Consider the following 132,500-nt stretch of genomic DNA (forward strand, 5'->3'; position numbering starts at 1 on the left):
TATATATCATTAGTATGGAATAAAAAGTTTAACAGTATTTTGTGTATGCGGTGTTCAGGCAAGCGTATCCCGGGAGGAACACGGTGAGCTTCAGTCCAGAATGACTGCAGCGGAAAAAGCTTTAGCGGACAAGCAGAAAAAGATCGACGACATGAAGCAGGAGCTGTTTGAGAAGGACAAAGAGCTGGAGACCATCTCTGTGTTTAAAGCTCAGGTGATGTGCTCTTTGTATTCAGTCATCCAATCAACCAATCATGTGTCAGCAGCTCAGTGCGTAAACTAATGATACAGATCATGAGCTCCACATTAAACCTCAGAATGAGGAAAAGTGTGATCCTGGCATGGATGTTTAATGTCAGATGGGCTGATTTTCTCATGGCTCTGTTTATTTCTTGCTCTATTTTGCCCCCTAGTGGCTGAACAGAGACAAAACAATTCATTTACACGATGAATTGTAGAAAGTAGATTATAAATGTGTTTTGAAGGACTGTGGGTTTGACTCCCTGGGTCTGATGAGTTGATGGACTGTATGTGTGTGTGTGTGTGTGTCCTGACAGGCAGAGGTGTATTCCTCAGACTTCTACGCCGAGCGAGCTGCGAGGGAGAAGATTCACGAGGAGAAAGAGCGCCTGGCTGCTCAGCTGGAGTTTTTCAAAAAGCAGAACATCCAGCTACAGGATGAGGTGGAGTCAATGGGCAGGTACAACTTGTCTGTCTTTTCTCGTGTCTGTGTTTTTGCTCTGACCTCTCTGTATTAAGCAGAACTGACCGGTGTGTTTCTTCACCACAGACAGTCTATGACCGAGATGCAGAGGAGACACGTGCCGCGTGGTACAAACCCGGGTGATTCTTCACCACACATGCCGGTAGGCAGAGGTAAGTTACTGCAGCATGATTACTATTCATTTCTTCCTCATGAGGTGCCACTGGAGCCAGGGGTGAGGGGTGAGATACCTGCCTCAGCAGCTGGAGTAAATGCAGTTGTAATAGTTTTAAAATGGTACGTTCCGTTTTAGGGGTGTGTAACATGTAGTCTAGATGTTTCATCTTTCAGAAATGCTACATCACTGTATCCTCACAGAAAACCTCACCATATCAACAATTAGACATTTACCTTAATATGAAATGTCTGTAGTACAAATCCAGGTGAATTAGTTGCTACTATAGAAATGATAATGTATTAAAACAAGCGCATCACAGAGCTGCTGGAGGATAAAACCAATAAAAAAGACCTTTCTCTCGTCTCTTTCTCTCTCTCTCTCTCTCTCAGTTGACTGGCAGCAGCAGGTGAATATTCCTGAGCACGCCTGTCCTAAATGTGGGGAAGTCCTTCCCGATCTGGACACTCTCCAAATCCACATCATGGACTGCATCATCTGAGCCGAAGATCCTGTCAGAAGTCTTCATCATCTGAGTGACACGACAAACAGGACAGCAGGATCGGAGAACGCATTCCCTCTACACAACCCCCGCATTCGTATTTAACGTAATCTCCGTAGAGAATCGCTTTCTGTTTATTCTCTAATCGCTCTGCAGATCTAATTACTCACCGTTCTTCATCACGTAACCGAGAGGATTGAGGACGCGGAAGTCATCTTCTATAAATGTATACACTGTGAGAAGATCTTTTTGATCATGAAGTGAAATAGAACGTTACAGTCCAGACGCGAGGCTGGGATGGAAGATGGACTGTGGAATAAAGATTATGAAACTATATTTTGTTATAGAAATAGAATATATATATATATAATAAAGAGAGAGAGAGAGAGAGAGACGGAAATTAAGACATATTTAAATCTTAATCTAGCTTTGATTTATATAGTGGTCAGATTTTACTTTGGAGAAGGAACTTTATGTTAAAATATTTACGTTTTATCAGAAGAGGAAGTTTATGAATCTGTCAGATTGAATGGATTAAGTCGAGGTGAATATATGTAGCGTGAATAACGGATAAAGCTTTAAAAAAAAATGCTCTAATGCTTTATTATGTATGCAGGGTTTTGTGTCTTTTTTTTGCTAACACGAGTAGCCGAGTGAGTTCAGGTGCTGATGCAGTTATATAACCTATGCATCCACATTTAGCCTGTAATGTGATGAAAACCTTCGAATAAAATGCTACATTATGAGAATCCCTCTGCGTCTGACACTTTGGAAAGATCTCATGCCCTTCATGGTATTCAGAAGCTTTGTATTATTTTATTTCCCCGTTTGTAAATTGGCTCCAAAAGTAATGGCACCTTACCTAACCCCTGCGGTGGTCAACTCCGTATCTGGAGCTTCTTCCCGGGATCCTGGTACACTGCTGTAACTGATCCTGGAGTACGCCATATCATATCATAACAGCTCGACGTTCCTGCTCTTCAACCATCAAAATAACACCTCCTATCCAGTAATAGAGAAGCTTTAATGCCAGACAGTAGAACAAGCAGTAATGTGAAATTCAACACAAGCACATTATTTTATTTTTAAGAACACTGCACTGTTCTTCAATATTCAGTTCAATTCATTTGCATAGTGCTTTTACCAATAGACTTTGTCTCAAAGAAGCTTTATGGAAGTATAGTAAAATTCTAAAGTATTTATCTATAATATTTATCCCTAATGCGCAAGCCTGGAGCGACAGTGGTGAGGAAAAACTCCCTGTGATGATATGAGGAAGAAACCTTGAGAGGAACCAGGCTCAGAAGGGAACCTCATCCTCATTTGGGTGACACTGGACAGTAAATAATGTAAATGTAAATTATGTCCTTTCTACAACAGTTTATAGTCAGGTGGAGTTGTGCAACCAAGAGCTCCGGAGGAACTAACAGATCAGCATCATTTCTGAGTTCATTATAGACTTCACACTAATTCCTTCCAAACGTTCACAGATGAAGACCTGAACGCAAAGCTGACCGATGCAACACGGTAGTTGAAGAACATTCAGCTGCTGAAGAAGTGAATTTAATTCTGTTGCATCACATTCCACTTTAATCAGTATGCTGCAGTCGTGCTGCACTGATAAGCAATCAGTCCAATCAGAGCCCTAAGCTGTAACTCGTGGGTGTGGTTTCACTTGGACAAGGAGAGGAATTTTCCAGAAAGCATCACCATCCAAAATCCATCTTATTGTTTCCCGTTAATCATCTGGCTTTTACACCTTGCAGCAGAACCAGTGCTTCTCAAAGTGGTGTCTGGACCTACCCCTGGTTCCCTGAAGCATCCACCATTATGCAGCTGACTGGGTTTAATCCAAACCCTCAGCAATATTTAGAATCAGTACTCCATGATACAGATTGATAAATGAGCTGTTGAGCAACAAAACATCTTGATGATGTTATGCATCATACACTATGTGGCCAAAGACATTCAATTTAATGATGTTATAATAAGCTCCACTCTCCTGGGAAGGCTTGTTATTAGATGTTGGAGCAAGGATTTGTGTTAATGCACAACATATGAGCGTTAGTGAGATAGGACACTGATGAGGCTCCAGTTCCTGTTCATCCCAAAGGTGTTCAGTGAGAGTCAGAGCTCTGTACTGGACACTCGAGTTCCTCTACTGTAACCTTAGCCTTCACACCAGGTCCTGAGCGTGTTTTGTGCACAGGGGCATTGTCATACTGGAACAAGGTTTGGGTCTCGTTAGATCCAGTAAAGAGAAGCTATATTTCTACAGCATGCATTCTATAATCATGTGCTTGCAACTTTGTGGAAGAACCTCATATGATGGTGTGATGGTCTGGTGTCCACAAACATCTGGTCATATACTGTTGATTTTTGTGAGACTATCTACACTATCCTATAGTTTGTTGTTTTTATTGTCTTTAAGAATTAAAAATTAATATAATATTTATTATGATTATTATAAATCAGGGCGATGTGGTGGATTGGTGGTTAATATGTTTGCCTCACACGTCCAGGGACGAGGTTGATTCCTGCTTCCTCTGTATGTGTGTGGAGTTTACAAGCTCTTCCTGTGCTTCAGGGGTTTCCTCCGGGTTCTCCAGTTTCCTCCACCAGTCCAGAGACCTGCGTTGCACGCTGATTGGCATCTATAAATTGTCCGTACTCTGGGATAGACTCCAGCTTCTCTGTGACCCAGTAGGAATATAGGTGGATGAATGAGTATTATAAATGAAATATGAGTTTATCCAGTCTGTTTTTAGACACATTTCGAGCTTTAAATATAACTCTTTCACTGGTGGATGATCTTTAGCCTTTCGAGAAATGCTTAAATTAAGAAAAAATCTCATCAAGACTGTGTTTAAAGCTAGAAATTAGTAAAGGTGTCTAGGTATAGGTATAGGTTTAATAATCGTATGTTTGGTTTACTTGTATTTTTATATAGGAAATACTAGATATATATGATTATATTCAAAATATTTTAACATGCTAAGGTGGTGTTTGTTGCCCTGAATAATAATAATAATAATAATAATAATAATGATAATAATGATGATAATAATAATAATGATAATAGTAATAATAGTAATAATAATAATAATAGGAATAATAATAGTAATAATAATAAAATAATATATTTTTTTGTAGTGAAAAACCTCAGTTTCATATGAAGCTTCCATCTCCTGTAGTGCGAACCATGCCTCCAATAAAATCATTACATGTTTTTGTTTGGGTTTTCTTTTTATTCATCTTTTTATTATTATTTTTTTTTTTAAATTTTTTAAACATTTTGCACAATGTTAAATAGTGTATGGAAAAAAAAAAAAGTCACTGAACTGAAGTCACTAAATGGCAGAGACACAACATCGTAAAACAAGAACTCAAGATAGTAGTACAAAACAAAATAACTTAATGACAGGTCAGTAGCATTAAGTAAACACACTGTTCGGATGTATTTCTTTTCCACAGGAGACAAAACGGAAAAAAATGGAAACTCGTTCCCGATGAATGCAGGAGACTGTCGTGACGTTGTGGTAAATATCACTAGTGACCAAAGTAGCATGCAAGTTCTTTTTCCGAGAAAGACGAGCATGTGTATTATTATTATTATTATTATTATTATTATTATTATTATTAACTGAATGTGTCCGGTGGTGCAGTGAACCGCATTTCTACATATTGGCACTTTGCTAAGCGGCATATGTTTTTGTTTCTAACAGGTGATGACGTAAACAGAATAAACATCTTTAAAAACTGTAGCAGTGTCTACGTTCCAAAAAGGAAACAAAAAAAGTGATACTGGAGTAATAACACGTGTGAATTTAGTAAATTCTCCGTACTACTGGAGTAAACCAGGGGACATGGTCTCTACCCAGTGTATCCCATTATTAGATATATTGCATATTCTGCACTGCAGCTACTAAATATCACTTTTCTAACAGTAAACAAGGTGCTCAGTTTATGGAATCAAAATCGGAGCAAACTACAAACTCATGAGAAATGTTATGTAGGAATGGCACTCGTATGCTAGTCGTGTGGGTTTTGTCCGAATGTGGAATTAACGGAAAATCTTGGAGAAGAAAAAAAAAATAAAAATAAAAATAAAAAATCGTATTTGCTTTGCAGCTCGAAAAAACCAAACTAACCGCCGTGCTCCAGATTTACAGAGTACAAAGTAAGTAGAAAATAAAGAAAAATAAAGAAGCAAAAACAAACCCAAGCTGTTAAAACCTTTTGTTTTGTTTTTAAATACTGAAAGTACAATACAGCCACTCGGAGAGAGAGAGAGAGAGAGTAAACGGTTGGCTAATCTATTTTGTAGTTCTCTATAAAATGGACTGTATTCATAAGGTGAACTTTTCCGGAGCCAGACGCAGACAGCTAAAGCTTTAAGGCAATGGCGTGTAGTAATCTAGCAGTTCCTATCGGTGATCAGCAGTTAAGATGACGAGGTTTCACTGCTTCTGTGCCTTGTGGTTGTTGTAACATGCTCATGCCGCTCTATGGATTTCTAAAGCTGCCGTTTTTCTGCTCTAGGTGATTTTCACAGGTACGCGGCAACACGTCCACCGACTGGCTCTACGCTGAAGGTCTAACCTACACAAACACATTCTACTGGGATTTCTGTCGACGTTGTGAGTGGCATCGGTCGAGTGCTACTGAAAGACCTTTTTATTTTTATTTTTCTGAACAAGCTACTGATCTGCATGAAAAGCACAAGGCAGTTATTTCTACAATAAACCGAGAACTGCGTAATTAGGAAAGCAGTGCCGTTTCAGACGCTACAGAGCAACAGAGGCAAGTCTTGTGTTTTGGTGAGGTGCCATCTACCATACTTCTCTTCCTGGTCCTACAACTGAACCGAACATCCTTTTATTTATTTACTTATTTTTTTCTGTATACAAGTTCCCAGTTACGTCTACAACAATACAGGCTTCACTGGTTAAACACAGATTCAGACAGAACCACTAAACTGAAAGCGGTTCCAACCAGCAGGACTAGTATCCTTAATTACTCACTCTCAATATCCTCTCAATGTATTGGCTTCTCTCAACCTACTTTCCTCATCTGGACACTTCCACATCCACAGCCAACACAAGACTACCGCGCTTCCTGTGAGCGCCGACTCGAAAGGCTCGTCTAAAACAAAAAACAACACAAGCTTTAAATACGGGACACGCTTACACACACACACACACACTATACAAGTCAGTGTAGGTCTTCTTTAACTGATCGTCGACAGTGTGCTTTCTTACCTCCTGCATAACCCTGCCTTCACACCAGCAGCGATATTTCATACATGGTTATTGGCTGATGAGCGCCCGTCTCGAGTTAATGCTGGTTGCCATGGTTTCCGTGGTAGCTCCTGGGTAAACTATACAGCGGGATGCAGAATGTAGGCTAGACCACAATGGGTTTGAGAAGATATCTACCAGCTAGGAATATACCATTTTAGCAGGAAATGTTCTAGTGCTAGATCATCAAAACGCCACTGCTCGTTTTCACAGATGTATTAATCTCTTAAAATCAGTAGCATCACAGCGTGAACATCTGAAACCAAACACTGATGCTTAACAGTTGTTCTTTATTTACACTTTTTACTGATCATCGAGTCTCATTTGCATGAAGTGAATCAAACTCTCACCAACACTCTGGTTGAATATTAATGGCACGTAGCGCTGTATCGCTGCCAGTGGAAACACAGGGTTACTTCTGGATACCGACTGCCTGTCTGCTGTCCCAAAGATAATGCTTTAGCAGAATTACAGCATTTACAACTATTGTGGCAAGTTCACATGCTATGCAAGGGTCCTTGTAGGGAGTTCAAATGATCTGAGAACACTGACAAGTAGGCATAAGGGCAGGAAACGGGACACGGGATGCCCAGCAGTCTAGTGCCCAGGCCAAAAGCTTATCACTGACCGGCTGTGTCAGACAACACTTCATACAGTTCTAACATCAGTAATAAGCTAAAACGATTCATCACCAGATCATTTTGGTCTTAACCGACGTAAAAGATGGCACTGAACCCAGAATCTCTTCCCTACAGCCTGTTAATTGCCAGAATTATCATGCGAGCACCCGACTAGGCGCCTACACACCTCTGCTGCCACAAAATTACTAACAATTACTAAAGCAAAACAAAAAATTAACCAAAAGAAAGAAAACAAAAAGAATGCAAGGCACAAGAAACTCCAGTACGCTCAGTGGGCACTGGGGAGAAAGGGGGGGGGGACAGAGCGGTTATTCAAGTACGTTAATTGAAACTGTTTTACATTCACATTTATCTAATACAAAGAAAGAAGTACAAAGGGGGAGGAAAGGGTTAAAGTGTCTCCAATAAGTTCTGTAATAAGGTAATAGCTAGCCTTACATCACCTTTTACCTAATAGCAATAAATCCTCCTCGTTACCACCCTTTTTCTACCATTGCTTTAAACTTATGTTGTCCAACAACATTTATAATAAATCACAGTGTTTCAACATCAATAACTGATGGATAAATACAGGTCCGTACAGAACACAACTTTTCTCATTTAAACATACATTTCAAAAAAGCAACCTGTCGTAAAGAGGTCCCTAATGAGCTCAGGATTATAAAAGCTGTTACAATGCTAATAGATAGTAGAGTTAAAGCTTCACCAGCCTGTAGGACGCGTGAACAAGCCAGACAGGCACCCCTTCCTCACTCAGGGTAAATAAATCTCCACCGCACCTCCAGCCTCTCCGGTCACTCTTTGTGAAACTGAATGAATAATGCAGGAGTATTTTTTTGGCTTTAAGGAGAAGTAAAATTGGGTTAATTTGTCCGGTATAACACGAGGCACAATAACATGGGGTGTGTTTATTCTTAGTTAAATCACTTTTTTAAATCTCCCAAAAAGAGAGGTGGAGGTGGATGGTAAGCACTACAAAGCAAGCTGGGAGTTTTATAGTTATAATAAGCTTTGTAGTCCAAACTCTCAGGGGTGGCTGAATGGCCTCTGACCATGTGAAGGTCCACACTACTTTAAAATGATATCCCAATTTATATATATATATATATATATATATATATATATATATATATAAAAAGAGAGAAGCTGTACACGAATACTTGTTTTCTCTACTAAAGGCCACTTCCTGTGTTTTTAAAATGGGCTTTTGATTTCTAGAATTATTGCATTAAATAGAATTAGAGCCGATACCAGGATGGTGGAAAGTTTGTAATGGAGATGGGGCACATCCATCACCTTCCTCGCTTTCCCCTCTTCCATCACTGGATCCAGGGACCTCAACTGACTAAAAGGGTGTCAAATAAAGTGAAACAGTCAGGGAAAGCTTAGCAAGCTAGTCCCAGGCTACCCTGGAAGCAACATCGCTATACACGTTCATGAGATTTTTCAAACAAAGAAAATAAAAAATGGTCACCATCCTCTTTGGCTGCTTTAACATTGCTCCCATTTTTTTTTTTTTTTTTTGTCTCTCCTTTGTGTCAGTGTGCGTTCACCTCAAGGCATGTCAACCAGAGTGCAGGAGTGATTCGTCCACACAAGGTGTGTTTCTGTGTATGTGTGCACAAACCCTGGCTTAAATCTGCCCCGTTTTCCAAAAGGTGCAACACACGTGCCTAAGTTCACACCAACCTCACCACCAGTTCACATGTGTCTCAAGCCCTTCTCTCTATCTCTCTATTGTGGCCTAGCACAGGCTAGACCCAACCTTATGTGGTCCTTAAATTAGGCCCTCCTGGGTTGCTGACTGATTTTTGCAGCGTGTTGATGTGGAAAGCCTGCATGGTGCCCGGGGCTGCGGGAAACTGGCCCAGGGCCTGAGTGTGTGCGGCCGAGACGCCAGCCCACGGGCTGTTGTAAGGTGCGGAGGGGTAGCCGTACTGAGGCGCAGGGCACAGCGAGCCTTTACGTGCCCCTAAAGAGGTAGCAGAAGGGTTGGGCATGGATGAAGCCATGTTGGGACACAGCTGACTCGGAGCGGAGAACTTCCGGGCCATGCTTCCAGAAGGAATCATCTGAGGAGACATGAATAATACACTTAAGCTTATTATCAAGAATTATGTTAAAACTTTTCATAAGATCAGCTGTAAGTAGTAGATAAATACACATCTTTTGACTCAGAAATCATGGGGGCACAAACTTTTGCACTCTACTGTATTTATATAAGTATGGTGTCATTGATTTCTCTGAATTTTTAACACTGACACTGTTTTCTATTCCCAGCCAAAGTCGATAACATATAAAGCTCCTCATTAGTGTATTAGATCAGCAAAAATTAATTGTATTAAAATGACCATGACAGACTGTAGTGGTCGTGTCCTGGATAGAAATAAGAATCACGGCTCTTTATGGTCAGTGATCTTACCTCATAGCTGTGGCCCTGAGATGGGGCCTGGTGCTGGGGTTTTGAGCCCCTTTTGCCCTGTGACAGGTTCATGGCATCTCTGGCCCAGTTGTCCACCAGCTTGTGCAGGTCGTCGGTGAACGTGCCCTTGCGGCTCTGGGACGCAGTGGATGGAGGCTGCGTTTGGTTCTGCCCCTGTCCCGGGCCGCCCACTGTGTTTGTGCTGTTCGTCCCTGTAGCAGCGAGAGAGATGAGCGAGAGAGACAGAGAGAAAGAGAGAGATATTTAGGTGCATCCTAATATACACATGCTTAACAGATACAGTCTAAGCACACAGAGCATATCGAGGTGTTCATGTATATTCTCATATACATCACGTCACACTAGGTGTGTAGGGGAACAGTGACAGTGGTGAAAAGCCCTAAGGAGCACCTGGAAGTCCGCTCTGAGGCTAAAGGGGTAATTTTATCTCTCTGAATCCAGCCTGAAAAACAGGGGCACGGTGAAAGAGTTAAGACATCAGTGAAAGCACATTCACAGTGCTCTAGTCTCATCTCATCTCGGTTAGGTTTCAATCTCACGCTCTGGCTTGCTGCAGCGAGCTACAGCGGCGTTAGAGGGAGCCAAAGAGCAAAACATGGCAATGGAAATGGAGTTTACTGTGGAGTTCAAGTTCCACTGTGGTAACCTTAAATGAACTGTGATGGCTCAAACATAAAAAGTGGATCTTGGCAATCTTACGATGGGCTTCATTTCATTTCTTTCTTTTTTTTGGTGGGTGAACAAGGTTTTCCTCTGACAAGTCATGTGTTTATTCACATAACTGCAGCTAGTCAGGAATTAGTAGTGAAAATGAATAATAAAAGCTAGTAAAGATGTTTAATCCTGAGCAGACTAAATTTCTTTGTTCAAAATTAAGTATCCGTGCACGACTTAGATTTAATTCTAAAGATGCTGATTTATTAAAAGCATCACATTGTCTCCTATGGACATGTCTGAGGATAACTGATGCATACGAAGCTGACTCTCGTGTTATTACTCACGTCCGGGTCTCATGTGTATGAAGTAAAAACCAATAGTGTCAGATGCGTACGGCAAAAGAACTAAAAATGAACAGAAAGAAATGATCTTAATTGAACGTGTGCCTGGTACACAATTTTGGGAAGTTAGGACCCAATAGGAGAAACACTGTATTTTTTTTATTTTTTATGATGATGTTAGATGAGGATCAGTCTATAATGTAGAACAAAAAAAGCCTTCAATAAAGCAGCAGCAAGGGATGAAAAGAGAAAAATGGGGACACAGCACCAAGAACAAAGCCTGAAGCAGAGCTATTCACAGAAGGAAAACAGACTTCAGCATTTATCTGGATGACGTCCATTCACATTGCTTTGATGAGAAGTTGCAGAGCCATGTGTGGTTTATTGCAGGTTTATACACTTCGTATCTGGCGGGGCATTTTACTCACAGAAGTTAGAGTAAGCATTTAAAGCACATCTCAATAATCTGGGTTGTGTTATCGCTCTGATAAAGTCAAGAAGTGAATGAGTAAAGGGGGGGGACTAACAATTAGTTGTGTTACATAATAAACACCAAAAATATATTCATATAAATGTATTTCTTTCCGGTATTTCAATCAGTTAATACTGCGGTTGAAACCTTAACTAGGCTCATTTAAATAAAAGAGCATCACAAAATTATTAATAATTATACAAAAGCGCTGTTTGATGCTTCATTCTGATTGGACAGAATGAGCCAAGTGATTATTGAGCGCTGTTATTTGCTGTTGTTTTACAGACATTTCACAAAATTAAATGTAAATTGATTAAAAATGATATTAATCAGTCTAAATCGCTAAGACAGAGTGTTATCTGCAATTCGATCCATTCTGCTGAGTTACATTCAAAAATAAGGCAAATAATCCATTCAATGTAGAGACTCTAACTCTAAATGAAAGACTTATTTGTGTGAACCGAATCATTTTCAATCAGTTGAATCGACTCTAAAGCTTTGGGCTTGACTCTTAAGTCTTCGAACCCTAGGATCAGGAAATCGTTTCCCTGTAAGATGGAGATCGATGACTTGAAACTCGTCGATTATTACAATTAAACGATTTATCAATGCCACTGGTTAAAAAGATAACTCATCTGCTTTTAGGCTAATTGATTCAAATAGATTTTGAGTCTTGTCGCCTAAAGAATTGATGTCTTACGAGTCAGTGTGCTTCATAACATATAGACCATCATTCATAGCTCTTTAGTTTTATTAGTAAAATGTTATTGATTTAGCCCTAAGGGGGGAAAACACAAGCCAAGTACATAAAGGTTAGTTTAGGGAATGCAGGGCTTTAGACTGTTTTGGATGTAGTGGGATGAGAGCTGAAGCTAGTTTATTTAAGAGTGGCTAGAAACAGTCTTAGGAATAGAAAAGTCTCTTTGGTGAACAGCATGCTTGATTGTGTTTGAGTGTTTTTGCAAGAAAAGCTGCAGCAAAGTGACAGCGGCTCAAATTTAGTGGAAAAATAAGTTATTAAAGTTGACATGTCACATTTAGAGCATGTGAACTAATCAGGACAGAGAAATGCTCAAGTCAGGAATGAGTGCTAAGCAGTGATCAGCGTGTCATGCTCAAACAAGCCACACACACACACACACACACACACACGTACACAAGTACACAAACAAAGAGAGGACAACAGGAAGTGAGGGAATGTGGGAGGGAGGAGGAAGGAGGAGGAGGTGGAAGGAAGAATAGGGGACATAAGGAAAGAGAAAGAGAGAGAGAGAGATAATTACTACAGAGTTGGTTGCAGGGGCACACTTTTTTCACCATCTTCCCTGAAGCATGGAGAGAAGCACGGGATTGGAGAGAGTCAGTGTTAAAAGTCACTCCACTTCCAACACAACATAACTCACGCCTCAGTGTCTGATAGAGCAACACTGTGCACTAAACTTTCAAATCAAAAACAGAAAATGAGGCACAGGAGCTAACCTTCAGCATGGCTTTCTCTCATCGTAATAAAGTCAAAATACAAAAGAGTGGGAGAAACATGCACAGGCTTTCGTCCAATTATAATAGATCAGATTAAGGCTCTAAAAGCACCGATTTAGACTTTAGCAAGAGATGCCAAAGTTTGTACACCCTAACTGCCACCAAAAAGACATTTAACACAACTTAAGCTTCCCTTCTTCATCATGAGTATAAGAATACTAAACAGCCAAATACACTCCAAATCATTGAATTCAGGTGTTGTTTTTCAGGGGTTGGGCTTGGACCCTTTGTTCCAGTGAAAGGAACTCTTAATGCTTCAGCTTCCTACCAAGGCATTTTAGACAATTTCATGCTCCTAACATTGTGGGAACAGTTTGGGGATGACCCCTTCCTGTTCCAACATGACTGTACACCAGTGCACAAAGCAAGGTCCATAAGGAAATGGATGAGTGAGTTTGGTGTGGAGGAACTTCACAGAGTCTTGACCTCAACCTGATGGAACACCTTTGGGATGAATTAGAGCGGAGACTGGGAGCCAGGTCAAAACTGGCACGTCTGCCTTTACATGCACATGAATGTAATATAGAGTTGTCCCTTTGCAGCTTTAACAGCTTCAACTCTTCTGGGAAGACTTTCCACAAGGTTTAGGAGTGTGTTTATGGGAATTTTTGACCATTCCTCTAGAAGTGCATTTGTGAGGTCAGGCACTGATGTCGGACGACACCTGAATTCAATGATTTGGAGGGGTGTCCCAAAACTTTTGGCAATGTTCTGTACAATGTATATGTAGATATTTATTCCATATTTCTCCTAAAGACTAATTACACATCCTGCTGCTTTGTTATTGGATTTTTTCTGATTTATTTTCCACTCTTTGATCATCTCTATATGTCTGTGTTTGCCAGAAAAGAAAATCAATATTTTGTCTTTTGATGGCTTTTTCCCCCAAAGACTCTTAGAACTTGGAGAAAACTGCTGGAGGGTTTCACTCCATGTGAACTTTTCATGCCTTAAATAAAACTTAAAGCAGTCAACACATTTGCTTTATTTCATTATGTGGCACGTTCTGTCATTATGTGGCACATTCGTTGTGAGCTTGATAATAAAGACTCCTGATTTATACTGTACTGCGTTAATACTTATCAGCTGAATAAATAAATAAATACATAGAGGTACATAGAGGGAAAAAATCCTTCATGCATAAAAAGAACGAGGGATGCAACGTTTTGGCTAGAGAGTAAATGTAAAACTATCTGATGTTTATAATTACATCATAGTGCAAGAAACTAAACACATGACACATTCAACAGTAAAGAGCAATAATAAAAATAGTACTATTGTTGGAAATAGTTTATATATATATATATATATAAATAAAAGGGAAAAAGATTAAATTTTCAAAATTAATCAGTGGTTCGTTTTAAAATGTCAGAAAATGAAGTTAAATTATCCAAAGAAAAAATTGTTAAATAGGTATGATAAATTTTAAAGACTTTAGTATTTGAGCGAGGTATAATGCATTTTAAGATGGCTGAGCAGTTAAAATATGCTGGAATGGAAAAAAATAAGCTAAAACTGAGACCACTACATGCATGGAGATATCTCTTTACAGAAAATTCACCTCCAATAAATAACTAATTTGAACAATAAGATGCTAGGATCTTTGAATCATCTGTAAAAATACTCAATAATTGTAGTCAATATCCCCCAAAAGTTAGATTCATTAAAGGTTCCTGTAACTATATGGAGGCATTTTGCTATCCCATGCGAGGATCCAGTGACACATGAGCATTAATCCATGATGTTGGTTTAGTGGTAGATCCATTTTAGGTTTAGGTGTGAATCTGGATCATTTTTAAGATGGCGCGCGAAAGTGGGGAAAATGTTCCCAAAACAAGAATCGCGTGAGAGTGTAGGAAAATAGACAAAGGAAAAGCGTTACACACAAAGAGCCAAGCACGGCGTACTCAGAAAACGGGTCCTTCTGCCACCTGGTTTGAAGGTCAATCTCTCCGACCCACAGCTGAACTTTACACAGCCTGTGGCACAAAAAGAGGGAAGAGAGAAAAAAAGAACGAGGTACAGAGAAGGAGAGGAAGAAGGAGACACACACAAATACACAGTAGGAATGGAAAACAAGGTCATGAGCTCCAGAGAGTGAGAGAGAGAGAGAGAGAGAGAGAAATAGGCAAAGAGAAATAGCGAGAGAGACACAAATGGAGAGAGAGAGGGGGAGAGAGAGAGAGAGAGAGAGAGAGACACAAAGAGAGAGACAAAAGTAGCGGTGGCTGAAAAGATGGAGCTTGCTCAGTGGAGTGGAGGCAAGCAGAAGCACACTTTAACCCTAACATCTACGCCAAAGCATGCACTGATGAGTTTCAGACAGAGGAAACTATATCAACTTGTACAAAGTCAAAACAATCAATCATTGTTAAAACTTCAAACAGTACCGTCTGGTGTTTATATCACTCTAAAGGCTTGCTGTACAGAACCTATATGATACAATAAAATTGTTGAAAATATGTTCAATGTACTTACAGTGACATTGTTTCTTTTACACCGATAAGGCATAACATTATGACCACCTGCCTAATATTGTGTTGGTCTCCCTTTTGCTGCCAAAAACAGCCCTGACCCGTCCTGCACTGTGTATTCCGACCCCTTTCTATCAGAACCAGCATTAACTTCTTCAGCAATTTGAGCAACAGTAGCTCGTCTGTTGGATCGGATCACACGGGTCAGCCTTCGCTCCCCACGTGCATCAATGAGCCTTGGCCACTCATGACCCTGTCGCCAGTTCAGCACTGTTCCTTCCTTGGACCGCTTTTGATAGATACTGACCACTGCAGACCGGAAACACCCCACAAGAGCTACAGTTTTGGAGATGCTCTGATCTAGCCTTCTATATCCATTACAATTTTGACCCTTCGTCAAACTCGCTCAAATCCTTACACTTGTCCATTTTTCCTGCTTCTAACACATCAACTTTGAGGACAAATGTTCACTTGCTGCCTACTATATCCCACCCACTAACAGGTGCCATGATGAGGAGATCATCAGTCTTATTCACTTCACCTCTCACTGCTCACAATGTTATACCTGATCGGTGTATATAAGCAGTTCAACTAATACCACAGTGCTGCTGAATTCTCAATCCTGATTGGTCAGGAGGTTTTGATTCATTTCTAGACCAGCAGCTCTGACAGTAATAGCAGTGCAGCTAGAAAGCGACAGGATACGGTATCGTTTCTATAGCAACAGGGATATGTATGCTGGGCACTTCACATAAACGAGTAAACAGTCAATATAAAGAAGTTGTCTTTAAAATAAATGAGGCTGTATGAAATGTAGCGTTGACAATTTGAAGACAGAAGAGCTTACAGTAATTCTTTGTGGATTCTTGGTAACATCATGAGCTGGACTTTTGTCTTATTAACTTTAAGAGAGACTAAAAAAGGAGTCTGATGTGGGCTGATTATAGCTGCTGTGACATAGCGATAACTTATTTCACAGGCGTTTCATCAGATAAGAAACTTCTTTCTCTAACTAATTACACAAAAGTTGTAATTGCCGGGAATTTGCTGTGGCATGCAAGAAATAAAACACTTCAGGAGTTATAGGGAAACAGTCACATTCTGGGAAGGTAACAGCGCATCACATAACCATACTGTAAATTACTTTCCTAAAAAGGCACACCTGAAGGGTTTTATTCTTAAAATAATGTAGAAGGGGAAAGGCTGTTTAATGTGGAATTCCTCTCTAAAATGCGATAACAATGCTAGGCTAAGCAAATGATTTATTTTAGTTACATCAAAACTCTGCTCATTAAGTCATTATGGAGGGCCTGTGGCAGAGCATAAGGGTTAGAAGCGGGGGCATGTGAGCACTTTGTTGGTGTGAGAATGTTACCATGCGTGGGCAGACAGAGGCTAGGGGCGGACAGCGTGGCGTCACTGGTGAAGGCTGAGTATAGGTTCTCGCTGGAAGGTGAGGGCTTGAAAGCCTGAAGCAGGGGATTGCTTCCTGTTTCTCCTAACTCACTGGGGGCGGGAAAGGTCTGCTGGGTCGGGTACACCGAGGGAGCACTTTGAGTTGATAAAGTGGTGCTCCCTATCACACACACACACACACACACACACACACAGCAACTTGTTATTTCCAAGACCATGTTTTTCTGCAGAATGAATAATCAGCACCCACTTTGTGTGTTCTGGTGAAGTAGAATAAAAAAAGCGTACCAGGATGAATGGGGCTCTTACTGCCCTGAGAACTTGTGCGGCTCGACTTGCTGCTTTTGCTCTTGGTGGGTCGGCGCCTGCGGCCAGCTAGATTCACTGCGGGTGGGTTTATCATGGCAGGTGGGACTTTGCCAACTCGGGCGAAAAGAGCATCGATTTCCTCTTTCTGCCGGGCGTACAGAGCCTGACTCTCCATCATGTGCCTGACAACAACACAATAACAATACATTGAACGTCTTAGACCTCAGCAAGAGAATCACTTATTATACAGAGGGTAGGGCTGAACAATACAATAATAATATCTTCGTACAAGAGTAGATTATTGTAAGCTTTTATTTTTCTAGCGGGGTATTGACTCCTGTTGAATAAAAAATAAAAATGAAAAAAACAGAAATGTGAATAAAAAATAAAATATAAAGTAGAAGAAATATAAATAGAAATATAAATAAAGAAAAACAATGTAGGGAATAACAAGTACATATGAAAAGTAAAACATAGGATAAGTGTATTTATTTATTATTAATGAATGTATTATTATTAATGAAATATTATATATAAAAAGTAAAACAATTGTGAATTAAAGCATTACCATATCCAAAAATATTTTTTTCTATTTTCTATTATAATTTTTATTTAATAATATTCTTTATTTAATAGATTTTTATTTAATTAATTATAATATACAGAATTGTATTGAAACAAAAGATGAAGAGAAATTTTTTTTTAAGAAAAACCTAAAAGACCTAAGAAGATAAGGTTAGTGTATTAAAGCCTTTAAGCTGTAAAATGTAATATTAGACCAGATGAAGGTCTTTAAAAGACATGCAAACTTTACACTGTATTTTTTCATGATACGGTGTCACTTTTGCTGCAACACTGTTAGCAGGATTTCAACAAAATTGAATGTCTTTAATACAGAAAAAAACAGAAAAGCAGTAAAACAGAGAGAGAGAAAAACGTACTTCTCACGTAGCTTGCTGATTTCCTGCTTGAAGTCCTCGTCTTCAAACTCGGAGTCATTATCACTGCTTAAGTAGGAGTTAAAGGAGTTGTTCAAACTCAACTGGCTCTTGCCCTCAGGACTGAGTGCAGGGCCGTTGCCCAGAACTTGAGGACTCTGGCGTGGTGGTTCTTGAGACTCTGCATCACCAGGCGTGGGAGTTATGGGCTCGTCAGGGGCTCGACTCACAGAGAAACGTCCCACTGTGGTTTCACTTTTGGTGGTGACCTGGAAGCGGCCGATCGTAGTGGGCTGGCTGGGTGGCGCAGGGGGCAAACCGTCTACCACATCACGCCCTGCCTCACACAGAGGAGGAGAGGCCCTGTGCAGAGTGTTCTCAGGACTGGAGAGATTAGAGGAAGAGGAGGATGTGGATGAAGATGTGGTAGAGGAAGATGAGTCACTGGAGGTGGTGGGAGGCAGCAGGGAAGAGTCATCAGCTGCTAATGACACCTGGAAGAAACAGAGAGGGGAAAAGAAAAGAGAAAGAAACAAAGCATTTAGACAGTGTGATAATTCACTATAGAATAGTAATTATTTGTTAATGAAATGAAATGAAACAGCCTTTATTTGTCACATATACATTACAGCACAGTGAAATTCTTTCTTCGCATATCCCATCCTTGGAGGTTGGGGTCAGAGCGCAGGGTCAGCCATGATACGGCGCCCCTGGAGCAGAGAGGGTTAAGGGCCTTGCTCAAGGGCCCAACAGTGGCAACTTGGCGGTGCTGGGGCTTGAACCCCTGATCTTCCGGTCAACGACCCAGAGCCTTAACCACTTGAGCCACCACTGCCCTCAAATGATGCTAAAAACATTATATACAAGATGGCTGTAATGATTCTCACCTGAAATCGGCCCAGCGTGAAGCCTCCAGATGCTGGAACAGCCCCTGGGTCCCCTTCAAGAGAAAATGGAACTGAAAGAGACATTTATGGTATGTTTTGAATAATTAAATAACTATCAAATTGGATAATAGAAGAATAAAACCCTGCTCAAATATCAGGAGAAATTGTTTGCAGTCATGACACGCCACTGCAATTTTTTGGTATTGAGTAAAAGAGGCACTGCTCACCTGGCTGCCCTCCAGCAGCTACTCCAGTATGAGAGGACTGCAGAAGAAAGAGAGAAAAGAGGAGAATTACACGTCATACATCATTACATGTCATGCACAAACGCAGCATGGAGGTTCACTAGAATGTAAAAAGCAAAGCTTTAGCTGAGCCCATGCTGATCTTGTCCTGTGGTTTGTGTTTTGACCTTTCGTTGAACAACCGCATGAGCAATCACATTCACCATTATACAGAGATAGTGTGCACATATATGGCAGGTTGATGTCTTGTCTAAGCCGTTTAAATGCAAGTTAGTTAGTACTGTGCACCTGATGGGTGACGTTGCTAACCGACACCGTCTCAGGGCTCAGAGCTCGTCTCAGCTGGGCATCCAGGTCCTCCAGTGGCTGCTGGGACTAAGGAACAACCCGGTTAACCGGTTAGTGAAATCCGTTTGGTCACATCGTAAAAAAACAAATCCATCATGATCAAGCAGTGTGATTACATTCCACAAAAACAAACAAACAAAAAAAACAGGGCTTTAATGCAAGTCTGCTGAGCTTTTTGGACAGATACAGAACAGTTGTTCTGAATCAAACAATGAACTCCTTTTTCGTCTCATTTACCGCTTCATTTTTTTACACAGGAAATTAAATGCTGTGTGTTCAAGTGTTCAATCTGTCCTGAAGCAATTTTTACTAAGTGGCTTTGAGCCAGAGAAAGTCACAGCTTCTTTCAAAAACAAATGATCACATTTAAGTGTGATGATTTAAGAGAATGGATGAATGGCTTTCTAATGTTTCTAAGTGCAGTACAATGAACTAAAAATGCCCCCCAAAAATGCATTAAAAATGTCCTCCCACTTTCCTAAACTCCTCAGAGAGAGAGAGAGAGAGAGAGAGAGAGAGAGAGAGAGAGCGTGTTAATAAGAATCACAGGCCTAATGAGGTTCACAGAAATGTGATGCCATGCAAAATTGATATTAATCTGATTAGCAAGAGCTCTGCATGCCTCACTTGTTTTTCAGGACAGTGGACATAGACGGAGAGAGAGAGAGAGAGAGAGAGAGAGAAAGGAGAGGAGAGGGTGAGCTGAGTTTACCATGGTGAGGAAAGTACAAGACTAAACAACAGAAGCGAAGCAGTGATAGAAAAGGGAAGAGTAATGCACCTGAGTTAGACAAGGTCCCGGGAAGAGAGGCGGGTGTTCTGTGGGTGGCGTGCCGGCCTGCTCGGAGCCGACAGGCAACACCTAATGAGATGAAGATGAAGATCAAACCACAGCATTTGGTACAGAGTGTTAGCAGAAAAGGCTACTGTGCCACCTACAGGCCACATGCAGCTTACAAGAGGAACAAGGACCACCCGTAAACTTGACAGACACTATGGAGACTCCTATTTGGGTTTTATTGTGGTGCTGAAACATTTTCCCCTCCATGGATCCCCTCAGTACAGATTTTTTTTTATTAATACATTCGGACTATTCACATAGTAACTACTATGTTTAAATGTTACATGTATACAGTAATATGTTGCCTATTTATTAGAGCATATTTTTCTATCAGCACATCTTTCCACTTAAAGAGCAATTCAAGTTATTTATCTATAGGCTTATTTGCTACATATACACGAAAAAAAGCATTTTGCCATAATGAGGTTTCCTATATGGTTTTCTATATATATATATATATATATATATATATATATATATATATATATATATATTTATCATCTATGGAAGAACCTGTACAGTTAAGTTTTCAGGACAAGAATTTTCACTTTCTGGTTTCTCAGTTACATGCCAAGCTAATTTTTTAGTCCCATTAACTTTGAACAAAAGGCTGGTGATGGAATGACTGTTTATAGCTGCTATAACCTAAGAGATAACAGGAACTAATTTGTTTTCAAAAGATTATATATAATATATATGGATAATAATACGTTGTTTGTCATTCTTTACTAAATAATCACTGTGGTACAAAAGAATAAAACACTACAGGATGCTCTGTTTTTGGAATATAGCTGACTTCAAGTTGGAAGCTGTATCATGTTCAGAACCCCAAATGTTTGATTTCACACATAATAAAAACACATGCATTAGATCTTGTGTAGAAGCCAAGGTGGTGTGTGTGGTGAAACAGCAGAATAGTCATTCCATAAGGTGTTAGTGATTCTACAGAATGAGTTTGTTGACAGAGATAGGAAATAAGTGTTCATGTCAGCTGTTGTTATAAGTTCTGATGTATGGTTCTACCATCCACATCCAGACACGATGACCACTTACCGGCAATCGGGACAACGGCGTTTTGCTGACAGGGGTGCCGCTTGTGACGGGGGTGGACATAGGAGAGCTCAAAGGTAAGCTAGTTGGAGGAAGAGGGGTGGTGCAAGAAGTGGTAGGGGAGGATGTCCCAGGAGCAGCTGGCTCTGTGACAATGGCGTCAGCTGGGGCAGAAGGAAGGCCAGCGCTTATGTCCATGAAGAGTGAGCGCAGCTTCTTGTCTAGAGCATGGATGTCATCGATTCCTGGGGTTTTGCTTTGAGGGTCGCTCTCACATTCAACGCAGTGAGAATGGCCCTGATTGGGCAGTGTAGAAGGCTGCGGTTGGCTGTGAACCAGGGTGGGCTGCACCACAGGGGCACTGCTGGTGACTGGCACCTGTGGCAAAGGGGCAGTGACTGGGACTGGCGCAATGACATTCGGGGTGAGCTGAGCTGTTTGAATGGCTGTGCTAGGGGCAATAGGAGGGGTGATTTGGGCTATGCTGGAAGCGACAATAGGTTGTTCTGCGATTCCAACAGGAAGAGAGTTCACATTATTTATAGTGCTAGCATGTTGGCAAGGCGGAGCTACACTACCCGGCACTGCTGTGCTGATAGTGGTGTGTATTGGGACTGTTGGCTGGGGAAAAACACCAGAAGGGGATGAGGAATGCGGAACTGAGAAAGGCTGAGCCGCCATACTGGTCACAACAGGTTGACTGACAGAAAGGGGGATCTGAGGAGGTAAGGAGACCACTACAGGAGTGAGTGATGATGGAGGTGAGGTGGACAAAGAGGAGACATTAAGAAGAGGGCCAGCTAGCTCAGTGGACTGTGGTGGAGATGACAGCATTGTAGTGGAGGAGGGAGGCAAGGGGCTGACTGCAGGTAACAGTGGAGGAAGGGAGGTGTTGAGAGTCGGGGGCGCTGTGCTCGGCCCAGGGTCATACTGGCCCTGACGCATCTCAGCAAACGCCTGCTGCAGAGAAAGCGCCGAGGCCGACTGAGACAGACCCATCACAGGAGGCAGTCCCGCTGTTGAGAAATGCACACAATCATATTTGTGTCGCTAGGCAACCAGCCCCATAAACCAATGCGCAAAAGATTAAGAAAAAAAAAATCACATAGTAGCAAGAAGTTCTATCGTCCATGAACAATAGATTACAGTGTAATAACAGTTGTTTTGATAAAAAGTCATACATTAGCCAAACATAACTAATTACAGACCATGTGCAATCACAGAAGGACATTATTATAATAGAAACAGTCATTCTGCTTACGTGCTGCCGGCTGCTCAAAAATAGGAGCAGGGGGTTGAACCGCACTAAAGAACTGTTCCTTCAGTCTGGACTCAGGAACAGGACTGACGATGAACCTGCGGCCTGCCGAGGTTACCACCTGTGTAGTGGTACTCGCACCAGCACCTGGACGAAGAGCAGAGTCTCAAATAAACTTTTCTGAAAATAACAGATAATGCTTGAAGCTAGATTGTAAGGTTCTACCTGGCTGGAGAGGTGTGTACGGAGCAGTCATCTGCTCTTCAGGATTGCTCACAGCCTGTGGAACAAGAGCAAGTCTAGTATGAATCTTATAGTTTTCTATCATGTGATGCAGTACAATGTAATCGTCAGAATATAAGTGTGGATTAAAACAAGAAGTCCAACACAGCCAGTAAAGAAAGTCCAGATGTTTTGGATGCAATACCTGGCTGCTTTCCCTTTCAAGACCCCTTTCATCCGCAGTTTCAATAACCTCCCGAACTTGCTCGATGAAGGACTCTCGCTCACTCTCCAGAATAAACTCACTCTCAACCTGTGAGACAACGTTAACAGAATATACAGTATGAATAATTTATATAAAATACAGCAAAATAAATAAAGCACACATGTTTCAGGGGACAATCTTGTGTGAATTTCTCACGCAGCTTAGGCAGAGGGGGAAAAAACCTACATTCCATCCATGACCTTAATTAACCTTTCATTTTTAAGCAGTGATGCCAAACTCTAAATGTAATTAAGTGAAAGAAAATCAGTGTTCCGAACACTAGCACTTAATTACGTCTGTTGTTCCTGGAACTCAGGATTTTATTCAATCTTGCACTATCATGAGAATTCATTTATAGCTGTATGCCTTTTGACGGTGCAACTCGGTACAAACATCTGGTGAGTGCTTGAAAAAAACAAAAACAAAACACTTTCACCAATCTGCTGGAAAATCCGATCTGATTATAATAACCGGTATGTGTGCGTACCATGATCTGAGCGATTTCCTCAGGATTATCTCCGTCCAGGTCGAACTTGAAAGTCACCATTTTCCTGTTGTGTGTTTCCAGCTGGCACTCGGCAACCCTGTCGCCCATATTAGAGATCTGAAAGACAAACATTAAAGGTGCAGTTAAGTTTACGTTAAAGATTAAAACAAACAGGATTTGATGCAGGAGACAGGACAGAGGCGTGGACGTACGTTGAGCACGTTAAGCTTGGCTTTGGTGATCTTTTCGTGGCGGGAGCGACTGCGTACGGATCTGCGCTGATGGCGTTTGGCTGATCGACCCTCGTGCCTGCCGCCGCTCACACCTTCGTTTCCGTCACTCATGCTGGACGCCACATCGGAGTGGCTGCTGAGGGAAAGAAAAAATACGTGATTAACTCGTTAATAAGCTGCACATATCTCGTTATGAAACGCAGAAACCGGAGACTCCTTACAGATATACATGTTTTATTAAATCTTGTGGATCATGTGAAGCATCCTCTGTACAAGTACATAAAGTAAATATGTATTACAAATTAATTTGATGTAAATCTGTGATCTGAACTACAGCTGAACTTCGGTCTGAGTGGCTGGTACAGAAAATGAAAGCAACAACATCTAATCAATTAAAAGTTCAAGAGTGATTTATAAAGAAATGAAGAAAGTGATAAGAGCTTTACCTTTCCATTCCGCAAGGCATTGCTGGAGCGGAAGCTGTGCCGTGAAGCTGTGCCTTATCTGTAGTCTGAGGACCGGACTGGGATGCCTAGAAGAAACAAAGAAAATATCAAAACTCAGCAACCACCTCAAGATAAGAAGCAAGAAATGAGTAGCACAAGAGACTGAGTGGGGGGAAAAAAATAAAATAAAACATGAAATCAGGTGGTAAATGAAGGCAGATTTCTGTTTCTTTACTCCATCACAATGAAAAAAGTATAATACAAAATGTCTAAGCAGCTTACATATATAAACAATAGCCAAAGAAACACAAAAAATAAATCAAATGTACTGCAAATTCATTGCAACACAATAACATGGTCAGCTCAGCTTGAGGCTATTTGGCATGGCATCCTTTCCAGAGGTACCTGAGCCGGGGAGTCTGACGCTAGCCCGGGCTGCTCAGTAGGGGTTGGGACAGTAGCCACACAGATTGTTGGCACAGTGGTCGCAAGCGGCAGAGGAGGAAGCACAGTCATCGTTTGGGGCTGCGATGACGCAGGGAGCAGTGGCGAGTTACACGCAGATCCCGGTGCCGGGGAGGAGGGAACTGATGAAGCCACCACAAGGAGCGGCTGCTGTCCCTGGACCACTGTTAGTGGGAGCGGCTGAGCGGGCACTGATACAGGAGGCATGAAGCCCAGGCCAGGCACAGACGGCTGGGGGAGATAGGAGAGGGGCAGTGGGGTAAGTGTGACGATCGGCTGGATGAATGGTGAATGATCTGGAGTCTGGACAGGCTGGATCGGAGGGGGCGATGAAGGCTGCAAGGCCAAATTCAGTAAGGGAAGAACACTGATCCATTTATGGACGACCAATCAATCAGTCAATCAATCAATAATGCAAACAGAACAATCTAGCAGCATAGCATCATGCCTCAGGCAAAAACACAAACGACGGCACTGAAAATCCATTTCAACTTGGGGGTGGGGGAGCGTGCCACTTCTGAGTGCCAAAACAGTCCCGAGTGTTTGCAAAACCAATTTAGGTAACAGGCATGACAAACACGAACAAACACACAAAACCCACAGAATCAATCACTGTTCTCAGTGAGACACACGCAACACACACACACACAGTGGGTTAATGCACACCACATCAAGTTGGTGAAGGCTAAAGTGAGCATCCATCCAGAAAGGCTACCTGCACCAGAGCGAGCTGAGCCGCCTGGTATTGGAAGAACAGACGCTCCATACACAGCGACGGGGACGCAACTCTGGGACTAGTCTCACTAACGCACTGCTGACAACCATGCAAACACACACACACACACAGACACAGACAAGGGCAGCATGCCAAGAGGCGGGTCAGACCTGAACCTACACACTTGGTGTATATATATACGAGGTTCAGTTCAGAGGAAATAAGATCCAGATAACTGCATTTTAGGTACATAATTCGAATTCTCCAGTGTATTAAATGAGTTACAGCTATAAAAAGGTCCAGTGAGACTGAATGGGTCAGCAAAATGACAATCAGTTCAAGAGTATTTTCTATTTTAACTAGTTTTGCTGCATGTATGCAAGAAACGATTTAATTTCCATGAATGAAATAAGGAATGAAACACTGGGGTGTGCTGTTATAGGAAACTAATCAAAGACAGAAAGGACTGAAAGTGAGCACACTCCCTGAGATCCTCTTACACCACAGTTTACCTTGTTTTCTCTCTCCATTATTTTAAGTTTATAGTTAATACAAATACATGTACTACAGCCAGTATGTCCATCAGAGCTGCTGTTATAGAATATAGAAGAGAATGAACTAGTGTTGATATTTTACGACCATAAGCGCTCAAGCTCCGTGGACGTTTACTCTAATATTCAGCCATAAGAATATAATAACACATTACTGATTGTGACTACTAATATGAATGAGTCTATATTACACTGGAGAAATGTCAAATAACTTGTTAGATGAAAGTGTGAAGGTCTGTGCTGTGAAGATCTACGACTTCTCTGGGAATATTATGAATAGGAGATCTGTGCTAACATTAGTAATGTGTGTGATACCTGTGTAGCAGGAGACCCAGGCTGGATGTGTGCTTGGGCCATGCTTTGTTGGCCTGAGCTAGCCGGCTGTGGTGGAGGAAGCTGCTGCTGCTGCGGGGGCAATGAGACGGTGGGCTGCTGAGAGGCAGCGCTCAGAGAAACCTGTTGTGGAATCACCTGGAGCACAAACAACAACATTCACAGATATGAAGCAGCCAAATCATCATTGCACACCTGGAAAAGTAGCCTTATCCAACATCCTATTTAAATGAGAAGTATTACATAAAACCTAACACCTGTATCCTTTATTAGGGATCTAAAAAAAAAAAAAAAAAAAAAAAACAGAACAAAAAAACAATCCCATCCCTTCAGAGACCAGCGTCATTACATGTGCTATTAGTAGATGATGAATATTGGGAGACATTTATTAAAGCTAATATCATTTATTCACACCAGGCACCTGGGACATGTATTGCACGATTAGAGTAAATTCTATTAAAATTTTGTTTACAACAATAAGAAGCCAGTATGACTGGGTGCTTAAGACTGCAATTTCTCTTCTTTGTGCTCATTACTCTAGGTAACCAAGCAGCATTTATCCACAGAAAAGAAAAAATGACAGGATCTCAACAGGATACAAGAGCGTTTATATAATGGGCAAGGCCAGGAGTAATACTGCAAAGAGAGAAGTGTGTGTGTGTCTGTAAGAGAGTGAGTGAGTGAGTGAATGAGAGATAGATCGATAGAGAGAGAGAGAGAGAGAGAGAGAGAGAGAGATTGTGTTGGTAGTGATGGTGGGTTTGGGGAAGTTTCTCTACCTGCGAAGGGACTGCTGGGATGTAGTAACCTCCATACTATAAGAAACAAATACAACACAATGTAAGAGATAGATAGATCGATAGATCAAGAGATAGAGAGAGAGAGAGAGAGAGAGAGAGAGAGAGAAGCATCTCTGGAGTCCACAGCTTTCACACGCAGGAAAGAATCCAGAGACAAAAAAAAAAAAAAAAAAATGAAGGAATGCATTTGCTTTGCCCACACTGGCCTCTTTGACACCTAAAGTGCTAGAAAAGTACAGAAAGTGGACATACCTGTGGATTGACCGGGTCGCTCCAGGGTGTGGCCTGGGTGCTGCCGGATACCATTGGAACAGCTGTACAGCTGGACTGCGGAGGCGGAGCCTGCTACAGTACGGACAGTGAGAGACAGAAAAATAGGAATGGAGAAAGAGAGAGATGGTAGTGGAGGAAACGGATACAAACAAATAGAAAATTCAAGTCAGAATAACGGCCAACACACAACCGGACATCTGACTGAGTGTTACTGAACGTTTCACACACAGACGGCATCAGGTGTTAGTGTGGGAGTGAGTAAGGCTTCATGCATGTGGAACTCTAGGATGATTCAGAGCTTTAAGTGACTGTTAGCACTGAAATAGTGCACAGGTTGTGCTCGGAGCTGCTGTAAACACACCCTGGAATACATCGGGATTTCGCAAAGCTTTCACACTTTTCCATCACGGAAGGGTGTGAGAGAATGAACCCTTAGAAAGCTGTAGGCAAGTATACTTGTCTCCCTGCCTCGCCTTCGGAGCGCACAAGTATAGTTGCACAAGGCAGTTTTCGCCTTACCTTGGCCTTCTGCCTACTATCACAGAGCTTATAACGAAGCAAAAAAAAAGTTCCCCAAGCAGGTGAGATGGAAAAGGTACAGAATTTAAAAAAAGAAAAAGAAAATGAAGAACAGGAAGCGAGGTATGAAAATGCAGGATGGCAGTGATGTCAGATTTCTAAGGGTTAATATGTACAAACTTTCACCCTGAAGGCAAATCCATTACAATAACAAATGATACAAATTCTTCATCACTGTGTGTGTCTAACAGAGACATCATAAGAAAATTAAAAATTATTATACTGTTTTAACCATTTCCAGCCAACTACAACAAGGCACCAGCTCTAGAAAAGCAGGAGTTAATAACGATCAATATTAAAAAACAAAACAAAACAAAACATGTGGCTGAAATAACTAGCTGCAATATTAAAAAGCAGGTAAAGGGACTATAACGTGGAGAAGTAAACCTGCTCCAAGCCCCGATTTTTGTTGTATGTTTGTGTATGTTTGAAAATGCAAATTCTCAGTTACCTCTGGAACCCTGTCATGCATTGCAATTTATCATTTATTCACTTTATAAATAAAAGTAAACACATAAATAAATGCTCCCTTCAGGAACAGGGGCTCCATTCAAAACGTTGAATTTGCATGTTAATGTTAATGTAATATAGACCGTATATCTTCAAACACACACATCATATATCTTTTTTTTTTTATATGAACATACAGACAAAATAGTACTTACTCATAAAAACGTCTGGAAAATAACAAAAAAAAGGACAAATAAAAGGACAACGCAACAACAGTTTGTTAAACAAACAAAAAAACAACACAAAAACAAGAGACAAAGGGGTTTTGCAGGTTTACTTGCACTTTGCCCTAAAAGCCCCCCGCATGAATTACAACCTTGTATTGAGCTATGCATGGCTGGAGAGGGTTAAAACCACAACCACAGGGACAAACTGAATCAGATAAAAGAGAGAGAGGGAAAGTGAGAGAGTATGTGGGGGTTCAGGGAAGAGGGTAAGAAGAGCAGGTGGGTGTAATCACCAAAGCAGAACCCTGCAGGCTCAGAGCAGACTCATGGTAAGGAAGCTCAGGCTGGATGGTGGTTTGTCGAGCCCAGGCGCTCTGTAGAGTGCTGATATGAGAGCTGGATGGTTCAGACGGCGGGATGAAGAGATAAGAGTGGTGCGTGGGAGGATGGCCCTCGCACGTTCCGCTCCCTCTTTCGGGCGTGTAAAGCTGCGTGGTCTTGTGGGGGATGGACTGAGCGAGAGAGGCATCCAGACCCGGGCGTCCTGCGTGCGGCAGAGGTGGCGAGTGAAAGTCTCCGGTATCGGACGAAGTCACAGAGTCGCTGGAAGGATCCGGGCTGCGCTCTTTTTGAGCGTGGAGCAACAGCAGGCTTCCCGGAGGCAGGGGCATCTCCGGGCTGGTGTAGCTCCCCAGCTCCTCGGTTACCGGCTGCAGCCGACTGCACGGACCCGTGTTTCCCGACGCCTCCTCCAGATTGAGCTCCATAGAGCCGCGCCGGGCTCGGAACAGTCTCGCTGCCAGCGCTCCCTGTTCTGCTTGGATGCTGTGCATGTGAAACTCAAAGGCAGTGCCAGGATCAGGTGTGTGAGCCAACACCGGTGGGGCAGAATGAGGAAACGGTGGATGAGGCTGGTAGCAGGATTCTTGGGCTACATTAACTGGTGCTGGCTGAGGGATGGGACTATGGTTTAGGCGCATGAGGCTCGGGACGTGTGGGTGTAGGTAGCCCGGGCTGGGCTGAGGGCTCTCATACGCCAGACTCGCAGCAGCTGCAGCAGCCTGCATTTGCTGGTGGAAGGTGAGCTGGTTGAGCTGATGCGCTGTTATCGGATATCCGCTGTACGCCATGGCCTCCAAGTGGTCCAGCAGGACGGCCTGGTTGAGACTCAGTCTACGCACTGCCTCCTCCTGCTCCATTCGGATGTCCTTATATCCATGTACGGACTCCGCTGAAGCCTGCATGTGCTCAGCCAGTCTGTGAGCTGCTACGTTCGGCAGCAGGAAATGTGACGGCTCATGAGCTTCGATGCTAGAGAACGGGTGGAGGCTGCTCCCGTAGCTGCGGTAGACTGGCTGAAAGTGGCGCGTATGGGCCTCTAAGATGGAGGTGCTCTTCCGGCGCTGCACGTTGAAACCTTTGGGTGGGCAGGACGGCGGCGGAGAGAAGGAGACGGGCCGCTCGGGGATGGAGGGGAAAGAGAGAGGCGGTTCGCACACACCTGAGCCCCCCCCACCTCCATACGGCTGAGCCAGAGACTGCGGCTAAAGTGACAATAATAACACATTGCATCGTCGTGAGGTAGCAGAAGAAATGCAGCATCATTCAAATAAACAAAGAGCAAGAGAACATGTACGAGAGAGAATACAGAGAAATAATACAGCAGATAAAAACTCATGACAAAGCAAAGAAACATCAAGAATGTAGCACAAAGATATGAAACATGTTTAAAAGCAGGTGTACTGTAGAAGAATATAGGTGTGAAATTAAATACAGACAAGGTGATGGTTGCGTAGCTCCATTTCCAATGAATGCTGATGCTCTGGTGATGAAAATACATAACCATCAGGGGATCAGCAGTCAGTCCTAGTTTCTAGAAGAACGCAAAACCCCTAAGCATCTGTATTTAACGTGAAAAGGAGCGCTTGTGGTGGGACGGCCTCGGGAACGTAAGGCACACGAGCATCTGAAAGAATTTGCTTTATCATCAAAATGCAGATTGCACCTTGCTCATACTATTTAGCATTTGTGTTAAGACTTTTCCACTAATGCTTTCCAATATTCAAGCTTTTATTCTGAGAAATATGGGGTTAAGGTTCCTATCTGGGCCAGATCCAATAAAAATAAACCCCCAGGTGACAGTCAAAAGATTAAGGATATAAAACACACAGCAGCTCACTATCACTCACTCATTTGCAAAGCTTATTAAACTCTTACGGTCTGTTAGAGTCAAAATGACCCATTTTTACCCAATTCTAAAAATCGTCTGTTTATTTATATTACCGACGTGATTTTCTGGGTTATTTTCTCCCTAGAGCTTTAGAGTGAAATATAAGCTGTGTGCAGATGTGAACCGAAAGGATCACGTTAATGTCCTGTTCATTTCCTCTCTCATACTTCTGCTCCTTGCTGATATCAGGAGGGAAAAAAGGATGAAGGAGGTAGTTTAAAATAAATGTATTTTATCTGGGCCAATGAGAGATAACGTTACTTAGCAACGAACACGAGGGATGAAACTATTCGGTTATTTAGACTGAATGTGCTGTGTCACTGAGGCAGGCAGCCTCTGAGGTGTGCCTTCATCTGAAAAATGACAGTGGATGCTGTGTTAAAGGCACAGACACCATTTATGTGAGGAGAACACGGTGCTCAGGCGCAAAGTGAAATTTATCTGAATTATTGCTATAGATTATTAATGAAATGTGAATTAATTATGTATAACACTGCTTTTGAGCTACACTAGTGCTACCTATTTCGCAGGGAAGTGCTGACAATCACAGGTGAAGATAATTTCGGACTATATATATATATATATATATATATATATATATATATATATATATATATATATATATATATATATATATATATATATAAAATGGCCTATTTTATCACCTTACACAGCCTTCTAATCAGCATATGGCCTAGTTTCTATGCAGCATATAGGGAGGATAATAAAATAGGTCTTTGAATTCGTCTAATTGCAGATTATTTTCAGATGCCAGTGTGTGCCTACTGAGGCCTGACCCATCAGGACGCTCCTGCTTCACCCAGACACACTAACATACAGGGCTGGCAAAGAGTGCTGGGAGGCTGGCGCGTCGCCGTGGTAACACACACTCCAGCGCCTTGGACAGACGGCCTGCGAACGTCTCGCCGTCTGACATCCCCGGTCTGGGTGAGAGCACCGGAGGAGGAGTGGAGGGAAGCTTGGGAGGGTACGATGGAGAAGGAGCACAGGGAAAGCAGGGCACGCAAACGGACATGCTACGACCACGACGCGCAGCGGGAGGTGGAGAAGGCTGCAGGCGAAGGAGGGGGTAGAAATGTAAACATACAGAGGAACTGATGTCACAGAGGGAAATGGATAAATAACACAAAAAGTGACAAATAAGAAAAGGTAAAAACCGAGCGAGATGTGAACAGAATATGAATCCTCACACACAGATACACACCCTGAATTAATTTAGAAGTAAGAATAAACACCGACTGAATGCTAAGTGTACGCTTCATATTACAGATGTACTTTAAATCCACCTGATGTTTATTAAAAAGGGTTTAAAGGGGATTTAACGAAAGGCTACTGAAAAATCGGAATATCAGGGAGATGCCACATTTCTAAAAACGCCTAAAAAGTATGGATTTAAAGTATTATATATTACACAGTGCATTTTCTTGTAACCTCAAGATAACATTTTTAGGTCTGTAATAGACATTGTACAGCACAAAACAAAATGGAAATTAGAAAGAACACATCGAAACAGGACAAATTAAGAATAATACACAAAATAACACATCGGAAATAACAATGAATACAAGTGACCATGTGATTTAAAAAAATAAATAAATAAATAAATAAATAAAGCTAGGAAACATCAGTGCTATGGAGACTCCAGACTCATCATCAGTTTCTCAGATAGATTGAATATATTTCCAGATTTTATTATCATAGCAAAAATAAATGCTTAGACAAAGACAGAAGAAGGAATATAATATTTAAAAAAAACACCTATAAAATCAAATCCATCAAATGTCTACGTTCCTTTAAAATGAGAAAACGATGTAATTGTGTCAAAAATAATGACGGATGGCAAAAACATGAGATGCTTAATGATGTCCCCGAGCTCATGGAACAGCACGGTGTGTTCGACTTCAGGAATGTAACCCGAAGTGTGCCGTTTTATGTCTCTGAGGGTAAGAATAAACTGAGCAGAGAGAGGAGTGATGAACTGATGGGAGTCTGGTACTCGGCACAGCACTGCGGTGTCTCGCAAAGAACAGAACTCAAATGTGGATCAATAAACCAAACATGACACAAATAAGGAACTCGTAAACAATGTAATGAATAAGAGTGTGGGAATGTGGAGGAAAGCCAGCGTGAGAGAGCACAAGAGCAGTGATGGTGGAGAGACAGAGAGAGAGAGAGAGAGAGAGAGAGAGAGAGAGTGTGTGTGTGTGTGTGTAAGAGAGAGAAAGAGAGAATGGGCCATTTGAAAGCAGGCCCAATGGAGTGTTGCTGTCTTTCACAGGCATCATTCCTTAAACAAACCACTTTAACCACACCATAAAAAGAAAAAGGGGTTAAAGACATGCATCACAAACATTCACATAAATGTCACAATCAAACTAGCGGCATTCACGATGCACATGGACCTCATCTAAATCCCTAGGCTGCTGTCTTACTCACATCTTTATCTTTAACGTTTTACTGTGTGCGGTTTTCTTAGGGCTACTTCTCGCAGTTTTGTATAGCGTGTTCATCTCATACCCCTTTAAATTCCCATCATTTCACCTTAACTAAGAAGACAGATTAGTGGAAAAAAAAGTGTAGCGCATGTGATGAGGACAAATTGAATTCTCTGAACTGAGCTCGTGAACCAATTACAGCAATTTGATGACGAGTTGGTCTAAATGCTGCCTCTCATTTGTTCCATCAGCACCTCTGGATAACAGCCCTAACTGAAAAATAATCTGTCCTTTCTATGCTTTATAATAATAAACAGATTTGTAGAGACTGGTTATTTAAATGCTTTTATTTAAGTGTCAGTTCTAATTGGTCAGAAGGTGCTGATGTGATGGTGTTTCTATAACAGCGGCTCTGACAGCACTTTTGGCTGCTAGACAAATCACGTTTTCTTTTCTTTCGTTTGGAAAGGACACTTATTTTTTGAAGGAGAACAATCAGAAGTAAAGCTGTAACTCTAATCCAACTTTAAGAGGAGTAACACACTCAGTGGACTGATTGGTGCTACAATATCATAATCAATAACAGAGAAGGTGTGAAGTGGCCTGATGTGAAGCAGGTTTAAAGCTACTGTTAACATCCTGAAGCCTTTCTTCCTTACCACTGACCGGTCGTTAAACTGCTCAGATTACCTTTTTCACCAGGTATGCTTTGGCTCTCATCCTGATCCCAGTTCTCACTGATCATATACACTTTCCTGCTCAACTAACGTGACGTGTGTCAGATACTCAGCTTGCTGTTACATCCATTTCCTATCAGTAGAAGCTACTAAAAACATGTTTTGAGTTATATAATAAGTACTGAATAATAATTAGGAAGTTTGAGGGGTAAATGCATGAACTATAAGTCCTTAAATCCCTGTTTTGGCAGAACAATATCTTGCAAATTGATTAATTACTGGGTCTGCTGCTCTAAAGCATAACAACAAGAGGCTGCAGAGAGCATGATGGGAAATAAACCACCGTTGAGTCTATCCTCTCTACACTTAGCTGCTTGTCTGCCGCTCTCTCACTGCGAGAGTGGGTGTGGGTCTTACCATGGGCTGTGGGGGGAATGGAGAGTGCTGCTGGGTAGTTTGTGAGGCAGTGGGGTAGGAGGGCTGTGCAGGCTGCTGCTGCTGCTGGGGGGTCTGATGGGATGCTGCTGGAGAACTATAAGACATGGTGAGCTGACTCATCTGTGTCTCGGAGAAGATGGATGATCCCTGTCCGCTGTCCAACGTGACTTCAGCTGGGGAGAGAAAGTGCAGAGCGGCGCACACACGTCATGGGACAAATAAGAATTTCCACTGTTGACAAAATAATAAATTCGACCTTCAATCATCTTGAGGCCAATTAGATTTTTTGGGAGTTGGAGCATTCAGTGAGGATGAGGGCCGTCAGATTCTTCTTCTTCAAAAAAAAAATGCTTTTATATTTAAGGACTTCACAAAAATCGTTGAATGTTAATTATCTTTACTGTCTGCATCACTTAAACCACTGAATCGAAAAACCCTTAATCTTCAAGACAGCTTTTCTTCGGATGCCCTGGATGTCTAAATCCGCCATCTTTAACTTTCCACAACTTTTAATATATTTTCCAAAATGGCTTCCTATTCACTACACATGCTCACTACATAGACTATAACATCCATAAACACATAATAATACCGAAGATGATGAATGTTAGGCATTAAATACCACTTAAAGGCACACACTTCTGTGTTAAAATATGTTTTTACGTTCACACAGCTCTTTAAGGTTGAATGAATGAGATGAGAATATATATATAGATATATACAGAATATATACATATCATACAGATTTAAGAAATGCTAATTCCAATGGCCAGCTAGCTGTGAGAGGATGGTTAAGTACGTACAAGTGATGGCTGCTTGTTGGTACTGCAGCTGTTGGTGCTGGTCCGTGTCACACTCCTCTGGTTCGAGCTGTCCTGGGCCGGGAGTGGGCGGCTGGAGGCTGCACGGAATCTGAGTGGCTCCTGGTGTTCCCGGAGGTCCGAAATGCAAGGCCTTCTGAGACTCGCTCAGCTGTTGTTGTTGTTGTTGTTGATCACCTTCCTGTTTGCGCTTCTCCTGCTCCTCTCGCACTAACTTTCTCTGTTCTCGTTTGCGGCAGATCAGTGACACGCGGTCTTTGATAGCCTTGGCCATGGTCTTGTGGTCGGCCTCGCACACGTATCCGGACTCGACCTGTGCATCGAGGCGTGTTATACAGACAGATTCATAAACGTGCAGCTTAGGATCTACAGAAACATTTAAGGGAACCCACCATTTCTTGGGCCACATCTTCAGGCACATCTTTATGGAGATCAAAAGAGAACTCGATAGCTTCGTTGTCTTTATATTTGCCTTTCAGCTTTTTGGCGTCTTCGATGCGCAGCCAGAGCTTGATAGCGATCATTTCTCCATCATCTTCCTCAGCCAGTTCCACTCGCACTCCTGTCTCCTCTTGGAAGAAGGCATGGTTCAGCAGGACTTTGATAGCATATCTGTGTGTGAGAGAGAGAGAGAAAGAGAGGGGGGGAGAGAGAGAGAGAGAGAGAGAGAGAGAGAAAGAGACAGAGAGAGATACAGATACAGAGGGATGAATTTTACAAATAATTTTATAATAATAACAGATATAAACTGAATAAATACAGAATTACAAAGAGAATGAAATGTGTAAGAAATCCTGTCCTGTTCTTCTGATACACACTCAGGACCTTCCGCTGGCATCATGAGGAGTGTTTTCTCTCTCTGATTCTATGCAAAATTTGTACATGAAACATATTTGTTTGGGGAAACAATTAAATATAAATAAATAAAAAACCTGCTTATTAAAATGTACATTTCGATTTGGAATAAAAAGTCAAGGCTTATGAGAAAAAAAAAAAAAAAAAAGGCATTTCCGAACTTTTAACCAGTTCTGTTAAGAAAAAAAAAAAAAGCATTCATATTAATTTACAAATGCTGCTACGACATACTGACAAATCATTAGAGCAACCCGAGTCCGAGTCAGCGATTATTAGCGATTCATTAGCGAGTGCACAAGTATGCATCTCTCTTGACACGCTCCAGAAAATATTGACAGGAAAGGAGATTAATACGGACATCAGCAGCAAGAGTGAAAAAACAACTGTTCAGAAACGCAAGAAACACAACCAGAGCGTTGAAAAATAGCTTCATTCATTTCAAGCAAGGGTGTGCAAACTTTTACACCCAGCACGGGCCAAAGCAATGCTGGAACAACCAGCTTCCTATATTAATCTGTTCGTGTCTCATTATCGCACTCGTAACCCTTTTACAAAACTCGAAGCCTCTTTGTGAAACCCTGAGCTGTGGAGGTTTTTAAGCAAAGGTGAACCTCTAAATGAAATCAGCACAGCTCCTAAACTCGGTCTAACACAATTCCGTTAGCACAGCCGCTAAACAACACACAGCACTGACAAACCTGACGCTGACGTGCCTAAAGAGTGTGGGGAACTCGACAAGGAGAGACTGAGCTCCAACAAAAGCTTCCAGGTGAGAACTGAAAAGCTGAGATTTTTCATTTCCTTCGGTCTGGAGTCAGCTTCTCATGTGGAGTTTCTCACTGTATGAAATCAGCTCTGTAGCTACATTAATATGATAAAGACCTGAAGCTGAAAGATAAGATAAAAGATGAAGATCCACATATCTCTGTCAGGATATTTCTTACTTTGTATTAAAAATCTACACTGGATAAACCCCCAGATAAGTCATTAGCTGAGAGGTTTATCATCAAAATACTGTCCTCATTCGCTCTTTCTCTCTCTGTCTATATGTCTCTCTCTCTATGTCTGTCTGTCTCTCTCTCTCTCTGTCTGTCTCTCCCTGTCTATATGTCTCTCTATCTCTCTCTGTCTCTCCCTGTCTATATGTCTCTCTATCTCTCTCTGTGTCTCTCTCTCTGTCTATTTGTCTCTCTCTGTCTATATGTCTCTCTCTCTATGTCTATATGTCTCTCTCTGTCTATATATGTCTCTCTCTCTCTCTCTGTCTATATATCTCTCTATCTCTCTCTGTGTCTCTCTCTCTGTCTATATGTCTCTCTCTGTCTATGTCTCTCTCTCTATGTCTATATGTCTCTCTCTGTCTATATATGTCTCTCTCTCTGTCTATATATCTCTCTCTCTTTCTCTCTGTCAGTCAGTCTCTCTCACTCTGTCTCTCTCTCAGTCTCACACACACTATTTATTTATTTTTCTTTTAATGATGTTCTTTTAACAAAATGATGTATTTTTTCAGTATTTCAGTAAGACCTTCTGCAATAATTCAATAAAAAAAAGATCTGCTCAACTTTCCTGATACTAGGACTTGAAATTTCAACTCTCTCAATAGTCATTATGTATTTTTTTTTGTTTAATTTATTTTTATTTATTTTTGATCTAATTAGACCCAAAGTAAACAAAATATGTATGTGTGCGTGTGTCCGTTTGTGTGTGTGTGCGCGTGTGTCCGTTTGTGTGTGTGTGTGTGTGTGTGTGATCTCACTTTTGGACTTATCACATGCTTGATTTCAAGCTTGTGAACTTTTCCTGTGCAAGTGTAAGTGAGATCAGACAGATTTGTAACTGATACTGATTTTTTTCCTCAGAACAGGAGAAGAGAATATGAGGATAAGAAAATATTAAAGAGACAGAAAAATACTTATTCTTTGTTACTACTTAAGCATTATTTACACTTTAACATTATTTATTTTGCAGGCTTCAATACTTTACCTGACGGTTATTAAAATGGAATACTCAAAGCTCCAAGAAAATAAAATCACCTTGTACTTGTTTACAAACCTTCTGATTGAGGCTGGACACCAGGGTGTGTGTGTGTGTGGTTTGGATCATCAACTCCAACACACCCCTTTATAATTCTGAATCTCCCTGAAAAAAAAAAGTGCAAGAAAACCAGTGCTTACCTTTCGTCTTTGTTCTGTCGAATGCAGCCCTCGATGATCTCCTTCACCTCGGGTATGGCCACCTTATCAAAGCTGCTGGGTTTCACGCCCTGCAGAGAACACGCAGATAAGACCGCTGAATCATTGTGTGTTCATTAAAACTAAACATATATACACGATGTATTGTTGTTGTAGGCGATAGGACAAAAAATATCAGAACGGGATATTTTTCCACAACTCTTCTTCTATATGCCGTAGGTCATATATATATATATATCTCTGAGTATATTTCCAAATACAATTTTAAATGCTATCCATCAAATCGGCAGTTTGCAAAAAATCAAAATAAAAAGAGATCACTAAACCTAGAAAACAAAAAGGTATGAGTAAATAGAAGCTATGATCATTAGGAAGTTTCCTGCTAGTCCAATATCTGTGTATTCCCTACAGACTACAGAGATGATGTTACACGTTTGTTTAATCTACCTTCTCATTCCATTTCATTTAGTTTTAGTGTTTTTTTGGGGTTTATAAATCCGTTAAATTAACATTTGGAGTGTTTAGTGATCTTCATTACAAGAGGGAGCCACTTACAGAAGTGCTTTGTGTGAAGCCGACTGTGAAGAGGAAATACTAAAAATACTACTGAGCCTAAAAGAAACTGAGAGAAGGAAAGACTCTTACAGCAAACACTAAACTTTATCACAAAATAAAATGTCAGTATTAACAGATATACAAATGTTCCAGATCAGAGAAAGAACCAAAGCATTAGGATTTATTTATTTAATTAATTCATTTTTTTATTTAAAATAAAGACTCCTTCTGTTGCTTGTTGTACTTTTAGACACTGAATATGAGGATCTGTTTGTCTTGGACACCACAAACCACTTCTGTAAGTCACTCTGTATGAGAACAGCTGCTAAACGCTGCATAAAAAGTTAATCCCCAAAGGAGGTCACGGTGCTCGAGAGGTCCTGCACAAAGGCGCTGTATAACTACAGCTTTGTTACTGACAGTTATTCCTTTACATACATCATGATCACATCATCATTGGTCGTCGTGTAGAGCTCATTTTTGTTCAGGCGCAGGAAAAAAGCAAGTGTGTGATTTCCTAATAATTAGCCTGGTGTAATTAATCTATGAAAAATAGGATCCATATCAGTATGAGGTTATTTCCTTATTAGCCACACAATAGGTGATGCATGTGACATGTTATAACCAACACCCAGACGCGAAAGACGTAGCATTAACGCGTCGATCCAGACGTGGAGGTGGTTCTAATTTGATGTAGAAATTTTTGTTTCTCGTCCTGCTTTTCAAATCGATCCGCTCTCAGAGTTAAGGATTAGGTGTCCAGAGGACGGGATGTGGACAGACGACAGCTGTGCTGAGCGGCGAGTGAAAGCGATTAGTGAAGCTGCTCGGTGTAATTGAGTTTGGTTCGGGGCCATGAACTGCACGTTATTACACACTGAAAGAGTAAACGATTGCGATATCTCACGATCCGTCCTTTAAAGAAGCACAAAGATGTGGATTTCATTCGTAAAAACTTTCAACACTTCAAATTCTTTGCTCTGGTTTTATCCCAGGAAGCAAGCACTGGGAATCCTTCAATAACAAAGCAGAGTATGGAAAGTCAAGACAAAAAAAGGAAAAGATGATGATCTTACCGGAGATAACCTGGTACACAGAGTGCCGGTGGCTGTACGCTGCGTTATTCTAGTCTGCTGCACTATTTACAAATCTCTGGCTTATATAAGCATGTCCACTCGGTCAGATTCCAACGCCAAACAAAGTTAAGGATGTCCCGTGATTTAATGCAATTAAGCCAGAAAAGGCCAAAGCACCGTAATAACAAGGTGATTAATAAGGGACGCATGCAGAGAACTGCTTCCTTTAATCCGAACGCACACTGCTTCGTACTTTTTCACAGCCCAACAAAATGAGGTACGATTACAGCTCATCAATTTCTGTTACTTTCGAAAGTAACAGAGGAGAACGTGCAAGAAAAGTTGGGAGCCGAAGACAGACTGATAAAAATCATAAAAGCAATTACGGGCCGCAGATCTCGCTTTATACTTCTCCGTGTAATAGTTTTATTTTCCGCTCGGGTTCCTCCGAGCAGAGCGCACCGTAATTGTGTTTAAGGGTCTGTCGGATTAAGCCGTTTCCATGAGAACGAGCACCTAAAATAACTCGGACATTATCTCCGAACGACCGAATCCGAGTTGAACCATCAGATCTTGCAGAGAGCCTCTCTATTAAAACGCCGTCATTAAATGTCATTAAAAACAGAGATGAAGTCGAGACACAGGGTGCTATAGGAAAATGTCAGACACAAAGCCTGAATCTGTGAGACGGTGTTCGGAAGGTGACCCTGATTCACATCATTCAAACGCTTTTAACATATATAATGATCCCTATATTTTAAATTTCACATTAAATCTATGAACATTAAAGCTGCTTGGTCTGCTCTTGAATACGTTTTGTATTTCCAGAAACAGGTTCCTTTTACATTGATGGAAATAACTGCTTTGTAAAATTACCTCCTTTGTTTTCTAATGACAGAGAGGTTTATGTCCACACTCCTCTCCATAATGTTCAGAAAAATGTTAAAGGATAAGTTAGAGCTAGATAATAATTCAAGAATGTATTTGCTTCTGCACCAGATTGAGTGATTTAATATAGCAGCTACAATACATTGCCAAAAGTTTTGGGACACCCCTTCAAATCATTGAATTCAGGTGTTATTTTTCCAGTGAAAGGAACTTTTAATGCTTCAGCTTCATAAACAAGACATTTTGGACAATTTCATGCTCCCAACTTTGTGGGAACAGTTTGGGGATGACCCCTTCCTGTTCCAAAATGACTGCACACCAGTGCACAAAGCAAGGTCCATAAAGACATGGATGAGTGAGTTTGGTGTGGAGGAACTTCAGTCCTGACCTCAACCTGATAGAACACCTTTGGGATGAATTAGAGAGGAGACTGAGAGCCAGTACCTGATATAATAAGATAAACACCAGGATGTAGCATTAACCAACTTGTCAGCAAGCTTTAGTTATATAGTGTAATAAGATTAGCTAGCTATTTGGGTAGCTAAGCGACTTGGCAAAAGAAAAACAATGACATGGCCGTTCTTCAAAGGTTTTTGGGTATTTCTGAAACTACTAAGGCTTTACTTGAAGTTCAATAAGGAAATTATATTATTCATATTAATGCTTATATAACACTTGGTAAAGCCTTCTTTATAAAACATTTATGACCATGAAGGCAAGTAAATATATAGATAAATACAGATTTCCTGTTTGTACATGCTCCAGAATTACATAGATTAAGGGATAAAATCGTTTCTGCTGTACAAAAGAACCCTCTAAATCACTTCAAAATGAGAAATTTGTTTACATAACATGTCTCTGAGGGAGCTGGAGGGAACAGATGTGTCTAAGGCCTGAAGTCAAGATCACGAATCTTGAAATGGCCTCTGACCATCAGATTTCATTTGCTTCTTTTAAAAGCCTGTTATTTCTGCCCTATTGGATGGGAGCAGGATAAAAAGCCTGGAGGCTGAAAGTGTGTCTGAAAGACAGAGCGAGAGAGAGCAGCAGAATCCAGGCCATGTCCTGAGCTTTCCTGTGTGCCAACAGGTGCAGGAGGATAACTGATCTTGTCACTTGTCCATCTGTCTTCCTTCTTAAAGTGCTGACAAATACAGAGCTGCGTCACCGTCTCCACCGCATGCAGGCCAAGCTAGAACCTTCTGCTGTCTCACCCTCTGCCTGGCTCGGCGTGAGCTCACAGAGGCTGAGAGCCAGGATTCTGCAGCTGAAACAGTACTGTTTGTGCATATGGACTTCGTCATTCAGAGAGAGAGAGAGAGAGAGAGAGAGAGAGAGAGAGAGAGAGAGAGAGAGAGAAAGGAGGAAAGAAAGAGAGAAAGGAGGAAAGAAAGAGAGAAAGGAGGAAAGAAAGAGAGAAAGAAAGAGAGAAAGAAAGAAAGAGAGAAAGAAAGAAAGAAAGAAAGAAAGAAAGAAAGAAAGAAAGAAAGAAAGAAAGAAAGAAAGAAAGAAAGAAAGAAAGAAAGAAAGAAAGAAAGAAAGAAAGAAAGAAAGAAATGAAGGCTAGACAGTTTAAACTGGATACAGCAGAAAATGTTGTCTCTTAATGTTAGTGTTATGCATTTGATTATCTACTTTGTGTATTAAATGCCGTTTTGACTGTAATGACTAATATGCAAAAACATAGCAATTATTTCTAAATACACTATATTACCAAAAGTTTTGGGACGTCTGCCTTTACATGCACATGAATGTAATATTGAGTTGGTCCACCTTTTGCAGCTAAAACGGCTTCAGCTCTTCTGGGAAGGCTTTCCACAAGGTTTAGGAGTGTGTTTATGGGAATTTTTGACCATTCCTCAAGAAGCGCATTTGTGAGGTCAGGCACTGATGTTGGACGAGAAGCTCTGGCTCACAGTCTCCGCTCTAATTCATCCCAAAGGTGTTCCATCAGGTTGAGGTCAGGACTCTGTGAAGTTCCTCCACACCAAACTCACTCATCCATGTCTTTATGGACCTTGCTTTGTGCACTGGTGTACAGTCATGTTGGAACAGGAAGGGGTCATCCCCAAACTGTTCCCACAATGTTGGGAGCATGAAATTGTCCAAAATGTCTTGGTATGCTGAAGCAATAAGAGTTCCTTTCACTGGAACTAAGGGGTGAAACCCACCCCTGAACTCAATGATTTGGAGGGGTGTCCCAAAACTTTTGACAATATAGTGTATCTGATCGAAATCAATCGGAATACAGATAAAGTTTCCATGGATACAAGATCCAAAGTACTAAAGTTACGAGGTAAAAAAATAAGTTCAACTCAACAAGTTTGAAGTAAGTTCAAGTTCTGAGCTTTTGAAAATACAAGAACCAAAGTCCCAAGTTCCATGTTCGGAAGTTCCACATTGTGAAGTTAGTTACACATTTTGGAAGTTCCAAATTTCAGCGGCACCAAAGTTCCAAAGTTCTGAATGCTCCAAAACTCCAAGGTCCAACAATCCCAAGGTCCGAAGATCCCAAGGTCCGAAGATCTGAAGGACATCTATTTGTACAGAGAGTGTACCTTCTAAATAAGTTTAAAACACTTAATATTTTACAGAAGGACCACAGCAGAGGTCCATGACCATGACTCAGTTTAATGTCAGAGTGTGCACTATTTATTCTAAATGAATAAAAACCAAGATTTGTTCTGGATTTCTGTATTACATAACGGGGGAAATGATTAAAAGTGCTGTTTTGATAACAGTTTCGCCTTGAGATTACAGTCAATAATTCCCCATGATAAGAGTGAGAATCATATGATTGCTGAAATGAACAGCCTGTTCCTCTACAGACTCATGACTGCTTTATCTTCCAACAGCAAAACAAGCATTATGTGGAAGGAAATTAAAGGCCACCCATTAAGGCCTACATTTACACTGGGTTTATTTAGGAGAACAGGACAGAACTTCTACACAATTTCTAACAATGGTTTGAACACACACCCTGCTTCATGGTCAACACACACACACACACACTTCATGGTAAACAAGTTGCCCTGGGTTTAACTAAACACTGCACATCTATAGCTGGTTTATAAAGACAAACATGGATGTTTGAAGCTGTGGTATCACACACTGATAAAGAACCGTCAGAAGAACACACTAAGGGCTGAAATCAGGAGCTAATGTTACATTACATAAAAAACGTTAGGACTGAAACCAGATGCTGCATGACGGCATCTTAACGTCTCACGAAAATCTTCTATTTATTTACAACTGACCTAAAAGGGAGGACAGGAGCTAAGTATAAATCAAGAAAACCTTGAGATTTGTTTGGTAACACAATAGACTACATAATGCTTGAGACAGTCTGGAGATTTCAGCACAGAGTGACTACATTTTACGAAACATTCTCAAGAGGACTTCGAGACTACGAGAGTCCATGCAGCTTTTCTGTAGTGAAATCTGTTCCAGTATTTTCTGGGTGGATAATCATACATAAGTAGCTACACATTTCTAAGCTGAAGAAGATGCTGAATCCCTTGCAATGATATCAGCTAATGATCCAGTGCCAGGCTAGCTGCTAGTTTGTTTGTTGTAGGTCCAAAAGAGCCAACAAAATGTAACGCCTTTATATCATACATGTTTATGATGTGTGTGATTGGCTCTTGCTGTAACCATGACAACCTGCCGCTTTGATTTTCTGTAGCTCCTGCTCAGTTGGCATGAATACCTGCACCCACACCGGCCCTTTGCGGATAAGATGGGACACCCCTGCTCTAGAGGTATGAAGGTGAGCATGTGAGAGATAGTGCTTTCATGAGCTTTTAGGGTATACCCACGACAGGTGAGACTGAAGAGTGTGTTCAAGATGAGGTGAAGTAAGATGAGATACTCACACTGGTGACCCTCCGGTAGATCTGCGCCGGGTTCTGACACTCGGAGTACGGGTACTCTGAGGTAGCCATCTCCAACATGCACATCCCAAAGGCATACACGTCCACCGACTCGTCATACTTCTCCTCATACATCTCGGGCGCCATGAACTCAGGGGTACCTTAAATCAAAAGAATCATTCAGATCTCTGAAACTGGCACTTTTACTCACCCAGCAGGGCCAAGCAAGGGAGAGGAGTCAGAACGTGCCCGTTTCCTGCTCTGCATCTCCCTGAGAGGAAAGAGAGAGAGAGGAGCAGAAGGGAGGAAAACAGGAAAAAAAAGAAAAGGAAAAAAAAAGCAAAAAGGGGGGGGGGAGATCAGTCTTAGTTATTAAGCAGGGCAACTCTGGGGCTTTTTTCTGTGAGAGACCTTCTGCTTTTAGTTTTTAGTTAATAAATATACTAAGAATGAACATACTGCCAAATTTAAGTCTTTTTGAGCTCATTTTTGTGCTTATATTAGGATCAGGATGACCCTGCTGTCTAGATCTGCTTTTCACACATTTTCATGTGAACATGATAAATAATGGATGTTAGAAAAATCAATAGACTCACCTTTGGTCTGGACTGTTATGAGGACAAACAACTGAAAAGCACATGCTAAAGAACTCTTTCTGTGAACCAGGTAATTTTGATAAAAGAACAGGTCTCACACAGAAAAAAATCCCATATTATTATTCCATTTCAATAGAAATTTTTAAAAAATATAAATTCCATTTGAATAGAAACTAGAAATTTTCTAATAGTCTTTTTTTTTTTCTTTTTTAATTGTGGGCATGTTAACTTACCAGTGCCACGTTAGAGCATACTTACTGTCTGAACTGCAGCACATTAAATAATCCACACAGCACAGTGACGACACTTGTGCTTAAAGTCCTACAATTCTGAAGCAAAACACATACTGAAGAGGACAAAAAGAAAAGAAAAGAAAAAGAAAAAAGAAAAATGAAGTGCAGGTAGGCTTAAAGGAAGGAAGGAAGAAAGAAAGAAATCACAGCACCTTAAACTCCTGAGAGGGAAGGAAAAAGTTCTTCAACAACATTAGAATATTTTATCCATTAAAGTCCACAGTTCTCCCAAGCAGAACGTCACTGCTGATTACCCATGTGGCTGAAACGTTAACACAGACTGCACAATGTGGCCCCAACAAAATTACAAACTTCAACGCGCCACCATTTACGGAAATTTAAAGTGCTATCATTCGGCTGCTTCACAAGCCAATTAGCTGTTTGTTGCACTTGTTATTGTTTTCAGCTGGACTAAACGGTGTTTTCCCTCAATTCAAAGAAATCAATAAAGCCTCCAGATTTTCCACTCGGCCGCAAGGAAAACTGTGGTACTCGGGTGAAGCTGCAAAGAAACCCGCTACGCTCAGAACATTCAATCGTCATTCCGGTCATACGACGCGAAGCGAGAAGCGCTAAAGCTTACTCCGTACCTATTACGCTCTTGGCAAAGGAAGAGCGCTTTAGAGTAGCCAGGCCCAGGTCGCCGATCTTTACAGAGCCTGTGGGACCCGTGATGAAGATGTTGTCGCACTTCAGGTCCCGATGGATGATGGGAGGAGTCCTGGTGTGGAGGAAATGAAGGCCCTTGAGGATCTGACGGCACCAGCTCCTCAGCACCTTGATCTTCATCACCTTAAAACGCTTCAGGTACCTGCACACATCACAAGAACACATTATATTACATTACAAAACTATCACTGGGGTTTTATTATATATTAAAGGCTATATTTCTACTGGTCCGAGTACAGGGAGCTCTGGAGTGGAGTGGAGAAAATAACCTTATTTATACTCCATTTAAAGTCACAGACTTTATCTAGGCCAAGTGAGACAATTATTTCAACAGCTCTCTGTGACTGAATTCATCTTGACTGACATTGTTGCTGGTTTCATGATTTAAGAGCCAATTACTGTAATGGCGGCCAATCAACATCCGCTATAAGAGACTGTGATGACAGGGTTCTGAATAATGGACAAGATTCAATAGCAGTGAAAAAAAGTTATTAAACTGTGAAATTTAATATCCAAAATGCTGTGCTTATTTTTTAAAACAGAGATCCCCAAACTGTTCCCACAAAGTTGGGAGCATGAAATTGTCCAAAATGTCTTGGTATGAAGCTGAAGCATTAAGAGTTCCTTTCACTGGAACTAAGGGGCCGAGCCCAACCCCTGAAAAACAACAACTTTTAACAATATAGCATATAACATAATAAATAAGGTGAAAAATAAACAGCCATGGCATGGATGTCTGTATGAGGAGTGGGGTTTGAAAGAGGTTTGTTTATTGTTTAAAGTGCGAAAGATATTTATACTAGCTTCTTTATCATTTTAGGCTAGAGTGCATAGCTAATAAGGTTAATACTAGACTAATAAGGGCCACAGCTCTGGGGGTTTAAAAAAAGCCCTGAGACTTCCACTGGAGGGAAGCAGATAGAAGAAGATGGAATAGGCGATTAAGAGGACCTTTTGGAAATTCAATTACACTGGTTAACTGGATCAATCCAGAAGTTACAGAATGTACAAGTGTGATTAATGAGCGGTTTCCCATACATCAGTTTAAATAAAAATTCAATGTACAACTACTACAAACACAATACTGACTAAATGTACTAAACAATACACCTAAATGCTTATTTTGCACTTATATACAGCTATGCACAGACTTTCTCTAGCTTTATTCCCTTGAATAATCCACTTCGCGGTGGCTGATGCTGAAGGGGTTAAAATAATCTCAGAGAGGTTTATAGCCTGCTTGTTAAATACCCTTTAAAACCCATTTCAAAAGCCCATAGCTAATCAGTGTATACACACGGGATAAGAGATGAGAGCCGAGAGAGCGGCTGTGATATTATTTAACGTGGAAGGGCGGGGTCAGGCTGTAGCGTGGAGATGTAATTAAAATGTGAACTTATTTATTTATTTTAAATTACATTGGGTGTGTTCATCTGCCCCAGATTACAGTTCAGTCCAGAGGATTTAGTGGAGGGGAACAGATGGTACCAAACTCAATACTTTCTACATATTGTAGGGTTTTGTACTGTTTTTTTTTTTATTTCCAGAGGACAAAAACATTTCCCTGCTCTTAGATGTGAATGGAGATGGAGATGTGGTTGGCTTGCTGTGTCTCCTCCTCCACCTGTCCCCCTCCACCTGTACTTTCATCAGATTATCCAGGCCCTAATCAAATCTGTCGGAGTCGAACCACAGCCAGGGTTTAGCCCCATAATTCTCATTACCGCAACCTGCTCTGGGGAAGCTACAGAGTCGACATTACTGTCATTCAAGATGGATGAAAACACACACACACACCTTATTATCCTAATCAGGACCTTCCACTAACATAATTATTGATGCAGATTATCACACACACACACACACACACACACAGACACACACACAGACACACACACAGACACACACACAGACACACACACAGACACTATTACCCTAATCAGGACCTTCCACTGATATAATTATTATGCTACTTTATACCCAACTCTAAACCTGGCCTTAACCAAAAACAACAAAAACTTATTTTGTTGTTTTTTTAATTAAAAAGCACTCAGACAATCTTGGGACAATTGATCTTAACCAAACACACACACAAACACACACACACACAAACGTGATAGAGCTGAAACGTATGATTATAATGGTTGTGACACCAAAGAGAATAGAAATGCACTACTTCTTTCCCATTTACCTAACCCACTTACACTAACCACCAAGCCACTTACCCTAACCCCTAACCCACCTACCCTGACCCCTCAACCCAAAAGCCACTTATCCTAACCCTTAAACCTTAATCCACTTACCTTAACCCCCTAATCCCTTGCCCTAACCGTACACTAACCCACTTACCCAAACTTTAACCCTTAAGCCCTAACCCCAACCTAACTCACTTACCCTAACCTTTAAGCCCTAACCCAATTATCCTAACCCCTACCCAAATCATGCCATATATCGATTCACTCCTAGAGAAGACTTTAAACGATTAATAATTAAAATAATTGTGACAGACAGTTATTTAATGACCGCACATGTAAGTATTTGTTTTTATTAAAGAATGGGCCCAACACGATGATTAACTATAGCCTGTGCCCTGGCTCAACCGGTTCCTCATGAGAAGCATCAGATAAGATGCTGGCAGTTTACACAACTTGTTTACATGGAGCTTTTGTGTCCTGCCAGGTATCAATGTGTCAGGTGTGTGTTCAGAAGCTAAAGCTGCTGACTGGACCATACATCACTTTACAGCTTTTGGGTGGTTTCGGGCTCGCTCACAGAGGAGGTATGTAAACACGGCCAACTTCACGGAACCGCCTCGAGGGAAGAACCTGGATTTTTATTAGAAATTATGTCTTGGCTCTGTTCCACGAGGGCAGGGACATGTCAAAGAATTTGCTCGTTAAAAATCACTGGATAATAACAAGATGGTTACATTTTTTTATGGGTGGTATCCAAGTAGTAAAGCTTTACGGCAGATAAAAAGGGCGAGGCTGTTTTCAAAAGGCAGAATTTGATTGACATTTTTGGCGAACAGCCAAATCTAAGCTAAGAAGTAAAGACCCGGGGAGAAACGAAAGGCGGCTTGCGGTATAAATGTCACATCATTCATCATATACAGCACGATCCAAAGAGCCGTATTCACGTTCTTAATGCATTCTAAAGAGCAGAAAACACAGAACACAAATTAAAGCACTTTCCTCGACAATGCCGCAGCTTGGGAGAGCTAACTATTCAGAGGACTTTTGTTTGGGGCTGGCAGAGAGCATACAGCAAAGCTCTTAAAAGGGAATTTTACCAGCCCCTTTAGGAGGCCCAGAGTAATAAACCCTTTACAATTTCACACAGAAAGAGAGCAAATGAGTTACAACAGACAGACAAAAGCTGCAGATTTATAGAGGGCGATCGGGGGGTGTCCTGCTGTCCGGATGTGACCCTACCACAGTTTAACCTTTTAACACATTCCTCCTGTAGAAAGTCTTTACCGTGATTCCTTAAAATAACTTTAAACCTCTATTGTTGTTTCAAGCATTCCAGGATGTTGTGTGCACAATACAGACTCGGCTATATTGTTAGCCGTTAAATATAAGGCGCTAAACCAAAGAGAAAAAGGCATTTTAAACCAGATCCTGGGATTTATTTACCGAGCGTAAAAGTGTTCACACGCTATATTTGTCATATTAAAAAACCCCTGAGTCACAGGATAACATTAACAGATTTACATTTTGTTTATATCCTGCATCTGTTCCCTCCACAAGCCATGTTCTCAGCATCTGCTCATCAGCGATGCGTCATCTGAATTCATCAGATGAAGAACCTGATCATTGCTGTTACATAATCAGCTCCTGTTCTGCTTCTTCACTCGTTTCTGATTCTCTTCACAGTGTTAGGTCTGTTATTTTTTCAGGTCAACTAGCAATCCCCCACCACCACCACCATACACACACACACACACACACACACACGAGGACCCACCTGTTAATTATTCCTGCTAAATTGACGTTAAATTGCTGTATAAATGCAAGTGCTTGTGTGAAAGGTGTTTAACATCAGTCTGTCGAGTGAACATGGGCAGCAGAGCACTTAACTACAACTCGGCATGGTCCAATTGTTTACAAGACACCAGACTGACTGCTGGATTCCTCTTTGCTGGCCTTTTCTTCTTTCATCCCCACTTTTAATGATGACGATGGTGGTGATCATTTCACACAAAGATATTAAGCTGTCAGGTAAAGAGTGGTATTTATTCGTCTGGCCCTTTTTCACCCCTACATCACTATAAGATCTACATCTCTAACACTTCTTCATCCAACACTAGGAGTCAATAAGGACTGAGTCGATGCAAAAATGAAGAATGAAACATGGCCAAAAGAAAAAAAAACATTAGAGGTTATAGTTCCAGGAAGATCATCAGAGCAATGCTATGATGTAAAAACGGTCTGTGAGAGTTTCAACTAACATCAGCCAACATTTCCTTTCCACTTCTCCAGCTGGGGGTCATGATGTCAGCAGAACTGAGGTGGTCTTTATAACCTCAGCCATAGAGCCTCGTCCTGGGGAACAGAGATATAAATCTCTCCCCCCCAAGTTCTTCTTGTATCTGAAAAGGCAGAAACTGACCAAGCAACCAGACCACCTCGACTTGTTCCTCTTGATTCAGACAAGCAGAGGCTTTACCTTCGAGGCTTTTCTTCTTTTCACCTTATCACTGAATGACTTGGAATCAACACTAGGAAGAAAACCATGGCTTCCATGGAGACGGGTATTGGTATATGGTCTATTGCAGAAAATGCTCTGATATCAACATCTGGTTCAGGTTCTACAATATGAAGCATGCCTAGTGTAAACTGTTGTGCTAATAAACAAAATATCAAGAGGACGAGCTACAGCATCTTCCTACAATACAAGCAAAACATCTTGAACATAAAACTCTACAGATGATGCTAGATACTAGGACTATGTTACTCTTGATCAATCAACCAGGATCAGACATCAACAATGGAGGAATTTCATCATAATGCAGTACAGAAGGTGCTTTCCTATGTTCTAAGGTCTAATATAGACAACTCATCAAAAGATATAGTAATGGGAGTACACTTTTCATAGCCACTATGTAAACTGGGCAAACAGGACCTGGGCTAAATAAAACGCTCTCCCCGGTTGATTAATACTAAGTAGGTTACTCTTTTCAGTGTTCGTATCGGTGTCAGTGAGTACCAAGCTACATGTCCTTGTTCTCTGCATGTGGGGGGAAAAATAGGTATTTCTGTATTTATCCATCTCTCTGTACTACAGGGTGTCTGAGAAGTCGGGACTCAAAGGGAATATGTTGAAAACAGAAAAAAAAAATGTAATGATAGATCAGCTGAGAAAGTGCGTGGTGAACATGCTGCATATAATAAACACAAAATGAAGTATATGTAATTTTACTCTCACTGGTTCCTGTGAGAGGGATTTTCAGACACTCCACATGATGATGTATAAATATCACTTAAAGAAAAAAATTAACCGAATGTCAACAAGTGACAGGTCTGGTGCTTACTAGGTGAGACAGGTGTGTGTGTGTGTGTGTGTGTGTGTGTGTGTGCCACATGAGGGAGCTGCTCAGCCTGAAGTCTGGACTGCAGTCATGTCTCTTGTTCTCTCTAGTCAGAAGTGCTGCGTCTTTTTCACTCACCCCTTGCAGGAATGTGTGGAATCTGTAACAGCAGCAGCTGGCGAGAGGAAAGCAGCCCACACCACCGCACCTCTAGCATGGAAGTGGCACACCGCTCTCCTCCTGACCTCACCCCTCTTCACAAATCCACTCTATTGTGATTCGCTTTTATTAAGCAGACAACAACCGGCTCTTTCTGCTCTTCTGCTTTATGTAAACCCTAACAGACATGCAGTATGGCCCAAGAGTGGCATTTCGGTGAAAAGAAGCCTCCCTGCAGGGCCGAACAATGTTCCTGACACTTCACGGATAAACGGCGAACAAAAAAATAAGTTATACAAGCGTCCTTGGAGCTTTACAGGAGGACGACATGTCAAGAGAACATCACAAACCTGTGAGTGAAGTGACCTCTTTTAACTGAAAGAAGAGTGGGAAATACATCCTGAGAATGAGTTTTAACTTAAAGTAAATAATAAACCACTTGCAGCTTTTACTAGTAATGGTGTTACGGGAAAATAATCAACAACAGGGTGGTGTGATCCGGCCTGAGGGGAACTGGAGTAACAACTCTAACTTTGAAGTTTATATAAGATTATTTTTCTAATAACATCCTTGAAGTGTTTTATTTCCGTACAGTAATTTGTTAACAAGTTTTTCTTGTTTTTTTGATAGGATTATGTAGTTCCTAGAAATGAGCCGTTACCATAGAAACGCTAATGCTTTATTAAAAAAGAATGTTAATATGCCTCCCGGCATTATGAGGTCAGGGCTGCTGTCACAGAAAATGAATGGACACCTCCTGACCAATCAGAAGCCAGAATATATGGATGTATTCTGCGAGTGGGTTTGAAGGTAGTCGTGTAGAGTGAAAATCCTGCACTCACGTTTTCAGCGTGCCTGACGTCATGAGCTCCGTCACCAGTACGATGCACTTGCGGCCTTTGGAAGGAGACTCCCACGAGTCGTAGAAGCGCACGATGTTGGGGTGCTGCAGACCCTTCAGCATGCCGGCCTCTTCTTTAAAGCGCTGACGCTCGGACTTGGACAGCTTACGGTCCTGTATCGAAACGCAACAGGGAGGGAGAACGGACACATACGGTTAGACACTCAGCACAATCGTTATACTAGTAAACAAAATCTTGAGCTAATACGCAACATACATTAGCAAAACATAAAGCCATAAGAATATATTATTTAATATTATTATTAATAACACAACAGTTCCAGATCATTGAGAATTGAAAGCCTTTAAATAAAAATAAGTATTCAAATCTGATGATATGAAGCAATAGATTTGTATAAAGGATCAAGAGGGAGACAGTTCGATTGAGAGAGAGAGAGAGAGAGAGAGAGAGAGAGAGAATATAAGCCGTGTTCACTGCCTATCCATCTAAACATACGACAAGTTACAGATTTATTTATATAATATCATATCGTGACAATTATGAGAAAACTCCAAAAAATGTCAGTCTCTCATAATTAGATGGTGCCTTTAACGCACTGGGAATCCAAACATCACTTTAATTATTCATTCGGCAAGTTATATTCTTTCACAAAGTCATTTATTCCTGTATACACGCTCAGACGTAACCCGCTGCACGCGCTGATATCCGACAGTCACTCCAAGTTTATTGTGTTTAGCGTCTGGACAGTTGGAGAGCCGCCAGTGTACAAAGCTGAGACTCATCACTGCTTTAATGCACACACAGTTATTTTCCAACACCAGCATCTGCAAAGCATTAGCAACTGCTAATCCCCATGAGAGAGAGAGAGAGAGAGAGAGAGAGAGAGAGATTAAAATTACAGAGAGAGCAAGAAAGAGAGAGAAAATAGAGAAGACAAACAGAAAGACAGAAAAGACAGAGAGACAAAATAAAGGAGAGAGCTGGTAGAAATGGGAGAGGCAGATATGACAGAAAGACAGAGAAAGGCAAGAGAGGCTAAATGAACAAGAAGGAGACAGATAAAGAGAGCAGGGAGAGCATAAAGTGGACAGATAGAGAGAATCCAAGGGAGAGTAAGAGAACAAGAGAAGGAGAGAGATCAATTGAGAGAGAGATTAAATTTATAGCGAGAGCAAGAAAGAGAGAGAAAATAGAGAAGAGAGAAACAGATATATTAAAAGGAGGAGAGCAAGAAAGACAGAGAGACAAAATAAAGGGAAAAGGGTGATAGATAGAAAAGGGAGAGGCAGATATGACAGGAAGACAGAGAAAGGCAAGAGAGGCTGAATGAACAAGAAAGAGACAGATAAAGAGAGCAGAGAGAGCATAAACTGGAAAGATAGAGAGAATCCAAGGGAGAGTAAGAGAACAAGAGAAGGAGAGAGATCAATTGAGAGAGAGAAATGGAAAGAATAAAGCTGAGAACTAAATCTTTAGAGCTGTGAAAAGCTCTAAAAAAAAAAAAAAAGTCAACAGATATGAACCTGATCCAAATTTTAATCAATATTTAATACAAGTGAAAACTGAAGAATTTTCAGCATAGTCTTTAATGGAGGTAGAGAACAGAAACATATATGGAGAGAACTAATTTGAGGCTTCTGTAATTTTCTTGCACCTTACCAGAACCTAAATATCAACAACTCTAGCATATACATATTACATATCTGTAACCCACTTCCTCACTGAACCTTTCACGCTCTTTCAGCACACTGCACGTAGAGCTGCAGAGTCACAGAGCTGAAGCTGGGAGCTCTACATGACCATGGTGAGGAAAGTGCACCTAGAGGTCTTCGACACGTGGTAAATGCGTATCTTGGCAGGCCGCAAGCATCCTTTTTAACACCCTGCTGCTTAAAACACAAACACAAGCAGACGTGTGTTCTTTCCATTTACTTAATACATATAATTACAGCAGTAGGCTCTGCTTTTTTAAATCACTGACCTTTGGTCAGTTGAGTGACCATCCCAGGTACCTACAGATTTTTTTTTTTTTATTAGAAAAATCAAGTCGATGCTTCTGAACAGAAATAAACACTAAGGTTTTATTCTCAGAGCCAGAGAGCTAGTTTAGCTGCTCAACTGTTCCACAGAAGCAGGAAAAGCTCTCTCAGGTATAAGAGCTATCGGGGTTTTTTACTGGAACTCGATAGAAGGATTGCATTAAGAGTCGTTCAACGGAGCAACACAAACCCCATTAGGTCCATGGCTACAGATGGAGTCTGATCACACCATTAGCAGAAAGTCAGTTGGGGGGCAAAAAAGAAAGGATCAATGCAATCATCGGATACGATCTGGACAGAGGAGGCGGTGCAGCATCTTGGAGAGACTCGCCCATATAACACTGCACTTGAATAACCCGGAGAGCAGCAGCGTTTGCAGCACCGGAGCCGAAATCACTGAAGCCAGCAGTTTTGTTTTTTTCCCTTTGGCACCCCAGTAGAACAGCAGGGAGCGATGGAAGCGGCAGATCAAAAGATTCGCACCAACAAAGTGGGGATTAACCCAGTGATAAAGCCAAAAGCTTTTTTATCTCTCTCTCTCTCTCTCTCTCTCTCTCTCTCTCATATCATGCATTTCTCACTACTACAAGAATGAGCGTTCTGCCGTCTTCCGCATTCATGGAAGGAGTCTCCAGTGTCCGAGTTTCTTGTCTGATTCATTTGTTTCAGGGACCTTTAGGGATCACTTTAATTATAATCAAAAGCAGATGAATCAATTAAGAAATTGAATAATTGTTCATTTGTTCTGGTGTTGAGAGAGAGAGAGAGAGAGAGAGAAGAAAGCAGACATACTGCTCTTGGTTGTAGCAGTAACTCTGACCTGAGTCATTGATTATTTTCCTGTAACAGCATGCACCATCATGTTTAACGACTTTCCAGATGATTCATTTATTTGTTTCCTTTTTACAGCATGTGAAAACGAGAGTGAAACGACGTCTCTCGTTAATTAAGGCACGGCGAGGTGTATAGATTCAGGATCATACAAGCATGATGATCTTCACGTTGCATACACTCCCACATTTCATTCTCACCCTGTCCATTCACTCCTTTTTGCATTTGTGATCGAAGAGACGAAAAGAGGCTGCGTTTTCTCTTCTGCTTGAACTGCCATGACATCTGCACAAAGCTGAAGAGCCAAAAGGGGAAAAAAAAAAAATTGGCACAACGCCCTGGTTTCTAGGAACTGTGCTCTGTAATGGTGACAGTACTTTTCCATAATAACACAATTCAAATGGGAAAATCTTGTTTGGCGTCTTGCAGAACACTAAAAAAAAAAAACGATCAACTAAACGCATAGGTTGCTCTTATCTGTCGTTACCGTGATTGAAAAGCGAGCTCTCGTCCTTTTGGCATGGTGAGCACTTTGTCAGAGTTAATAGACGAACAGAGAGTTCATCGTCCGGAGAAAACTCCCGTCCCTCGTGGCCTTTGAGGGATTCATATTTCACCCTAATACGCACCTCGCTAAAAATAAGTCTAAGGGCTGATACTCGCAGCGTGCTGGATACCTAATGCTCACGAGCTTAAGAAGCTGAGATAAAACAGGAATTGCAAAAATAAAACCCCTTTCGACTGATGTGTGAGTGAAATACAGTCAGAGGGAGGAGAGCAGAGTAATAATCCAGAAGCATGCTGGCCTCGATGTGGGCCAGGTCATCACATGGCTGCTCTCTCCAAGCCAAATTATGCAATAGCCATGACGAGGGATTAATCCATCACCCTTCAGGGACAAATACATTTCTGTCTGTATTGCACAGTGCACTGATAAAGAAGGAAATGAAGGCACTGGTTTAAACAGCGAGTCCACTAGTCAAACAACAGGACGATCATGAGGTTAAACCTGCCCTCTATTAGTTGAGAGTGTGAGTGAGCTAATGCTGCCTCTCATGACCGCTCTCTTCCCTGCAAACATCATAAGACTTCCTTCATTTGATGGCTTCAAAATATTCACAGTGCCTGTTTTTTCGGTCACGAATTAGAGACAGCCCGAAACGTTCTCTCTGGATGTATAAGGCCAGAATAATGGACTCCAGATCACCCACAGAGTAAACACATTGAGCTCTGGAAGTGTGAGCCACGTGCTTTCCACAAGCTCATTGCACTTCTCGGCTGCCAGAGAAAGAGCGACCTGGCTGCCGACTTGTTGACGAGAAAAGCAAAATGTTTACTGGCTCACTCTCGTTCTCGCTACGGTCACATGAAGCCCAGGTCATCAGTTCACATTTCCCCATCCACTGCAAGCTCATGCTTCTTAATTAGGAGTTTCAAATGACCCTGAATGCACTCAGCAGCCGTGCCTGAACCTTTCCATTTCAACACTTATGATCAATATGGAGATGGTGCTATAAATCAGCAGACGTGAAGAAAAGGGAAAAAAAAAAAAAAAACACCGCCAAAAAAACACCTTGAAGCAGGACAGAACTTTCCAGAGGGTGTGTATTCGGGATTAAACCCATGTGGGTGGTTTTCCCTAGTGAGTGTTTTGTCGTTGATCCTCTCCCACTGAGAAATTCCCCAGTGACCCTGAGAGCAGGGCATCATATCACCCATCCTGAGGGCTTTCACAGTAAGGCACATGACACAGGAAACAGAAAAGGAGAAATGAACAGACTTGGAAGGCATCTGCTTTGAGTAAAGGGCTACCACTTCAAGCAGACGGCAAACAAAGAAATGAGTGTAACAGCAAATCGGCTCCAGTGCCTGCTTCAAGGCTTACATCAGAACATATGTCTTCACTATAGGTTCGGTAAAGCGTTAAGGAAAAGAGAGAGTGTTCACATGCTCAGCAGTCATCGGAAAACTTACAGGAGAACGCTGGGGTCTTCCATCATGTAGGACAGCTACATGATGAATCAAGGTCCATAAATCACATGCACTAAATCTGCATATGGATCTTCCAGATCACGTCCAAACTTTCTGGATTTGGTCAGCTTTGACTTATCAGGTTCAACCCAAATTCTTGATGTCAAGATATCCAAGATGCTAAATTACACTACACTGTCAAAAGTTTTGGGACACCCCTCCAAATCATTGCATTCAGGTGGGCTTGGTCCCTTAGTTCCAGTGAAAGGAACTCTTAATGCTTCAGAATACCAAGACATTTTGGACAATTTCATGATGCCAACTTTGTGGGAACAGTTTGGGGATGACCCCTTCCTGTTCCAACGTGACTGTACACCAGTGCACAAAGCAAACTCCATAAAGACATGGATGAGCGAGTTTGGTTCCCACAAAGTTGTCCAAAATGTCTTGGTATGCTGAAGAATTAAGAGTCACTGGAACCAAGGGGCCTTGTTTCCCTGTTGTTACTGTACAACACATTCGCTGACGCTAAATAAAATCAAGTATCCCGACACTGTCCAGTCAATCTCCTCACCGCATGCTTAAACCGGCCAAATGTGCAGCCCTGTGAGCCGCTACGTAATGACAACTGCTCTCCTGACCTATGTAATCCCTCAAAGATATGACACTCTTCATATATATATTTAAGAGCCTCCATCAGCTGCCGCCATTTGCATCAATTAAGGCTTGAGAGGTTTCCATCTGATCCTCATTTTCCCCGGCTGAGTCAATAAAGAGCTCCTGCTGAACAGAGACTGAATCACTGTGCACTCCAAAATCCTGACCGCTGAAAAAGGGGAATAAGCGATCAATGGCAATTTAATTCAACATGAATTTTTTAAAGATCAAATACACAATGTGAAACTGGAAAAGATTCATTTTTGCTAGTTTCATAGCAGTTAAAAAAGCTGATCTAGATTAAATAAACTCGGGTGTATAGTCGATTTACCTGATAAACCTATGACTGAAAACATTACCACATGGCAAAAAATAAAAGATTTTTTCCAGCTTTATGTATTCAGTAATAGTTGTTGACTGAAAATGGCATCTGATGAAGGCTGAACATAATAAATGAATAAAAAAATATACATGTCTTTATTTGATCTCATGCATCTCCTGATTTTGTTCAATATTTATTCATCCATTTTTTTTTGCACCTCATTAGGAAGCAAACCACCATCACACAGTGTCCTGGTTTTTCAGGACTTCCTACTCAAATCAGAGACGACGAAGCGGATTTCCACATGCTGTGAATCCGTGTCCTTAATCAGATGGAAAACAAATAAATTAACCCCAGCAGCAGAGCACATGGAGGCCACATGAGCTTATTAATAAACCCTGAAAACAATAACCACAAAAATAGCTACCAACAAACAAAACAAAACACACAATCGGGGAAAAAAGTGTGTGGGGGACTCGGTGAAAACAAGGCAGTTTCACATTGATCCTCCGAACAACATAAATGCTGTAAGCTGCTATCTCGGTCAGGAGACAAGGACTCCTCAGTTCTGTCGGCTTTCCATCATCAGATGCGGACAGCGAGGGTCAGGAGGTCGGACGAGCTCGGCATCAGAGCCCAGCACACAGCGCCCCAGTGTCACCCAGAGACAAGCTCCTTTGTCCAACAGACGGACTGAGAGTGAATACAGACCTGCGTCCAGTTTACTACAACAACCGCCACTCGTTCTCTCTCATCCAGTCTAAACCGCTACTTCACATTCTGGACAGGACTGAAGTGATGGTTTTGTGCGTTTTAATGATTTCATCACTCCTATACAAATGCACACTGTCACTGTCCAGTGAAGGGTACTTTGATTACATTATACTATTTTTTAATAGGAGACGTTAGTGTCAAAGTGGAAAGCGCTGTCTGCCCTCTTCCTCATACATGAGCTCACAGTCGATGGTGATTGGCTGAGAGAGGAACAGTGGTACACCAAAGTTTACTCTTTGGAGCCACAGACAGCTGAAAGATCTTCAGAACTTAAACACACAATCACAACCCTTTCCGGTTGCCCCACGCAAAATACATGAACTGTCACAAACCACTGTAATACTGGAAATCTTCAGAAGGAACTAAAAAAAGGTTCCTCCTCTGGGATTTTAATCCATTTCAGAGTTTCATTAAGCTGCCACAGTGATGTCCAAGTACTTTACATGTAAACATCACACATCAGTGCCACTCCGTGTCTGAGATTTTATATGTCCTTTGGTCAAGATTATAATGGGGGAAAAAATAAAAATAAAAATATGCGTATATAGCCTCTAGCTTGCAGGGTGATTCAGGCTGCCTAGACTTAGTCCAAAACCAGACATACTGGATGATAGGGAAATAAATCAGGGAGCCAGAATTAAAAAAAAAAAAAAGCCAGCAAAGCAAAGGCTACTCTAAAACTAACCACTCAAGTGCACAGAACTAGAGACCTATTTAAGAGAGAAACTGTTTCTTGGAAAAGCAAGAAAAAAATCTCTCTCACTCAGCAAAAAAAGAAAGAAAGAAGAAGGATGCAACACTTACTGCAGTCGGATATTTTAACCCTGAAAACTGCTCTGCATTATGGTACCGCTTAGTTCAGGATTTATGTACAGCTGAATATCACAAATGACAGATTTCCGGAAGTTTACTCTGATCTTTTCTAATCCCATAAGCCCATGAGCGCCAAGAGACTACGGCTAATCTGCTAACCAAACAGCAACGGTCGTGGTGGTGGTTATTTCTGCCTTGAAAATTTCGCAAAAGGGCCTCGATTTTGCATCATCGGGAAATACGAGTCAAAGAAAACAGATTAAAATTGAAATAAAAAGAAAAGATTTTCATGTGCTGATCCAGATACAGATTTAGATCCAAGTTAACGCCTTTATGATTACAGCAGCAGGTGTAAGTCTGCAGTCTCAAGGATGAGATTATTGGGCATGACTGCTTTACTGGGTCCATCACAGCAGATTGCTTATAAATTACACCCTGGTCTTTTGATAACCCAAAACCAGTTGTTCCTGAAAGCCACAAGAATGCTGCTGAGGGAAAATTCCTGAAGGAGATCGCTCCTGGTGGAGTCCAAACCAAACCTGTGCTGTGAATGATGAGTGTTCTGTAACCACATCCTGCTTATTTTACTAAAAACCTGAGGATGCATTCCTCCGACGGTTCACAGAACAGGAATCCGGATATGACTCCAGCAGCACAGGTACCATCATCTCCGTCGAGTTCCTGCTTCGACACGGAGCCAAATACACTGAGCTTCCCTCAGAGTCTATTTGATTTAGAGCTCGCTGTGGGTCTCATGCCGTACACAGAGCAGCTGTAATCTTCTGGAGATAAAGTGGGGTAAAAGTAGGCCTTGTCTTTGTGTTCACACACCTCCACATGAAAAGCCTAGGCGCCCACTCAGTCACACAGGGATTAGCTCAAGCGCCAAATAAAAAAAGCCGGCAAGAATTGAGAGTCCTTGCCACCTCTTCCAGTTGAACCATTTACATTCAAACGTGGAGGAGCAAACAGAATGAGAAATGCCTCTCTTCCTCCTTGCTGGCCTAGAAAAAGTTTTACTTTTTAGAAAAGTAAGGAAAAAAAAAAAAGTGACGCTTTGTGCTGACAGGCATGTCAGAGAGTCCAAATTTCTGGTTAGGACCTCAGCAGGTCATGTCTGCTCAGGATGAACTCTTCCACATGAGCATCCATCAGAGCAAAGTGGCTTCAGGCAGCACTTCAACCCAGTTTCCGCGGATCCTCGTGGTAGGCTACGCCAGAGGGGAGCCAAACAGCGACGGCTAACAATAGCTTAAGCAGACTGGGGCATGACAAACATTTGAGGGACTAACAAACATGGAGAGAGAGTGACATGTGCTGCTGCGCCCCGTGTCCTAAACTATTTCTTGCAGGTGCTGCGGCTCGTCACGCACGTATTATAGTCTAATTATAATATACAGCTGTCAGAGCCAGCAGAAATCCTCAAACTGGAACACTCGGAGACTCACAGCTACCCCGATGCTCCAGCCAAAGGTCTGGGTGATGGTAACGATTCCTTTTTTTGTGAAACAAGCAGTAACAAAATTACGCAAGAAAAAAGCGAAAATGATGAAGTTACAAAACAAAAATATGTTTTATATACAGATTTCCTGACAAGTTCAGTCCACTAGTGCAAGACTGATGGGGCAAAAACATATATATATATAATATTACTTACACGTTACATAATAAATTATTACATGGAAAGCTTGAATACAATCAGTATAATATCAGTATAAGTCACTGTGAACAGTGATCGGGCATAACATTATGACCACCTGCCCAATAGTGTGTTGGTCCGGCCAAAACAGCCCTGACCCGTCCTGCACTGTGTATTCTGACACCTTTCTATCAGAACCAGCATTAACTTCTTCAGCAATTTGAGCAACAATATCTCGTCTGTTGGTTCGGATCACACGGGCCAGCCTTCGCTCTCCACGTGCATCAATGACCGTTCCCTTCTTGGAGCACTTTTGATAGATACTGGCCACTGCAGACCGGGATCACCCTACAAGAGCTGCAGTTTTGGAGATGCTCTGATCCAGTCATCTAGCCATCACAATTTGGCCCTTCATCAAACTCGCTCAAATCCTTACACGTGTCCATTTTTCCTGCTTCTAACACATCAACCTTGAGGACAAAATGTTCATCTGCTGCCCAATATATCCCGCCCACTAACAGGTGCCATGATGAGGAGATAAGAGAGGGAGAAGTAAGTGTTCATCAGCACAGCAGACAGCTGGGTGGACACTGAGTCCTGGCTTGACTTCTTCACAATGAGTAATGAAAGTGAGGGATCGGTCATGATGTGACTTGTATCAGTGACGGCCTGAGGGACCACGTTTCCACACAGCAAGGGGTTTTTCTAGGTTAACATGTAAACATTTCTCTAATACAAAATCACTCCACTCCCGAAAAAACATCCTCCTTTCAGGACTGTATATCTGAAATGACTTCACCAAAATAATCCACACTTTTCACCCCAAATATCATCCATCATGCTTTCACAACACTTTCCATAAAATGGCCGGGTTGTGAAATCTTTTTTACTTTGAAACGAGTGTGGAGCTGGACGTTGCGACACTGTGCCCACGTCAACACGAAACACACCCATAAAACCTAATGAAACCCTGCTACACACTAACGACAGACCTAAATCTTTCCATGCTCCAGCTGAAAGCTTTTATTTGGGTGTAAACTCATGAGTCTCATAAGAAAAATTAAAACAGGTCATCAGGAGTGGAGTTCTGCTTATTTAAGAAACCTGTTGAGGGGAAAAAAAAACCCATGAAAACATCTGTGTTAAGAAAAAGTCTTAATACTCTACAAATGCAAACATATTAGGATTGTGAAGCAAACCCTAATGACTCAAACCTGGGTTCCTCCCAAAGGTATTATTCACTTCTTCTTCTCCTTTAAAATAAACAGTAACAAAAAGAAACAGGTATTTTTAGTAAGTGCACTAATTAATCACGGATAAATTGCTTGTCATGAGATAAGAATGAGCCTTGATTTAGATGACTGCTTGTGAATGGCATTGTCAGTCACAAAGCTGGATGTCATTTCCTGGTGATGAGAAAGACAGGAAATAAAGACTCATTCATCATAACGTGACGGCTACCCTCGCACGACCGATTCATAACGTTGCGCAACAAACTGAGCGTGCAGGACTTGTATTGCTTTGCTTTTCTGCTCACTACGGTCGTAGAGAGTGGTGTAGCCGTGACATCAGCTTACAGGACCTGTACACAGACCAGGATTTTATACACTAAACAAACCAATGACGGACCTGCTCTATTTTTCTAAGCAATTATTTCAGTAATATTTGAATAATCATTACTTCAGGTTCAACTGGGGTGGTGGTGGTGGTCAAGCCCCAGCACAACCAAGTTGCCACTGTTGGGCCCTTGAGCAAGGCCCTTAACCCTTTCTGCTCCAGGGCCGCTGTATCATGGCTGACCCTGCGCTCTGACCCCAACCTCCAAGGCTGGGATATGCGAAGAAAGAATTTCACTGTGCAGTAATGTACATGCGACAAATAAAGGCTACTTCTATTTCAATCAGCTAAGCAGGGTGTCATTATAAAACTGCTGGAGTTAACTCAGGAAGCTTTGCACTGCACTTCATTTTCATTTCATTTACAAAACACTTCCCCACAGCACTCCCTCACAACATCCTGAACATTTTATTACGCTCGCATCGAGCCAAACTGCCTAACGCAACCTATTCACTAACTCCACTGTCCTCAGGTGGATTATTCAAGCTCTGAGTATCATGGAAATCTGTAAATGTACTAGTCATTTTCTCAGCATTTGTATATTTAAGACTCATCCCTGCCCGAAACATGACCGCTTCCGGCAACAAAGTTTAAAAAAATAAAAAAATAAATAAAAATATGTATTATAAAATACAGATATTAGATATATTTACATTTGTCTGGTAATAATTAGCATAATTATAATAATTGAAATAACTTTATTAATAAACTATTCTTAATATTTTTATTGTTGTAAAAAATACAACTATTAAATATATTTACATTTATCTTGTATATTTATATTTGGGCTGCTTCTTCTTCTTCTTATTATTATTATTATTATTATTACAATTTAAACATCAATATTACTGCCACTAATAATAATTACCATAATTATAGTAACTAAATAAATAGTTTTATTAATAATTTATTCTTAATATTTATATTGTTGTTATACACAAAAAAGACAAAACTATGTATTATAAAATACAAATATTAAATATATTTACATTTTAACTTGATATTTATATTTGGGATTATTATTATTGCAATTTAACACCATTAATATGACTACCATTAATAACAATTATCATAATTGTAATAAATGAAAATTAATAAACAATGAATAAATAAATAAATAAATAAAACAATTAATAAACAATAAATAAATAATTCTTATTATTCTTATTTTAGTTATACACGTTCATATTTTGTATAAAATATACATAGTATATAGGACACATAGTATATATTAAGAGAAAATGACTCCACTAATACATTTACAGATATGATCTCTGTGGAGCTTAATCATAAACATGTTCATTTTACGCATTCATTTTAAATGTTTACATAAACATTTATGCATACATACTCTCCACCATCCAATTGATTAGGAACACATGCATACATGCAGTTATCTAATCAGCCAATCAGTGAGAGATGGGCTGGTTTGTGTATTTCAGAAACTGCTGAACTCTTGGGATTATTCTGTAGTGTTTAGACAGTATGGTGTGAGAAACCAAAAACATGGAGTGACAGTCCTGTGGGTGGAAAGAGCGCGTTGATAAGAGAGGTCACAGGAAAATGGACAGACTCAGCATGCTCAGTATACTGAAGTTTAAGGTAGATGGGTTACAACAGCGGAAGACCACATCGAGTTCAGGTAAGAACAGGAATCTAAAACTGAAGAGCAATTAAAATAAACAAACAAACAAATCACTTGGTCAACTGTACAGCATGGGTGAATTTGTGTCCATGTGCTCCTTAGATTTCTAGCTGGCTGACGAAGAGGAACCTGAAGTGATCACCTGCTGTTGTAGCTCGAAGCTGGATGGGTTGCGTGTGCTGAACTGCTTTTCAACTGACCTGACCTGCATCGGCATGATTTCATTCACTGCGCCACATAATCGGCTGATTAGATAACAGCATTGTGTTCCTAATAAAATGGACAGTGAATATAGAGCACAGGTATATATATATATACTAGGCTTACCTTTAAATCCTTTAATTGTTAGTAATAAATGATCATTAGCCAAACCCTACAGTGAATGAATGAGCAATGACCTGAGAGATCACAGCTGCCTATGAGTATGAGCTCATCTGTACCAAAGGTCACTCTGCCCATATCTACACCTGCTTATCCGGATCCAGCCTCACTTCCTGCTGAACTCGCTGAACATCCGGTCTGGGTTCAAGCGGTAAAGAAAGAAGGTAGCGTTATTAATAAAACATGTAAAGAGTGTGATCCTGGCGTGTTATATAAAAAAAAGCGAGAGGGAGGGGTGGGGGGGGGGCGAGGAAAGAGAGCAGGTATAATTTTACAGCCTGATAGCAGATCAGACGCTAATAAGCACTTATTACGCGTAAAAGTGTCACTTCAGCCGACTAGTTAACTCGTGCACTTTCATAAAAAGCGCCAACCCTGCAATTATAATAAAACAGATCAGGAGTAAGTACTTTTATGAAAGCGTACACGGAGGGAGAGGTGCAAAATATAGATTTCTTATTCTTATCTCCTACACCGACGGCTGACAAAGGCGCACGCGATCCCTTTGTGTTTTTTGTAGCTCACTTGGGAAAAAGCTCAGAAAAAACGACAGAATAAAGGCGAGCGAAGAGGAGTTTGTGTGGAAGAAAAGACATGACCGGTTCCCCTTTTCACTCGCTCCAAACTGATTTGTTATGTAAGGGATGGAGCACTCGGTAGGGGCATTGCATTACAGGAAAATAAATCAACGTGTGATGAAGTGGCGTTACTCCTACCACCATCAGCAGGATTTTCTACTCGTTTAACGCACTAAAGTGTTTTATTGTGTTCTTACAACACAGCAGTTTACCAATCATACGATAAAGGAAGAGAAGTATTATTAGTAGTTTACTGTTCCGTTTTATTGTTCCTTTACGTTATGTAAGAGCAGCTACATTACCAGTGTCTCAAACTGCAGCTTAATTGTTTATTTTAATTAATTAATTAATTAAATAAATAAATAAATAAACAAACAAACGTGAGCGTCTGCACGTGATGATCAGCGTTGCCGGGGAATTTCTCCAAGTTAATGTTGTTAGTCTTAGAGAAAGGGAAGGAAGGAAGGAAGGAAGGAAGGAAGGGGAACAGAAATCCAGCTAAAAAAATAAAACAGAGAGAGAGAGAGAGAGAGAGAGAGGAGAGAGAGAGAAAGAAAGAATAGAGAGGTGGAGAAACAAAAAGAAAGAACTACAGTATAAAAGAGCAGTGATCTATAATGAAGGAGGGAAAACAGATCATGTTTATGTTCACTGACATCATTACTGATAAATAAGTAAATAAAAGACTGATTCATGGTAAGGGTCACATCGTGTCAAATATCATGATAACTGTGAGGTTTTCCCACACTCTTTTATGCAAATTTTGAAAAGAAACACACACAAACACCCTGAATGGAAAAACATAAAACCATGACTTGCTCAACTAAGCTGGAAAAAATGATCTATTGATAAAAAAAAATATGGGTGAAAGAGCGACGGGAACAGGTTTCCTGAATAAACAGAAGAGAGGCCGAGGACGCTTCGATTATACATCTCGACAAGATAAACATGGCTTAAGAGGACACTCGTGGGCTGTTTGGTATTACTGCTACACCCTACTGTACATCAGCTCCAGATCAGGGATTTTCACATAACTGTAGCTGATGGAGGGGAATCCCTTCTGGTCAAATATTTCAAAGAATCCCCAGCTTCAGGGATCGGTACGAATTTATCAGACCGATAATCTATTATTATTATTATTATTATGATTCCTGAGTTCACCTTTAAAGCCTCAATAATCAATCACTAATAACTCAGGAGTTTAATATTTCCTTCGATCGTACGCTCCGAGCGTTGTCCTTGTTCTCTGCTTGGTCCTCCGAGACCACGGTGTGGATGAAGCTGATCAGATCTGATGTATATAGTAAACATTTCCTGTCTAGGAAAGCAAACCAAATTCCAAACCACAACAGTTCAGACTGGACTGATAACAGATGAGAGTGACCATGTAAATCAGCCACATTACTGAAACTACATTTAAATATGGAAATTCAGGGGGAAAACCATCAGTCTTACTGTGAAATATCTCCACAGATCATCAGGAACTATCACTAGTTTAAAGGCACGGATTTTTATTCACGTTCACGGCATCGAACCCTCGTGCTGAACTGACCGATCGCGTCGCCCAAAAGATACACACTGCAACGTTTTTAGAAAATGTCTAAATATTTACTAAAAGGTTACTGAAGTGTGCACATTCGCTGTCGCACACAGTGCAGATTTGTGTTTACGTGTTTGTTCAGCCGTTATTTAACCAGGTTGTGTTTATTTTATGAAGCAAACCTGACACATTAAGCTAATATTATAATCTGGCTGACTCAAACGGCGCGGAAAAAGAAATTCCCCGTCGTTTCACAACGAGTCTTTTCAGTAACTGTGAAGGCCTTGATCATAACAAGAGCAAGTGTGAAGGTTCACAGATTATTCTATATGAAGCCACTGATATTCCGCTGCTAAAGACCAAGAACCTATTATTCTCAACATTGTAAAGACACAGAGAAGTTATAATGACTAAGATAAGGTATAAGATCTAATTAAATATTATATATACACTGATCAGAGCATAACATTGTGAGCAGTGAGAGGTGAAGTGAACAACACTCATCATGGCACCTGTTAGTGTGTGGGATATATTAGAGGCAGTAAGTGAACATTTTGTCCTCAAAGTTGATGTGTTAGAAGCAGGATAAATGGACAAGTGTAAGGATTTGAGAGAGTTTGACGAAGGGACAAATTGTGATGGCTAGACCACTGGATCAGAGCATCTCCAAAACTGCAGCTCTTGTGGGGTGTTCCCGGTCAGTATCATTCAAAAGTGGTCCAAGGAAGGAACGGTGGTGAACCGGCGACAGGGTCATGGGCGGCTAAGGCTCATTGATGAGCGAAGGCTGGCCCGTGTGATCCGATCCAACAGACGAGCTACTGTTGCTCAGACTGCTGAAGAAGTTAATGCTGGTTCTGATAAAAAGGTGTCAGAATACACAGTGCAGGACGGGTCAGGGCTGTTTTGGCGGCAAAAGGGGGACCAGGACAATATTAGGCAGGTGGTCATAATGTTATGCCTGATCAGTGTACATACATATATTAAATATATAAACAAGGCAAAAATATTTAACAATTTTTTCATAAACATCATGATGCATCAAGAACCAAAATTTAAACCAAAGTATTTCAGAAGGAAAAGGACAAAAAAAAATAAATCTGATATTTTAAACATCCAGTCAGTAATATGTCAATTTAATCTACATACACTATATTGCCAAAAGTATTCGCTCACCTGCCTTGACTCGCATATGAACTTAAGTGACATCCCATTCCTAATCCATAGGGTTCAATATGACGTCGGTCCACCCTTTGCAGCTATAACAGCTTCAACTCTTCTGGGAAGGCTGTCCACAAGGTTTAGGAGTGTGTTTATGGGAATTTTTGACCATTCTTCCAGAAGCGCATTTGTGAGGTCACACACTGATGTTGGACGAGAAGGCCTGGCTCTCAGTCTCCGCTCTAATTCATCCCAAAGGTGTTCTATTGGGTTGAGGTCAGGACTCTGTGCAGGCCAGTCAAGTTCCTCCACACCAGACTCTGTCATCCATGTCTTTATGGACCTTGCTTTGGTCACTGGTGCACAGTCATGTTGGAAGAGGAAGGGGCCAGCTCCAAACTGTTCCCACAAAGTTGGGAGCATGGAATTGTCCAAAATGTCTTGGTATGCTGAAGCATTCAGAGTTCCTTTCACTGGAACTAAGGGGCCAAGCCCAGCTCCTGAAAAACAACCCCACACCATAATCCCCCCTCCACCAAACTTTACACTTGGCACAATGCAGTCAGACAAGTACCGTTCTCCTGGCAACCGCCAAACCCAGACTCGTCCATCAGATTGCCAGATGGAGAAGTGCGATTGGTCACTCCAGAGAACGCGTCTCCACTGCTCTAGAGTCCAGTGGCGGCGTGCTTTACACCACTGCATCCGACGCTTTGCATTGCACTTGGTGATGTATGGCTTGGATGCAGCTGCTCGGCCATGGAAACCCATTCCATGAAGCTCTCTGCGCACTGTTCTTGAGCTAATCTGAAGGCCACATGAAGTTTGGAGGTCTGTAGCGATTGACTCTGCAGAAAGTTGGCGACCTCTTCGCACTATGCGCCTCAGCATCCGCTGACCCCGCTCCGTCAGTTTACGTGGCCTACCACTTGGTGGCTGAGTTGCTGTCGTTCCCAAACACTTCCACGTTCTTATAATACAGCTGACAGTTGACTGTGGAATATTTAGGAGCGAGGAAATTTCACGACTGGATTTGTTGCACAGGTGGCATCCTATCACAGTTCCACACTGGAATTCACTGAGCTCCTGAGAGCGACCCATTCTTTCACAAATGTTTGTAAAAACAGTCTGCATGCCTAGGTGCTTGATTTTATACACCTGTGGCCATGGAAGTGATTGGAACACCTGATTCTGATTATTTGGATGGGTGAGCGAGTACTTTTGGCAATACAGTGTATATTATGTATCCTGGTGTTGATGTTATAAATGCAACCCAGGAGTTCAAAAGATTCTCATGACCTGTTCTGATCACGGCTGGAGGAAACGTGACGTGTCTATCATCAAACCGCCGGAGGTTAACGACTCAAGTGTTATTACAAGGTTATTAATTTACAGCCCGGTCTCAGAGTCCTCTTTTCTTTCCTGCTGATACAGGCATTGCCTTTGGGAAGGCAGCGGTTTTGTGCACCTGACTCCTTTCACTTGAGTTTTAATTCTCTCACTGTCAATCGGCTTAATCTAAACGTGAGACCACTCCCACCGTCGCGAATCCGAAACCAAACAATTAAATGGTCACACGGAGAGAAAGGTAAAGATCTGACGTGTGTCTGTGGGCATCACCGAGTCTCCAGAGTGACTTTCGCATGATGAGAAAGGAGAAGTGAAGCGGTTAAATCTGATAGCAGCCAAGACCTGTGTTGACAGCCTGCTTCCTACAGGAGATGATTCATCGGCATATTAACTAAGCAAGAGTCTCACGTTCATATCCGGCTTCTGTTCAGAAATGTGGTCACGCATGATTACGATCCGGCAGAAAATGTCCTCAAGGTTGTGGAGAAAGAAAAAAATAAAATGAAAATCACCTGACTCACATCCTCGAGGCGCTTTCACACACACGTGGAGTTCATCTGTTTGAATCGAAACCCAAAGAACTCGGGCGTTTTTCGTTTCCTAACGTGACCCTGAAACGATCCGGCTTCAAGGACTGACCCGAACATGCACGTGAAAAGGGGGGGGGTATATATTCTGGACGAAAACTAACTAATGAGGACAGAGATTGAGTCGCGGCGAAATACTTTATACTCTGAATCATTTATTATAATCATTAAAGAAAGGCACGGTTCCTAAAATGACTCAACCTGATTAATTATATAATTATTTAAACGTTTATCCACGTTCTCCGTCGGTGACGTCCGGCTAATCTGCCTTCACGTTTTGAGTCATAATACTTTCAAACAACAAATATACATATAAAGGTACATGATGTGTGTGTACATGCCCCTTCGCAAACCTGCAGGTTTTTGGTTCGAGATTCAGACTGCTAATAGAGAAAAAGCACTGAGAACTTCTCAGCTCCGCAGAAATCCTGTCACTGTGCAGATCACTTATTTACAATGACAAAGAGCTCGCATGAGGGACTACAGTTTGCTTTGGCAGCCATGATGGACCCAAAACAGCCCACTACTTTTCTCTCTCTCTCTTTTTTTTTTTTTTTTTTTACTACTTCCAGTGATAGAAACTTTTATCTGGCTGTGCAGCAAGCAGAAGTAAGAAAACTCCATTAAGATTAATATAAAGCGCTTCTGTTTCACGGGCCGCAGTCCTTCCTCCTTGTTTTCTATTAGCTCACGTGTTTCAAGCTCATAAACTCAGAGTTCAAAGTTCACCTAATTAAACACATCTTACCCTGCTATTTCCTTTATTTTTCTGCTGGCAGTGCTCCACTATAAATCCTTATAAATACCTTAAATCTATACACCACTTCAGACGAATCAGTATCATGTGCTCAGAAAAGTGTTTCTTTTCTTTCTCCCCACAGACTAATGAGAGGGAAAACAAATAAATTAAAGTGTCTTTACATTCCAGAGCAGCATTACGGAGAGCAAAGGGCATCTGGCTGAGAGGGAGAGAGAGAGAGAGAGAGAGAGAGAGAGAGAGAGAGAGAGCCCACAGGAGTAGAAAGACCCAAACTTCTGTTATCCTTTCTCCTTTTTTTGCCTACATACAGGGCAAGTTATATCCATGCTTCTTGGTGTAACTCTTCAGTCCACAAAAGCTCCAGCATACGGTCACACATGGTAGCGGTTAGAGGAACATGCGCTGTGGAGGTCCACCCCCAGCCAAGAAAGAGTGCGAGAAGAGAGAATCCGGGGGACTCGCCTTAGATTCAGGTTGCAGAGCGGGTCCTGTGTGTTTATCGTGAACATCAGGTTAACTGTAGTGTTGTGAGTAATTACAGAATCATGAGGCAAAACAGGCTCGTCCTCAGATGAGCAGCACAAAGGGTCCGCCTCAGCTCCTTTGTTTGAAACGAACGCACACACGGATAAAAAAAGGCGTTGCTAATTTACCACACGCTGGCCCGGAGGTCATTAAGCAAGCGCTTGCTGAATTCTCCATTCTGATTGGCCGGCAGGTTGAAATGAATACACACTCCCATTCCTATAGTAACAGCTCACACAAAGGGACTTAATAAACACAGAAGAACTACATAATAAACACCGACATGTAATAATATCTGATGAAGATTTCTTTTTAATATATATTTACAGAAGGAGTCTCCAGTGTCTTTTGGAGAAGTTTTCCTGTTCCACGGTAAAAATGAAAGGGTGCGTGTTTGTCTCATTAACTTCGAGAGAGAGAGAGAAAAGGAAAGAGGCTGATGACTGTTTATCGCTGCTACAGCACAAGCGATCAACATTAAACTACAAAAAGAAAACAATTAAATTGTAATTGTGTAACATGTCATTTGCTGTGGTATCAGAGGAATAAAACACTTCAGGATGTCCCGCTGTTGGAAACAATCAACTCCGCTTCATCACGCCTGGCTGATGTTGATTATTTTCCTATAAGCGCATGCCTTTCGGGTTTTATTCATCGCTTAAAATACAACACAGCAGCTTTACAACCAATGAACCGACTGAAGAAATTGTGCTATTAGATTTTATTTAGAGCGGAGTGAACGGTTACACGATCAGAATTATAATAAAGAGGCTCTTTTTCCTTTTTGTTGAGTTGGAATAACAAAGATACTCATTCTGAATCTGTCTTTATTTCCCCCTCACAGGATTATCAGCAGCACTGATCGGACAGGATCGAACATAGCTGGTGTGTTTCAGAGAGCTCGGAAGGTCGAGTTTCTTTCAGCTGGACGCAAATAAAAGGCTCTTTTGAGGTTAAGATGACCACGCGGCCTCTCGAATGGGGAAAGTTTGGGTCAGGCTTTATCTCAGTTTAGCTGAGGTAACAGATTAACTTCTCTGAACCCAAAATTGTGGAGTGAAGCATAACACTGGATGTGAGTTTTAATTTATTTATAAATTTATAAATAAATAAATAAATAAATAAATAAATAAATAAATAAAAATAATCTGCAGGAGAGAACGAGATTAGAGAAAGGTCACATTGTTGTATAAAATGTGGAAGGTTTCATTTTGGGGATAAAATAAGGCTATAGTTGAGTTTGGGTCCAAATAATAATAATAATAATAATAATAATAATAATGCAAAACTATAATAATATTATTTTTTCTAGTCACTTAACTAACTTTGCAGTCATCTAATAATTTTTTTTTAAAATACTTTTCAATATAATATGCTGTTCTTTTCACTGTTTGCTCTAGTATCTCAGAATAACTGCTATATTCCGATATAATTCTGACTCAAATGAAAAGAAATGAAATTATTAGAAATTATTAGAGAAGGCACTTTAAAAAAAATAAAAATAAAAACTGCAGTACAGATAGGCGAATCCTCCAGCATCAGCTGATACCGATACACACATCCCACACAGATTCTTTACAAAAACTACAAAAATTTTGAAGGGTTTTCCCCCCTCACACACACACACACACACACACACACGCGCGCGCTTTCCTTTCACTCTGAATGTAATAACGCATAAAAGCTATAAAGTTGAATATAATCAAATCAGTTCTAACAAAAGGGGGGGGGGGGAATACACAAGTCTCTATGTGTGAACATTTTCAGTTCCAGAAATAAATTTCTTTTCCACATCAGATTACAAATATCCGATATGGTTTCACAAATATATCTGATTCACTATTTATTATTATTATTATTATTATTATTATTATTATAAGCATATCTGTGATGTCTGAAATTTTGGACTACATGTACATACACCAGTACCAGAATTACTATTCATATGCCTTCATATATGTGTGTGTGTGTGTGTGGATACAATAAGATGCTTGTGGTGATCTTGATATGACGGAGCACAAGGGCAGCACACTTCAATCAGCAGCTGAGTAATTTACACTCAGGAACGCCCGGCTAATACGTCATGAACATCTTGCGCAAACCTGGTCTTATGTAAGAAGTGAAGCCGTGTGTGAGGTGAGGAGTGAAAAGAGGAACAGGATAAAGAGGAGAGGAAGAACATGGAGAAGCTCTGGATCTGGGGTTTGGGGATTGAGGGGATATGGAAAATAAAGCCCTAGGGTTTTATTTTATCTTAGGGAGAACGTGTTGATAGGGGTATATTTGTGTGTGTGTGATTGTTTTAGGCAATGAGACACACACACACACACAGTGTGACTTTACCGTAGTAAATCATATAACCCAAAAATTGTTCGAATTCTTTCCATGTCTTAGTTATTAAACATAAACCGAACGACTCCACAACCTTTAAAAAATAAATCTGCATGTCTACAAAGCAAACAAGAAAAAAGTTCACAGCTCACGTTCCTGCCATCTTGTTTTCTACTGGCTCACAGGACTGAGGTTTGCGAATTCGCAAACATGGGTGAGAAGCGAAAGTAACATCTCGGAGCTGCTGCAACAAACTTTTTCCGTCGGGCGGATTTTATTCGAAGAAGCGTTAAAGGGTAAACGATCAGGTGCCACGAAAAGAGATCAGCAGCTCTACGAGTCGGGTCAACAAACCCGTGACCCTTGCCGGTTTAACCCACCTGATGTGTGGTATATTCTCCCATGTGAGAGCTGAGAGAAACCCAAACCTGACCCTGCGCTCAAGCCTGGCCTCATTAAAGCTCTTTATATCTTATTAAAATAATCACAACCTTCTACACAGGAAAAAGGAGGGGTTAAGCCATGAAATCGACCTCAGAGCGGCAACGAAAGCCTAAAAGACGCGAGCGGAGACGCGCAGAGAGGAACGAGGAGAGCTGAGCCGTTTGCTTTAGCGTACTCGACACCTCAGTTCACTCAGGAGAGACAGAGAATGTATCCTGTACCCAATTTTAGCCTCCTGCCAACACTGAGGTGTCAGACGATATCTTCTAAAACACACACACACACAAGCTGCAAACAGTACTGTTCAGAAGATCAGATAGGAAAATAGGACGAAAGACCCCCTCCACCCAATACACCCCTATAACCCCACCCCCTAAAGTGACTCCTCAATAAAGTAAAGCAAGACAGTGCCTGGTGCTTCGTCTGTTTATTAATCCCTCCTGTGTTCTTTTATTAGGAGAGCAGCACCAAGCTCTGCTGAGGTAAATAAACCCTGCTCACAATGTAAATGCTCTGCAAACACCTTTCTCACTCTCACATGACTTCTGTTTAGAGAGAGAGAGAGAGAGAGAGAGAGAGAGAGAGAGAGAGACTCAGAAAGACAGATATGGTCACAGACAGACAGGGACAAAGATATACAGTGAGGAACAGAGATCAAGAGAAAAACAGATACAGAGAGAGAGAGAGAGAGAGAGAGAGAGAGAGAAGAACTTAAAAAGAGGAAAGGGAGAATTTTTACAAAAATAGGAATAAAGCTCTTGAACTTTAAAACACACACACACACAGAGATTATGGTGTTTCTGTGCCAGAGTAAACAGGTCTGGGGAGATGTATGGACAATAGCAGTGGACCACTGGACAAGGCGAGGAAGCTGCAGGAGACAGTGATTCATGCATCTGGAAAGCATCCTGCTGTGAGAGAAGCACTTTAATGGTGTATTTATTTGATCTGGGGAGGGCTGGCACACAATGGCAGGCCTCAATCTGTCCTCAATGTGACTTCACCGGTACGGCAGTAGAGACCAAGTTGTCTTTTACTGTCTCAAACACAAGACGTGTCAGTCAAACTGCTGCTTCTTTAGATGTCTGGCTCTTGAGAAAGAAAAAAATGAGATCATATCAATCTATAATCTAGACAGATCTGTGAATCCGAGGCTCATCGGGGCAAAGTGTAGTCACATCATCTCACAGCAGCTCCTGAGAGACGCCACCTCAACACCATACCTGCTCCACATGACCTCATCCACACACCTGTCTCTGATAGCATGAGTCAGTGCTTTATCATCACTGTAAACCTGACAAACCGTCTCTCTCACACACACACAAGACAAGACACCACAACTACATCCTCCTCTTTCATGAACAATTTACACATCTTACTCACAGCTTGTTTACAGGAAATGAAACAGTTAACGAGAGAAAAATAACCGTTACTGGCTCAATCAAAAATCACTTATAAACAAGGAAAAAAATACTTCATATATTAATATACATATTAAGAAAGAAAGCAAGAAAGCAAGAAAGCAAGAAAGCAAGAAAGAAAGCAAGAAAGCAAGAAAGCAAGAAAGCAAGAAAGCAAGCAAGAAAGCAAGAAAGCAAGCAAGAAAGCAAGAAAGAAAGCAAGAAAGAAAGCAAGAAAGAAAGAAAGAAAGAAAGCAAGAAAGCAAGAAAGCAAGAAAGCAAGAAAGAAAGAAAGAAAGACATGGGGGAGAAGACGGACAAAGAAAGAGAGTCAGAAAAAGAATTACAGATGGACAACAGTGGAAGACAGATGAAGGGACAAAAAGAGAAAAAGAAAGAGTGAGAAGAAAAAAGAGAGGGAATAAGAATAAAAGTAGACAGGCAAAAGGAGAGAGAGAGAGAGAGAGAGAGAGAGAGAGAATGAGAAAGATAGAGGGGGAAAAGAGAAGGGGGAGGGAGAGAAAGAGAAAGTGAGAAAAGAGAGGGACAGCAAGAGAAAGAGAGAGAGAGAGAGAGAGAGGGGGAAAAAGAGAGGGACAGAGAGTGCATGAGAGAGAGGGGGGAATAAGAAAGAGAGGGGGGAGGGAAAGAGAAGGGGGGAGGGAGAGAAAGTGAGAAAAAGAGAGGGTCAGAGAGCATGAGAGAGAGAGAGAGAGAGAGAGAGAGAGAGAATGAGAAAAGGGGAAAAAGAGAGAGAGAAAGTGAGAAAAAGAGAGGAACAGGGAGAGCATGAGAGAGAGGGGGAGATGAGAGAGAGAGGGGAGAAAGAGAGAAGGGAGGAGGGAAGGGAAAGAGAAGGGGGGAGGGAGAGAGAGAGAGATCAGTGCTTCCTGTGGTATAAACGAGTGAAGGCTTGTTACTGTTACAGTGGGATGATTTCAGGGTGTAATAGGATTATATTATATGCCATGTGAGACGTAAGGTTTAAAGTAAGGATTTGTTTCAGCTTTCTCACACGTTTTCCTGGGAGTGTCGCGTTCACACTTAGGACTAGGAGTTTTCTCCTACATCATGCATATTCTCTCTGTGGTCTACACAGCCAGATCAGGGTCTGCTGGGGGTTTGGATGGTGACTGACGCTCGTCATGAACTTTATTGTTTTGTTGATTTGACGATTAACTTCGTCTGACTCAAACGGCTAAAACTGGATTTCTTTCAATCGCTCATTAGGTGAATTGGCCTCTTGTTGGTGCTGATGTGTTACCAGCTGTGTGTTAAGGTGCCAGCATGTGTTCCTCAATAATGTGCTGGTTCCTGTTCTCACTCTCACACACACACACACACACACACACACGACCCCTCCTGATAATTAGATTACCACATCAATCTCTTCCAGCTTTAACTTGACCCCTTGCTGCTTAACGGCCATTAAATTCACGCATAAAGGCACTGGGGTAGAAGTGCTAATGAGGCAGAAGTGCTAATGGGGCATTGTTTAACCAGGGGGATGGGTGGCTTCGGAAAGATAACACTGCTTCCCTCGATCCTTGGAATGTTTTCTTTTTTTTTTTTTTTTTTTTAAATCCAGGTGATTTGTCTTTAAGAACTGAAGTTCGCTGATCTGACGAAAGTTGTGCTTATGCAAGAGGCCAGGAAGTCACCCAGACGCAGACGTATCCTATTCACCATATCATGTTCATCCTACCTCACCATCTACCCCACAGGCAACACCTGATGCTCACCACAGATACACCTTGCTTCTCAGCCTGACCTACAAAAGTTCCAGATATGTAAAAGCTTCTCGTTATGCATCTAGAAATGACTCACACCCCATGCGTTCCTATCAGCAGATCTGCCACGCGAACCTGATTGTTGCCTCTTTCAGAGTGACGCAGAAAGAGGAAGAGCTCATCCTATAATAATACATTCGCGCAGAGAGAGCTTCCTCATCTCCTGCAAGAATGCCTCACAGGGTGTCATGGTTTGAAATTGGGGGGAAAAAAAAAATTGTCTAAAAAAAAAAAAGAAAGAAAAGAGCAATTCTCCATCATGTGAATTCTCCAAACACGTGAATTATTTGCATATCCTTGGGTCTATATAACATAGTTCAATAGATAGGAGTTAAACTATATAGACACATGATTTTGCATTTCCTTAAATTATTTGCACTTACTTTTCTATTTATTTGTTAAAAATTAGATGATGAAAGAGTAGAGGTGTGCTTCTCTTATTGGATCCTGACTTGTCAGACTCTTTCAGACCCAATCAGCCATAACATTATGACCACTGACAGGCGCCATGATTAAAACTGATTATGGAGCTGCAAACTTACAGACCAGTCAGAGTGCTCATGCTGACCCCTGTGCACCGCCGAAATCACCCAACAATGGGCATGTGAGCAACAAAACTGGCTGTGGCCTCTTTCAGCAGGATAATGCGTCGTGCCACAAAGCAAAAATGGTTCAGGAACGGTTTGATGAGCACAACGAGATTGAGGTGTTGACTTGGCCTCCAGATACCCCACATCTCAATCCAATCGAGTATCTGTGGGACGTGCCGGTCAAACAAGTCCGATCCATGAAGACCCCACCTCGCAACTTACAGGACTTAAAAGGATCTGCTGCTAACATCTTGGTGCTAGATACCACAGCACACCTTCAGGGATCTAGTGGAGTCCATGCCTTGATGGGTCAGGGCTGTTTTGGCAGCAAGAGGGGGACACAATATTAGACAGGTGGTCTGGCACGGTCTGTATTTATTTGTTGCTGTTGTTGATAAATGAGAACTGCTTTTGCACAGCCAAAAGTAGAACCACATTTGGTTTATTTCTCATGAACATCTGCTGCTAATATCTTCTGTGCTCCCGATAGCCACTGTGTATGATAACGTTACGAGCACGCTCAGAGTGAAAGTGGAGATAGCGGTGCAACATGTTCACAACAGTAACGTTACTGATCACGAAGCCAAAGTGTGTGTAGGTGTGTAGCGTGTTTTATGAGGCATCCTGAAGAAATGTTTGAGGTGCTGCAGCTAGATGCAAGAAGAATCGCTGCAGCAAGGAGCTTGATCAAAGGAAACGCAGGGTAAATCGACAAAACTCGTCAGATAATAACGATTTAGTTTGAAGAACCTCGGGCCTCAGGACGTTTCATTTCTTATCTTTCCCACCCAAGTTACAAAGAAGCATCTGGAGCAAAAGATACCCCAAGCTTTGTGTGAAGACAAGTGTGCAATCACACTCAAACACACCGTGTGTTTTTTATTAATAGAAAGCATCGCAGGATGTTTACACACCTGTGTGATGAAACTGATACATGAGAAAAACGGGAACGTTACACACTTGCCTGGAAGTGTTGCCAGGTTTCTCAGGAATATAACTGATAACATCAGTGCTGTTACACTGGTTCAGATATTAGGAGGAATTAAAGCCAGACTTCATTCAGGTTTTGCAAGTAAACCTGTTATCTCTATTCAATAAACATTTTTGCTCGACAGTACCAACAGTATCAAATAACAATACTTGGGTGGAGCTAAAATTAATGCAGGCCACTGATGTGATCACAAGTCACAGATTACGTTAGGCAAGCGACATCTGGAGCCAAATGTCTTGTTCAGACTACTGTCTTTTTCAGACTAATTCAGACTACTCCAAAGGGCTTGTAGACGGTACGTCTATGCATTCTGCGGCCATCTTTGCAATGCCCCCAAGCTCAAACATCATATTTCAGGAGGCTGCGGCTATCATTTGATGCCAATAAATTTACCACCAAGCCTCGTCTTGCTAAGAGGCGCTACTTATGAAAAACAGCCGCCATTTTGAAAACAGTAGCAATGCTCCTACCGGTCCCAGCTAACCAAACTAACCAAGCCTAGCTTTCTCTCTAGATTAATCACCATCAGTAAAGATTGCTACTGAATTTAAAGAGATAAAATGCGACATCATATCATGTACTGGTGAACAAACAGGCACATAGTTTTTTAGGTGCTTTTTGGTCACAGTGTCAGAGGAAAATTTAACATGTTGGAACTTTCCTAATATTTGGTCAGTAATAAGACCAGCTTTCCATTTCTGTTTTGCTCGCTCGTTGTCTAATGTCGCAACCTGATTGGTCAGGAGTTTAAAACAAAAAAAAAAAAAAAAAAAAAAAAAATGTCGTAAATTTCCGACCACTCTGCTGTGATGAGATGGCTGACCACAGCACTTTTAAAATTGGCCTCTTCAGTCTTCTGATGGCTTTATGTAGCGTCACATGTTTAAAAAAAACTTAAGTGTGAAAGCACCTCGGTGGCACCGTCTCTGCCCTGTGTTCATCTCACCATGCCAACGCTGAGGGGTATTTCCATCTGCTAGGGGTCATTAGCATTCTTCCGTTTCTTATCAGAGGCAAGAACACTGATCAGGAACTTTTAAGAGTGCTCCTGTCACTCATCTACTATAACACGAGATACTTTATTAAAAAAATAAAATACAAAAAAACGTAAAGGTTGTGATATGTTAATATTAAAGAATAATGAAATGATAAAATGAATCAAGAAGGATGGGGGAAAAAATAGTGAGGTCACAGATAAAGGAGTTCATGCACACTTTATCCAGGACGACTTTTTCCAACCCTCCTGAAAATAGCCATGGAAAAGACGCAGTAGCAGCGGCAGCAGCAACAGTCGCTGGCATTCTTTCGAAGGCGCTGTGCTGCCTGTGCCCTTGACCTTGTGAACACTTGTGGGGAATATGCTGACCTAGGAGGTTGCTGTGACCAACAGGCATGTGCGTGGTCATGAGGGCAGAGACTGGTGCAGCTGCCGGTGATTGTGGCTCTGTATGGGAGATGCATTCCTGATGGCCCACATCGCTATTCCGTACACTGTGCTCCAATTCTGACTGTACACTTCGACGACTGTAGCTGATGAGGACGCGATATTTTTGGCTCGTCCAGCTAAAAGGACGACGGAAGGAAAGAGAAAGGAAAAAAAATCTCTCTGTGTGGGCATTTTAGTAAGGTCAAACCCAAGGTTAAGCAACAGGTCATTAATTCCTTTACTAAAAACGACGCACAAAAAGAAATTTGTTCTAAAAATAGTGCAGTATGGAAAGCAAAGCCTGACGAGTGAAATGAAATCCAAATAAAATGATTAAACATCCCCAAGTATTTACATGGCGAAGCTGTTTAAAGAGAAATCAAACCACTTCTTCAGATAAACATCTCAAAACCGGAACCACCTGACCCAATTAAAGCTATTCTTTCAAACCAGATTTTTCTTTAAACCCACCCTAATTCTTTGGGAGTACAGTAAAAATGAAGTAATGTAGCAGAAGGCTGTCTGGGAGAAGCATGATGGATTTTCATACCGATGAAGCAACGACATGAAGATAAACTTGGATGACTAAGAAACCAAAAAAATTCCATCTTTACTACGTGGATGCTTTGTTTTGACCTCTACCATGAACGCCATCACGGAAGTGTGGCTTCTCTGACAAGTCGCTTTAAACCACTTCTGTATTTTATCGTTGTGTGTTTTAAACTCAAGCCAACACTTTCTGTCTGGTTTTGAGTGAGAACTTCCTGGAGTGTCTCTGTATAGAATGAATATAGCCTGGGGCTGTTTCTACAGGAGATTTTATCTCAGGTAAAATACAGTGTAACCTATCCATGTGTGTGTGTGCGGTCTGTTAAAAATAAACAAACAAATAAGTAATAATATATATCCTCAGAGATACACCAGTAGGTATATTACTCTACCCTGGCTTACACTATATTGCTAAATGTTTTGGGACACTCCTCCAAATCCCCTTAGTTCCAGTGAAAGGAACTCTTAATGCTTCAGCTTCATACCAAGACATTTTGGACAATTTCATGCTCCCAACTTTGTGGGAACAGTTTGGGAATGACCCCTTCCTGTTCCAACATGACTGCACACCAGTGCACAAAGCAAGGTCCATAAAGACATGGATGAGAGAGTTTGGTGTGGAGGAACTTCACAGAGTCCTGACCTCAACCTGATAGAACACCTTTGGGATGAATTAGAGCGGAGACTGAGAGCCAGACCTTCTCGTCCAACATCAGTGCCTGACCTCACAAATGCGCTTCTAGTAGAATGGTCAGAAATTCCCATAAACACACTCCTAAACCTTGTGGAAAGCCTTCCCAGAAGAGTTGAAGCTGTTATAGCTGCAAAAGGTGGACCAACTCAATATTACATTCATGTGCATGTAAAGGCAGACAGTCGCAGTCTGGCTCGCAGTCTCCACACCACTCTCGCTCCTCCATGTCTTTATGGACCTTGCTTTGTGCACTGGTGTGTATCTTATTAGCACTTGCAGTGACCTCTGTGTGCTATAAAAGTATTTACGCTTGCAGTTATATTTTTTTGATGACAAGTGCTTTGATGAACCGAACAGTTAAAGGGATGAGACGAGGACTCTATGAGTCTCTGTGCTTAACTTGTCCTGGTATCGTTTGAGAACACCTCTTAAACCTGACGCAGGCCTAAAGTTACTTTTAGAGGAGCGAGTGTCCTAGTTTTCCTCCTTTGCAGCTTTGGGTAAAACACAAAGCACCGTGTGATGTAACAGTTTGTGACAGCACAGCAAACTCCAAGCTCACCTTGCGCCAGGCCTGCTTCATACACAGTCCAGGCTTAGAACTGTGCGGCATTGTTTATAAACGTGTGACTTTACTAAAACAGACTTGACATTTAGCATAAAAGGACTGCTGCAGATCCAATTAGACAAGACACACATTCCTTCATGCTGAGTGCGCATCATTGTGGCATAAAAAGAAAAGAAGAAGAAGAAGAAGAAGAAGAATATGAGGGAGGGGAAAAAAATACATAATCCACAAAGTATGTCTTTCTGAAAGAGACTGATTTTGATAAGATCAGTTTTAGATCTGAGCTCAGAGACACCCAAGATTGCTGGATGCATTATGGAATATGATTTATTGGAAACATAAAGTAAAATTAGGAGAAATAGATTGAATGAGAAGAAGATGAATGTGAGGAAAGCTGTGGAACAGAGAGAAAGAGAGAGAAAGAGACTCTAGCAGAAAGTGAAAGCTTTGATTCGAAGGAAATGACGAGTAAAAAAATCAAATCATGTCGAGTGCAAGCTCTCAGTCAGCAGTTTCTGATCAAGCATCCCACCTTATGACGCGAGACCCATTAATTTCCTCAGCACCGAGTGCTCATTTCCAAACGAGTCAATGGCAGCGAGCTCAAAAACTTTCTGCTAGGTTTAGATGGCCTGTTGTCTGAACAAAAGCAAAGAGATGAGAGGAGAAGGGAGCCAGGGGGAGATAAAGCCTCCGACCCCCGTACCCTCTCGTTCTTTTTGTCTACTTAGCCAGCAGTGGCACTTACAAATGATCGACGTCCTGCCACAGGAATCCCGAGAATGCACAAGCAACACAAAACAGCACCCAAAACCCAAAGGCATGAGGCCAAACCAATCTGCAAGCCTGTTTCAACCGTAAGTGCTTGTTTAGCCCGTCGCAGCAAAACTGTCCTTCGAATAGCTTGGACACGTCCGAATTTAGATCTCTAACGGCTTTCAGACCAGTGACATGGCTTTTTATGCAAATTTCCAACTATCCTGTGGTTGCAAAACTGGAAGGTTCAGAAAAGCCATAAGCTATCAATCTTGCACTTACTTCAAATCCTGTCTTGCTGCATAACCGATATAATTTAAAGAACTGGCAGCAAAGTTCAAACCGAGGCTAGTCTTTACAAAGGGAACAGCGTCAATCGGTTTCATATCATTCTTCCTCTTTTTGCATTAACCGATCCGGAATGAAGTTGAGGTGTAAAAATAACCGGAGTGATGAAGCAATACCCTTTAATTACGACTAAGAAACAAGCATGAGTAAAACCAGACGCTAGCATTAGCAGAGGGGGCTGGGGTGAGAGGCATGAGGAATGTGAAACATGAGGAATTTACTACCCTCCCATTATGACCCCTAACACACATGATTTACCTGCGCACTGAAAGAAAGTAATGGGAGAAAATTAGGAGCTTTACAGTAAAAGGAACGAGGGATTAAACCCGTTTTTCCCCCCTCACATACTCGAGTCCCTGAGGCAGTGTGGGGAATTACAGAGCACTTCATCATACGCTATAGGCCAGATGTCTGCAAGGAGAAGAGATAGGAGAAGATCGTGATAGGAGAGAGAGAGAGAGAGAGAGAGAGAGATGGAGAGAGAGAGAGAGCGCAAGTCCTGGCAAGCCGACGCACTCTGTATTTCGGAGGCAGACGTGGAAAACTACAAAAAGATTACACATTCTTTTCAAGGGAGTAGGGGCTGCTTTACGTTAGAGGAGAAATATTTAGGGTACTTTTGGGATTTAAAAAAGGCCGTCCCACAACGGTCCGGCACGCTGATGAAGTGAGTGGTTAGGCGTGGGTCCAATTACAGCGCTTCGTGCAGGATGTTCACAAAAGCAGTAAAAGATTGTTTCGTAATCTTCCCCCTGCGTAGACTTTAAGGACTGAACGCAAGCTTTACAGCAAAGCCAGTGAAAGCTTCCCAGATCAACGCTGTCCATCTTCCTTATCAGGGATTGAATGTGCCTGGAAAACACACTTTAGCAACATCCTGTCACTGAGCACCTGAGCAAGCACACCTGGTAGACCTATTCCTACCTCGTATATGAGAAGATCTGAAAATATTCCCCTTTGGCTTTTTTCTTTTGAAGGTTCACTGCTATTTAGTTAACCGTGCTGAGCTTGAATGTTCCCTTGTGCATCTGGTATGAATTAATAACTAAATAAATAAGTACATAATGAAATAAATCTAAGTGCCAAGATCAACAGAGCCACTTTCAAATGAACCACCGAGGCAAACGCTGCTATAAATGAAACATCTTCGTCAGTTTGTCGTCAAGGGGGTGCACAAACTTTTGCACTCGGCTGCCTAGCTTAACACATTAAACATCACGTGTCTAGAAAGAAAATCTTTGTGGGGTAGTGGGGTGCACCAACTTTTTGCATGCAACCGTTTCTAAATATCAAAAATTTTGTTTCAGTTTTAATGGTAGGAAGAATGTTGCGCTAAAAAAGGGTGACGAAACACAAACTGAAGCAACGCAGCCCATTTCCATTCCGGATAGTGACTCTTCCTTCCAGTCCTGGCAATCACTCACACACACACACACACACACACACACACACACACACAGAGACAGACACAGATGCTTAGGAAGGACACAATCATGTAAATGAAGGAAATGCTGTCACTCCGATTGTTTTCCTCCTCGGGAAAAAAATTTCAACAATTAAACGGGAAACGGTTGAGGTCCAAAGAGATCCGAGGAGCTTGTGTTTCTTCCTCGACCTCGTTTGATTCACATCCTTTACTTTATTCAATCGTGACGCCATCTTTGACTTCTCACTCGGGCCACGACCCATAAATTCCTTCGTGGTGATCTACACTGGCTTACAGTATTGAGGCGACGTTTTAAATAGCAACAGAAACAGTTATGGAGCATCTAGAACATCCATAAAAACGTGTGTGTGTGTGTGTGTGTGTGTGTGTGTGTCAGAGAGAGAGAGAGAGAGAGAGAGAGAGAGAGGGACAGCTGTGGTGTGGCTAATGGAGATAAAGTGAGAAAATCACAGACATGCTCCCAATCTTCAACTGCATAGCTGGCACGGCTCCAAAGGAAAAATGGAAGATACGGGACGAGTGAAGCATAAGAGGAGAGGCAGGAGTACGATAACCAGCTCAGGAGTGCACTTTAGCAGCTACATGGTCCAAACCCAGCCCTTAAAATAGGATACAGTACGAGAAGGGACGAGTCATGCTTCATCTGCGTGGCACCGGCCAAATGTTTCACTGCGTTCAAGAAACACTCGTAACTCACTGAATGTCCGCCTTGACAATCACCACCACCATCTCCTTTCTACTCATAAATCTGGGATTCCTCCAGACAGAGTTCAGACAGTGACGTCAAATCAAAAAGGCTGCTCATGGCAACAACACCTGGTTAGATGAAAGACGAACACAGAGGTGTCCTTGTTTCCTCCCTCACCTACATTTACAGCTCGAAAATGACATGACACTTATTTCATGTGGCTTTTCACATTCAAGACCTGATTAGCTAGCTCACTAAACAAGCTGCATGTTGCCTAACCCCATGTTGTGGTTGCTTGGCTACAAGGCTACAATATACAGTATATTGCCAAAAGTTTTGGGACACTCCTCCAACCCGTTGAATTCAGGGGTTGGGCTCAGCCCTTTAGTTCTAGTGAAAGGAACTCTTAATGCTTCAGCATACCAAGACATTTTGGACAGTTTCATGCTCCCAACTCTGTGGCTGCTTCCTGTTCCAACATGACTGCACACCAGTGCACAAACCAAGGTCCATAAACCTTTGGTGTGGAGGAACTTGACTGGCCTGCACATAGTCCTGACCTCAACCTGATAGAACACCTTTGGGATGAATTAGAGCGGAGACTGTGAGCCAGACCACCTCGTCCTGACCTCACAAATGCGCTTCTAGAGGAATGGTCAAAAATTCCCATGAACATACTCCTAAACCTTGTGGAAAGCCTTCCCAGAAGAGCTGAAGCTGCAAAGGGTGAGCCGACATATTACATTCATGCGCATGTAAAGGCAGATGTCCCAAAACTTTTGGCAATACAGTGTATCTAGCATGATGAACATCCTGTAAGTGCGTTGATATAAACTACAGCTTTATTTTTCTCTAAAGGTTTCTGATGCGTGCTCTCGACTAAAAACCAGCAAGTGGCTGGCCGGCGTTCTGACGATGCCGATGTGCGTAGTGCAGCAGGGTGGGTTTATACGAGACGAGTAAGTATAGATTCAGCATTTGAGGCGAGTCACAACACGGCGAGGGTTTTAATTTTAAATACAGCCTACACACCAAATGAAAACGCAAAAGTTAATATGGAGCAGCGGTTTTCCCCTTCTCTGGTTGATAAACCTATAAATAAACAAACAAAACAAATAAACAATAACATCCCCTAAACTAAATCTGCCAACATGTCCTTTCCCGCATATTCCAGTATTAAAAATGATGTTGCGTTGCTTAAAAACATCCCAAAAATATTTCTGCAAGAAGTAGAATAAATTTCTGTGAAAATACTTCTAAGAAAAAACATTCAGTGATACAGAAATAGCCCAATTCCAGGAAGGAATTTTTCACAGTCAGTGAAGGAAAAAAAACAAAACAAAAAACGCACAAATTTCCCAGAATGGATTTTCAATTTAGTCCAAATTTGCAGTTTGGTGTTTCTCTCTCAGATCGCTGAGTCACGGCTGCGATATTAATCTGGAAATTTTTGCATGTGGAAGCAAACTGACCGAGAAAGTGCTCTCTCTCTGTGTGTGGAGAGAGAGAGCGACAGACCTACAGAATGGGTTCAGATCAGACATGGGTTGGCGCTGTTAGTGGAAAGATCTTAAAGAGGAGAAAGGAGCTAGAATAATGTAACATGGATCAATATCATGGGATCGAACGAGTGCGCAACACAACAATAGTCCGAGTTAAAATCCGTCTGGTTCGCCATACCAGAGTGGAAAGTCCCTCACATGTCTCAGACTTTGAGTAAAAGTGTTTTACAAGAAAGAAATGAACTCTTTTAAATCTTTCACATCGAGTGTGCTTTCAGACCAATTACACTGCAGATCTCTCTAGGGTTTTGTACAAAGCAGACTTCACTCTCTTTTTTTCTCTTCTGACTCATGGTGGCCAAACCCCCTGCTGCACCCGCTTAACCTCTGACCCCCTGGGACACTTAGGGTTCTGCTCTGAAAACAGGATTGATTTATCTAAGAATGCACCCCCACCACGTCAGGCTGAGAGAGCATGAACGTGCCAACTTGCACGCACAGCTCCACGTGTCACTGCCATCTAGACCCCCCCCAAGGCTGAACCCTGTGACGTGAGCTATAGGGTCCCTCCTCCTCCTCCTCTTCTTCTTCTTCCTCCCCCACTTCTCAACCCCCTTCCTCCTCCTCCTGCCTGCCTGATGGCTTAAGAGGAAAAACAATTTGTTTTGTTTGCTTTCACTCTGAGAGTCAGATTTGCACTTCTACACTAAAAGCATTACCTGTTTGACCTAACGTAACCCGAGAATCACCCTGAAATCGAGACCGACACTACGTCGGAGGAGGAGAGTCATTTCTGAAAAAATATGCTGTGCTAGAGTGAATGGCAGAAGTTCCCCTCTCTTTGTTTTTTAATTCCTGCTCTTCAATGACCTTCATGATGCACCGTGAGAATCTCAGCCACAAAGCACTCCGCATGAGTCGGGTGACGAGACTTCATGCTTCCTGTGCTGCTTAGTTTCAGCATGGCAAAAACCTGTTTGTCTAAATCTGCGGTTTTCATACTCAGATGCCCTGCAGCTGTCACTTCACAGCCACTGTCTCAAATTACTCTGCTCTGACTACTGTTTGATTCTCATCCTTCAGCCTTACCTGAAGCTCGCACCAGGCTACTTCCACGGTTGTCTCGGTATCCAGGCCCTTGTAGACGGTTTTGAAAGAGCCACGCCCGATCTCGATGTCAAATTTCAGGAAGCGGCCGTCCGGCGACGTCCCGACGGCTTTAGTTTCCACCTCCTCGTCCTCCTGCACCTTCTTCTCCGCTTCTCTCTGCTCTGCTTCCACGCGAGCTTTCGCTGCCTCCTTTTCCTCGTCGCATTTCTCCGTCCCATCACCTTCGCCTTCCCGCTTCCTGACCGTCACTTCAGGCGGTGTGACTGCAGTCCTGGGAATCTCGCTCGGGATCCAAGTAATGGCTTTCTGTACACAGGGGATATGTTTTTCTGCCGCATCACCACGGTCGAGTCCACCTCGTTCAACCGCATCCCCCGCATGCTCCTCTACTACGACGGCTGTACAGACCTCCGGAGCTCGATCAGGAACCAAACTCGCACCCAAAGAGCACACAGTCGACTCGCAGTCCGGGAGAGTTGTAGGGATGCAGGCTTTGCTTGGGAGGTCGAGCGCCGTGACATTAGAGTCACAAATGACGCTGCGGCGGAAAAATCGGTGCTCTGCCGTCTTGAGATCTTTGTCCATGGTGTGACGGCGGTGTCGGACCTCGACGCCCAGCTTCTCACCCAGCATGGAGTCAGAGCCAGAGCCATTCACATTTTTAGGTGGAGGAGCCAGAAACTCCATACCATTGTTAGGGTTTTGGGACATCTTCACTCCAGGAGATGGGGTGGAAAAAAAAAACACTTAAAAGAATAAATAAATTACAATATCCGGAATAAATCCCAAATGTAAACTTCTGGAGAAAGAAAAGAAAAATACGTTTGGCAAAATAAAAGTTTGTGCGAGATCCTCGTATTATTTTGCGTGGTACTTTATAAACAGTTATTGATGCACTCCGTAGGGCCTGAGCCCAAAAGAGGAGGAGTTCTTTTATACACGTAAAAGAACAGGAAGCAGTCACAGATCAGTAAGCGCGTATGGCAACAGACGTGAAGCGTCAGATCCACACCATCCATCCTGCAGCGAAGCGGCGAGAGTCCACACTGAGCATGAGGAACCACAGGGAGGAAGGGCTTAGAGCCTTTAGATTTCGGTTCTTAATCGCTCCACTGTATGAACAGCCAAACTCGGGTCCTGGAGTCACTGCGAGAGAACACATGCAGACAAAACGTTTAGCATGGGGGGGAAACAAAAGCTCAACGGATGTTGAGAACAATTAGATTGAAAAATGTGTTTGAATGTCATCCTGAACAACTTGCACGAGATAAAGACAAGATAAATATAACTTTACAACAATGCTATTTGACTATTTGAGGTTTATCCCTCTCTTTATATCTACTTGATGTCACCACTATCACACTCACCATCTCTACATTAACAGTGTAGAGCGGTGATGCATTCTGGGTACTTGAGTCTGACATTTGCTCCTTACTTCGATGTTAGATTCCTCATTAATATAAGTGACTAAAGAAGCTCTTGCTCTTTCCCTTTTCTTTCCCAGGCAGCACTGACCTGACTCTTGTTCTCGCTAGCAATTCCATTGACGTGTGATGTCAGGACAAGCGGAAATTCCTCGCAGGAACAACAGAAATACAGCACCAGAGGTACTTTATTTGATGCGTTTCAGAGGATTTTTAAGCAGTAAGATCATTTAAAAACAGGAGCTAACATGACCAGATAATGATTTCATTCTGGTCAAACATACACTATTTTTCACTGGCTTTCATAACATGGTCAGATCACTGGTGGAAAAAGAAAAATCCTTCATAACCTAAATAAGCACTATTGAAGCACTGGACAGTAATATCTGAATCACATCAAAGTGATCGATTTCTCAGTACTTGAGATCTCAAGCTAAACCTTTCATGAGGAAAAACAAATCTCCCTTAGCTTCCTTTTCAATAATCGTACAGCCAGGGCTTGAACTGAAGACATTTTTGGCAGTGGACGCTCTCGGTTACATCCACTAACAGCTCAGTGGTTTGGCATGCAGCTACACCGAGGGAAGAGGAAACACTGGGGGGAAATTAGTCTCAGTGACCTGGAGCTGTTTTAGCAGTTTTATGGAGATCCATCACAATTTCCCCATGTGACAAGGAACAAATACACACACAGAGACACACGGGGGGGTGCAGTGAGGTTAATTTACAACGGCTTTTTTCTTTTGAGAAGGAACTGTAAGGTTTATGGCCTGTTGTTGACCTTGTGTGACAGCTAAATGAGATGTAATGAGCCCTGAACAGACACATTTTTACCAAATTTCATTAACACGATAATGTGAGGTTGCTTCGGACGTAAGGGACAAGGGGAAGGGAACGCTTCTGGAGCGACGGCTTTATGAAGAAACCCTGTACGCTACAGAACACACAGCACGGATAACTCAACGCTGACTACCTTCTTATAACTAGCAATGGGGGAAAAACTATTTTATTTATTTATTTTACTAGATATATGTGTCTAGAGACTGGTTTTCAGATTTATACATATCTCAAGGAGCTGAAGACAGAATAACAGCTATAACTCCTTCATGCAAATACACACATATAAAAATACAGTAGTAATATTTCATGGGTTATTTAAGATGTTGAACCTGTTAGTTTGTTAGTTAGATTAAGATTTAAGAGTAGGAATATTTCTGTAATTTTGTACAGTTTAAATTAAGAAGCAGTGAAATAGTAATTAATTAAAATCAATAGATTTCTCTACCAAACAAATTCCTTATTTATTATTTATTAAGTTTAATATATTATTTATTCTAACGCAGAATAATCATGGATTAGGTACAGTCATTAGGCACGTGTAAGCCGATTAAATCATGTCAATTACTTCACGTGCACAATAAAATATTAAAGTGAAAAAGACATTGACATTTAGTCATTATATAATAACAAAATTAAATAAATCAATAACTTTAAATGTTTTTGCAGCCGTACTATCTAGCTAGCTTGTAGTTCTGTGTTTATGCAGCAAGCGAGCCAATCCTTGCACAGGAATCGAGAAAGCCAGCCAATCGTCTTCGGAGATACGCGCTTTCCAAGCAATCACCACTTGGAAGGCGGGATTTGTCGGAAAAGGATTGGGTTTTAAACAAAACAAGAAACGCCGCATTTGTGGACGGCATGAGGAGAGCCAATCCGCGCGCAGGAAGCGGAACGATTAGCCAATCGTCGCCAGGGAAACGCGATAACTAGCCAATCGCCGAACCGGAGGCAGGCTTTGTCAGAAAGCGGGTGGGATTAAACAGTAATAACGCTGCATTTTGTAGATGTGGTGTGTGTGTATGTGTGCGCGTGCGTTGGCCTCGTCCACGCCGGTTAGCTCCATTTGCGTACTTTCATTAGCATGTTCCAGAACAGTTATCCATTTCAACATAAATAAAATATATTATCATCATATTCATCCTTATTATTGTTGTTGTCGTTATAAACGTGAAAACGAGTTCGTTTTAAAAAATGACGTGAGATCAGCTTAATCACGGCGAGATAAGTTTTAGGGGAAGATGATGCGGTAATGTTCACATTAACGGTACTGCAAAGGTTTCGTCAATAATGCTGCAAAAAAAAAACACCGCATCATGAATAAAAATGTGTTCCTGGAGATAATATTAAGAGCAAACAGTGCGACAGAAAGCTGTGTCAGTATGCCACAACCAGCTGATCTCTCTAACGAACATTAACACACACACACACACGTAACAATAAATCCCAATCATGCCAAGCAATACACATCAGTTTAATGGTGTATTATTAAACGCTTACCTCTCGTATCATGCCCATGCTTCTTCTCAGACAGAAACACAGCAGTTGGTTGAGTTTGCCAACAAAATAAAACGTGAGGAAGGCGGAAAAAACCCGGGGCTAGCTCTCTCTCTTCTCTCTACCACACTGCCAAGTCATAAATAACAATAATATTATCTCAACATGGTGACTTGTGACCTTGTAGAAATCTTTGGGCTGTCCAATCAAACAAAAACTGGCGTCTCTCTGTGTGTGTGAAGGGTTTGTTATTATTTTTTAATATAAATAAAAAAAACCAAAACAAAACAGATGGTGGTATCCGAGCCAGCGCTACAGCTTCATACTCCTGCGCGAGACGTTTTTAAAATCAATTCTGCTTTAAAGAGCACCACAAAAAACAAATCCGTAGTCTCGTCTGGGTCGAGTCCAAATCCAGTCGGGATGATGTGCAAAGCCAAACAAAGTCGATTTATAGTCCGGTAAAGGAGGAAAATATGAAAACACTCCTCTCTCTCGCTCGCTCGCGCGCGCGCTCTCACACGGTCTCACTCACTCTGCCTGCGTGCGTGCACGCGCCGTAAACGTATCGCCTCGCGCGCGTCTCCATGTAGAAATAATACGATATAATATATATAGATTTAGATATATTACACAGGGGAGGGGGGGTGTGTATGCTCAGCTGCTTCTCTCTCCCTCTCTTTCTCTCTCTCCGTACACACTTCTTCTGCTTTCTCCTTCTTCAGTCTGTCACGTTAGAGCTGAGCAAAACTCGACCCGCCCACCAAGAACCGTTTCTTTCATACCCTTAACGACCGAAAGAGGGCGCCTTTCAACACTCTACCCAAAGATGCTAACGCTCCCTGCTAGCTCAACGCTAACGCTACCAGAACTAAGCCACGAGTGAGTTTTTAAAGCCTGAACAAATAATCATATAATTTGTTGTATATATGTATAAGTTCTAATAAACATATATCTTCACATAATAATTATTCTAATGTAAAAACAGACAAAGAAATATTAAAAACGTTTCACTGTCGAGCTTTTCCACGTGACGTTAAACCAACTCTAAACGCTGATTGGTTGCCCAATACTCTGAAGCGTCCAATTGTTGAAAGACATCTTATAAATATTCATAAGTCTTACTTATCCTCCCCTTTTTTGCTTGTCACGTTTCACTCCAACGTTTCTGCGTGACAGTAAACGAACGCTGATTGGTTACCCAATACTCTCTAACAACCAATTGAAAGACATATTTTAAATATTCATGAGGGATGCGTTATCCCCCCCCATCTCTGTAGCTAGTCATGTTTCCATTTTAGATCACTGCTGAATGCTGATTGGTTAAACTGAAAGTTAGATTAAAATAAACATATATAATATGACATATTTATAAATAACTATATAAACATGTATTTAGTATCATTATAATATTATAATTGTGTATGTGAATACTCCGAGCTTGTTACCCTCTCTTTTTTGCTAGCTATGTATCACTTTCAAACTTTTCCACATGTCCAGAAACTACCAATGGACTCTTACTGGTTATGCTGAAAGTCATAATAAATCAAATTAAATATAACACGACACTTAACATATACCAAACTTTACTTAAAGTAACTATAACTATACTTAAAGTAAACCAACACTGGACTCTGATTGGTTACCCCGTACACTCGAACAACAAATGGGCAATTTGCTGAAAGTCATAAAAATGTCGCTTTACATCAGGATGCTAATAATAAACAATTTTTAAGTTCAGAAAAATCACAAGACTTTTAACGTGAGAGTTAATTATGTGAAAGAGCCTGGAGTTATTCATGTACAATCATGGAGTTACAGCACTGAGAGAAAAGATATGGATTTGAGCTGTGTTTTGAAGGACAAATAATTTAGAAGAAGAACTGAGGGCAAGAAGCCTCTATTATCGCCACACATTCATTACAGCGCAGTGGAATTCTCATCTTCACATATTCCAGCTGAGGAAGTTGGGGTCAGATCTCAGGGCCAGCTATGATACAGCATCCCTGAAGCAGGGAGGGTTAAGGGACTTGCTCAATTGCCCAACAGTGAAGCTTGGAGGTGCTGGGGCATAACCCAGATCTTCTGATCAGAGCCATCAGTGCCCCCACATAAATATTCACATTAATATAAATATCTGTCTTTTCCCCACAAGCTTCACATTTGTCTGCTTACTCAAGCCAATGAGCTTCATACCGATGACTGATGTAAAAGTAAAAACCTCAGGAGTATCCAGTCCAATCCATATCTCTAAACAGATTTCTGGCAAGCTTTCCAAAAAAAAAAAGATTTGTATTCTGTTTAGACACGTGTTTACTATCTATCTATCTATCTATCTATCTATCTATCTATCTATCTATCTATCTATCTATCTATCTATCTATCTATCTATCTATCTATCTATCTATCTATCGATCTTTATAGGCATATTAAACAGTGAAAAAAAAAATCCAAGAGAATCTGAAAATCTGAAACACAATGAAGAAATAAAAACACACACAGAAGCGAGAGTAGCTATAGTAGCCCCCTGAGGCGATTCCCGGATGTTAGCATACAGATAGTCTCGTAATGACCGTTTAACCCTTTCCTGCTCTGTTGGATTCCAACCTACTATAAAGCTTCTATATGTTTATGGTGGTGTGTACAGTATAGTGTGTATCCCGAGTGATAGATAAAAACACACACAGCTGGAGAGTATGAGCGAAAATGTTTTAATTAAATGCAATTATTTATTGGTTTAATTTATTTTGCAAAATATCCTTCTAACAAAACAGATAAAGCAATGATTTTATGTTACCTTATATTAAATCAGATATTATTAATGATTAGATTATTCTCTAATACTCCTATTTGACAGTCGTACATGTATGAATGTGCACAAGATAATTTTTTAATATATATATATATATATATATATATATATATATATATATATATATATATATATATATATAAAACATGATGAATGTGTTGTGCCCCATACTGTCCATTTGAGAAAGGTCAGGTTCTTCTTTTATGTTTTTTTAAATGTCACTGTTGTTCGAGAAGTCTGAAGATGAGGAAGAGGAAGAGGAACTCAGAGAAAGCTCACTCTTTGATAATGCTTTGGTGTGTTCTGATTTTCTCTCTACATTTATTTCTTTATTTATTTTACTGGATTTAAGCATTTTAAACTAAAATGCAAGTATCTTAAAGAGACACATAATCAATCGGTGGAGTTTGAGCTTGGATATATGACCTTAAAATAAGATTTATGCACTTACATATACATCCATCCATCCATCCATCCATCCATTTTCTATACCCGCTTTATTCCTAATTAGGGTCGCGGGGATCTGCTGGAACCTATCCCAGCACACATAGGGCGAAAGGCAGGACCTGGACAGGTTGCCAGTCTCTTACATATACATCATAGCTAAAATGTCCCTAAATAAGGAAAAATAACTTGAATCATCTTACAGCATTATTGAATAAACATATTTATTTTAGTGATGCATCTATTAAGGGTTTATCTTCTCCACTAACCAAGATGACATTAATGATATAACTCACACTGTTTGATGGTTTCATATCATCTTATGAATGATCTTGTGCACAAACCAAGGAATAAAACACTTGGGTGCTTGAAGCTGTAGAAAAAGTAGCCAATAACAATGAGGTGTGATGCAAATACACCACAGAGTCAAATACTGTCACTGTTCCAGCCTTAAAGATGATTATTTCTGTATTAAAGCATGTCCTGTAGTGTTTTAATCCCTTTCATACCTCAGCAGATTTATTATAGTTATGCTTAGTGAAAAGTCAGCAAAACTAGTTGTGTTTCTCTAAACACTTACGATAGACTGTAAGTGACTAGACTGAACCAAACAGTCGCTCATTCAACAGCATCTTTTTTTCCTCTCTTTTAAAGATATTAAGATAGATTATGATCGAACGACTTCAAAGCAGGAACTCCTCCATTCTGAAAACTTCCCCATGGTGGAAAACCTTCAGAGTGATACAAAGCTCCTTCCATTAAACACTCCAAAAAAAATTTAACCATATAAACAAGAATAAAATTTTATTAGGTTTAGATGACATCCGCCACACACATCTCTCTCTCTCTCTCTCTCTCTCTCTCTTTCTTCGTTTCTCTCTGTCTCTCTGTTTCTCTCTCTCTCTGTTTCTCTCTCTCTCTCTCTATTCCTCTCTTCTCTCTCTCTCTCTCTCTCTCTCTCTCTCTCTCTCTCTCTCTCTCTCTTTCTTCCTTTCTCTCTGTCTCTCTGTTTCTCTCTCTCTCTCTCTCTCTCTCTCTCTGTTTCTCTCTCTCTCTCTCTCTCTCTCTATTCCTCTCTTCTCTCTCTCTCTCTCTCTCTCTCTCTCTCTCTCTCTCTCTCTTTCTTCGTTTCTCTCTGTCTCTCTGTTTCTCTCTCTCTCTGTCTCTCTGTTTCTCTCTCTCTCTCTCTCTCTCTCTCTCTCTCTCTCTTTCATTCTCTCTCTCTGTTTCTCTCTCTCTCTCTCTATTCCTCTCTTCTCTCTCTCTCTCTCTCTTTCTTCGTTTCTCTCTGTCTCTCTGTTTCTCTCTCTCTCTGTGTCTCTCTGTTTCTCTCTCTCTCTGTTTCTCTATCTTTCTCTCTCTCTCTCTCTGTTTCTCTATCTTTCTCTTTGTTTCTCTCTCTCTCCCTCCCCCTCTCCCCCCCTCTCTCTGAATAAGCTGTTGCTATAGAAACAAAAACCGTTTGGATTGCACTACCCTGCTGTCACATATGCTGTCATAGAAAATTAATCAACACCTTCTGAACAATCAGAGACGAGAACTTGATGGGTGTTTAACTTCCTGTCCATTTTCGTACATTCCAACATTTCTAGTTGGCCTGGTGACATAAACATGGGGCCTCTGGTCATTTACATTTCTGCACACATCAGGCCCAGCAGGTCATATGGAGCACATGTGTAGGATCTTATCTTACCTAGCAGGATTTCTGCGGCTTGCAATCTTTCAGCATCTCGGTGTGTACTGAGGAATCCCGGCTGTACTGTGGGGACACTCTGTTCCCTGACCAAATGAAGGCAAAAATCTAAACTTCCTGCTTTCTACACATACTGTATTGTAGTGTGACGAGCATGCGTGGAGTAGCATATGGTTTACGGTCACTTATAGTCTTTATTTTCTTCTTTTAATAGCACAACAGCTTTAGTACAGAAATACAAAACCAGATAAGAGCTAGACCATCAAATTAATCAACAGTCTATCACATATACATTACAGTCTGAGCAGGAAAGTATAGATATATCTATAGCTGTGTAAAAAATACAAAAAAATGGTAATAGATGTACATATGTACAGTACATACAAGAAATAAACGTAAGCTATTATCTAGTCCTAGTAAATATTTAATCTAATAGTTTAAATGGTTTAGTTTAATAACTGCTTACTGAGTCAACCCATTGTTTCTGTTTCTGCTGAACATCTTTATCGGGATAATAACATCTTGGAATTATCCAAATGGAAAATTATTAAAAATGGAAATATCTAAGTATGAACCTGAGGTGATCGTGCCAAAAGCTCCATGCCAAAAAAATAAAAATAAAAAATTATAGAAGAAGCCAAAGAGGTATAAGAGACTTATTTGACATAGTGGCATTTACAGTATTGGATTACTTTAAGAGTGTGGGGATGGTGGTGGGGTGGGGGGGGTTTACTTTTGCACTTATTTTACATCTATACTCGGTACACGACAGCAGGGAAGGGGGGTGGGAGCTGTGCAACACTATACCCTTTATAGTTTGAGGAACCACTGGGGGGAGTAGAGAGAGGATATGTCTGATTGTCTGATTTATTTATGTTTTTGGCCATTCTTTTAGGGAGAAAATATGACATGAAATCTAAGTGTGTGTGATTTCTGTTCTAATATATTGCAGTACAAAGTGGCACTTCAGGGCTCAGCTACTCCTTCAACACTTTCATGTTAATTGTGGTGGATTATTTATTCATTACACACATCCCAGAAACCTGGAAGTCTGATCTAAAGTAAGTTTGTAGTATTCCCGGTGACAGAGCAGTGTCTGCAGGGGTGTACGCTAAAGAAAGTAGCCTACATTAACACAACAAGAACATTTATTTATTTATTTATTTATTTATTTATTTATTTATTTATTTATTTATTAATGATCGTTGTGATAAGTAAACGAGAATATATTTTATCAACTAATATTTTTCTTTAATAAATATAACATTATAAACCTCTATATAAATTTCTTACTTTGTTACCAGGAAATTCTGAATTTTATTTCTATAAAAAGGCAAAATTATCTGGCAGAAAGAATAAGACAGTTTTAGGCTTGAAATATGGAAATTTGTCTTGAAGTCACCTTAATGGGTTTACATTTTTTAATATTATAATCTCATGAGAAATATTAGACATTTTCTTTCTTTAAGATATTTTCACCTGCTTTGCAAAGTGGGACTTTTAAATGTGATTTATTTATTATTTCTTAATTATACATAATACTAATAACAATAATAATAATACTAAGAACAACAATACCAATAATGAGCCAGTTTGACGAAGGGCCAAAATTGTGATGGCTAGACCACTGGATCAGAGTATCTCCAAAACTGCAGCTCTTGTGGGGTGTTCCTGGTCTGCAGTGGTCAGTATCTATCAAATGTGATCCAAGGGTCAGGTGACAAGGTCATGGGCGATCAAGGCTCATTGATGCACGTGGGGAGTGAAGGCTGGCCTGTGTGGTCCGATCCAACAGATGAACTACTGTTGCTGAAGATGTTAAAGGGGGACCAACACAATATTAGGCAGATGGTCATAATGTTATGCCTGGTCAGTGTATGTTAGACAATTATATTAAACCTTAACTAGTGATTCTACTTAGCCTTTACTACTACTACAACCACTAATAATAATAATAATAATAATAATAATTGTTGCTGTTCCTGATTTAGACATCCGTTTGTTTAATGCATACATTTCAGAGGGGCTTCACTACTTCCCAGTGTGGGTTAGCAGACTCTGGGACGTCGCTCTTTAAAGCACTTTCGTTGACAGACGTCAGCGTTATTGTTCTGCTCTCCAACCGGCGCTTCAGACTGAACACTGCATTCTGTGCTATGTTAAAGATCTATGTCCTATAGGAGCTGGGTGGAGGTTATTGTCTTTACATACGAGAGGCCTGTAAAGAACCCACTAAAAATAAACCAAGGATCCATTCTTTCCAGTTCCTCAGTTCATCGACTTTCTTTTACGGTTTCCACGTCGTTTTAGCGGCAGCGTGTTAGTACGGATGAGTGTTACGCACGAAGCTTATGACCCTGCTATCAGTGCAGCTGCAATGGCACTGAGTATTTGACTGGTCAGTCACTGGTGCGGGACATAAAGCCTCTTTATGAAGCTTGAAGAGGTGCTGAATGAGTGACTAGCGCAGGCTGTCACACTGACTGGATTGAAGACACACTATGAAAGCATGCACTGCCATTTTCAGCGCTGAAACTTGGTGCTGGTTAATCTTCTGCACCTAAAAAGGGAAGAGCATTTTTTACTTGAAACCTAAGTAACTATTTATCGCTGTTAAAACAAACCAAAATATTTTCAACATCCAAAACAATCTCAACCTTTCTGGACTTCTTGCTCCAGCCTGCACAAACACAAGCTTGTTTAACATACCTGAAGCAGACTGCGGCCCCTCTGAAAGGCCCCTCTGTTAGTTTGAGCTCTACACGATTATTTAATAGCTTCTTAGTTCCTGGTCTTCACCTTTAAAGGCCCTGTTTGATCCTTTGTGTCCGTAGACGTACTTTGAATAGACATAATTACATTGTGGGTCACTTTCTGTTGTGTGCTAGTGTGTGCACTTCTTAGGATTGCTGCGTAATAGGACAATATACTTCTTTTTCATTTTTTCTTAGAAAGCACAACAAGCAGGTTCATTTTTTGGACCTACTTGTTTCTCTGTGGTTTCTCTTTACTAAAGTATGCGCAATATGAAAAGCAAATGCAATTTCAGTAATATAATCAATATTACAGTTAGGGTTTTTCACTTGCTAACATTGCAGCATTTAGCATACACAGTGTTTAAAAGTATACATATAAATTGCATGGATTGATAATATCAGTGGGCTAGAAGCCAAATCTGTCACAGTAAGATGGGTTCGGATATAAGGGCAGGGCTTTATTAAAATAGATCGAGGCAGACAAACCAAAACGACAAACCAATCCTCAAAAATATAATGCAGGTGTAGATAAAAGTGATAACAAGAACAAGGAGAGTCAAAACCGAACCAACAATGAACAAGAGAATAAGTTTCAGTAACGTCACTGTGTAAAGCAGGATATGAAGCTCTTTTCAAAGAGCTGAAGTTGGTCCCGGTTATGGAAAGGGTGAAGGTGATTCTGAACAGACTTGAGATAAATGAAATCTGAGGATTGTGAACAAGGATACAAGGTTTTTTCACCGCTGAACTGAGGTATAGTTCATGACAGAAACGTCCACCCATAGAGCTAACTCTCTTGAAGGACATTGTGAAGATTTTTGTTGGACTGACACAGTCAAACCAAACCCAAGACTCTCTTGTCCATTCTTGTGAGTCTTGGAGTTTGTGACACAGCAATGGTTTGCTTCTTAACCGCTCATATCAGACAACATGGAGAGGAACCTCATTTGCTTCATTCTCCAATGGTGTCCAACAAGGATCAGTACTGGGTCATTTTCTATTCACTCTTAACTTCTGTTAACTGTTCTCTCATATCCTTACATTAGTTTATACTGATGACACTCAACTCATCCTCTCTTTTCCTTCCTGACAATACCTTCTGCACTGGCCTCGGCATGCCTGGCAGACACTTCATCATGAATGGCGGCTCATCATCTGAAACTAAATCCCAGCTGGAGATGCCTCCCCATGTCAGGATTTTCTGGTCTCCCTGGACAACTTTCAGATGAGCCATGGATAACCAACCATTCTTCTCACCCCACAAAAGTGATTCACTCATGCAGGTTTCTCCTCTCACTCCTGGCAGTTCTGCCTCAGCATGCCACTCCACCTCAGAAGCTAATCCAGCTAATCCCCACTCTGCACCGCATTCTTTACGAGACTTTAGCATAGCTAACCTGGAGCCACCATCTCTCAGGGTACAAAGAAGGCATGCAACAAGGCTCTTTCTGTCCTGGCACCCAGGTGGTGGAATAAACTTCCCCTGGCTGTCTGAACAGTTGAGTGAATATCTCTCTTTAAACAATGACTAAACCTCTACCTCTTCACCAAGCACTTAAATGAGTACTTGTCTTGTGTGTGCTCTTAGTCCCTGACCTGTTGAACTAGCATGATGATGTGTTTTTGATAGACACTACAAAGCACTTCTGTCATTCGCTCTGAGTACAGACATCTGTCAAACGTCATAGATGTAAATGTAGGCGGTTTTGAGGTGGAGGCTGTGGATTTATCGGATAATAATGCCACCTGGAACATCCTGAGATGAGACACAGTATCTCTCCAGAGGACAATATCCGTCTAGCCAGTAATACCAGTCCTCCCAGGCAAGTGTCGCTGCTAGTAATCCTCAACTGGCAACGTCACAGAGTTTGTGGGGAAAGAAGGCCACTGGGTACAAGTTCCTCTGGACGAGTATTGCTCCAATAATTCACAATTAAATCAACTATAAGAGTATTGTATTACTTCAGTCTTACTTTCTGTTGTCAGGAGAGGATAAAATAGAGATAGGGTTGTGTCTAGAACTTTTTATAGAGGTTGATACAATAGTAATAAGGGAATGTTTGATGCAGGAATGGTGGTATTGTCATGACCATGTAGACAACAAAGTGCTTGAACAACCCAGTAGTTGGGTGAGGCTATAACCAGAAATGAGGTGTTCTTCTGGTGTAGTGTGAAGGGTGGTGACTCCATCCAACACTGGCCAAGGCTGGAGCATGGAAGAGTGATGTTTAACTCTTTGAAGTCTTGGGCCAAACATTGGTTGATGGAGTCCCCAACAGCTCCTGTGTCAATGATTGCAGAAAAGTGTTTGAATGATCTAACACCACCATAAGTGTACGTGAAAGCGAACATGTGTGAGTAACTAGAAGCCTAGTGATTGTTGAACTTGACTGTAGATCATGAGGCAGGTCATGTGACATGGCTGTTTGCTGTTAAGTTGAGAATGATAGGAATTTTTTTTAAAAGGATACAATGGTAGAATGAACTAGCATTTATGCATATTGCATTTTTTTTCTAACATATTACTGATTACAGGTTTTGAGTGTATAGTTTATGTGGTGCCCATAACCAGTCTTGGACACAAATCATTGGTCTTGGTCTTGTCATGAACTCGTGTTAAACTTTGCTCAACCTTGTCTTGGTTTCAGCCTATGAAGGCCTGAAATACTTTTCTGACACCACCCGAGGCCATTGCACCACTTAGTTGAATAAGTACTTTGTACTCTTCTCTTTAAAGTAAGAAATGTAAATGTCTATCTCTGTATGTGGAGTTATATAGTGCCTATATATTTCACGTGACTATGCTGCAAAATGTTTTTTATTTTATTATGAGTATACAGCTGCATATGCTCTCAGGAAGAGAGGTACACAGCAAAAAAAATAATTAATTTAGGTGCTGTGTGCCATACCATTTCCTTTTACGTCATGAATGCTCTTGTGCCATTGGTCTTGTCTTGGTCTTGCCCTTCCTTGAATTTTTATCTGTTTATACCTAGATTTAATGTTGAATGTAGAACATTCACACAACTGTTATCGCTTATGTTACAGCAGCTCTGTCCTTCCCTCACTAAGCTGCACACTTTCCTCTCTCTTGAAATTAATAAGTCCTCTGTCCTGGATAGACCATATAAAATGTCCCTGTCTTAGCTGTTACTATGGAGTCTATAAAGTTTTAGAACATGCTTGTTAATATAAACCTATGATTTGTAGCTGCACTTCTGTCAGAGCTTCTGTTATACAAAATTACTCAGACCAGTTCTGTGTAAAACTTCACCAGCACTGTGAAATAATAAAATCTTCCTGGTTCACATTTAACCCTTTCTTACTTCCACGCTCCATTTCATCAGCAGATTGAAAATCAATTTACGGGATATTTTCAATCAGTGTAAATAAATGAATGATGTTCTGGCTGTGAGTCTGATATAAAATGACTCTGTTGGCTTTCAGTGTGTTTTAGACGTGTGTTTTTCCCTCAGTTGGAGAACCTTACACAGAATTTTATTGGTTGAAGATCAAATTTGAGCTGCTTTTTAGACGAACAAGCACCTGGAGCATCTCAGAGAGCAGAAATGGGTTTGATATCAGCATTTACTTTGAAGATACAAACATCGGTATGGAAAGCCTAACCATTTTTGGTTCTTTTCTATGAATACTTTGTCTCTAGTAGGCTGGGGAAAAACAGAAATACTTATGAAACACTACAAAATCCTGAGTGTCTATTTTCCTGTGAGCTTCATATTAACCACCACGGTGGAGGGAGACATGACAAAGACACTCAATACTGAACATAAAAACAACAAAAACAGGAGCAAACGCCATTTTTTGGCCTTTGAGGAAAAAGAATTAAGGATGTATTGACCAAATGTTGCTCAGTAAAATCAGGCTAATATAAACTTCTTCTTCTTCTTCTTCTTTCCCTTCAGGGGTCTCCACAGCGAATCATCTCTCTCCACCTATCCCTATCTTCTGCATCCTCAACTCTTGCACCCACTAGCTTCATATCCTCATTTATTCCATCCATATACCTCCTCTTTGGCCTTCCTCTTTTCCTCCTTCCTGGCAGCTCCATGTCCAACATTCTCCTACCAATATACTCACTCTCCCTCCTCTGAACATGTCCAAACCATCTTAATCTGTCCTCCCTAACTTTGTCCCCCAAACGTCCAACATGAGCCGTCCCTCTGATGTACTCGTTCCTAATCCTGTCCAACCTCCCAAAGAGAACCTCAGCATCTTCAGCTCTGCTACCTCCAGCTCTGACTCCTGTCTCTTCCTCAGTGACACTGCCTCTAAACCATACAGCATGGCCGGTCTCAGCACTGTCTTGTACACCTTCCCCTTGATCCTCGTTGATTTTTTTTTTCCCACACAGGCTACTGAACTCTATTCTATGAAATGTTCTGAGCCAGTTGTATACTAGATTAAATTTTGCTCCCATCAAACCCATAATAAATGATTTAATGTGGATGTAAATAAGCCGGAATATTCAGCGAGTTACTGAATAACACGCTTGTTTGTCCAGACGCCTGTTTGCACTGGTGCCCCGAAATTATTCAAAAGTGTCTTGCCAACTTTTCCTCTCTAAGCGACTTCTGTTCATTTTTTAGCCACTTGTAATGCTTTGGGTGTTTAACATGTGATATAAATCCACCACATATATAAATAAATAAAATAACCACAATATCGCTGGTAGTACACCGGTTCTCAGAGTGGCGTCTGGGGACCTGCTGTGGAGTCTGGGGGCGAGACATGATTTTTTAAAAATGTATTTTTGTTGCAGTGGAAATCATTATCAAAAGTATTCGATTTAGGGTCCAAGCACCAAAGTCAACTCAGAAGGTTTTAGAATCTTTTAAAATCATGTTCATGAAATAAATCCCTATTGTGGGGGTCTGTGGAATTTATGTTCTTTACTCTTTAAAGAAATGGTTCTCTATAGAACTAAAAAATAGTTCTATCCTATGTTTCATATGTTGAACCCCAAAATGGTACTTTATATAGACCCACGCTCTTAAACATAATGATTCTTAAAGGGTTCGTTGTCAGGGTTTACAGTTCTGTGAAGAACCTTTAACATCCATGGAGTGTTTCTGTTGCATTTAAGGTTCTTTGTAATGGAAAAAGGTTCTTTAGAATATAAAAACGGTGGTTCTACTCAGAATCATTTAGGGGTTCATTATTATTCTTTATTAACCTTTTTTTTATTATTATTAATATTATTATTATTATTATTATTATTATAGAAATTTTAGACAAAATACAGACAAAATCAATCAAATAAAAGCTTTATTGTTCTCCAAAGGTTCTACACAGAATCATTATTTTGGAAAATAAGGTTCTTCTGCACAAATACAGGACCCCAGAGTTCTATATAGAACCCCAATGAACCTTGTTAAAGGGTGGTTAAAGGCGTCCCTGGTATAAAAATAAAGGTTCTTAAACGGTTCTTTGTCAGGGTGTATGGTTCTATGAAGAACCTTTCATATCCATGGAATGTTTCTATGAAAAAAGGGTTTAAGAACCAATTACTGAAAGGTTCTCTGGGGAAATCAAAATGGTTCTTCTATGGACTGCCAAAAAAAAAATTAAACCCCAATTTGTTCTTATTCTATTCTGTTCTAATTCTTATTCTAATTCGATTCTATTCTGATTTTAATTATGATTCTGGTTCTATTTCTGTTTCTAATTCTGTTCTGATTTTAATTAGGATTCAGATTCTAATACTTATTCAGATTCTAATTCGGATTCAACTTCTATTCTAAGTCTGATTCTAATTCTTGATTTTAATTTTGATTCCAATTATTTTCTAAATCTTATTCTAATTCTGTTCAGATTCTAATTCTTATTCTGATTTTATTTTTGATTCAGATTCTAATTACAATTCTAATTCTGTTCTAATTCAGATTCTTATTCTGATTTTAAATCTGATTCTAATTCTATTCTGATTCCGATTCTAATTCTATTCTATTTTGATTCCGATTCTAATTCGTATTCTAATTCTGTTTCTTGCTCTAATACCGATTCTAATTCTGATTTTTTTAATATTCTAATTCTATTCTAATTATTATTCTGATTCTATTTTGTTCTGATTTTAATTCTGATTCCGATTTTAATTCTGTTTCTAATTTTATTTTTAATTCTCGGTCCAATTCTATTTAAATAATTATTCTAATTCTGATTCCGGTTTTGCTTTTGATTCTAATTCTATTCTAATTCTATTATGATTTGAATTTTTTTCTGATTATAATTCTTATTCTGATTTTAATTCTTATTTATAATCTAATTCCGTTTCTATTTTGATCCAGATTCTAATTCGGATTCTATTCTAATTCAGATTCTAATTCTGTTCTGATTTTGATTCAGATTCTAATTCTGTTCTGATTTTTTTCTATTCTAATTCAAATTCTATTCTAACTCTGATTCTAATGTTCGTCCCTCTCAGTGTACCGTTTGGTCTGGATTAATTTGTAGTGTATCAGACTGGCTTGTTTTCAAATGACATGTGTGCTTGTCCATTATTACTACATACTGCTGGTGTTGGCAACTTTTAAAAGGATAACGTAAGCTTCTGAAAACCCCATGTGGTGATCATTTATATGTTTTTCTGCTCTTATTTAGCCATGTGGAATACAATCAGTGGGGTCAATGCAGCAGAAATCAGTCCAGGGGGTCAGCTTCATGACCACCATCGTAAATCTTTTTGAACATAAATCCTGAGGATATCGTCATCCATTTGTAACCGATGACACAATGTGTTTTTACCTCCAACCCACTTGTATCCAAGCACCCCAACAATTTGCAAAGTGCAAACTTGGAGAATGTAGAGCATTGCCAGAGTGCTGGCGTCAGCCAGGTCTGGCACCCCTCATCGAGTTACTCCACTCCCTGTTATAAATCACACTTACAGGTAGGTGTTTCTCACCAGTCCACTTCTGCTCTCTAGCAGAATGTATAAATCTTTTTGTATTATTAATTCTTATTCCTCAGAGGCTTGGTTTGTTGTGTCCATGTTAATGACTGAGTGTCTTTGTCATGTCTCACTCCACAGTGGTGGGTAATATGAAGCTCATATGAAAGTAGACACTCAGGACTTTAACAATTTGTAGTGTTTTATGACCATTTCTATTCCCTAGACTACTACTAGAGGCGATATATTCATAGAAAACCTCCAGAAAAAAAACAAATACTGTTCTTTTTTTTTTCCACACTAATGTTTCATAGAAAAGAACCAAAAATGGTTCCATACCGATGTTTCTATCTTCAAACTAAATGATGATATCAAACCCATTTCTGCTCTCTGAGACGCTCCAAGTGCTTGTCCGTCAGATTTGATCTTCAACCAGTAAAATTCTGTGTAAGGTTCTCCAACAGAGGGACTAACACACGTCTAAAACACACTGAAAGCCAAAAGAAAGTCATTTTATGTATCAGACTCACAGCCTGAACATTTCGTTTATTTATACTGATATCCCATCCATCCGTCCATTTCCATTCCACCGGGGTAATGAAACACCAGTGCACTGGCAAAAAAGGGTTAGATGATTTCAGTACTCATATAAGAAGAATTTCTTTTCAGTCAGCTCTTTTGGTGACTCAATCATGCTGAAATAGCCAAACTGATAACAGTGCAATCAAAATATAGCTATTTAGGAATCTGGCCTGACTGCATCCTCTGAATATAGCCTTCGATAACGAACCAAATGAAAAAGCCCTGGTCTATGAATAATGTTTTTATTCTACCCACTAAGTTTATTAGACTAAAAAACAGAGCTTGTTTGGGGTTTTTTTTGTTCTGTACTGTCCCCATGTAATGCTCTCATGAGTGGGTTGAAAAGAAATGAATAACACGCTTGTCTGCGCTGAAATTATTCACAAGCGTCTTGCCAACTTCTCCTCTCTAAGCGACCCCTGTTCGTTTTTTCCCCCGCAGACAAGAGTGGAGCGTACGAAGGACGAAGGAGTCATCATCAGCCATGTCAGCAGCGAGGGGACAAGCAGATATGCAGGTAGGCTGTGAAAGTGTTCAATTCCTTTATTTTTGGGTGAATCCAACGTTACATTACTTTCCCTCCTTCTCCTGAGTCAGTCATTCTCTCTCTCTCTCTCTTTCCGTCTTGCTCGGTTCTCTCCTCTCTCTCTCTCCCTCTCTCTCTCTGTTTTCACAGAGAGGTGTAGTATGTTCTGTGTTTGGGAGGAGCCGATCAGAGGGTCTTCCTTTTCTTTTCTTACTGCAAAATATCAATTAGATACAGACTGCAAGACCTTTAATGCTGCTCAAGATCAATAAAGCATGGATTTAACAAACAATTATTAGAGTCAGGAGGATTCTCACGATTCTCTGATAGTCTTCTTTTTCCCGGGCTGAGGGTCATAACACCAGAAAAACATAGCACAAATCTATATATGTACATTTTGGGTCATTCTATGTGCGATTCTGTGACCTCGAGTTTATACGGCAAGGATTTCTGTGGTCTGATGTAAATCAAGCAGAAGGTCAGGGTCCTTCATGTTTATTCAACTGTCAAGAGGCTACAAACTGTAAAGGGTCATTATATCACTGATGGACTAGCACTCTCCTAGAAGTATTGGCACCCTTGAAGAGGAAAAAATGGATGTAAAAATAGACAAATCAAATGAAGAGAAACTATTTACTTCTGTCTAAAAAAAAATCATATAATAATAAATACTAGCTGTAATAGCTGTAATATTGATTATAATTATTATTCATCTATATATTCATGATAAAAATGTATTTAATTTAATTTATTTATTTTTAGTTATTTATTTTATTTTTATTTTATTTTATTTTATTATGTATGTAATTATTCATTAATTATGTATTTATTTTTGTTTAAAATACTATTTTATTTCCCGTAAAAAGATGGTTGATCTTTCTGATATCCCCAAAAATGTTTAATATATTTAAAATAAACCATTGCTTTCTGTCTCCATGTCCAGGTCATGTAGTAATATCAGGATGTATTACATTTACATCCTACCAACATTCATCTACCTGGATACAATCAAAAGAGACAGATAGTCCTTGAGTGTATTAAATATATAAAAGATAAATAAATACTACAAACAGGGATGATAAAAAAAAAATCACACAAGAAGTTCATTCTTTTTATCAGGCTGCAAATAAAAACATTTTATTCGATGCATGTGACATGCGGAAGTTACCTCGCCTTTTCTATCCCGGAAGAATTATTATTTACTGGAAAAAAAAACCCATTTGTACTGTGGTGATCACTTACTCAATGCATCAGCAATAAAAAGAGGCAGATGTTGTTTATCTTCTGCACCAGTGGCTCACGCCCTATATTTATTGTCTTGTGTTATAAATACATCCATCCCAGTTCCATATGATTTATTGGCAGCATTGAATTTTTGTGTGAATGTTTCAGTCATAAAAATAAAGCAGTCAGTGAGAGCAGCCATGAGAAACAACTGAGTATATGATGAATATGTGAAAGAATTGAAATGATTTGATTTGACTTGATGAGCCATTTGCCATTAGATGAAGACTCGAGACAAGATAATGAACCTAAAACCTGGTTGCAATACAGGTCAATCAATATGAATAGTACTTGAAAACTATCTGGTAAGTCTAGTCTCAAAAGAATGAGGGTTCAGGGTGCCGTAATTTATGAAAACATACTATGAAGGGCGCCGATCATTCTAGAAATGTCCCTAATGATTCACCTGTCCATTACAATGAAAGTGTAGATTAATCAGAAAAACAAAAAAATCCCTTTATCGCTGTTTAACGTGGTGAGCTTTACATTCAGCATCCATCAGAATCCTTGTTTCATGTTTAATACCCCTCAACTATCTTACTTCCTTACTTTCATTAGTCTCATTACGACTTTTCCCAGTGATTCAAGTACTCGTGATACAGTCCTGGGAAAATTAAATCCTCTAAATCCACAGAATTTCCGGCTGGATCTGAACTCCACCTCCACATTAAATCTCTCCATTTAAAATCTTCCAAAAAAAAAAAAGATTTTCATTAGCACAGCCTGCTAATGTTCATCCCATAGCATGACACTCAGCAGCTGTGAGAACAAAGATATTAGACATATGTTATGAATCTCGACACAAACAGGTGAGAAGATCAGGACAGATTTAAGCAACCATCTGCACCGAGGGTGTAGATACAGGAATGTTACACGCTAATGCTTCATGCCTTCCACAGATCTACAGACAAGAGTGTCGTCTTTAAACCCCGTGTCTAACCCTGGGCATAAATCCACTGATGATCTGTTTTTCCCATCCTTTAACTCTCCTGTTTTTGTTGTGTCCATGTTGATGATTGAGTGTCTTCGTCATGTTCCACTTCACAGTGGTGGTTAATATGAGGCTCATATGAAAGTAGACACTCAGGACTTTCTGTTTTTCATAGAAAAGTTCAAGGTTTGTTTTTTTTTTCCGCAGAAATGTTTTATTTCTTCAAAGTAAATGTTGATATCGAACCCATTTCTGCTCTCTGAGATGCTCAGAGTGCTTGTTCATCTAAAAAGCAGCTCAGATTTGATCTTCAACCAGTAAAATTCTATGTAATGTTATCCATCAGAGGGAAAAACACACGTCTAAAACACACTGAAAGCCGACAGACTCATTTTATATATCAGACTGATATATAAATCAGACTGACTTACGCTGATTGAAAATATCCCATAAGTCCTTTTCCAGTGCAGTGGTAATAAGGGTTTCATCTGCTTTAAGAAATGTGGGAAAATAACATACTGATTCAGTTCTGGTGCAAAGGAAATATGAAATGTTGATTGTAACTCAAGCCTTTTGTGTATCTAAGTCGCTTTAAACTAACAGAGATGAAGACTGAACACTTTTACTGTTTGTTTGTTGCTTAAAAGGAAACAGTTTGAGGTTTAGGACAAGCCTTGAATGAATAGAGTGAGAGTCTCGCCTTTGTGTATTGCTAGTTATTTTCTTCAAAAATCTCCCAGAGTCTCTCACCTCTTCCTGAATTCCACCGAACCTTTTCCCGTCTCCTCCTGGGCCGCTGCTGAAACATTCTGACCGTCTCTGTGAGTTACAGACCAGTGGCAGCTGCTTTCTGGGAACTGCCAGCTCAGCTTGTCCTCTCCTGGCACCTTGGTGCCACTTTGGGCCATCTTTGTTGTGGGCAACCGAGCAGGATTTGGCATTTCTCAAAGCACTGTCACACTTTTTGAAACACCACAAAGCCACAGTGTGAAGAATTTCCTTTAGTTTGTGCATGACGATTTTTTTTCCCCCCTCCTTTTCTCCTTTTATTTCTTTTCCCTCTGTATGCCTTCGCTTCGGTGGCTGTAGCTGCTCTGCTGAGATCTGTGAAATAGAGTATTGCCATCGGTCTCACGCATTCCGTTGCATGGAAATTGGGCCACAGCTCTGGATCCTGGCTCAGGTTTTAGCGGCGTCGCTGACAACTAGGACATTTACAGCGACGGTTAAGATTACCGTACGAAGAGGAGAAGAGTGCTTCCACATGTGTACTGCAAACGATGTTTTTTCTTGTACATTTACATTGTGATTTATGAAGGGTTTGGCACTCAGCCAAACAGAAGTCTCTCTAAGTATCTCTCTAAAGCCTGACCGACAAAGCGTCCTCTTCTTGTGACATCCAAACATCTAGCACTTCTAGACATGACCTTGGGAGCTGCGTTAATGAAGAGCTCATTGGCGCTCGTGTAGTGGATAAGTGTAGGATACTGAACACCAGCGTTAATTAGAGTGGTGATTAGCAATTAGGTTCATTAGCTCTAAGTAATGTTTAACCCCAGTGACAGTAATCCTGTGTTTTGTAACCATGGAGACTCTGAGACACGTGATCGTCACTGCTGTTGTTCTGAGCAGCCGGGCGAGAATTTATCTATTTATTTATTTATTTATTTATTTATTTATTTATTTATTTTCGCTTGGACTCCTCAAACTATGGTTCTAAATCAAAAGAAACCGTTATCTCTCGCAGCGTGCTAATAAACCTAATGACTCCCAGTGTGCATACCAAACCATGCCTCCTGTTATTTTTACAGCTCTCTGACCTACTTCTGTAAAAACAGTAGATGAACCGAAGCTCCTACAGCGTCTATATCAACCACGCCAAGCGTTCGCCTTCGTCCTTTCTCACTGATCCACCGTTACTATGCGAGCTATGAAATGCAACAGAGGGAAGCATTCTCATACAGTGTGAGATAAGCGGTAAAATATGTCTCTTAAGTTATTTTCCAGATGATCTTGGGTGTACTCAGATGTACTCAAATTCTCTGCAGGAGTCTTAGATCATTTCTTTCGGCCTGGGGAATGTAAGAGCCAGTCTCCTTGCAGCTGTTAGTAATCTTCCTCCGCATGCCCACATCGAGCTTAATGAAATTAGACCGTATTTCTACTTTGTTTTATTTCTGGCCTGTGATGTTATACGCACTTGGGTTTGAGATCATTAGATTTACAGAGGCAGGATAAGCGGGATCGCTGCGCTGCGCTTCCAGTGTCTGAAAAACGATTCAGTCGAGGTCAGCTGAGGAAATATGAAGTCCAGTGCAGGGCCTCTGAACAATAAAATGTGTGTTTTATTCGTTTTACAGATGGTGAAAAAAAAACATGGTTCAGTTCAAGGGTCCAAAAAAAAATCCAGTTATTATTATTATTATTATTATTATTATTATTATTATTATTATTATTATACAATATAAATTTAAATCCTAAAAATAAATCTAATCTAAAATCTGAAACTGAAACTCATTTAATGATGTGTGACTGATTATTTGAAATTATATTAGGATCCATTTCTGATTCAATTTTTTTCTATTAATAGACTTTTTAATTCGCTTTAAAAATAATATCCAGGCAAAGGCAATCGCACACAGATGCACCATAACTCCCTGCGCTCTCTCTCTCTCTCTCTCTTCATGTTTGCTTGGTCTGTTATATTAAAAGAAAATAAATGTCCCTGACCTCTGAGTTTGTCTGGAAAAACCCTACATTAATTAAACCCTACTGGTTTTGCCTGCAAGGCTTCTGGATGTTACTGTGAATTATTTTTATAAATGAGAATTAAATGAGACAAAATAATGTTTAGATATTTATTATTCATATAATTAATTTCGAATTTTAAGCTACTGAGCACACAGAGCACTTCATACATCATACACGTCACATACGACACACCACTCTACATATACACCACTATAATGTACACTACTGTACATATACTCAAACCGCCCACTTTATTAGGAACACCTGCTCAATTATCCAATCAACCAATCATCTGGCAGCATTGCAATGCATGAAATCATGCAGGTTCAGCTCAAGAGCTTCAGGTAGAAACAGAAAGGGGGAAAAAAAGTGTGATCTCTGTGACTTTACTCTGTAACATGGCATGGATGCTGGTACCAGATTGGTTAGTTTGAGTATTTTAGAAACTGCTGCTCTACTGGGATTTTCACACACCACAGCCGGACCACAAGAGAAACAGACTGGTCTGAGCTGACAGGAAGTCTCTAGTAACTGTGGTGAGCAGAAAAGCATCTCAATACGCACATCAGAGCTTGAGGTGGATGAGCTACAACAACAGAAGTAGAAGAGCAGTTTATGCATAATATTTGTTTAGAATTTGGGTATAATGTGTATTTCTGAGGGCTTGGTTTAAGCTGGATGTAACTGGGTGGCAGCTTCCTCCAAATCTATGGTTAAAAAACAAAAGACAAATATATAATATAATATAATAGGAATATAATATAATCTGTGCAAAGTCATGATCCCTGTCTTCTGAGTAACTTGGATGAATTTAATTTGGGATTTATGTTAACCTTCGGAAATGGGCTTCGTGAAACAAAATGAACAGAAGGGACACGAAAAGGCAAAATAATCAGATCTAGATATCTGGCGTTAACATGACAAGGTTCATAAAGTGTTTAGATTACAATTTCTATCGCATTTCTGTCATGTTCGTTTAAGGGCTTTTCCAGATTAACACAATGACACATACGGAAAACAAACTCGCTAAACTAGCCTAGGTTTTAAATGTTCATGAACAATGGTTTCCTTCAAAATTCTTCACATTTTCACAGCAGGGCTTATGAAATATGATACAGTGGAAAGTTAAGCGTGTGATGTGATTTTATACAGGGTTGTAAAAGCTGGTCATAATTTATCTTTTAGAGGGTGTGAGAGTTCTGGGGAAATCCTAACACTGACACGGTCACCGCAGGGGCTTCACACGTCTGCATTTCATTTCTAACCCCCCCCCCCCAAATCGTGACATCTTTAACCGAGCCAACCGGCTGCACGTTAGTCTCGGTTGCTTTCCTCAGACATGGCAACATTCACAAAGTGAATGAATGAACCTTCAGCTGAAGGTTAAAAAATAGAAACATGCCTCGGTGGCTACCATTTTTGGACACCGCTGAGTTAAAGGTCAGGTGCAGAGGTCATGAGAGGACAGAGTGAGATATATCCATGGCGCATTTCTCACTTTCGGTAAGAACATTCCACCTGATACAACAGTTTTTTTTCTTCTTTCTTTCTTTCTTTCTTTCTTTCTTTCTTTCTTTCTTTCTTTCTTTCTTTCTTTCTTTCTTTCTTTCTTTCTTTTTTTTCTCAGTAACTCATGTGCAACAGCTTGTAGCACGTCCACGCAACATGTCGCACCAGGCCGAGAATACAGCAGGCCGCGATAAGCCGGTTAAAAAGTAACAGCTGAGAGGAAACTGAAACTCTGAGCCGCTGACATGTGCGACTGCAACTGCAACACGTCTCTCTGCTGAATGTTTATTTAGGGTTATCTGTGACTTTGAAACATCTCGATCTGACCAGGGTTGAACGCTAGGTCACAGTAGCGGAAACTTCACGTCTTAGTGACGATCTCGAGGCTAGACCTCGTCCCTCACCTCTAATTGAGACGGTGTTTAGTATGACTGTGTCAGATTCGAACTCAAGTCAATTTTACAAGCAGAAAAAAAACCATACTCACGTTGTTTTTCCCCCAAGAGGAGATATGGAATATGCTCTTTTGCTCTTTTTGTTGTGTTTATGTTGCGCATTGAATGTCTTTGTCCTGTCTCACTCCACAGTGGAGGTTAATATGAAGCTCATATGAAAGTAGACTCTCAGGACTTTAAGAGTTTGTAGTGTTTCAGAAGGATTTCTGTTTTTCTCTAGACTGCTAGGAGCGATATTTTTATAGAAAAGTTCCAGGTTAGTTTTTTCCACACTAATGTTTGTATCTTCAAAGTAAATGTTGATATCGAACCCATTTCTGCTCTCTGAGATGTTCTCCAAGTGCTTGTTCATCTAAAAAGCAGCTCAGATTTGATCTTCAACCAGTAAAATTCTGTGTAAGGTTCTCCAACAGAGGGAAAAACACACGTCTAAATCACACTGAAAGCTAAACAGACTCGTTTTAGATCAGACTTCGCCCGATACAATCAATCGTTTGTTTCTACTGATTGAAAACGTCCTATAAGTCGATTACCATTCTGCTATCAGTTGTTTATCATCTTCGCTTTGCAATGGAGAGATTTTTCACCAGGGTTTGAGAGAGCTGGTGCTTTTTTGTTTTACAAGAAACTACTTGAATTGGTAAAACTGCAAGCAAAGCACATGATTCTTCTTTTCAACTCCTCCAAATAAAGACACACATGTAATGGCTTTCTATCAGAGCTGTACTCATGTTGCACACACGTGAACGGAAGAGAGATTGGGCTTGAACACATGTTGTGTTTTATCACGCGGTGTGTCTCAAACCAAATCTGCAGAATATCTGCAGTCATTGGGATAAATTGCAATCTTCTGCGAATGTCATAGAGGGATTGATCTGTCAGCGGTGATGAGAATAAACTTTGACGGTGTATGAATGATGAAAAATATCTAATAAAGAGATTTGAGTACATGCTGAAAAACAATATATTCAAATGTAGATGAATTTTAACATCCATTCATTCAATTTTTACTCCTTACTTCTACTATGGATTAAGATTTTGAGTATTATTAAGTACCCATATCTACACTTAAGTACTTCTTCTATGATAATTCCAGCCCTGATAGTAAATGCACTATAGCTTAGGATATATTTAAAGTGTAGATATGTATGGCTTTCCTTGTCTTTCAACAAGACATGTGAACGTGCTTTATGTAGCATGACTGACCACTATATCTGGACATGTACACACCTCTCAGTATCCTGTCCTGCTCACTTGGCATGCTGTTGGTTGGTCTCTCTCTCTCTCTCTCTCTCTCTCTCTGTGTTAAACTCCCTGCCTGTCTGCCTGCCTTTCTCTCTGTCTCTCTCTCTCTCTCTCTCTCTCTCTCTCTCTCTCTCTTTCTTTCTTTCTTTCTCTCTCTGTGTTTAGCTCTCTGTCTCTCTCTTTTTGTCTCTCTCTTTCTTTCTCTCTCTCCATGTTTAACTGTCTGTCACTCTGTCACTCTCTCTCTCTCTCTCTCTTTCTCTCTCTCTCTGTTTAACTCTGTCTGTCTCTCTCTCTCTCTCTCTCTGTCTCTCTCTGTCTCTCTCTCTCTCTGTGTGTGTGTGTTTAACTCCCTGTCTGTCTGCCTGCCTTTCTCTTTCTCTGTCTCTCTCTCTCTGTGTGTTTAACTGTCTGTCTGTCTCTCTTTTTGTCTCTCTCTTTCTTTCTCTCTCTCCATGTTTAACTGTCTGTCACTCTCTCTCTCTCTCTCTCTGTCTCTCTGGTGGTTGGCTTGTGCTGGTATGAGTTTCCTGAATTGCACAGAGTAGTTTGGGCCATTGCTGGGCTTTAGGGACAGAACGTGTCTCTTGGCCTATCCCAGAAAGTGGAAGGAAGGAAAGGCAGTGTGCAGAAGGCGGGGAAACCAGCGGGGGGCTTCTCCATGAAAGACCGGAAACCCCTGGAGCGCTATCCCATGCTAAGATGCCTCATACAGAAGCGAGGCCTGATGAGCTGCTAGAGGTGATCACACTAGCTTTTTTTTAACATCATAGGCAGATGTTCTCATTGTTCTGATCATTGGACTGGGCAGCTTCATATACGTACCATCAGACATGCTTCCCTTTAAGTTAAGGTTTACTGCTGGAATATATGAGGCTCATAAGTTTTACAGAGTATTATATAACAGACTCTTTCACTAATGATGCTCTCACACTCTTTTTTTTTTTTTTACAAGAGAAACACCAGCTAGTATTAATCAATTAACTAGTCTAGTTTGCTATCTATATTATATTCTTTATTATCACTTAATAAAAAAGAATAATAAAGATTTATTTCTCTCTGAATTGTGGTCACTTTCCTGTCCCCTTCCTCCAGCCAGCTCTCATCTATCATACAGCCGTCACCGAACTGGGAGGGTGAAGGCTAATGGTGTGTTTGGAATGATGGTAGTTACGAGTTGAACGCACATGAACGCCACGACAAAGTCCTGCTTACATGAGGACGCTCTCAGAAGCGGATTGCACTTATTTTCAGTTACTATGTGTTTGGTTTATTCAGAAAGTCATTTAAATACAAGCAAATTAGTTCACATTTATGGACCATCAGGGGAGAAACAATTTGATCACAATGTAATGATAATTATAAATGGATTAAAAAGACCTGATGTACATTGCTTGTTCTACGGAGTCTGGAAAACTTTTGTTTCTCCTCCATCTTGCTCCGACTTGAACACACCTCGTGTTGTAATAACGACTTTCTCACTCATAAATACTGTACCAACTTCCCAAGAGGATTTGAGCACACAGAAAGAAAAACCCAGACACATGGCTTCCTCTAAGACACATGAAGCCAGCCAACCACATATTTTCAGACTGCTGCTCATACTGAGGAACACACTCAGAGGAAATCTGCCCTCTTCCACATACATGAGCTCACAGACGCCCACGGTTGCCTTGTATCACTATGATTAACAGGAACACGCTTTCCACCCATGAGTGTCACTCCATGACTTTTTCTTTCTCGACTCCTGGCCATGAACGGCTGCAGCATCGTCAGGGTCCAGACTCTCAGTCTTCTGAGATTTTTGATGTTGTCTGTTGACGTTTTTCACTCCAAAGCAATAAAGATTGGTGTAACTCTGGTGATAAGAAGTTTTTTTTGCCTTCACTGTAGATTTGAAGCCAAAAGTGGGATATCACAAACTGATCAATTTCCCAAAAAATAGCGGACATTTTTATGTTTTATATTGTGGAATATTGTCTATGAATTTTTTTTGTTAAATCTTGTAAATCTCCTAATATTCACTCATTATGATGACATTTGTTTTCATATCAGATTCTCATCAATTTCCCAAAAAATAGACACCAGTTTATTAGACACACTATTATATCGCAACATCAGAATATTGTCTAGGAAATATTTTTTAAATCTTGTAAATCTCCTTATATTCACTCTCTATGATGGGAATTTTTTTCACCAGTCCTCCATGTTTGTTTTTCTAGCTTGCCGGAAACAAAATGGTGCTTTATGTCTCTCAGCACTTTTTTTTTTCCCAAACTTTGACACAAACCAGCCCACTGTGGACAAAAAACATAACACATTTTAAAAGCATCCCATAGGATTACATGTAAAATATGAGCTGATGGTTGAGAGGAAAAAAAAAGGAGGTAGCATTACACCAGCTTGAACAGAAGAGAATAAAGAAAGCCCTTGGTTTGATACTCTTTAGAGAGCATTTGCGGCTCATTTGCTGTTCATTCCCTTCATGGATGACATATTTGAGTCTCCTGACCCAGGATCGAGGGGGGCAGCTGTTGCTCTCCGGATAACACGGCAATAGTTTGGAAGCCGACACGTGTCTGTATAGAGAGATGAGTTGTGTATCTGTGTGGGCTGAACGGTGGGATGACATGATGCCGATTTATTACTCGGCCTGGCCCAGTGGCCTTTACCTCATTACTGGAGCCTCGGCAGCCAAAACCCGAGCTCGAGCGGTGTGAGTTTATGATGATTGAAACCAGTCTCCTCTGCGTGTGTACATGTGCAACGAAGCGAGTACTTCAGCAGGCTTTAAAACAAGAAAGCAGTATTAAAAAGTGTCAGATGTGCCGAGAGTGAGTCTACAAAGTCGCTAACCGTCAAAAGGACTCTCAATCAAATTACATCTCCACAAGCAAACTCCGTATCTGGCACTTTTATTGACGAGCTACTAGATACGTGTATTGTTCTTTATAGTGGGTAGCGGAATATTTGGTGGGGGGGGCACAAAACGTCAAAATGTCTGTTTTCCGTTAAATGAATTTGTCAATTTCAGGGCATCACGAGACAAGATTTTTCTTCTTTTCCAGATTTTACTGTTGACATGAATAGCAATAACGAGAGAACGGTGCAGCAAAACAGTGGTTTGTTCATTAAGTTTGAATTATAGTGAGAGATTCCTTCACATAAAAGGACAGGAAACACACACACACACACTTTCTGTATTCATTACCATAAACCATGAAAACAAACTCAAAGCAACACTTAAGGCGCTTTCTATTCAGACCATAGCAGCTGTATGAGATAAAGGTAGTGTCTTAAACAGCTTAAAAATACAATGGCGGCCATTTTGTTTTGACACCCTGAAGAATGCTAATTTTGCCACTAGCTAAGATTTGAGGCCGGATCACGCCAGATAGCAAATTTTTAACCACAAAACAAGAAACTATGAACACAAACAATCTAAAGAGCAAGTAGCTATCATTTCACTAACTATGTAAAAAGCAGTTTAATCACATTTTTAGCTGTTAGGTATGTTAATGCTGCTCAAAACAATATCCGGATAGTCAGCTGGCGTTTTGTTATATTTTTAGCTCTGGTTAACATTTATAATTTTGTCAATATTTCTAATTTTCCTTCCTTATTATCTTAGATGTTGCTGTAGCTTTGAGGCACAGTATGTGGTTGTACTGGTGTATCAGTGATTTCCAAATGATTAGCATTCTTGATTTGAGAAAATGAGCTAAAACTCACATATAGGATGAAGAACAAATAGAATGTGTGGTGTTCTAGGTGTGTAATTTGCATTTGCACGCTGTGTCATTTGATTTAAACACAGTATTTTTTCAAGTAAGTGAAAACAGTGTTTGAATATTATTGGCACCCCTACGGTTAATATTCGGAAAGTTCCTTAAAGAGAATAACAGCACAGAGATTTCTGTGGCTTTTTCAGAAGGTTGGAGACATTTATAAAGGAACACTCTGTGCAGTTTGCATGCAGAACCTTTCAAGATTCTTTATATTCACATCTTGGTGCGTGTGGACGTCTGTGTTTGATTCAGATTAAAAGAGATTTTCCGTCAGGGTTCAGGGTTATGTAAATATATGTACAACAAATGAACAGATAAAGCTATTGCAGGTAGTATAAAATATGTGCTAGTTGTATAAAGGCTCTGGGTTGCTGATTGGAAAATTGGGGTTCAAGCCTCAGCACTGTCACTGTTGGACCCCTGAGCAAGACCCTTAACCCTCCCTGCTGCTCCAGGGGTATTGCATCAAGGCTGATCCTGACCTCTGACCCCAACTTCCAAACTTGGGATATGTGAAGAAAGAATTTCACTGTGTTGTGAAGTATATGTGACAGAAATAAAGTCTTCTAATCACTTCTCTATGGATTGTTTGGAGCATATTTGTCATTATCCTGTTGAAAGCTCTGTCTGCTCTGTCTAAGTCTTAACCACCTGGCAGAGGCATCCCAGCTCCAGGCTAAACTATTCAGGTGTTTGTGAGTTTGTTGATGCCATCAATCTTCCCGTGAACCTCTGGGCGTTCATGTGTCACTATTTATTAGCCATCATGTAAAAGGTACAGCCTACAAGACACAATATACTAAACTATAGATGATTTACTTTTGTTTAAAATGGATGTTAAATATATTCTCAAATAACCTTACTAGCTACATCAACGTTCCAGGTCCTGTATTCGTCATCTTCTGGAAAGCGTCCGTTTATTCGAATGTATTTTCTCTAGTTACTCGTCCCCAAGTGCAACAATTAATGACAGAAAAAAATCGAGAAAATAGAATATTATTATAAAATATAGGAAAAGTAGAATATAGTCAAATATGATATGGCATACTGTATAATAATGTAATAAACATATAGTAACGTTTAGTAGCCTATGTAGAAAGTGTAATTAAAAGTATATCATATTGTATATCATGTATAAAATAGGGATAAATTAGTCTAATAATTTATTTTTCGCCTTTCTCTGTTTCTCTATTTTCGTAAAGCTGCTTTGAGACAATGTCCATTGTAAAAGGTGCTATACCAATAAATTGAATTGAATATACCTAGATCTTCTTCTTCAAAACACATACTAAATAACACCTTCATTAGTGTAAGATTTATTTCTTTCATTTGCATGTTACATACCAGGCTTTGTATTAATTTTGAGGTAATTTTCAGCCCAAGCTTTCTGTACTATCTACAGAAACAACCAATCTACCTCCTTTTAATACATATCTTTCTTATATATATATATATATATATACATGTAACAAAAGGTCATATATGACAGGATATGATGAAACCAGTTTTTATAAAACTGGTTTTGTAAATTTTATAATTTAGGAGCTTAAATGAATTCACACAGGAACCGGATGATTGGTCCGAAGAATCATTCGAGCCGATCATTTGTCGTTTCATATCATCGTACCTCATTTGCATAAAGTGGAGAAGTGACCGAAGTGGAGAAGTGACCGAAGCTGAAATGATCCATCTCCAGCCAATTTTACAGCATGTTTGTTTGTTTTTTCTTGTATAGGATCCCCATGTTGTTTTGTTCTTTTTTTTTTTTTTTTTTTTTTTTATGAGAATGATTTCACATGCAGTAACATCCCCCCTAAGGACGGAAAAGCTGTACTGATCGCCCTGGGACACATTCCAGCATGTCAAATTCAAAAATATACTCATTCAGGAATCCACAGTCTCTCTGCAGTGAGTGTGATACCGACTTTTGTTTGCTGATACACACACTTTGCACTTCAGAGCCAAATGGGATTTTATGCCTTTCTGAGCGAAGTGATGCATCATGAGGTAATCTGATACCACTTCTTTGTGCAGAAATTCTGGCTCTGAGTGTGCTCTCTCTCTCTCTCTCTCTCTCTCTCTAACACACACACACACACAAGGCTATAGAGCACTGCCCCCCATGGTGGTTGGCTGGAGGAAAAGGAATGCATTCTCGTATTTCTGGTTTTAATTGTATCCAGACTGAAAGACATTCCAGCCCACTGGGCCACAGGACCAATGACTCAAACAGCCGAGCATTCGGGTGCTTTCCAATTCCAATACCACCAACACTGCGGCTATTCCTCTTCGATCCACCCAGCTCTGTTATTCAGGGCACACCCAGATATTCACACCGTGCAGACCAGGAACGGACATATCCCAAACACTGGCATATCTTTTAGTTGGTAATATGAAGGCGATAGAACATAATCATGTCGTGCTTTCAAAAATCCGATTCGGCTTGAGTTTGATCCTGTTTTGTTATTTTGGGTCAGTAAGACCATAAACATGATGACACCAGGAAAAAAGTGCCCATTTGTGTGAAGTCACTGGACTCTTATCACATCCAGGTTGCCATAGATGCCATGCAAAGAGCGAAATGGCCATTTTACAGTGAATACATGACAGGCTTATCAAGGAAATGTCAAGAAAGGATTTGTGTATATCAATATCAGGTTCTAACTGCAGTAGAGCCAGACAAGTATACGGTACCCTCCGTAAGTTTTGGAACGGCAAGCCTAATTCATTTGTTTTTGCTATACAGACTGACATATAAACCATTTGGGTCTGAGATCAAAACACGAATATAAGATGACGGATCAGGACATGGCTTCATCGTTAAAGCCGAGTCGATCACTTTAACTCAATTAGGCCGCATTTCACCTCCTGAAAAGGAGAATAAAGAGAGAAAAAAAAAACAGTGACTGTAGGAAGCCTGGAAAGGCAACAGATGAAGAATGCAACAGTTTCAGATTATCAGTGAGCCCTGGCCTTGATGACGTTATTGCAATGCCTTCAGTGTGTAACAAAAACAAAACAAAAGTGTTCCAATACTTTCGGAGGGGACTGTATTACGTGAAGCTCGTGAAACCAGTTGGCTTGTCTGTGGACATGTTATTGTGAGGAAAGAAAACAGAACGAACTCAGGGGAGATAGAGAATGAGAGAGGGAGGGAGAGAAAGGGAAAAAAGGGATAGTGAGTGATATGAGGTGACTGGATGGTGCTGGAAAAGAAAACTAGGACTGCAAGTGTGTATGTGTGTGTTTTACACATGGGGTCACAGCTGGACAGGCTCTCTGGATGGGTGTTGAACATCATGTCCTGCTGTAAGGGAAATGACAGGCTTGTTTGCCAGCACTGAATGACAGAATGTTTGCTACACCACATGCCAGCAAAACACCCACGAGTCCAGTTCGACTGATAGGAACGGATCCAACAATGACATCATGGATGAAAACAAGATAAAAAATAAAGGTTTCAGTGATTACTACAGTATGCATAGAATGAGCTGTGAATATATTTGTAACCTTGAAGCACAGATTGTTTCTATTACTTACGAACACACTTTATATCCATGAGAAGCTTTCTTTCCTGACGTATGCTATAGACGACAGTCTAGTGTATTATTATGCTAGGTTCACACAGGTCTCTTACTCCATAAACATCTTTCATTACATTTCTGTCATTTGGCAGACATCCTTATCCAGAGCAACTTACATTTAAATCTCATTTTATACAATTGAGGGTTAAGGGTCTTGCTCAGGGGCCCAGCAGAGGCAGCTTGGTGGACCTGGGATTCAAACTCACAACTTTTTAATCAGTAGTCTAACACCTTAACCACCTTAGGCTACTACATCCTCTTTCAATGAACAAGTATGCAGCAGAGTGGTTCTTGCCCCAGTGAGCCTCGTTGCGGTTCCTTATTTTGACCTCTAGATGCAACACTAACTGTAAGCCAATGCTTTTTGAAACCAGGGTTCCCTTTAGCTGTAAAACTAATTCTATTGACCCTCTAGTGAAAGAACTAGTCAGATATTAGGCTCATTATTTACTTCTGCACAGTTTTATCTTTATTTTTGTTCCTGAACTTTCTACTGCTTGGGGACTGGGGATGTGGTAGCGCAGTGGTTAAGGTGTTGGATAACTAATTGAAAGGTTATGAGTTTGAATTCCAGGTCCACCAAGCTGCTACTGCTGGGCCCCTGAGTAAGGCCCTTAACCTTCAGTAGCTCAGGGAGATAAAAATGTAAGTTACTCTGGAAAAGGGTGGCTGCCATAATGTACTTAATGTACTGACAGTACACATTTGATTCAAACTGATGTCATTATTAAGCAGTAATCAGTTTTATGCAAGGCGGCTGGGATGAGGATCAGCACCTCCAAATCCGTGGCCATGGTTCTCGACCGGATAAAGGTGGTTTGTCCCTCCAGGTTGGAGGGATGTTCCTCCCTCAAGTGGAGGAGTTTAAGTATCTTGGGGTTTTGTTCACGAGTGAGGGAAGGATGGAGCGTGAGATTGACAGACGGATTGGTGCAGTGGCAGCAGCAATGTGGTCTGTGTACCGGTCTGTTGTGGTAAAGAAGATTTACCAGTCAATCTATGTTCCTACTCACTTATGGTAATGAGCTTTGGGCCGAAATGAGTTTCCTTTGTAGGGTGGCGGGGCGTTCCCTTAGAGATAGGGTAAGGAGCTCTGTCACCCGGGAGGAGCTCGGAGTAGAGCCACTGCTCCTCAACATCGAAAGGGGCCAGTTGAGGTGGCTCGGGCATCTGTTTCGGATGCCTCCTGGACGTCTCCCAGGGGAGGTGTTCCTGGCATGCCCCACCGGGAAGAGACCCCAGGGAAGACCCAGGACACGCTGGAGGGACTCTCGGCTGACCTGGGAACGCCTTGGAATTCCCCCGAAAGAGTTGGAGGAAGTGGCTATGGAGAGGGAAGTCTGGGCATCCCTGCTTAGACTGCTGCCCCCGCGACCCAGCTCCGGATAAGATGGACAATGGATGGATAGTTTGCATTAAACCCATTTAAATAAGGTATCCAGTCAAACAGGCTCATTGCTTTATATTTTTAATTTAATAACATTGGAAATGATTGATTGTGATTTCAACTGTTGTTACAAAATCTTTTAAAAATCACAGACCCTCAATCAAAGTTCTGATTTATTTCTGTATCTCTTATAACAATACCATGTGCAATATATTTACTTTACAATACCATAGTGTTTTGTTTAAGCCTGTCTGATGTTTGGTCAGTAGATTAATTAGATATTATGTCTATGTTGTATTACTATCTGACTTCATAGATAGTGTTTATAACATATTTTTTTATTTTTATGACTTGCATTGCAACTCAATGTGAGTGCATCATAGTTCATATCAATTACAGCCTATAACTATAAAGTTATAGCATAAAAGTGCTACCAAAAACTCACTTGCAAGTGAAATGAATAACATTGATTGTCTCGTTACAGTAGCACCTGTAAAAGGGTGGGAAATATATTTGACAGCAAGTGAGCAGTCAGTTCTTGAAGTCAATATGTTGTAAGCAGAAAAAATTGGAAAGAATCTGAGAATCACAGCTTGCTGTGTAACTGCAGAGCAGTCAGAGTGCCCCTGCTGACCCCTCTCCACTCATAAAAGCATCTACAGTGTACAAGTGAGCATCAGAACTGCACCATGGAGCAATGAAAAGAAGGTGGCTTGGTTTGATGAATCATGTTTTCTTTTACGTCATGTGGACAGCCTTGGGGAGAAGGAAAGCTGGTGGAGGCAGTGTGATGCTCTGGGCAGGGTTCTTCTGGGAAACCTCAAGTCCTGGCATTCATGTGGACATGAACCACCTACCTAAACATTGCTGCACACCCAGCTAACCCTTAATTGCAATGATATTCCATAATATCAGTGTCGTCTTTCAGCAGGATGATGCTACTGAAAATTGTTCAGGAATGTTTTGAGGAACATGACAAAGAATTCAAGGTGTTGAATTGGCCTCCAAATCACCCAGATCTCAATCTAAGGATGTGCTGATCTGCTGTGCTTATCTGCTGCTAATTCCTTGTAGTCAAATCCCACAGCACAGCTTCAGAGGTCTTGTGGAGTCCATGCCTCGAAAACTCAGACCTGTCCCGGTTGTACACACAATATAAGGTGATGCTTTGTCTGATAACATAAAAAGAAGATTGGAAAAAAAGATCCAGCTGATCCTTAGTCAAGAGGATTCTCTTCCAGATTTACATCATCCTCTTAATCCGGCCTCTTGCTTCATCCCATCACTGCGATACCTCTGACATGAATCACATCCTATTTCCGTATTCAGATGGTATCACAAGCACATCTGAAATCACCCAGGACGGCCCACCAGGCGGCAGGGTGTGCTACTTCCTTGTCAATTATTGAGTGGAATGAGACTTTGCAGACATGTTGACAGGTCAGAATGAGGTCATGAGCTCACTCAGAGGGGTCTTACTGGCTATAATAACCTCCATATTCCAGCTCTGTGGAGTAATGTGTAATGCAATATGTAGTGTAATATGAGAGGGGTAGTAAAAAGCTGCCCTCTCTCTCTCTCTCTCTCTCTCTCTCTCTCTCTGAGTGCTTAGGGAGCTCAGGGGAGGCCCATGGATTACACTAAAAGCATATATGTTTATACCATTAAAGGTTCCTTGCCATCCATTCTCCTTTTAGGTCTTGTGTGTATATATATATATATATAGAGCCCTGAGATTTTTCCTTTAAAGACAGTGGAGATACTCATAGAGGACCATCTGTGCAAGAAAATGTAAATTCAGATCACTGGTTTTAATGAAGTTAACATCCAAAGATCCTAAGAACATTGCAAAACAAACATAAAATGGCATATCCCAAGACATTTCTGCTTAAAATTACAGTTTTGTCATTCAAAGGCATTTTTGGCTTGAAATTTAGTGAATGTTCCTAAAGTTTCTTATCCAACCACCCATCCATTTTCTGGCCCACTTATCCTACCCAGGATCACAGGGAACCCGGAGCCTATCCCAGGAGACAAATTGGGGGTCACCTTAGATGAGGTGCCAACTGATCCCAGGCCTAAAGTGTCCCAGAATGTACAAGAAAAAGTACAGTGGAACCTTTCATTCGTTCTGGAGGCGAGTTCTTAAGGCGAAAATCTGTATTGTGAAATGAATTTGCCCATAAGAAATAATGTAAATGCAGATAATCCGTTCCAGCCACCCAAAAATATGACCAATATGAAGCGTATGTAAACTGTACGGCTGCTTACAAAGAACTGACCCAAGACAAGCATTCCATGTCAAGGCTCCTCACAGGAAGTGGTGTCACCAAGCTTGGGCTAAAAATAGATCAGACCACCAACACCACCAATCTGTCAACAGATTGAACCAGAAAAAAACACCCGAAAAATCACCTAGCTTTTGAACGCATGACGAAGGCAACGTTGGTATTGTGGGTTGGCTCTTTAGAAACAGCTTTCACTGACGGAAAAAATATTGTAAAATTTGTGAACTCGCTTCAGTCTGCTTTGCTTGGCTTTCCACTGACGCTAACAAGTTTTGAACAGCTCCTGAACGTACGCGCAACTTAGCCAGCGTTTGATGCCTAAAATGCTTTGTATGCCGATGCAAATTTCTTGCAAAATTTCAATTCTTGAGGGCGAAAAATCTCAAGGGAGGACATTCGTATGCCGAGATTCCACTGTACTGAATGATGGGTGACTCAATTCAAAATGGTGGAAACATCACCCTGTTGTTTGTATTGGGGATAGATGGATGGATGGATAGACAGATAGATAGAACTTAGTGTTCAGTGAGTTCAGTAGGTTTATGATTGTAAGGAAACATCTCAGAGAGGTCAGAGAGTGTCTCATTTCTGACCTTTTGCCACATTAATCAAGGTTTTTGAAGTAAAGTGTCCAGGTTTTCTGAATTCATGATACCATCAGTCTTCTAAGGAGCAGGAACCTCTGAGCCACTAGACATGACACACACCAAAGCTCCAAGATTTTATGGTTTGTTAAGGATAAAATGTTGGATTTTGGAGTTTCCATGTAGTTTCAGTGGTGCTTGGAGAATTGGATTTTGGATTTTCAGGTTGCTTATTTTGCAATCCTCCATTTCCTTCATTTTCTTCGTACACCAGGAGTTCAGAGCAAGTTAAACAGGCTATTTTGGTGACATGCATTTATCTGAGTAATTTGCTGGGTTGTTAATAATTACAAAGCACTTATTTACAGAAAGCTGTTCTTCTCGATGGAAGAAATGTACGCAGTGTCTCTAATTGTTTGAGTAGAAATGTGAAGTCATTGTGTGCTGGGTTTATTTTATACAATCATTCATGTCCATTTTATTACAGGGTGGACGGGTGCCAGTAATTTTGTATATACACACACAGAGATACTTTGCAAAACAGAGGAAATTTCTACTTCACGGAGTATAAGAGGGCCACCTGTGCAGATATCCTGGCACTCTGTTCGTGTGTGTGTGTGTGTGTGTGTGTGTGCGCGCATGTTTTTATATTGTGTCGGGCAGCAAATGTTCGCTCGAAGATAGGGATATCTGAGAGATTTGACCTTGTGGGGATATTTGGATGGTCTGCAAAAGAAAAAGAACTTTATGTTTTATAAAATTAAATAAACAAATAAATAAAATAGGCATTTGGTTATTGAGGTTATTGTGAGGGTCTAGTATCTGAATTACTAATCATATCAGCAGAAGGTCCTGACAAGGGTAGTAAAGTGTGTGTGTGTGTGTGATGTTTGCAGTGTGACTGATGTTTTTAAGCTGTCATCAGAAGAACAATGTCCCCCATCCTCATCTCTGGAATCAAGACAGTACTCCAGAGCGATTGTCATCAGACCATCTCACACACACACACACACACACACACACTCTCATATCCCAGAGCATCTGGAGATACAGCCACATCCGCGTGATGCATTCAAATGAAGCCAACCGCACTGCGAATACACACTCACTCCATAGCTTCAACAACAAGCAGCGTTGCTTTTTGTAGCCAAAGCAGGAAACAGCACCACACACACACACACACATAAACCAAGCGCCAGGAAATCTGCACAGGTGACATTACGTGTAGGAGTAATTTCCTTTGTGCTTATATACATGTGATCGTGTTGCACAAAACAAGCCAAAGTAGTGTGAATCTTATGCAGAATAGTGTTTAAATGAAAATGTGTGTGTGTGTGTGTGTGTGTGTGTGTGTGTGTGTGTGTGTGTGTGTGTGTGTGAGAATACACTGGGCAGTGACAGCTGCAGAAGCAGCCTCAGAGGGAAAGTAAGGGGCATGTCAGTTCTCTCCACCACTTTTCCCCCTCCTCTGTTTGGTATGAAGAGAAAAGCATGTTTATAGCAACTGTCATCACAAATACCATCTGATCTGCCTTTACCCAGCACTCCTCGCCATTCTCAGCTACAACACAACGCTGCAGCGATGGCTCCACAGGCTTTTAAAGATAAAAGCGCTGGGGTTTTACGGCCTCTAACAGAACAAAACTATCTCATCCTCGTAAATGAGATAATTGGCTCGAGCCAGAATGCTCAGAAAGCTATAATTTGGATGTCATACATTTATTTTTACCCCATTATACTGAAGGTCAACATGTCAAAAATCATAAGCTTGCTAGATTTGCTACCTTTACCTTTACTGTACGTGCCTTTGTGTATAGTGTGTGTTGTGTACGTCCATAAGTCTTGTGTAAGATGAAGGCCATTGTTAATCAAGGTGCTGAATCTCCAGGTTCTTCTTGACTGACATTTTCTATTTATCCTCAAAAATCTTTTCGAGATTTGCGAACGCTCTCAGATCTTCGTAATTGGCATTGTACAATGAACAGTGAAGCGCTGATGGTTAAACTGACAGTTTTGATTCCCCAGGCAGTTCTCTGTCCTGAGAAAGGACTGTGAGAGTCGAGACCATGTAGCTGCACAGATTATCTGTTAATCTCCAGTTTCATAATAAACATTTGAAACATCACTTCCATTACAGCCAGCTGTTTCGAAGAGCTGCATGAAAAAAGAAACATGACCGCGACACAATGTTTGCAGATATAAAGTAAAATTAGAATCATGTCAAACTGTGAAACTTTTCGGTTATGATTAACATCATGGGCATGCATGGTGAGGAAAAGTGGACTATACATCAGACTGTAAAACAGCATTCAGTGTTTTGTTAAATATCAGATATCTTAAAAAGTTGTTTACTTCTGCCACTTGGTTAAAATGTAGCCCTAGATCGATTTAATAACATGACACTGGTTTCAGATATGTACCCAAGCCTACACAGAAATAGTTGTGGGATAGAAAATCATTGTGCAATGAATGCCTCGCTTTCCGGATTTGGTATGAATTACATTTAAAAACATCATCGTTTGACATGTTTGCTGAAAGATGTTACACTCTCCAGTGGAGAATTTGCCAAATTGTAATTTGGGTGCCAATAGTTTTAAAAACAGCCTTTAATTGTTTAATGTTTCAGCGTTACACTATATTGCTGAAAGTTTTGGGACACCCCTCCAAATCATTGAATTCAGGTGTTGTTTTTCAGGGGTTGGGCTCGGCCCCTTAGTTCCAGTGAAAGGAACTCTTAATGCTTCAGCTTCATACCAAGACATTTTGGACAATTTCATGCTTCCAACTTTTTGGGGATGACCCCTTCCTGTCTCAACATGACTGCACACCAGTGCACAAAGCAAGATCCGTAAAGACATGGACGAGCGAGTCTGGTGTGGAGGAACCTGACTGACCTCAACCCGATGAAGACCATTGTTTCACATTTTGGAAATTGTCCAAAATGTCTTGATATGAAGCTGAAGCATTAAGAGTTCCTTTAACTGGAACTAAGGGGCCGAGCCCAACCTCTGAAAAACAACACCTGAATTCAATGATTTGTAGGGGTGTCCCAAAACTTTTGGCAATATAGTGTATGTAGAGTGGTATAGTGATAGAGCAGGCAATGTGACTGTCTGACAGCTCTGTGGTCACTTTGTTCTCCTTGTGTCTTTCTCGGCTTTCTCACATCCCAGAAACATGGCAGGTTATAAAAAATTGCCTCTAGGTGAGAATATGTGTGTGAATAATGGCCTGAGAATGTTTGACATCCTGTAGAGGGTGTATTCCTGTCTGACGCCCCGTGTGTTCCTGGGATATACTCAGGATCCACTGTGACCCTGAGCAGGATAAAATGCTTACTGAAGAGGAATCATTGTAAAAACTATTCCAGCTTACGACATGTGAGTGATGTTAGTTTAGGGGAAGTGGTGACTCAATGGTTAATGCTCTGGGTTACTAGTCAGAAGGTCTAATCATTTTTTGGGCCCTTGAGCAAGGCTCTGTGCCCCTGCGATGACCCTGAACCTATGATCCTGACTTCTTAATTTGGGGTATGTTGAAAAAACAATCAATGTGCTCTTTTGTATATGGGATTATTAAATGATTAATTCTTCTACCTCTAAACTTTAAGTAGTTCTCCTTATTTTCATGAAGGGTGCCAATAATTCTGACTGGACTGAAGCCATAAACACATAGATTTGTCATTGTGCTTAAAAAGATCTGGCATTTTCTATAACAGTAAAACTTTTGATTGTTTATGTAGGGCCTCCAAACTGACCTGCAAGAATTAAGTCAATTAAGAAGGGAACGAGGACAATGTCAAAGTCTGGCTCCTGATTGGATGATGTGCTTAAGTTTAGGGGTGAAATATATCCGTCCCATTTCGCTCATGTTAAACACGCCGTGCTGGAATATGCCGGACTGTCTGGACAGTTTTGACGTCTGATTACACAATCAACAGCTTGACATTTATTATGTCATTAAGCGTTGAAATGTCTGATAATGTATACAAGCGTAAAATCTAAAAGTAGCCACATCACTAATAAGCTCTGGCTCCAGGCTGGTAATAAAAGCTGTATACGGGTTTGTTTTGATGGCTAGTAATGAGCGCTAATGTTACTCGAGAACAGAAGGCAAGTTAGCCGAGTGTGTGAAGTGTGGAGTGTTAGATACGGGTGAAGAAGGCAGTCGAGTCTGCAGCCACCTAAAGAAGTCCACCTTATTGCAGGGATTCAGGGATCGAGTCGCAGCTGCGCCGTCTGCTTTTTATTCGTGGCCATGCGCTCCCTAAAGACACACCTGATCACACATTTGCTGAAAGGCAAGGACAGCAATGTTGTGCTTCTGCCAGGTGGTAGCAGAGTCCAGGAATTCATCACATGGCATGTCAAGAGCTTCATATTTTCTTCTGAACATGGCCTGAGGAAAACTGACAACACTCCTACTAACACAGCTGTTACTAAACATGGCACCTTTAGAGAAAAATGCATTAAAAATTATACATAATTATAAAGGTGAGTCAAACGAAATTGATATATGAGAGCGACATGCATAAAACATGTCTCAGTTGAACTTGTTCAGAAGGAAGTTATTAGTTTTTGCCAAGCGTCACTTTCTCCTACAGTGGAAGTCCTTTAGCCCACCGTCTCACT

At 40.8% G+C, this 132,500-nt stretch overlaps 3 protein-coding genes across 18 annotated transcripts in view; 2 read left to right on the forward strand and 1 right to left on the reverse strand.

The window, feature by feature from the left end:
• The window catches only part of optn (optineurin), a 13,533-nt gene extending 11,404 nt beyond the window's left edge, over window positions 1–2,129 (forward strand). Inside the window, exons 11-14 of the mRNA XM_058416927.1 lie at window positions 59–214; window positions 558–700; window positions 791–876; window positions 1,271–2,129. Coding sequence (XP_058272910.1) covers window positions 59–214; window positions 558–700; window positions 791–876; window positions 1,271–1,380 — 495 coding nt within the window. The 3' untranslated portion in view covers window positions 1,381–2,129. The remainder of the gene's footprint in view (window positions 1–58; window positions 215–557; window positions 701–790; window positions 877–1,270) is intronic.
• A 2,857-nt stretch (window positions 2,130–4,986) lies between these two features.
• Window positions 4,987–93,081, reverse strand: wnk1b (WNK lysine deficient protein kinase 1b). 16 transcript variants are annotated; one of them, XM_058416918.1, is made up of 33 exons: window positions 92,347–93,081; window positions 88,565–89,731; window positions 52,741–52,913; window positions 46,128–46,348; window positions 44,652–44,809; window positions 38,240–38,328; window positions 35,600–35,819; window positions 35,190–35,520; window positions 34,366–34,559; window positions 28,879–30,129; window positions 27,309–27,401; window positions 27,036–27,071; window positions 26,239–26,394; window positions 25,373–25,471; window positions 24,598–24,888; window positions 24,193–24,278; window positions 23,726–23,882; window positions 23,514–23,630; window positions 22,967–23,074; window positions 22,765–22,819; window positions 22,543–22,686; window positions 21,285–22,297; window positions 20,172–20,252; window positions 19,331–19,417; window positions 19,025–19,061; window positions 18,798–18,868; window positions 17,914–18,404; window positions 16,952–17,154; window positions 16,623–16,823; window positions 14,681–14,752; window positions 12,518–12,559; window positions 9,744–9,955; window positions 4,987–9,393 (listed from the first exon to the last, which is right to left on the reverse strand). In XM_058416918.1, the coding sequence occupies exons 2-33, from the start codon at window positions 89,294–89,296 to the stop codon at window positions 9,088–9,090; spliced, it is 7,527 nt and encodes a 2,508-aa protein (XP_058272901.1). In that variant the 5' UTR covers window positions 89,297–89,731; window positions 92,347–93,081; the 3' UTR covers window positions 4,987–9,087. The 16 variants fall into 16 exon arrangements, with proteins under 16 accessions (XP_058272901.1, XP_058272900.1, XP_058272893.1 ...); XM_058416917.1 differs by having other exon boundaries at window positions 14,660–14,752; XM_058416910.1 differs by having other exon boundaries at window positions 14,660–14,752; window positions 23,726–23,879; window positions 24,598–24,993.
• A 14,831-nt stretch (window positions 93,082–107,912) lies between these two features.
• Window positions 107,913–132,500, forward strand: part of ninj2 (ninjurin 2) — a 35,799-nt gene continuing 11,211 nt past the window's right edge. The window contains exon 1 of the mRNA XM_058416620.1: window positions 107,913–108,054. Coding sequence (XP_058272603.1) covers window positions 108,022–108,054 — 33 coding nt within the window. The 5' untranslated portion in view covers window positions 107,913–108,021. The remainder of the gene's footprint in view (window positions 108,055–132,500) is intronic.

The sequence above is a fragment of the Hemibagrus wyckioides genome, linkage group LG19, assembly GCF_019097595.1.
Source record: "Hemibagrus wyckioides isolate EC202008001 linkage group LG19, SWU_Hwy_1.0, whole genome shotgun sequence".
Taxonomy (NCBI): domain Eukaryota; kingdom Metazoa; phylum Chordata; class Actinopteri; order Siluriformes; family Bagridae; genus Hemibagrus; species Hemibagrus wyckioides.

Coding starts and splice junctions, on each gene's coding strand:
- wnk1b (XM_058416909.1), bottom strand. CDS start 89,296: ATGTCCCAAAACCCTAACAATGGTATGGAGTTTCTGGCTCCTCCACCT. Junction 23,883..24,192: donor ATGCCTTGCGGAATGGAAAG/GTAAAGCTCTTA, acceptor TCTTTCCCTCAG/CAGCCACTCCGATGTGGCGT. Junction 12,560..14,659: donor TACGCCGTGCTTGGCTCTTT/GTGTGTAACGCT, acceptor TCCATGCTTCAG/GGAAGATGGTGAAAAAAGTG.